The sequence below is a fragment of the Chanos chanos genome, chromosome 9 (assembly GCF_902362185.1).
Source record: "Chanos chanos chromosome 9, fChaCha1.1, whole genome shotgun sequence".
NCBI lineage: Eukaryota > Metazoa > Chordata > Actinopteri > Gonorynchiformes > Chanidae > Chanos > Chanos chanos.
This window is the reverse complement of record NC_044503.1, coordinates 27,880,616-28,024,794: the sequence shown is the minus strand read 5'-3', so window position 1 is coordinate 28,024,794 and position 144,179 is coordinate 27,880,616. Positions and strand designations below refer to the sequence as shown.

General features: G+C 37.1%; 6 protein-coding genes, 2 non-coding genes and 1 pseudogene across 8 annotated transcripts in view; all 9 read right to left on the bottom strand.

Moving 5' to 3' along the window:
* LOC115821559 (meprin A subunit beta-like) overlaps positions 1-5,935 on the bottom strand; it is a 13,049-nt gene extending 7,114 nt beyond the window's left edge. The window contains exons 1-4 of the mRNA XM_030785372.1: positions 5,875-5,935; positions 4,977-5,094; positions 4,603-4,781; positions 4,314-4,517 (exon numbers count right to left, since the gene is read on the bottom strand). Coding sequence (XP_030641232.1) covers positions 4,314-4,517; positions 4,603-4,781; positions 4,977-5,094; positions 5,875-5,935 — 562 coding nt within the window. The remainder of the gene's footprint in view (positions 1-4,313; positions 4,518-4,602; positions 4,782-4,976; positions 5,095-5,874) is intronic.
* A 4,216-nt stretch (positions 5,936-10,151) lies between these two features.
* On the bottom strand, positions 10,152-20,299 carry LOC115821558 (meprin A subunit beta-like). Its single transcript, XM_030785371.1, has 10 exons — positions 20,184-20,299; positions 19,712-19,890; positions 18,131-18,349; positions 14,413-14,568; positions 14,022-14,024; positions 13,550-13,771; positions 12,889-13,346; positions 12,584-12,752; positions 10,958-11,066; positions 10,152-10,218 (listed from the first exon to the last, which is right to left on the bottom strand). The coding sequence occupies exons 1-10, from the start codon at positions 20,297-20,299 to the stop codon at positions 10,152-10,154; spliced, it is 1,698 nt and encodes a 565-aa protein (XP_030641231.1).
* Positions 20,300-25,942: 5,643 nt separating this feature from the next.
* trnag-gcc (transfer RNA glycine (anticodon GCC)) lies at positions 25,943-26,013 on the bottom strand. The gene has a single exon. It is a non-coding gene; the product is annotated as a tRNA-Gly (tRNA).
* A 40,351-nt stretch (positions 26,014-66,364) lies between these two features.
* trnag-gcc (transfer RNA glycine (anticodon GCC)) lies at positions 66,365-66,435 on the bottom strand. Its single transcript has one exon. It is a non-coding gene; the product is annotated as a tRNA-Gly (tRNA).
* Positions 66,436-70,741: 4,306 nt separating this feature from the next.
* On the bottom strand, positions 70,742-76,931 carry LOC115821556 (meprin A subunit beta-like). Its single transcript, XM_030785370.1, has 13 exons — positions 76,892-76,931; positions 75,415-75,457; positions 75,201-75,237; positions 75,024-75,102; positions 74,488-74,605; positions 73,981-74,159; positions 73,481-73,699; positions 72,847-73,002; positions 72,423-72,644; positions 71,782-72,228; positions 71,397-71,570; positions 71,097-71,205; positions 70,742-70,751 (listed from the first exon to the last, which is right to left on the bottom strand). The coding sequence occupies exons 1-13, from the start codon at positions 76,929-76,931 to the stop codon at positions 70,742-70,744; spliced, it is 1,833 nt and encodes a 610-aa protein (XP_030641230.1).
* An 8,759-nt stretch (positions 76,932-85,690) lies between these two features.
* On the bottom strand, positions 85,691-98,114 carry LOC115821555 (meprin A subunit beta-like). Its single transcript, XM_030785369.1, has 14 exons — positions 98,094-98,114; positions 96,885-96,933; positions 93,325-93,367; positions 93,111-93,147; positions 92,934-93,012; positions 89,620-89,737; positions 89,113-89,291; positions 88,505-88,723; positions 87,819-87,974; positions 87,396-87,677; positions 86,731-87,174; positions 86,346-86,519; positions 86,046-86,154; positions 85,691-85,700 (listed from the first exon to the last, which is right to left on the bottom strand). Exons 1-14 carry the CDS (start codon positions 98,112-98,114, stop codon positions 85,691-85,693), a joined length of 1,920 nt encoding a protein of 639 aa, XP_030641229.1.
* A 1,707-nt stretch (positions 98,115-99,821) lies between these two features.
* LOC115821554 (meprin A subunit beta-like) lies at positions 99,822-116,372 on the bottom strand (annotated as a pseudogene).
* Positions 116,373-118,276: 1,904 nt separating this feature from the next.
* Positions 118,277-125,545, bottom strand: LOC115821553 (meprin A subunit beta-like). Its single transcript, XM_030785368.1, has 14 exons — positions 125,531-125,545; positions 124,664-124,748; positions 124,536-124,554; positions 123,931-124,001; positions 123,677-123,708; positions 123,277-123,355; positions 123,047-123,164; positions 122,419-122,597; positions 122,111-122,329; positions 121,636-121,803; positions 120,993-121,217; positions 119,226-119,672; positions 118,735-118,911; positions 118,277-118,389 (listed from the first exon to the last, which is right to left on the bottom strand). The coding sequence occupies exons 1-14, from the start codon at positions 125,543-125,545 to the stop codon at positions 118,277-118,279; spliced, it is 1,947 nt and encodes a 648-aa protein (XP_030641228.1).
* A 15,980-nt stretch (positions 125,546-141,525) lies between these two features.
* LOC115821552 (meprin A subunit beta-like) overlaps positions 141,526-144,179 on the bottom strand; it is a 7,181-nt gene continuing 4,527 nt past the window's right edge. The window contains exons 9-13 of the mRNA XM_030785367.1: positions 144,080-144,179; positions 142,639-143,085; positions 142,147-142,323; positions 141,705-141,813; positions 141,526-141,541 (exon numbers count right to left, since the gene is read on the bottom strand). The exon at positions 144,080-144,179 is cut by the window's right edge and continues 125 nt beyond it. Coding sequence (XP_030641227.1) covers positions 141,526-141,541; positions 141,705-141,813; positions 142,147-142,323; positions 142,639-143,085; positions 144,080-144,179 — 849 coding nt within the window. The remainder of the gene's footprint in view (positions 141,542-141,704; positions 141,814-142,146; positions 142,324-142,638; positions 143,086-144,079) is intronic.

Here is a 144,179-nt window from a genome sequence, read left to right as displayed (position 1 = left end):
AAAGCTGGTTTAGTGAAAACTCAGAGTTAGTTAACTCAGAGCAGGTAGTAAACCTCCTAATAGAAGAGCTCTATGGCTTCAATCTCCTCTCAAAACAGGCCTCTTCTATCAGGAGGTTTATTACTTTCTCCGAGTTAACTAACTCTGAGTTTTCATTAAACCCGCTTTCTGAAATACCTCCCTGAAACTGCGGACCAGCATTTGTAAGTCTTTGTAATTTAGTTGATTGTGTTTGATCTAAATAAAGAACTTTTTGACCTGCACTTGCATCCAGCCTCTGCTACAAAATGGCACAATACAAAATAAAGATATGTGGAACAGCATTATGTAATACATGTTCTACCAGTCAGTGGCTGTTGATTTTGAAGTTGGAAAAATTAATATTTAATTAAAAATTGCAAGAATTGATTATATGCTACACAATGCTCAAAAAAAATTTATTTGTCATGTTGTGTTGTGTCAATAAATTTCTCATGTTCATGTTTGCTTAAGATGTTTTACAGGCTAAATTTTCTAGTGAACTTTTTTTTTTGCTGTTGTTATAATTATTGGTAAAAGTACGAGGTGAAAACAAAAGCGATACCTGTCGGTGTTTTTTGACACAGACATGATAACTGTTATACTCCCGTGTGAAAAAAAAAAAAAAAAATGGCTGAGTCACTGAGGTTGCTAGATTTACATGAGGTAATATATGCTTTCTTATAATCAATCAATGACATATGATTTGCAAATTGATTTTTAGTGTTCTTTAGTCTTTTTCATTTTCTTATATTGATTGTGTGCAAGTGTTTGTAAAGCCAGTTTTTCTTTGGAAAACATGTGAACAAACGTGGCCCCCCCCCCCCCCCCCCCCCCCCCTCCGTCCTCCCATGGCATCACACTGTTATGAGGAATGCACATGTTGCATTTATTAATTTCTCATATCTATGGTTGTTTTTAATAGTTGATCACCCAATGTTCTAGTGGACCATGTTCGTGAATTTGTGTGTGTGTGCAGGCGTGTATGTTTAAGCATGGGTAGAAAGCAATGTTTGATAAATTCTTTACCTGTCATTGCTTGTTGACATGGTAGACATGGTAGATGTGGTAGAAGTGGTAACTGTTTCATTCCTGCATGAGAAAATAACAGTCGCTGATTGTGGATTTACATGTTGTCATATTTATCTATCTTTAGTAAGTGTGTATTTCCATATGATGTGCAAATGTACTTTATTTATTACGTAAAGTTGCTTATGTTGTGTTTATACCTGTCAGTGGTTGTTGGCATAGAAGTAGGAGCTGTTTCATTCCTGTATGCGAAAATAAGTAATGTCAAAGATCGATTTACAAACTCTCATATCTGTACTCTTATAATATATAGTATAGTGTCTAGGTATTCAGTGCCATATTGCATGAAAATTCATTTCACTTTTTATTTTATGTTGTGTTTATTTGCTTCAGACAAAAAAAGCAGTTTGTTAAATGTTTTACCTGTTATTGGTGGTTGACATAAGAGTAGAAACTGTTTGATTCCTGTGTAAGGCAAGTAAACAAACAAAGGTTAAAAAAAACGAATAAAAAAAACAAAAAACAAAAAACAAACAAAAAAACTCTGTTGATTTATAATGTACTTTAGCATTTTACCTTTGTTTTGGTAGACAACAGCTGCTATATGACGTACAAATTCATTTTTACTTCTATTTTTACGTTGCTTATTGTGTGATCATTATTTCTCATGTTTATTGTTGCTTGATATTGTTGATGAGCAAAATGCTCTTGCAGACCAGATGTGTTTTTGTTTTGTTGTTTATGATATAAAGCAATATATGTCAACATTTTTATCTGTCAGTGGTGGCTGACATAAGAGCAGTAACCCAAACCCCAATTCTAACCCTACCCTTTTCCTGTAAACTGAAATCACTAATCGCATAGTCACGTACAGAAAGTAGTATCACAGTACATTGCACCCACTCTGATAAGCATTCACTGCCATATGGTACCATTTGCTGATTGTGTGCTTAGAATGGTTTCACATTTCAAAGCAATAAGCGGTAGATATGTTATCTGTCCATAGTTGTCGGCATCAGGGTTGTGACTGTTTGATTTTTGCACGACAAAATAACAACTGCTGATTATGTGTTAACAATGCTCTAGTATTTTATATCCTCTCTGATTATCATTTATTGCCATGTGAAATCTAGACAGATTTCATGTTATGTAATGCATGTGTCCATTTCTCACATTATTGGCTGCATTGCGTGACTGATAAAGCCAAAACTTCCTTTGGACCTATAAAATCTTTTTCTTTCTCTTTCCTTTCTCTTTTTTTTCTTGTAATTGTTTTAACTGTATGAGAGAACAAATGTTAAAATGCTTTACCTGTCAGTAGCTGTCAACATGAGCGTGATAACTCTTTTATTTGTGTATGAGAAAATAACAAAGTCTCTTATGGGCCAAATGAGTGAATCTGTATCATTCTATGTGTCTTTCTCCTATAAATATAAGAGGAAATCATGCTTTTATGTTAAAATACTTTACCCCTCAGTGGTAACTGTTAACATAGCAGTGTTAACTATTTGATTCCTGTATGAAAAAATAGGTGCTGATTACATATTTAAATGCTGCAGTAATTTACATCCTGACTGATGAGCATTAACTGCCATGTGAAATGTAGAAAGTTTTCATATTATATTATGATGTATCTATATATTTCTCTCATTGGTGGCTGCTTGAAATGACTGGCAAAGTTAAATATTCTTTCAGACCAAAAGCTTTTTCTTGCTTTTTTTTGCTGTAATTTTTGCAAAGAGTCTGAGAGAAAATATGTTAAAATACTTTACCGGTCAGATGTTGTTGACATAGGCATAGTAACAGTTTGATTCCTGTATGAGAAAAGACAGATTTTCTTACATGCCTAATATAGAAATCTGTATTTTTCTTTCTTTTTTTTCTTTATCATATTTTGGACAGTTGGTAATTTTTGGTTTAATTATGAGGGGGGAAAAAATCAAAAACAAAACAAATTTGTGTTAAAATACCTTACCAGTTAGTCACAGTTGACATAGCAGTAGTATAGGTTTCATTCCTGCATAAGAAAATTACAATTGCTGATTGTGGTATTCAGTCTCCAGCATTTTATGCGCTTTCTGTTCATAATAAGAGTTAGCTGCCTTATGATGTATATATAGGTATTGTGGGGAGAAAATGTATTTCATACTTTATCAGTAATTGTTTGTTGTCATAGGAGTGGTTTTGGGCGGATTCACATAAATGAAATATATAATATACATATATGTTTTTTAGTTTTATAGTAGCTGTAAAAGTGGAGCTGGGGTAGAACAATCAAGCAATGAAATGACATGAAGTAGGCTCGTATCCTCTTACTGAAAGGAGAAAACATATCTTGAATGTTAGAGGACAAACTTAATGGCTCACAAATTGTGTTTTCTCTCTACTCACATCCAGAAATAAAACGTAACATTTCCCTTAGGATTACATGCTTAAATCTATACATGGTTTTCCCTTTAATTCAGCACAATCGAGTGAAGACTGAACACGTCTCGGGACGGCTTTGTTTTTCATCTATGTTCCCTGAGATGACTGTATCGTGTTACACATGGACCCTTGTCGGCCTTTTCTTCTGAAAACCTTGCAAAGTTCTGCTCAGGCATCAAGGAACAGGGCAAAGAGTCATTTTGAAGCAGTCCTGAGATGTCTGAAAATAAAAAAAAAGCAAAGATAGGCAAACACATACAAACAATACTTTCATTAACCCTTTGTATGTTCAAAACCACAAGGCTAAAAATGTTTGGAAGTTTTGACAAAAAGTCAACCAGCAGCAATCTTGCTAGTTGTGTTTCGAACTTTTAGAGCAAAACCTCTTGAATCTGACCACAAAGCACATTGGTCTGCCTGTAATCGTCCTCCTGAGGTTCTCATGATGACCTACCATGCATGCTGACGAGGAGAAAGATGTCCCCACCCTTAACAAATGCTCTCTCACTGAAATCCTCTTTATACATGAAATGGTTAAAGCCCCTTGCTAATTTTACATATATTTCCATGTTGTTCCATATTATTGGAGTTCCAACTTCCCAGGGATTGTCCCAAATATTTGTAGTATTCATTCCTTTAAAAAGCAGAAGTTAAAATTACCTTTGAGTAATGAAATTTTTCATGGAACTGGTTTTAATTGTTTTCTCTACAACATGCTTCTGCTCATGTGAAAACCCTCAGTCAGAGAAAATGTTTTAAATTCAGCAAAAAAGTAACACATAATCTATATACATGTTGTGATGTAGCACAAAGATCTAGGTTATATATTATGCTACTACCTTCTCCAGAAGTGGGGTCTGTGATGATGCTCCTCTGATGTGACATACGCTGCTGAATGTGAGGATGCTGGTCAAGCAGTAAGAAGGTCACTTGTCTCCATGGACAAGGCCACTGCAGCTGATCATCATAGTCCCCAGAGACCAGACGCACATAGATGGAAAAGTATTCCTGTTGGAGTTGAACATGTACTTGATAGCCGTAGCCTTCAGGAACAGCATAGCTTTCAATGCTATTTTAACAGAGTATGTTAGTTTTAACAAATGAAATATGTTAAATGAATAATCATACCCCACATGATATTTTGCCAGACAATTGTGACATAATCATCTCTGTCATATCTGGACTGTTCATGGTAGAAACCCAGAGTGTGAAGAAACTCATGTTCAACAATAGCAATGGTGTCACAACCATCACCAATGGAGAGAGTCTGACCGTACCCCAACTGTTTCCCAACAGATGAGAAACACCTTGTAAACGAGAGATATGTGTGGTTTTGTGTTTATGATTTTGTTTAAGCGTTTCTTGTTTCTTGAGAATTTACTGGTTCATCTATAGGATTCATTCAAACGCTGAAATTATATGTATATAAAAATTCAGTTATAAGACAACCCCCTGCTTTGACCTTGAGACATAAGGATTCAAGGGTTTGAGATTATTAGTACCCATCCTGCTTCACAACTCTGATGTAATGGAATTCAGTCTCCCTTGGTTTGAAATCGATGCATGATTTCAATCGGAACTGCTCCAAAGCCTTCAAGGTGACACCTTTGGCGTTCATATCTGAAAATATCAAAAATATCCAAAACAGACTGAATATGACTAAAAAAACAGAATTGGATATTGTTGCAAACACAAAGAAATTACTTTGTTAACATTTCTTTAAACACAGTATAGCTTCTATTAAGCACTTGTTGACAACTAATTGTTATTTCTGCTGTTCACCTCTCCAGCAGCTGACATCACCTCAATCTTCATGCTTATTTGTTTTGTCTTGGATATTTTTTTTCTACATGTTCATTTACTTGGGAAATGGTGATTGACTAGCATGTAAGTTTGTGGGTTAGTTGAATTTGATCCAACTGTCAATGTTCTTGAAACTTAAAAAAATTACTAGTCTTACCGAGGTATTCACTTAGCACGTAGGGAACAGGACACTTCCATCGGTAGTCACTTCCTAAAATAGCACTCCCCTGTTTGCTCTGTTAAACATATGATTTTGATCATATTGCATCCTTTCATTTTAGAATGCTAAAAAGCATCTTGAAGTATTTTGTAGTAAAGAAACCGCCTCTCCTTAATCTCAGAATACTTCAAAGGACAGGTTTTGCTAGTGGAACTGACCTCCAAAATATCTCCTTCTCGCAGATTTAAATCTAGAAAAGAGAAAAGCAGTCCATTCGAAATATTCGAATGGCGACCAGAGTATTTGGAAAACAGCACAAACATTCACTGTCATATTGTTTTATGTAAATTAAAAATATGTTGTATAAAATAAAGTGCAACCAAACAAACACACCCACACACACACACACACACACACGTATGTATATGTACACTTACATTTGTTGATCTCAGGAATGTCACGGCGTCTATCAACACCTGACAAAAGGCCAGAACACATACTGGCATGAAAAATATGATGATGAATAGATAAACTTGAAGAGACTCTTTAGAGATTATTTAGAGATTCTTTAGAGAAGAGATTCTTTAATACAAGTTCCTGTCAGTATCCCTGTTTTTGAGCCTTAATATCATCAAAATATTCAGACTTTGAAATTATGTAGCTATGTAGAGAGATCAGATGTTTTTCCAAAAAGTCAATATTTCACACCCTTGAGCTCAGGTTAACAAGAACTGTGACATAGTACATTTGTCTCTCTCTTCGAAGTGTAATTTCTTGACAGCTCACCTCTTCCTGTAGGTAAGGGCTAAATACAAGAAGAAAAAAACAATGTTGAGTCAATGTTGTCCTGAAAAATGATCAAGAAAGTAAATCACATTGTACTTGCTGTTAAAGATAAATTGTAATAGTGACATGCATTGCCTTGTGGTCATACTCACAAGCACTGATGGAGGCCAAAGAACAAAGTTCATCAAGAGAAATGTTTAAAATTGCATGGTCACAAGGTTTTAATTGTATCGGTGGAAGACCATAACAGCAAAGTACTGCTTTTCTAGCAAATAACATGTCTAGCTTAGAATGAACATTTCCACTCAGTCAAACATAACTGACTGGGACAAAAAGTTGTCACCATTAAATAATGCCCATCTTTCCTGGCAAGCAAAACAGGTTCTTGCTTTTTTTTTTTTTTTGTCTTGTTTTCTTATCAGTGTCTGTCAGTAAGCAAACTCATGTAGACGGGAAAAGTCTGTTTTGCTTTTACTTTTGCTTTATAGCTGCTGATGAAGGCCAGGGAACCAGGCCTGGTGTATGCACCATGATGAATTTATTTATGGTTAGTGGTGGTCTTATTTGATCTCTTCTGGAAGAAACAAACAAACAAACAAACTGCACCATTATAATGACATTTTACACTGAAAATAGGTAAGATTAATATTATAAGATAAAACCATTTTCCAGTGACAAGCAACTTTTCTGAATTCTGAACATTTTATAAAGTTATACATTGTGTTGATACATGGCGTTCAAATGCAGAATAATTGGAAAGAAATATCCCTGCGAAGTTCCTTTAGCTAAAGGCCTATATTGCTTTAACAGTGAATATGTCTAGCATAATATTTATTAACGGGTATTTTAGCTTAAAATCAAGCAGCACTGTAAAATGTGATTAGTTGACTTTACTTAAAAAAAAAAAAAATATTTGTTGGGAAAACTTGATTAAGTTGAGTATTACAAGTTTTCAGTTTATGCAACAATGGAAAATATGCTGTGGTCACTGATTTTTGTCAGTTGAACTAAGTTGCACTGGTTAAGTTAAAATCACAAGAGAAAGAGTATAAGACCCTAACTCCTAACCTAACTCTGTAACAGATTTTCATCATCGCTCAGCCTACTTCACCCAAGCCACCCCAGGAGTCATGAACAATCAATCATGAACATCAGCCTAGTTGGAATCATTATAGTAACCTCCTATTATATTAACATGAGATTCTGACTTAGACGTGTTCAGTCAATATCTCACAGATGGTGGCGTCACACCATTGGCTTGTTAGTCAAACACTGCACTAAATGTATTACAAGTAGTTGTAATGAAGAATCTACTGACTGTTCTCTTTTTTAAAGACTCTTTTCAATCGCTGTAGAAAGTTCACTAGGTTGAATGTAAGTGTTGGTGCCCCACAATGCACCGTGGCGCTGACGTCGGATGTCGGAACTCCAAAATTTTAAGTTATAGTGGCTTAATAATCAGGAGTTCATATTACTCAATCCAAAAATGATTTGAAATTAATCAAAACTTTTTAGTTGACATAACTCAAAATTGGATACGCATTATAACAACTCAAAATGTTTAAGTCAGTAGAACTTATAAGATCATTTTAAGTTTACACAACTTAATAGAATTAAGTTATTTGAACATTCAGGTTTACAGTGAGAGCTGATAAAGGTGCAAAGTTATCATCAAATGATATATTTCAGGTAAGCACAATATCTTTCACCGATATCATACAGAAATTGATAGATACCTGTGTATTAAAGAATATGTTTCTATCAGAGGCATAATATGTCCAGATGATTTCTGACAGAGATGCTTCTCCCAGTCTGGTTAGTTTCATATGAGCTAAAATGACAGGAAGCTCCTTATATGTTGAACCATATGTAAAAACCTGTTCATGACTGTTCTGTGTCTCTTGGAAATCAGAACAGGTTTTTTTTTCAGTAAAAGAAGAGACTTAGGCAAATCATATCTAGCTCTTTTGCTTTCGGTTTCCATCTGTTGTAGTATTGCTGCAGGCCAACAAATTAATGGTGATATATTAATCAGTATTAAAGTGTGTTTTTTTTTTAAATTTTCATTTGAAGGGGAAAACTGATCATTTTGTAACTTGTCATTATGAGCTGCAAATCTTTCCAGCAGTCTTACTGATTCTAATTTACTTTGGAATACGACTCTGATCCAGTTCATCCTCTAAATGCATGTGTGGTGTATGATTAGAGCTCTTTTTATATTATGTAAATCACAAACTCATTGACAAGGATGGTTCTCTTTTTTTATCTAAACAGTTACCATGTAGACTCAGGCAGAGAGACCATACCATTCTGCTTCATATGTCTTACACCCTGAGTCTAAGAAACCATACTGCATCTTTCTGGCCCAAAGCCAGTTGACAGAATGTGGATAGAAACACAGCTCTTTCTGAAATGTGGAAAATAGAACAGAAATGCTAGAACTTATGAAACAGAGGCTCAGCTTTAAGCATTTTTTCTTCAGCTTTCTGTTGTGTCACATTTATTCCATACAGTAACGAGAGATAATATCATCAATAGATGTCAGCGAGCAATCTTGACCCCAGTTCATTTTTGAGTATGGCTCTAATCAACTGGTAGAAAATATCACTGAGAAATGCAAGCACATGTAACTACTACTTTTAACTACTATTAAAATGATTTATTTATTTATTTGATGATGAAACATTGTGCACTGTTTAAATGTACAGTTCGTCTTATGCTGTCCATTGACACAGGACAGTTTGTGAATACTCTCCTGGCTCTCTTGTGGGATCAGAAAACGTGTGAATTCTCAGATAAAGTATTTTTTGTTTTTATGCAAATTTGTTATTGAATTTGAACATAATTCTTTTTTTTTGCTCAGACCAGTAAATCATGAATTTTAAATTCTGAAAGGTACACTTTATTTCACTTTATTAAGTGATGCACAAAGATACGAATTGAATCGGTCAAAATATGAGGGCTGTTGAGAAAAAGCAATATTAAAGTTCAAACTATCTGTTGGAAGCTTTGGGTGAAAGAAAGCATCGTTGTTGAATAGTGGCTCCAAACTGACGCAAGTACTCCCTCAGCTGGTGAAACAGAAAATGGAAGATTGTAAACAACAACCTTCACACTGACGGACATGAGATGACTGATTTCATTATGACTTTCAGTATGACAGTTCAGTTCTTAAATACCTAACAGTTAAGATCATTTTAAGATACCGGATATTTCAAAATATTTATTCATTATACTTTTGAAATGTAGAGACAATATCATAAACTGAGTGATTTCAGCGTGATTTTCAGTACGATAGCTCAGTTTTTAATTTTCTTGTCAGTTTGAATAACTAATTTTAAAATATTGGATTTCTCAAAATATTTATTCAATATACTTTTAAAATGTAGAGACAAGATCACAAATTGGATTACACTTTTTGAGTACAATGATTTTTTTCAACACTTTGAGTATAAAATTTGATCTTAGCACAGTTGTGACAAATGTCTGTTATACAAAGACGTTACACTTTCATAGGAGACTGAAAGTAATACAAAGACTTTTGTTGTTGTTGTTGTTGTTGTTATATTTTCTCCCAGCCCAGTTCCCTTTAGTAAATACAGAAACTAAAAATGTAGCTTAGAGTATTGGAACAGCCAAAACTTATTTGTACTTAGTATAATAATAAGCCCATTTTTAACAACCCTGAGCAAGGTGAATCATGAAAATTTAAACTGGGAGAAAGTATGTCTAATGCTAAACTAACATTTTCAGACTGATTCAGCAAAGTATTTAATGGCAAAAATAACCATCTAAAATTCTTGAAAAATTGTGTATTTAAGAATTGAAACAGAAATCAGCAGAAACAGTACTTGGTCCTTTAATTAGACATTAGAACAGGATTTCCCATTAGACTGGATGAAGATGTAAATCTGTTATAGAAGATCTGTCAGTAAAACACTGACACTGAGGCCATGAGGAGGATCAGTGGAGAGGTGACCATGCCAGATGAAGAGCTACAAAAGACATCCAGATATGTAATCACATAAAATGTCAGTACTCTATAAATGGCAAAGCCCAAGCACACGCAGCTACACAAACAAACAAACAAACAAACACTCAAACACATTTTACCTAATTAACACATTTATGTAAACCAAAGTACCAAGTGCGTATTTTGATGTTTGAGTCCACAAAATTTGTCATTTTTGTTCAGAGAGGTAATTTAGGGAGTAGTCACCAATGTTTACCCATTATAGAAAACATTAACCATTTTAGAATTTTACAGTATGCTCACAATGCATTCTCAGTATTAGCATTAATATGTATTAATAAAAACTGTATAAGTGAGGGAAAGTGTTATACAAAAATATTAGTTAGATACCATACCTATCAGCTGTTGTCTCAGGCTTCACTGAAGAGATAAATGGTTGATCTCTGTATGAGAAAATGAAGGATTTACATACTCCATTACCATACACTATGGGCAGTCAACACAACATCATGCAAATAATATATTCATTGTGAATTTGAACCTTTCCTTGTGAGATAATAAACTTCAAACTTTTTAGACGAGTGTGGGTCTAGCAAAGTTGGAGCTGTTCCAGGGGCTAAGTTAAGGTTTCAGTACAGAAAAACATACATTATAATGGATCAATGACTTCAACTGCAGAACCTAAAAAGCCTGCCAACTCATGCCCAACTGTCTCAGTATCTCAGTGGTATCCATCGAAGGGGATTTAAAATTGACTGTACCGTTTTGGACATGGACCCTCATCTGGACGCTCTACTGAAGGGCCTGTGAACGTTTGCATCATCACAGTGGGACAGGGCAGGGAATCTTTCTGCTGAAGTCCTGAAATGTCTGAGGAATAGCAAACAGTAGGGACAACAGGAAAATCAATCCTATGTATGCTCAGTTGCAGGGGTGGATTTAGGCATGGGCGACATGGGCAGCCACGCAGGGAGGCATCTTGCCGGGGATGACACCGGCGCCAGCACAAAAAAAAAAAAAAAAAAATCAGAATGGTAACATTTGCACGGTCGTTATTTAATTGCTCACGTGATTCAAATTCCATATGGAACGTTTTCGTAGCATTAAGGGCAACATGCCACCTTATCGGAGTGGGCGCCCTGCTTGTGGTCTGTGAGATAGGTATGCTACTGCCTGAGGTCTCCCACTCAGAAGTACGAGATGGGGAGGAAGGTGACCTCAGGTCTCTCTACTGGAAGCCCGAGGTAGGGGGAGTGGGGGAATCTATCAAATAGCGCACATCTAATTTTGTACAGTCCTAATGCAATTAGTGAAACAAGTTACTCAACGAAATACTACCAAATAAACCGCAATTCGTTCATAATACTGTGAATAGTTCACAGACATATCGTTGTATTTTTTTCCTGGTTTCTGCGACATCGTTAAGAATAATTTAACCAGTCAGCACCTGAGGTGCTGGAAGTGGGACTTTTGGCTCTCAGAATATCTATGTTAATAATCAACACTGTGCACGTTATGCCAAAAGAGAGAAGTTAACCATTGCAGCGGTAACTCAGCTCATTTCTAATATGAAGTCCTGTTGTTTTGTGCAGGTAAATATATTTATGTTTGCGGCGGGTGTCAGCTGCCTTTCTGTATATAAACTCTGGATAAACTCTGGAAAAAAGATAAGCAGAAACACGCTCTCGCTCGTAAACGAGGGAGCTCATAGCCATTATTTTGGGATAAATGTGTGACTCCCGGTTATGATGTCAGTCCGTACCACTAGCTAATCTTATGTCTAGATTGCAAGGTACGTAATGCGATACTGTTTAAGAAGAGGGGCAAAGCTGCGCAATGTATTTTGTTGATTTGGGAAATTGAAATGACCAACAGAGATTACTTGATTGTAAAGCACAATTTCTTTGAAATTCCATCTAAAGTAGGCTACCCTAGACGCTGAAAATACATTCCTGTCCAGCTGGTGCTTTGAAGGCCTCAACTCTCCAGCTCTGTGTTTTCACAATTTTGATTGCATTGAATTAGAAGTTGAAGCTGCAATGTAGCATACGCTATGATATCCTGGTACTGCCACTGCCTTTAGGCTTTCAATTTCTGTCACAAACGTTGCGTTTAACTGCCAGAATTAAGAAAATGTTTCCCGGGGGTGCGTCCAGGGCACTATACAAGCTAGAACCACCACTGCTCAGTTGGCATTAATATGTGAGAAGACAAAAAACAACACCCAAAAAAAAAAAAGCCCAGCCCCATTTAGCCATGCTATTTTTGGTTTAGAGCTGGGAGCTAGAGTTTTAGGGTTCAACCACCAGACACACAACAGTATGATTTTACTCATTGTCTCCACTAAGTCGACCATCAGTCTCATCAGATCATAATATAACTCTTACCCTGCATACTGAAGAGGAGGAAGATATCACCGCCCTTAACAAATGCTCTCCGTCTGAGTTCTGTTTGATACATGAAATATCGGTAACCCCGTGCTATGTTCACGTACGTTGTCTCGTTGTTCTCGACATTTGGAGTTCCAACTTTGCGGGGGTTGTCCCAAAAATACTCCCCATCTGTTCATCAAGAAGAAAGGTATAATGCTGAAAATTCTGCAGATAATATATTTTAGCGAACATCGAACAGTTCTTGTATGGGCATTCCACAATTGCATTTGTAATTGAAAAACAATGTATAGAAAATACAAATTCTCACCTTCTTGTTTAAAAGTTGGGTCTGTGGTAACGCTGGCTTGTTTAGACATACGTTGTTGCATGTGAGGATGCTGGTCAAGCAGTAAGAAGGTGACTTGTCTCCATGGACAAGGCCACTGCAGCTGATCATCGTAGTCCCCAGAGACTAAACGTACATAGATGGAAAAGTATTCCTGCTGGAGCCATAAAATCACTTGATAGCCATAGCCTTCAGGAGAATAATACCTTGGGCTAAAGGTAAAAAGGTTTCCTTCAGTGGTTTGGAAAAGCTCCTCAAAGTTTCTTATCTGCCAAGTATTGTGAGGACACTCAGTCTCTGACAGGTTAATATCATCCACAGAAAAGCCACCAGTGGAACTTCCTGCTCCTTTACGTGATTCAAATTCCACCTGGAATGTTTTCGTAGCTTTAAGGGCAACATGATGGAGCTGCCAGTAATTGGCTGGGGGACCTGAAAAAAATGTTTTAGCTCAGAATAATGCAATTTTCTAAAATCTGTCACTGTCAAAACTTTGTCCTTTGCACTTTGTTATTTTTATTGTGAATTTACATCCTCGTGAGTTATGGCAAATCAGAAAATTTCTCAGTAATGAAAAGAACACAGACTGAGAAAACACATTCAATGACAAACCCCTACCAACATGTTATCATCACCTGTGATTTGGCCCACTAGTCTGTGTGTTCCATGTGTGTCAGCCTCACTGTCAAACTCTCTGATCCAGATGTTGAGCTGGTCAGAGTCATTCCCACTGTGGTAGTAGAAGAACTGCAGACACTGAACTTTACAGTCTCTGCTTGGTGTCATTTTCCTGGTCTCCAGTCTTGCTGTGTCACCTTCCTGACCATTTACTGTGCTGACATGCATGAAGAATCCAGCTGATAAAGACAGAAATGGTGAATTTTTACTTGAATTCATTTGTTGGCAAATTAGTACTGAATTGAACAACAAATTGTAATGAATGAACATCTTTCAGATTGTTCCTAATATTTTCTTTTTTTTTTTTCCCAAAATGGGCCTGTTAAAAATCTACTGTGTATGTCGTAATGTTTCTGATATACTGTATTCATATTACTGAAATACATGTAACTTGCTATTCTTTTGAGAAAGAGCATATGATTATACAACCATCTATAATAATATTTATTAGGTAACTTATGCCAAAGTACTTTTACCCAGTTCAATTTTTTGATTTCATTTAATAGCGATGGAATCATATATATATATAATTATTAGCACTGTATAGATTAGAGAAGGGTTTACCATGAAGTAAAACAATATTTAATAAATGACAAAACTAAATACTTGTTTTTGGATCTCAGATCTTGATTCTGTGAGGTGTTTTATTAGAAATGCTGTAAGCTGTAGAGATTATTATGTTAGACATACTTTTTTTTTGTTGTCAAAATCAAGCATCTCATATGAAACTGAGACACTCATAGACTGTGACACAAAGAGTGTTAACTCATTGATAAGGCTGTGATTTAAATATACAAATTATGATTTAGTGAATTCTCACCTTGAGATTCACTCCCTAGGTAAGTGTGGTCAGAGTGGGGACCTCCGGCGACACTGGTCACTCTTTCCCATCCATGATCAGAGCCAGAACAGAAACTCATCTCACACAGACTCTCGTTATCAAAACTGCAGTGGTCCAGAAATGAGATGGATGCATCTGAGACAGAAGAGACAAATTAAATCATAATCATAATCATAATCATCATCATCACCATCATCATCATCATCAGCCTTTCTTGCCACTGCAGGCAGATCGCTTCCACAACCATTCCCATCTTTTTCTATCCTTTGCCTCACGCATCCAGATGACCCTTGCTGTAGCTTCAATAGAATCTCTCCAGCATTTCTTTAGTTTTACTTTTCTTCTATTTCTACCTCCTGGGGTCCATTCTATGGAGATCTTTGCCCATTTCTCATTACTTGTTCTTGCTACGTGTCCTGCCCATGTCCATTTCAGTTTGCTAACCTTTATTTCAACGTCACATACTTTTGTCAGTTCTCTGACTTCTTTGTGCTACCACCAGTTACTATTGATGTCTTTTGGTTAATGTCCAGGTTTCTGTTCCATATGCCATTGCTGGAGGTATGACTCCATCCATTATTTTCCTCTTCAAGCATATTGGTATTGACTTTTCCTTTAAGAATGGTTTGTACTGTTCGAATGTTGCACATCCTGCTGTGATTCTACATCTGATTTCTTTACTTAGGCCTATATCCTTGTCTGGTGTGATCAGCCGCTCTAGGTGGACGTTTCAATACATTGTGTCTACACTTCTGCGTGTTCAATGATTTCATTTCCTATCTTTATCTTTATTTTCGGTGCTTGTTTGTCAACTTTATTGCACATAACCTTCGTCTTCTTATTTATCTTCATACATCATTCTTGCCTTCTTCATTCAAGGTTGATGGCATTCTTCCAAGCTCAGCGTCGTCCTCTGGGAACAGGACAATATTGTCAGCAAATCTGAGACTGGTTAGTCTGTCTCCATCAATGTCTATTCCTCCATTACTTCAGGTCCACTCTTTTGAAAATTGCCTCTAATACTGCTGTGAAGAGTACCGACGACAGTGTATCTCCCTGTCTCACTCCTTTCTCAATTTTAGTCTTGCACAGCTTGTCTGTCCCTACCTGTGTTGTTTCATCTTTATAGGTGTTATTCAGTATGTTTACATATTTCGTTGGCACACCCTGGTTTATTAATGCTTGTAGTGCTGTTTGGTTACTGACTGAATCAAAGGCTTTTTCGCAATCGACAAATGCTATGAATAGCAGTATCTGGTAATTGTTACACTTCTCTAGGACTTGGTTGATACAATGTAGATGGTCCATTGTGGAGTACCCTTTCCTGTAGGCTGCTTCTTCTGGTGGCTGATTTTTGTTCATCCTGCTGTGGATTCTGCTCTTGAGTACTTATATATAGTTTGAAGATGTGAGAGAGTAGGCTGATGGGTCTGTAGTTTTCAAGGTCCTTTTTATCTCCTTTCTTAAAGATGAGAATAATGATGGCATTTTTCCATTTCTCTGGGGTGTTTTCTTGTTCCAGCACTAAATTAAAAATCACCTTACATCTTGTGCTTATTTCTCCTAAATTTAGCAATTCGATCACTGTACCATCTTCACCTGGTGCTTTTCCATTTCTCATTTGGCTTAAAGCTACTTTAATTTCACTTCCAGTATTGGTGGTACGTCTTCGTTTTGTTATAACATCTGTTCTTTTACTTGAGTATAAACACTGGCAAAATTCTGCGCATCTTTCAACTATCCTTTCTCTGTTGGTTGTTGTGGTCCTGTCTGATTCCTTTATCGGTGGTATTAACTTTTTTATTTCCATTTTGATTGCTTATAACTTACTTCAAACTTTTGTGTTCTCTTATTGCTTTCTCTACAGTTCTGATGTTATACTCTCTTACGTCTTCTCTCAACATCTTTCTTGTTGTTTTACATGTATCTACATATTTGATGTTGTCTTTTGGGGTTCCTGTGTTGATCATGTTTCTCTGTTTCTTCAACAAGTCTTTAGTTTCTGTTTTTAACTTCTCTTGCTTCTTCTTCTTTGATTTTCCTGCAGTTGTCAGGACACATTCTTGTATCACCTGGGTTACTGTGCCACTGCTTTCCCCAAGGTCTTCCACTAATAACCCCTCAAATTGATTTCTTAGTTAAATTTGGAATTCATCTTTCTTAAGTAGTAGAGTAGAGTCTTGCTTTGCTCTAGCTTTGGGTTCATCCTTATGGTGCTTCGTACCAGTCAATGGTCACTGTCAATTCCAACACTTTGAACTGCTTCTGTATTGAGGATTATTTCTTTCCTGTTGACTAGTATGTAGTCTATTTCAATATTTACCTTTCCATTAGATCTTCTCCATGTCCATTTTTTGTTATCCTTTTTTTGAACATCGTATTTGTCACTACTAAGTTGTGGGTCCTCGCAAATTGTACCAGTCTTGTGCCTCTTTCGTTTCAGTATCCATAGCCGTGATTTCGGATGTGTTTGCTTTCATCTTGTTCTTGTTTTCTGACTTTTGCATTGAGGTCTCCCATTATAACTTTGAAGTGGCTCTTGTTGTTCTTGATGGCATTACTGAGGGTTTCGTAAAATTCTTCTACTTCTTCATCTTCGTTGCCAGTTGTTGGTGTGGAGACTTGAACTACTTGTAGTTCATATCTTTTGTTTATCTTCACAGCAGTTACAATTCGATTCATTACAACCATGAATTTCTGAACTCTGTCTTTCATTTGCTTTTTTTTGTTTGACTGGTAACCCGACTCCTCCAATTGATTTTTCGTCTCCAGTGGAGTATAAAAGATTTCCGCTTTCTAGCTCTACTAGTTCCTGTTCTTTTCATCTTATTTCAGCTAGTGCAATGATATTCCATTTGAATCCACTGGCTTCCAGTTCATGTTCTAACTCAACTGCTTTTCCACTGAGCTTCAGTGTTCTCATGTTGTTCGTAGATATAAAAGGATTGCAAATCCAGGGATATTTAGCACCCTCTGTCTTTCGACTGCTGGGACTGAGGGCAGTTTCTTTCTTTTAGTCATTTCAATAACGGTTGGGGGATTGGGCTTCAGTCTGCCACACTGGACCAGGATGAGTGGGCAGACGGTGCTAGATGACATTTGGGTCATGAGGGAGCTCATTTAACAGGCCTTTCACAAATCTTTTCTCCAGGTGGGTGTCTAGCCACCCTCCTCACTACATGGTTCTAGTGGAGGAGCCGGTTTAGTTGCTGAGCCCTTCGACCATGGAACAGGTAGCACTGGGTTACATGGTACCAGTAGCAGGTAGAATGTGACCTGACTCAAAAATCAAATCACCAACCTCTGATAAAACAAGTGAGGTCCCTGTCATGCAAGATAGCCCTTGTCTGCTTAACAATATCCATTTAATCCTTCTTAAGAGTTTGCAAATGAGAATTTGTGTGAACATCTCAGAAATAATTCTGTAAATTTTGCAGTTCATTTTCTTATTGTGTGTATTGATAGGTCAGTGCTAAAGTTTGTAATATATTGTTTCCAAAAACAAATAGACTGCTTGGTGGTCTCAAATAACAGTAATGACTCATTGTTGTCTTTTAAAATGACCATAATTATTATCTCACTTTTGGTACTGTAATGGAAACTGAACAATACATTCAGAAATATTTCTAGAACAATTACAGTAATCATCTGTGCTGTTAATAATCAAGACAGAGACTTAATGAAACACAACACTCACTGCACTGATAGAGCTTGTTGAGTTCTAACACATCATAGGAACTCATCTCCAGTTGCTGACCAATCACATCCTGAAACTCAGGCAGCTTTGTGAAGATGGTGGATCCATTTCCATTGCTGAAATAATCTTTCCCAAAGTGCATCAAAGAGGTGTAGTCATATGGAGTACCCAGGGTACTTAATGAACTGTTAGTGTACTTCTGGAAATTTTGTTCAGCTCCTAAAGACAAAGAATAACACATCTAAAATAGTTTACATTTTTATAAGCTCACATCCTACATCATGTGTACAATACATGGACATGCTAGCATTACACAATGATGAAACATGTTAAAACAAACAAACAAATGGTACCTAAAATGCTGGAAACTGTTTGTGCTTCTTGGCTGCCCAAGAAGCAAACTTTGTTTTAAGTAATTAAACCTGGTATCGTAACAATGGTCAATTATAGCAGTTTTGTAAGAACACTCGCAAGAATGTTTGTTATTTTTTACATTTCTTGAGGACAAGACTTAAATTGAAACTGGCAGTGCATCATATAAGGACATATTTACTGTTATTTACTTAAAAGCTGCTGTATGGTGAATAGGGCAAATCCATGCAAAGTGACAATTGTATCACTATACGTTAGTTCATTCACTTACAGCTGTTTATAAAAAAAACAAAACAAAGCAAAGCAAAAAAACCCAAAAACAAGACAAAACAAACAAAAAAGGTCCATTTAAAATTTCTACACTATAGCTTAGCACGTCAAATAGTATAAAGTAGGCCCACCTTGATTTTGAATTTTTCGCCATTGCCAGTTTAGTTTCAGTAAATCAAGAGTCAGCATGTGATGAAGGAATCATTACTTTGTGTAGAACTGCCTGAATTATTGGACTATTCCAAAGCTATGACTAAGGCAATATGTAAATGTATAAATTAATTAAGTATTATTTGGTAAAAGATTGATATGTCTCTTCAAGAAGACTTAGTTTAAGATCCAGAAAAACTCACTCTAGCTTGATTCATGATTTTCTAATCTTTGTTTTTATAAACAGTCAGAAGGTGTGTTAAATACTGAATTGTCCATTTTATATTCTGTCCTGGTGTATTCTGTTGTTGTGTATCCTGTGGCTTTTGCAAAAATAATGATTTTCTTCCTCTGCATTGTGCATGGGATTTCATAGGTGAAAACTAATCAAAATTGCAGGAGGACTCTTATTTTGGCTCAAAGTACGCAATGAAAATGAGTGCTATGAGTGATATTATTAGAATATTAATACAATGTGCTTTCTTTCAAAGACAGGACTAAATGTATCATGCCATAAAAAACTGTTAAATTTTAGTAATTTTGTTTTCATCAGAGCATGCCAATGTTAAGTTTTTATATCTGTTAGGACTTGGTCATGCATGATACTGAATGTGATACCACGATACTGTAACTTCCAAACACTGAGTCCATCATTAATGTAAATGCTCAGGGCTACACTTTCCTTCAGGGTCTAAAAAAGGCATTACAAAAATAAATATGTGACATGATAATGAAATATGAGTAAAATAAAAGAGTATATGAACAAACAGAGAGAACGAACAATGATACCCTTTATGATATTTTCCCAGACGATTGTGACATGCTCATCTCTGTCATATCTGGACTGTTCATGGTAGAAACCCAGAGCATGAAGAAACTGGTGTTGAACAATTGCAACACTGCCACAGCCTTCACCAATGGAGAGACTCTGACCACCAATGATCACTTTCCCCACGAATGAAGAACATCTAGAAAACAAGACATTATATATGACTTCATGTGTGTTTACTTTTTGGCCCTCTTTCTTGCTCTATTCTCATGCATTTCATGAGTGAATAAGCTCATGTTCGCAAGCTTATACCAGTAAAAATGCAGCTAGAAGTATTCAAAGATTTTTATAAGGTGATACTGAAATTTGTAATGACAATATATGTTGAGTAACCCTCAAGATGTTATTCTGGACAATTCTTAACAACATCATTTTTCTAGAGGTGCATGAAGATCTAATGCACAGGCATTAAGGATTACAGGTGAACAATACCCATATTGATTGTCAACTAAGATGTAGAAATCCTCTGTCTCTCTTGGCTTGAACTCGATACATGATTTCAACCTGAACTGTTCAAAGGCCCGCAAAATGACACCTTTGGTGTGCATATCTGAAAATGAGACAAATGTACAATAATCAATATGATGGGTAAAAAAAAATGTTGAAAACTCAAAGTCTTAGCACATCCTTTATTAACTTGAAAACCTGTCTTATGAAAAAGAATAATATAATGTTGCCTTAAAGTAATAATTTACATTTTTCCTTGGTTTTGCAATGGCCGTTCACTTAGAATGACTGATTCAAGAATATACTGTAATTAAATTGCTGTAGTCCATGGAAAGTTATCTGAATTATACTTGACTGGCACTATTCTTGAATCCCAGAAACTGACAAATCACTTAATTACAAATCATTGTAATTATTGACCCCAGTCTTTCATTTGAAGCTCAAGTAGATAATATTACCAGGATAGCCTTCTTTCATCTTAGAAATATTAACAGGATAAGAAATGCATTGTCATTTCAAGATGCTGAAAAATTGGTTCATGCTTTCGTTACCTCTAGGTTAGACTACTGTAATGCCTTACTGTCTGGATGTTCTAATAGCTGTATAAATAAGCTACAGTTAGTTCAGAATGCAGCAGCCAGAGTTCTTACTAGAACCAAAAAATATGATCACATCACCCCTATCTTATCCACACTGCACTGGCTCCCAGTCAAATATCGTATTGATTATAAAATCTTACTATTAACATATAGAGCATTAAATGGTCTTGCGCCACAGTACCTGCGCGAACTCCTGGTCTTTTATGATCCACCATGCCTACTTAGATCAAAAGGTGCAGGCTATTTGTTGGTACCTCGAGTTATGATGGCTACAACAGGGGGCAGAGCCTTCTCTTACAGAGCCCCACAGTTATGGAATAGCCTCCCAATTAATGTTCGAGACTCAGACACAGTCTCTATGTTTAAGTCAAGGCTGAAAACTTATCTGTTTAGCCGAGCCTTTTGCTAATAGCTCTTTACTAGGCAAAGGAGCAGATCTGGAGGGTTCTCGGGCATAGATTGTTTGGTGAACTGGGATGTTTGGATGCTGTGGCCCCCCCACTCTAACATGTTCACTCAGGTTTGTTGACTGTGGAGTGGGTGGCCGCCTTGTGTCCCAGAGTGACATTGTGTCCGTATTACCTTCTAGCTCTCCCTTTTAACTATGCTGTACTAGTTAGTCTTGCTGGAGTCTCTGCCTGCACTCGGCACACGATGTATATTTACCTTAACCATTATGTGGAAATGAAAATCTAACAATGTGTGTCTCTCTCTCTCTCTCTCTCTCTCTCTCTCTTTCTCTCTCTCTCTCTCTCTCTTTCTCTCTCTCTCTCTCTCTCTGTCGAGCCACACATGCTACTCCTGAGACACCAGTGATCCTGACTCCTCCCGCCCTGTGGACTGATCCATCCTGGTGTTATCATCTTTCATCCCCCGTCAGCCTCCTGTCTGCATCGCCATCCCCTTTGTTCATGCCCCAATTTACTTTCAATTGTAACTGCCCACGTGGTCGGCACCTATTGCACACCTGTCTGGCCCAGGAGGGGTCTCCTCTCTCTGTGGTCCTCCTCAAGATTTCTCCCATTTTCCCATTTCCCTTTTGGGTTTTTGGGGAGTTTTTTCTTGCCCGCCATGAGGATTAAGTCAGGGGGTGCCGTCATATTTGGATTTGACTGTTGTGGCCTGTAAAGCCCTTTGAGACTGTAAACAGTGATATTGGGCTCTAAATAAACTTGAACTTGAAATTGAACTTACCAAGACCCTCCGTGAATACATAGGGGACAGGAGACTGCCACCGATACTGGTCCCATGACAAAGCACTTCTCTGTCCACTCTGAAATTCACATTATTTATTATTCTGTTTAGAATATTCCATGTAATAAACAACAGGTATTTATCTGCATTAATACAGTATTTCTAAAGGCATAGCATGTAGCGCATCCTTGAACAAGAGAATGGAAACAGGTGACACCTCACCTCCAAAATGTCTCCCTCTCGTAGGTTTAAATCTAGACAAAGAAAAGAATGAGTAAGGAAGCATATTTGTTTAGATTCACTGTCACATTTTAGGCCAATAATTCTTTGTTTTGACAATACCCACCTTTGTTTATCTCAAAAACATCATTTTCACCCTCCGCATCTAAAACAACGAAAGATAAAAGTGATGAAAGCAAGGCAGCGGATATGAAAATGCATGTTGGTAAAACAGTTGGAAAAAAATCCCCTGTTTTCAGTAAACGGAAAAGACACAAACGCCGCTACAGAGGCAAGATAAGTACCAGGAAAATGCGATGACCTTTTAATCTTTTATGAATGTACAGAGAGAACAGTGTCACTGTAAAATCAGTACACAAACAAAATGAATGAACTGTATTTGTGTATACACATGATATCACATATAAGAGCAATTAAAGCCTTTGAACTTTATTATTACACCCCACATACACCTTACACTTACTCATGCAACACATGAATTCAAGCACAAACACACACACAGACAGAGACACACGCGCAAACACATACACACTTATGTTCGTGTTGACATGTTAGAGGGAGATTCTCTTGGCTCCAATTTACCGTAACTAAAGGATATATGCTTAACACCAACCCTGAAGTTTAGGGTTTAAGGTTGAAAATCAGTGATCTTCAGATAAAACTTCCACTTGTCAGACGCTTATATCATCATGTGGACATTTGGTCCACACAATATCACATAAACATGCTACACACACACGCACACGCACAAGCACAATGCACACAAACACTAACACTAACACTAACACTAATACTTACATGTATAGTAATTCAGTTACAAACTAAACATATACTTTGTCAGCTATTCACCTAAATGAAAAACAGTCTAAAATTTGAGTATTGCCATTGAACCCTCCCGTCACTGTCTCCAAATCATCTTGTGTAAATACTGACACAAATAAATATTTGACACAATGTTGAACAATATGTAAAACATCACCAACATAATTTATGATGCCGACAAAATTTGTATTTGGAAAACAGTACAATTCACACATTCATGTTGACGACATGCATGCAAATTAGACATCGTCTCATTGAGCTGAAAATGGTCTGGTCCATTAACATGTTAAAGCCCGCTATGTATATTTCTCTGTTTTCATATGTGTAAATGCACAAAGAGTTTGAATTAATCTCCACAAACTGCCAGTTACATTAAGCTGTACTTTATATTTATATGATATGATTTTGAATAAACATAAACATAAATTCTGAAATGTTTACAGGTCACAAGTTAATTTATTGAGGAGCTGAAATCTGCACAAATCCATTCTTTGCTTGAGCTGCTCAGATTTTGGGACCCATACTATGTCTTGGAGTTACGTGCAACAAAAAAAAACCCCATTGAAATAATCAACTCACCTATGATAGCTGGAAAGGGCTAGTAATGCAAGAAAAATATACATTAACAATCTTTGCAAGATTCAGTATATGTCCAAAAATATTAAAGCAATGAAAAGCGCCTGTCTTTTCTGAAAAAACACATGGCATCTGTTTTTGCTTCTTTACTCACCTCGACCAATGGCAGCCATAGAGCAAAGCACAAAATGTCAAACAGCTTAATGCACATGTCAAATTTTGCTGCATCTAGAATGAATAATAACACAGAGAAGTAAGCAAGAAATTTAAATTTAAGCTTAACTTTTACAGGCTTCACTTTTCAATAGTACGTCGGCTTCATTTTTTAAGCTTCACAGAGCAGCCTAAAATCTTCTAAAAGGACTTTATTACATGTTATTGAGTGTTATTTAGAATATAACATGTATCATACGTATTAATAGTTTAAAAACGGAATTTCAATTAGTCTAATAAGTCAAATGTTTTCAGTTAAATCTTTACACCATGTCCTCCATGATAAATTCAATGTATAAAAATCACACAAGACTAATACATACATGCTTCAGAGGAGATGGATTACTCAGACTCAGGACTGTCACTCTAAATGAATCGATCTCATCTGAGCTTTATCAGAGCATGGATCCACATTTATTACAAGAATTGTTGATGCCAAACATTTGAAACAGGTTTTTATCAGACACTATGACCACATGCACTCATGCACAAAAGCACATAGAAAGGTATCTGCTCTTGGTTGAGGAAATAATCTGTCCTACTTTTACACCACCCAGATTTTTTCCAGTGCATGATGCTTCAGGCTGTGCGGGGTAGTTTATGCCAAAATATCAGAAACTGGCATGCCTTTGCCAATTGAATTTTTAACGCACTGTTTTTTTCTTGTGAAAACGAATACTCTAGTTTTGCCTCAAGTGCACCATAATGTTTTTTTCTTTCAGTGACTGCAACTACTGTGTTTTCCTCTTCAAAAGGTTTGTCTTGTTTCACCTTGGCCTGAAAGGTCATTTTTTGAACCATCTTAACTTTTGATACAGTTGCAATTTCTCACAGAACCCATCATTAAGCGAGGTCTTGAGGCAAACCAGTAATGTTACAAGCAGTCAATGAGATGTCTTTGCCAGAGGACAGATTTTACTGAGTGGTTGACTAGACTAAGCTAACAGTTACACTGAGATGTTTCCATCACCAGAGTGTCTGCAACAGTTCTATAACTTACATTAGAGAGATATTCAGACTACAATATTGTGCTCTCTTGTGGAGAAAGAGATGAAGAGTGTGGAAATACGGTAAGCTTTTGAGGCAAGATTTCTCCCTGTTTCATTGTGGAGACCTCACAGGGCCCAGAACATGTAAGAATGACCAGACAAACAGTTGCGCATGTTCTTTGCTTATTTTCTGTAGTTTGTCTCTGCTAACAATCTCACACAATAAATTTCAAGCCACTTTCATTTTCACTTGTTGTCGGTAAACACAATGGTGTTTGGGGTGGTAACATTTTGTTTTATTTTTGTTTTATACAAGTGTTATATCACTACAAATTCCCCTTGAGGAAAAAAAAAATACAACTTTTCGAAGAAAGACCTGGTAGCCAAGGTCAGAGCAACATAGAACATACATGAACACATGAATATAAAAGGAAACTATCAAGGCAGCTGAAACATTTCTGATATTAAAAAAACTCTTAATTTTCCTATTAAAATCGCTATCAAGAATTATGAAAATGATGACAGATTTCTGGTATTAAGCGGCAGGCTAATAACGACGACATATGTATAGACTGTTGTTTACTTCCTTTTAGATATCTACTGTTACAGGCATTTTAAGCAACATGTTTTAGTTAAGGCTCAAAGGGTTGCATTTTTTGTTTGTTGTAACATAGCTGCTGAATGATGTGTGAAGTATTTAGTCTGCATTGTTTTATTAATCTTGATCCTGAATTTGTTTTAGGGCTGATTTGGAGATTATTATGAAACAAATTTTGAAAAAAGGAATTGGTTAGATTGTTTTTTTCTTGTCCCAATTGTCCAATGTTGCATGTTCTGCTATTATCCAACATGAAATTTTATGAAGCCATTTCTGGCATATCTAATGTTTGCTTAAGACTGTTGATCTTTTATATGCAAGATTCATATAATGTAAATATTAAAGTGTAGTTACTTTTCTTGTATGGTAGACAAAGTATGCCATACCAAGATGTCTTCATTCCCAACTAATCAAATACAGCAGCTTGGTCAGTGGCCATATGCTTCAAACTATGATGCTCTCTACGTACCCCTCCAGTGTCAGTTTTGCTAACACACAAAAACCCTAACTGCATGCCTTAGCTGGGAATCAAACCCAGGCCTCCCGCGTGGCAGGCGAGAATTCTACCACGGAACCACCAATGCAACTGGAAAAGTAATAGAAGCCAATGACCTCGAAGATCAGGGAAAGGTCTGACGCAGCTGTTAGTGCTGTGACCGAGATGCGACATTTTTAGTATCTCCACCTTGGAGACGCTAAAATTCCCCTATTGATATCTATTGAACATTTTCAGGGTGGGGAGTAATGATATGGCAACTTTGTTTTCTGTTTTTCACACCCCACTAGCTTGTAGTAGCCTTATGAAATACAATTATCCCACCTCTATTTATCCTCAGGATAATTTGCCAAGCACTCAGCCTCGCCTTACCTCCCCTGCAGTCCTCTGTTCTTCTTAAACGCAACGATACAAAAAAACAGCAAAGCAACTCAGTTTCAGGTTTCTGTGCATTATTTCAGCAAGAACAAGTACACTGATAACTTAGATGATGTAAAATAGTTGGGTTGGAGGCATATGTAGGCTGCTTGTGCCTACAGTTTCAATTTCTCTTCTCATCTCCTTTTTTCTCTCTATTGCCACCTTTTGGTCACATGAATTATATAAAAGAAAAACCATCTTTGACAACACGTATTTGTTTCTTTGTTTGATTTTTTTTTGTGAGAATGTCATCTCATAATTGGAGCATATTCATACAATTTCTATCACCTATTTCTGCACTTGTTCATCCTTATTTAAGTTTCACATGAAGCAGTCACTGTTTCAAATCCATTTTTATTCATGACGGGATCCTACTAAATGCCTTAGCCTGTGCTCCAGGACATCACGGCATCAACGAGAGGAGTTACCTCTACACCCAGGGGCCTATCATCCCCACTATGCTCATGTCTTGGCCAAAGTACACAAGACCTATTGTGATTTCTCCCCCCAGTTACTACAGAGCGGAAAGTAATAACTCTTTGAGCCTTAGTTAAATTTCATGGATTGTCATATTATATCCCTTGCAGAAGAGTTAACCAAATGTTTTGAGAAGCAGGTGATGCATTGTCACACCCTGGGTCTCTCCTCCTCCTTTCCTGGCGATTTTTATATTGAGCTGTATATTCACTCCCTGGTTTCCTTTGCTTCTCCTTGTTAGTTCAATCATTAGTTGCATCTGGTATAGTTACTGTAGTCTTGTCTCAGTTTGTGTAAATACTCAGTTTACGTCCCTGTCTTTGTGTGGAATTGTTAACATTGCATTGTGAATGCTAAGTTTGAGTTGGCTATAATCATGTCCGGAAGTCTTTTGCTCACTCCTGTTTTGTTCAAATGAAACTAAGCTAACCTGCACATGCATCCAGAATCCCCTTCAGTCTGTGACATGCATCATGTGTCTAAAAGATTTGAACCCCGATGATGCTACCAAGCCCCTGGCAACCAGGGATGTAACAAGCCTAAGTTCAAATATTTCACGCCATGTTTGGCTCAAAAATGTACTTTTAATTTTTTTGAAATATAAGAAATAACATGTATAAACACACACACACACACAAAACAGCTTCTGTCTTTGGCTATTCTATAATATGATCTGTATTAGTGCATGAAAATCTGCTTTTTTTACTTATGCTTTGGAGCATTGGTAACACATGTTTAAGTTCAATATGGTCATGAGAGAAGGAAAACAATGCACAGAGAATTGTCTTTCTCTCCCAGTCCGGTAAAGTACTCTAGATCCCAAAAATAAAATGTGCCTGAGCTGAATAAAGGAACAGTCAGAATGATTCCGGAAGAATGTACTACTACTACTACCACTACTACTACTACCAGCAACAACAACAACGACAACAAAAGCAGAGGTAGTAGTAGCAATAATAATAATAATGATAATAATAATAATAATGAAGATAACAGTCATCATAATAATAATCATAGTTAAATCATAATAATAATTTATAACAACAGTAGTATTTGAGCAATCCTGTGCAAAATGGTTAAATTCAGCAATCTGTGGGCATGTACTCTAAAATGATATATAAGCATTTTCCATTTCATTTTACAAAGAAGAGTCAAGAGCTGAGGGAAAAAACAGTAGCTTTCCTTTAAAAATTGTTGTATTCAAAATCCACACTAAAATCGACAGTAGAAAGAGACTTACTAGCAGATTGAATAAGGGCGTGATTCCACGACACTAGATTTATCCGTAAAACACTGGAGCCAAAGCCATTAGGAGGATCAGTGCACAGGGGACCACACCGGTAGAAGAGCTACAAAAAATATCCACATGCATGTTCAAATCAATTGTAATAGTAGGTATTGTAATGTACAAACATAAATTCATAGGTATATAATAATAGTTTCTAGATATAGGTATGATCAGGCACACACAAATAAGGAAACAGACAAAGAAACTAACAAACACATTTAACTAAACAAAAGTACCAAGTGCATCTTTTTATATTGGAGATTAGAGAATTAGAACTTTAATGACTTGTAATTAAAGGATAAATGTTAAAGATTTATGGATAAGTAAGACAGATAACTTGCAAGTTTGTCAGTAATACTTGCATGTTCAAGTTCATTAGACATGTCATGGTAAATATGGTTATTTTGCATGGTAATTTCAAAGAAATTACAACGTGATAGTAAGAAATGGATTTTTTTGTGTTTTTCTTTGTTTCTGATTTGATCATATTGAAGTTGGTGTAGGACAAGCAAGCAGTGAAATAATATTAACTTAGCCGGAATCACGGCAAGGACAAGAGATGGAAGAAATTTTTTAAACATAATTTTTTTTCATTGAAAAATTAGTTACAATAGCTTGCATAAAGTACAATGTTTTAGACTTTCTAAGACTTTCTAAGTGTTAAACTCTAGACACACATAAACACGTGTTTTACTAAACTACAGGACAAAGTGGCGTTTTTGATCTTAGAGATTAGAAATCAATGTAATATTTTTAATTGAAAGGGAATTTGTCTGTAGGCAATATTTACTCAGTGTTTACAAAAATATGTTAAATATTTTACCTGTCAGTGGTTGTTGTAGGAGTCCTGTGACAACAAAAAATCATCAATACATGTGCACTACCACCATGTCTTTCTTATTTTTTAAGCAAGTTTTTTTTAAATGTTAGTTATGTTAACTTTTCCACTAAGAAGTGTAAAGATATTACAAAATAAAAAGGAAAAATTGTATCTATTTGTGTGTGTGTGTGTGTGTTCTTGTGTTTTAATTGTTATGATCTACATATTTAAGTGTAGCAACTTTTATTCTGTCCGGCCATGGAGTCATTGAAGCACACCACCATGGAGTGAAAAAAAGTAAACTGTTATAAAGCTGTACTACTGAAAAATCATAATTATTTAACCTGTTGTACAAATAACCTTTCTGTGTTTGGACATCTATTCTAATTAGAAGACCATCAAGCTAGAGTCAATCAGTTCTCTTTGAAATGATCTTTTGGTCTTGTTTAGGCATATTGTATATTAACTTGGATAAAGTACAAAAATGTCTTATTGGAGGACTATGACAATACTCTCTCAGTGTCAGACTCTAGACAGACATAAACATGTTTTTTAATAAATTACTGGACAAAGTAGTGTTTTTAATCATAGAGACTAGAATGAGTTATTGTTTTGTGATTGAAAGGAAAGTTGTCTGTAGACAATATTTACTCATTAGTATTTACAAAAAAAAATGCGTTAAATATTTTACCTGTCACTGGTTGTTATAGGAGTTCTGTGAAAACAAAAAAAAAAGATTATCAGTTTATGTGCACTACCACCAGGTCTTTCTTTTTTTTTAACTGAGTTTTTTTAAATGTTATTTATGTCAACTTTTCCACTGAGAACTGTCCTTAAATATTTATAAAACAAAAAGAAAAATTGTGTTTAGGTGTGTGTGTGTGTGTGTGTGTGTGTGTGTGTGTGTGTGTGTCCTCTTTCCTTTTGTTTTAATTGTTATGATTTACGTATTTAGGTCTAGCATTACTTTTATTTTGTCAGGCCATGGAGTCATTGAAGCACACCACCATGGAGTGAAAAAAGGTAAACTGTTATGAAGCTGTACTACTGAAAAATCATAATTATTTAACTTGTTGTACAAATAACCTTTCTGTGTTTGGGCGTCTATTCTAATTAGAAGACCATCAAGCTAGAGTCAGTCATTTCTCTTTGAAATGATCTTTTGATCTTGCGTATGCATATTGTATGTTGGTGATCTGTAAGCACTCACTAAATGCAATATGTATTAGACGGTGATTTTTGATACAGTGTTGGTAACTGTTTGGTTTCTGCACTTGAAAAGGACAAATTCTGATTGCAGATTGACATGCCCTAAAATTCTAATCTTTTATGATAAGCTGCTATATGACATGGCAGTTGACTTTATTGACTGGCATATTATGGATTCAAGGTATGTTTATGTAAAGTATAGTTTTAAGTGCACAGATAAAAAAAAAAAAAAAGATATACCTTGTTGTCCCAGCTGGGGTAACTGTTGTATGATTCCTGTATAAAGATAGTGACACATATTAGAAAAAAATAAATGTTGTTTTGTTTCAGAATAGCTATAACTGAAATTGCATAGCATTATATTTAACATAACTTTTTTCAATCATTCCTTTTTTTCATTTCTTTGTAAGATGTTTAAGTCTGACATTTTTTGTGAAGCTGAGGTAAAACTATCAAGAATTGAAAAAAAGTAAATGAGCCCAGAAGGACATTATTAAAAAAGATGACAGAATGATTTTTTTCAAAACTACTGCAAAATTTCAGATCCTAAAATTGAATGATTTTCACATATTCTTTTCAAACGATTACTTTATCCTGAAAATATACATGAGATCATTTAAAAATTTTCTTGCAAAATCCCTATTTTGTTCTTCCAGCTCTGAGTCCTGATAATTCCATGAGCAAACTACTCATATTTTTCAAGTAAAATATCACTGAATTACCTCACATTTCTAACATGTAAATACGATATACCATCATTAGACATGAGGATGCATTCAGACATGATGATAAGTCAAGGCCTAAAATGACAAAGATCACAAAAGCACTGACTAGCGTAACTTTGATTTTGTCTCTCAAAATGATTCAGTGAGTGTGGGCTGAACATGTTTCAGTGGTCTTCTCCAGCAATGGTTTTCATAGTGATAATACCTTTTTACACATGGACCCTCATCAGCTTGGTCTTCTGGAGAACCCATGAAGTTCTGCTCAGGCACAGAGGGACAGGGCACAGTATCATTCTGCAGTAATCCGGAAATGTCTGAAGAGAAACAAAATGACAACACAAAAGACTTATATTTAAAGAGTTGCTTCAAACAACTCTGAAGTTCAACTGTGGTGCACATTATTTTTGACTTTACTCCACTACTTTTCACTACTCTCTTCTCTTTCTCAATGCCTCAGCTAAATCAACCAAGTGTCATAATGTCATAGTACAACTCTTACCCTGCATACTTAAGAGGAAGAAGATGTCACCACCCTTAGCAAATGCTCTGTTACTGAGGTCCTTCTGATACATGAAATATCGGTAACCCAATCCACCATTTACATACACCGTTTCATTGTTCATGAGAATTGGAGTTCCAACTTTCCGTGGGTTGTCCCAAATAAACACACCACCTGTTCATCAAGAGTGAAGATGTGATGGTGAGAGTCAAGCAAATAATATATTTCACAGCAATGAGAATAGTCTTCTGTGGACATTCCATGTTCACAATCATAATTGTAAAAAATAAAATCTATTTAATTTCACTATACATAGCAAGAACATTGCTATCACTTGTTTCTATTATGGTGAAGACAAAACTGTATAGAAAGTGTGAGCAGTCACCACTAATATAAGTTGGGTCCGTTGTCATGCTCAACTGACGTGACATGCGTTGTTGGATGTGAGGGTTCTGGTCGAGCAGTAAGAAGGTCACTTGCCTCCATGGACAAGGCCACTGCAGATGATCATCATAGTCACCAGAGACTAGACGGACATAAATGGAAAAGTATTCTTGCTGGAGCCCTAAAAATACCTGATAGCCATAGCCTTCAGGAGAATAATACCTTGGACTATAGATATAAGTGCCAGGAGAACTTGAAATCAAAAGCTCCTCAAAGTTTCTTATTTGCCAAATGTTGTGTGGACACTCAGTCTCTGACAGGTTAATATCATCCACAGAAAAGCCACCACTGGAACTTCCTGCTCCTTTACGTGATTCAAATTCCACCTGGAATGTTTTCGTAGCATTAAGGGGTACATGATGGAGCTGCCAGTAATTGGCTGGGGAACCTGAAAAAAAATGTTGCATAGAGTGATTAAATTCTCTAGAGCAATTTGAATGCCGGTGAAAAAGAATTTTTCTTTCCAGCACTCTTTTATGAAATTTACACTGCTGTCACCAATGGGAAATCCCCCACACTAAGGGAAATGTAATAAAGGAGGATGGTTTCCAGTAGTTACAAGTACTAAAAAACACACAATTATCAAGAACTCATCACCTGTGATTTGGCCCATCAGTCTGCGTGTTCCATTCGGGTCAGCCTCATTGTCAAACTCTCTGATCCAGATGTTGAGCTGGTCAGATTCACTTCCACTGTGGTAATGGAAGAACTGCAGACACTGAACTTTACAGTCCCTGCTTGGAGTCATTGTCCTGGTATCCAGTTTCGCTCTGTCACCTTCCTGACCATTTACTGTGCTTAAGTGCATGAAGAATCCAACTGATGAACACAGAACACAGAAAAAAGATGTTCACATGCACTGCTTGCTTTTTAACTGCCCCTGTTATTGGGCAGTTAAAAAGCAACCAGTGCTCATGGAAGGGATCTTCCTTCAAGGTATGTCCCAGCAACTAGACAGACTCTCAATATTAAAATATGTGAACAATGTGTTCAATTTATCCTGTCTCATATCAGTTCTCACCTTGAGATTCACTCCCTAGGTAAGTGTGATCAGAGTGGGGACCTCCAGTGACATTAGTCACTCTTTCCCACCCAAGACTAGAGTGAGAACAGAAACTCATCTCACACAGACTCTCATTATCAAAACTGCAGTGGTCCAGGAATGAGATGGATGCGTCTGAGACAAGAGAGACAAAAACATAATCAATAGATAAAAGTCATTGTGTGAATGACTAGTTATTTGCTGGGGGGTGATGCATGCCAGTATATCATGCAGAACTGACAGGAGATGGAAACGCAATATTATTATCGGAATTTAATTATTGCTTAAATATTAAAAAATGACATAATAAATGAATTCTTTTTTGGTCACACATGTAGTTTCACAGTTTTGACTCATCTTATTTGTAAATAGATATGCTTAGTTTTTCCCACACACATGCGACTGTACTGGTTACAGCAATTCCTCTGTTATAGTTTCAAACTTCTGTTACACTTTGTACTTTATTTTTAACTGGGCGATACCAATATATAGAAAGAAAGAGAGCGAGAGAGAGAGAGAGCGAGAGAGAGAGAGAGAGAGAGAGAGCAGTTAGTCACTTGTGCTGTTAACAGTTAATAGTAATTCTATATAAGAGAACACTTACTGCACTTATAGAGTTTGTTGAGTTCTACTACATCATAGAGACTCATGTCCAGTCGCTGACCAATCACATCCTGGAACTCAGGCAGCTTTGTGACAATGGTGGGTCCATTTCCATTGGTGAAGTAATCTTTCCCATAGTGCATCACAGAAGCGTAGTCATATGGGGTATCCTGGGTAGTGATTTGATCCTCACTGTATTTATTGAAATTGTGCTCTTTTCCTAAAGACAGTCAGTAATGGATGTAAAAAGCTGAAACATTAACCTTTTTCTACATTTTATTGTCAAGTTTAACAGTGCATGCCCATGCTGACACAGCATACTCTGAAGGCCAGATTATTTCATAAATAAATAGTTTTCTGAAATGACACAAAGTCACAGATCTACTAATTCATAGCTTTTGTGTTTGAGAGGCTTTGATTGGGCACGATGCCGTCTTTATAAATTAACGTGTCCATAAAGAAAGGGTCCAGAATTGATTATTATGTTAATTCCTGTTATAGGAATATCGTAAAATTCAAAGCTAAAATAACAGATTAATGATAATGAGTTCTTAAAATAACAGTCAACACCCCCCCACCCCCAGACAAATAATGACAAAGTGAGTAATCACACCTGTTTCAATATTTTCCCAGACAATTGTAACATGATCATCTCTGTCATATCTGGACTGTTCATGGTAGAAGCCTAGAGCGTGAAGGAACTCATGCTCAACAACAGAAACAGTGCCACAACCAGCACCGATGGAGAGTATCTGTCCATTAATGAATCTTTTCCCTACATAGGAGTAACACCTAGAAAATCAGAGACATGGATCACTCTGTAGGTAAGCTTTAATCACTTCCTGGGTGTCCTATTTTGAATGGAGCTTGAAGCTAATAGGCTATATTGGTATTTTTTAATGGGCTTATAAATCACTTTCGTAATGTAATTACCAACCACCTGAAAACCATTTAATCTGTCCTTAGAAGAGAGTTCCCCCATGACTAAACAACATACTTTTGATGATCATATACACTTTTCTATGGAAAGAAATGTCAGGTGGTTGAATATACTTGAGAATTCACATTTGAGGGCCAAATGACAGTTTCAGTAATTGCACAAATGTTTGAGAAAAATTACCCATCCTTCTTTTCAATTGAAATGTAGTATTCCTCGCTGTCTCTCGGCTTGAAATCGATACATGATTTCAACCTGAACTGTTCAAAGGCCCTCAGAATAACACCTTTGGCATTGATATCTGAAAACACCAGATCACACAGTACAAAATTAATGTGGTGTAAAGAATGAGATGAAAATGTTTGCCGACATAAAAAATATTGTTCAATCCAACATCCATAAAACAGGACATCAGACATCAGACTGCTATTTCATAGGCTTATACAGATACAGTTGAAATAACCCAAAGCAAATAGACAGTAATAGAGCCTTTTAATATCACATGAATTTTAACTTTTTTGGACCGGAAACACAACGTTCTCTTATCTATTTATCTATTTGATTGTGTCCTTGCTGTCTTTTTTGCACTTTGTTTGTTTGCTTGTTGTCATTGTCAGTTGAGGAAACAGTGATGTACTAGCAGTTATTATAATGGACTTTTTATTTTTCATAATACCTGACTCTTTTGATAACAAGCAATAATGATCCTTACCAAGGTCCTCGTTTAGCACATAAGGGACAGGAGACTCCCATCGATACTGATCTCCTAATAGAGCACTCTTGTCTTTGGTCTGTTGAACAAGTGATTTTGATGAAAACATTTCATTTTAGAATTATCATGAGTCATTTGGATTTTTATAAGAGTATGGACTTTTTTGAAGCAGCTGACCTCTAAAATGTCTCCTTCTAGAAGATTTAAATCTAGGACAACAGGAAAATACGAGTGAGTTTTTCAAAGTACTTGGAATGAATCTAGTGTATTTGGAAAATGTCATGAACATTATCACTATTTATCACTATTTATTACTAGTTATTTAAATTATCATAATAAAAAAAAGTTTTTCATACAAAAACAGCAACAAATATTTTTCATTTATCTTGTATGTTCTCACCTTTGTTGATCTCAGGGATATCACGAATTCCATCATCAACATCTGAGAATGGGAACAATGGCCAGGTAATTAATAGAACACAAATTAAAAAAAAAAAGAAAGAGTAAATGTAACAATTTAGACTTATCACTTAAGAATTCTCTAATGAAAAGAAAAGTTGCAACAGATCTCTGGAACGAAAGTTATGGTCAATATCAGGTATCAGGGACTTTGATGTCTACACACACATACACACACACACACATGCACACACATACACACACAGAGAGAGAGAGAGAGAGAGAGAGAGAGAGAGAGAGAGAGAGAGAGAGAGAGAGAGAGAAAGACTGATAATTCCTGAACTATAATCTACTGATAACTCACCTATTACTGTAGGTTTCGGCTAAAATTGAGAAGAAAATAACATTATTACTGAATAATGGCTAGACAAATAACACTACACCAATGTCAAGTTATTTAAACTGATTTTCATTGGACAAATTTGTTCATATGCTTACCATTACAGAAAGTGGCCAAAGAGCAATGTTTGCTAGGAGAAAAACTTGAAAGTACATTCTTCCAAAGGCTTGCTGTATTTCCAACGAAAAGCGGCTCAAACACACAATGGTGTCGATTTCACAGTTACCAGAACTTATATCTGCTCATCACCACTGGTTTAAAGATTAGCTAACTTTAATATGTTACAGTCAGTCACTGAGTGATGTCATATTTGAAGGTCAGCTTCAAGAGCAGTTTCAATAAAACCCTGACAAGATTATGTTGGCATTAAGTGAATCACAAACTTGATGTGATGAATATTAGCCTGCCCAAAACTGCCCAATACATATATATATATATATGTATATATGTATGTACGTATAAACTGAGTGATTTTGAGTGAGTGATATGCACACACACACACACACAAACACAAACACACACACACACACACACACAAACACACACAAACACACACACACACACACAAACACATACACACAAGGTGGGGCGGGGCGGGCACTAGAATTTTTTTTCCACCTGTCTTGTTGTCGGGAAATTCAATTTCCTTGTCTTGAAGCACACCTTTGCCTGCTTTTTCAACTTTTCAGGTCCTTGAGGATCCATCCAATACCTGGGACTGTTGCCGTCCTCAAGGTCAAATTATTAATATAGGCTGTTTTAGGGGACTGATAGAAGCAGTCTGCTCTCCACTTCTGGAAACTTGTCCATCATATTATTGGAAACAAGGTACACAGACTGAAGTTACTGTAGTAGTCCAGAATGACATCCTCATTCATATCTGGGACATTGTACACATCTAATACATCTGCCTTTCGGGTAGAATCCCAAAGTCAGCGACAGCATAGCAAGCTGTATCCTGTTTACCTTCTCTCCTATGTTCTTTTCTGTTTTTCCAAGCCTGCCCGACCAGTTGAGTGACCATGGGCATTCCATGCAACCTTAATGCATGTTCAATGCAACCTGGCATGCTATGCATTTATATGAGAAAATTAAAGGGTAGATAACACTTCTTTTTTTTTAATCTGAGATGTAAGCTTTTAAGATTTGAAACTCATAATACCTGTACTGCTTTTGAACTGCATTGTAGCAGTCCTCTCTCCCTTGACTTGAAGAGTTTCAAATAATTTACATTTTACCTTTATTGCTTTGGAATTTTCCTCTTTATAATCGGTGTTTCAAAGGAGAACACAAATGGTTAAACCATCAACAAGGAAATAAAAGAAATTACATGCACAGAAAATCATTTCCTGGTAGCTCAGGCTTTATATAACTTTCATTGACACATTACTGCAGAGTCAAATCTTATATATCACTACTGCATAGTTTTACTGTGTTGCTGTTAACAGAACTTGCTACCGGCAATGATTTATTTAGCTTTTACGGTTTCCTCTGAATTAATTATTAACTTTATACATATTTAATGTTGAACTCAATCCAATGAAACAAGAGTGTTAAGAGCAGGGATGTGCATGTTATTTCAATATAATAGTTGAAAAATGGGAAAAAATAAGAGGCTTTTGTGAAAGAACAGTCTTAGCGAGTAGAAACCCTAAGTAAAACAAAGCATTAGCATTTAACAGTCTCTCCAAATTGATGTAGTTGTTTTCATAATTGGGAAAACAGTGACTGGAATATTATTAATAGTAATCACTTCACTTTATGGGTTATTATTTCCACAAGAGAATTAAATTAATGCCTTAAATTAATGGTTATTAACACTTATTAATAAGTATTGTTATCTTCTCCCAGTCCATACATAAATGCATGGAGAAAATGAATGGATCTCTACTTTGGAGGTAGAACGATTCCTTTAGTACTATTAATGCATGCCGCGTAATATTTCATTATGTTAAAGAAATCCTCAAAAAATAATTGTATAATTCAAATTCAGACCAAAATCAGAAGTTGGAAAGAATTTCCATGAAAAAGATGAAAGATATGAAGCCGTGATAGCGAGCTAATGAGCAAAAAACTGCCCTGAATACTCTTTGTGCTTCCACGGGGCAGATAAACTTCTCAGAACTTTCGATGCTTTGGGTATTTGTCTGTAGTACTCCTCATCAAGGCAGAGTTTCAATAAAGTTTCACACTCCTGAACTTTTGCACATTTGGGTTGGGAATAGTTCACGCTTTGGGGACAAAAAAGAGGCTGAGAGGTTTCATTGTATCTCAGCCCAGTGAGAGTCAGTCAGAAACAATGAGTCAGATTCTGGCACTGAGGATAACCCAAACCCTGATAGCACTGGTGTTTGTGTCCTCAGTGGCTCAAGATCCATGACTCTGAATTTCTATGGCTTCAACTGAGGAGAACTTGGGGCAAAACATTGGAACTGATTCCAAATCACCTCGTGAGTTTGAAGTAAATTGGGCTACAACACACAGAATGTGAATGACAATCAGCAAATTAAATTCAGTATTAATAATAATTTTAATTTGATTAATTTTCCCCAAATCAATTTGACATAACAGTCTCTGCCAGGTGGGAGTCAGTTTCAGTTAAGCTTTCTGCTTTTACTGCAACCTAAGACTATGATGCTTTGCTGAAAGCATTTAGGAGTAGTCCTTTAGGACCCCATATGTGTGACTCAAACTCCTTTTGTTTAATACACATCAGGATAACCACAAATAAATATGCTTCCTCTGGAACTGAATGAGGTGGAGTTCATCTCACTAGGCCGTAAGTAAGCAATTGCCATCCTCAGCTAAATCAGAAGGTGGAGTGACTTGAGAGATAAATTAACAAGTGGTAAGTAAACATTTGTTGTGAGAGTACCTGAAATCTTCAACCAAACATCCATTAAATGTAGAGAAAAACTGGAATCAACTTGTGAAGAATTTGACACAAGTATAGCGGGAAACTTATATTTCACATCCATCAATTCATTACTTTGTGATTTTTTTCTTTTTCTTGTCTTTTCTTTTTTTAACTTGTTTTGTCATTCTGTGTGAGAATGAAAACAGTACAATCGTGACATCAATTATGTTCCTCTTTGACCATTTTCTCTTAGGCTGGAACCTCTTAAAATGAGTTGATGCAGAGAATTCTTGTGACTCACTGGATAAAAAAAACAAGCAAAAGTTATTTTATGGTGATTTTATTATAATGACAGAATATTAAAAAGCTCATTTCAAGTGATCCTGAGCAATGATACTAAACATGTTTTTATTTTTCAATTTTTGATCCAGTATTATTCCTCAGAATAAATATACATATACATTTCAGAGGCTTGAAAAAAGTAGTTGTGCAACTGAAATAATCAAATTAGAAGTAGAAAGCATGCTCTTAAAAGGCTGATGAGGACTTGAAGCCATGATGATGGGTATTTCAACGAAACATTGCTACCAAAGCCGTGAGGAAGACCAGTGCAGAGGGGACCAAGCTGGAGGCTGAGCTGAAAAACACATCCATAAACATGTTTTAATGAATTACTGACACTGATATTGCAGTGTACCAGAATTCAGTCATTAGCAACTAATTTATCACAGTCTGTTGATATCCTTGTAAAGAAATATATGTTTAATAAAAGATCAAAATACCCTTTGTGTTTGCAACAAAAACAGTCTCTAAAGTTTTGTGTGCCTATTTCCAGGCAGAGTCAGGGATACATGAAAAATGTGACGTGAGAATTTACACACTTTCATGCACACTTTACATCATATATATTTATATTTATGTAAATATATATTTTATGTATTTATTCACATAATGACAGAAACATGTGTGTTTGATGCTGTATCTTTCACTGACTGTTGCCAGTGTGGTGGTGAGTGGATGACTCATGTATAGACTTGACTGTTGCATGGGGCAGTATTCAAATTTTCTCTATTTTACCTGATATTTTTTGGATTTCGTGTTAAATGCATTGCAGATGATACATAGTTGCTCTATAAGGCAGACTTATAGATGAAAACATGAAGTTGTTTAACTGTCCTTAGCTATGGGTTCTTGATATAAGTTCTAATAGTGGTATTTTTTCATCATTTTGCATTTCTAACTTCACTCGTTTGGCATTTAAACCCCATAACACTTTTTCTAATAGTACAATTTTAGCTGAACAGTAGTACTGTAGAGGTGTAGTGGAACAACCACTGAAAAAAATAGATTGCGATGGTACTATGACAACCCACTGTATACAGTTAACTGTTTTTATGTTGCTTATTGTGTGATCTGGGTGTGTGCGCTTAATGCTCACTGCTCTTAGTGAGCTTGTGTGTGTGTGTGTGTGTGTGTGTGTGTGTGTGTGTGTGTGTGTGTGTGTGTTCACTGCTACCTTGGACAGGTTAAAATGCAGAGGTTACATTTCCCCCTTTGTGGAACAATAAAGGAATTAAACTTAAACTCATCTATAAAGCTAAGCTGAAACATACGTGTCAAACACTGTCCGCGGTTGTTGACCTAGATGTGTTATCTGATTGATTCCTGTCCAAGAGAAGGACAAAGTTTACCCAACCAAATAATTTAAACCCTTTCTGAAAAGCAACTACAGTTATACAGTATGACGTCCACATTTATTATATTTCTTAGATCATTGTGAGTCTATTACATCTTGATGGCAGCTCAAAAATTTACATCTCCTGTGATTAATGCCATGATTATCAAGAGACAGAGCTGCACATTCCATTTGGTCAACATATACTACTGTATGATAGCATATACTGATTGTCTGCTAGAGATCGCTTACATTTCAGAGCAATCTGTGATAAATTCTTTGCCTGACAGTGCTTGTTGACATGGTAGACATGGTAGAGATGATAGAAATGGTAACTGTTTGATTCCTGTATGAGAAAATAACAGTTGCTGATTGTGGATTTACATATTGTCATATTTATCTATCTTTAGTAAGTGTGTATTTCTATATGATGTGCAAATGTATTTTATTTATTATGTAAAGTTGCTTATGTTGTGTTTATACCTGTCAGTGGTTGTTGGCATGGAAGTAGGAACTGTTTCGTTCCTGTGTGAGAAAATAAGTAATGTCAAAGATGGATTTACAAACTCTCATATCTGTACTCTTATAATATACAGTATAGTGTCTAGGTATTCAGGGCCATATTGCATGAAAATTCATTTCACTTTTTATTTTATGTTGTGTTTATTTGCTTCAGACAAAAAAAAGCAGTGTGTAAAATGTTTCACCTGCTATTGGTGGTTGACATAAGTGTGGTAACTGTCTGATTCCTGCGTAAAGAAATTAAACAAACAAAGGTTAATAAAAAAAAACAAAAAACAAAAAACCAAGAAAAAACCCTGTTAATTTATAATGTACTTTAGCATTTTACCTTTGTTTTGATAGTCAACAGCTGCTATATGATGTACAAATGCATTTTTACTTCTATTTATACGTTGCTTATTGTGTGATCATTATTTCTCATGTTTATTGTTGCTTGATATTGTTGATAAGCAAAATGCTCTAGCAGACCAGATGTGTTTTTTGTTTTGTTGTTTATGATATAAAGCAATATATGTCATTATTTTTATCTGTCAGTGGTGGTTGACATAAGAGCAGTAACAAAAACCCTAATTCTAACCTTAACCTTTTCCTGTAAACTGAAATCACTAATCGCATAGTCACTTACAGAAAGTAGCATCACAGTAGATTCCACCCACTCTGATAAGCATTCACTGCTGTAAGATACCGTTTGCTGATTGTGTGCTTAGAATGGTTTCAAATTTCAAAGCAATAAGCGATAGATATGCTATCTGTCCATAGTTGTTGACATCAGGGTGGTGACTGTTTGATTTTTGCATGATAAAATAACAACTGCTGATGATGTGTTTACAATGCTCTTGTATTTTATATCCTCTCTGATTATCACTTACTGCCATGTGAAATTTAGACAGATTTTTACAATTTTACAATTTAGTTATTTGGCAGACGCTTTTTTCCAAAGCGACTTACAATTGGTGCATCAGTCGGATTTCTAATACCTTCAACAGAGATCATAATAAGACTGAGCGTCAAATTGCCCTTTCGCATTGCGCCCCTGGAATACTTTTACAAACAGAAATACAAGACAAAGGTTTTTTTTTTTTGTTTTTTTTTTTTTTTTTTTTCTCTAGGGAAGGGAGGTTAGGCATTGGGGGAAGGGAGGTTAGGCATTGGGGGACAGGTGTGTTCTAAAGAGGTGGGTTTTCAGTTTCCTGCGGAAGATGGTAAGAGACTCCGCAGTCTTGACTGCATGGGGGAGGTCGTTCCACCACCTCGGGGCAATGGCAGAGAAGAGGCGTGGTCGGGAGGAGCGGCTGCCGGGTTCCCGGAGTGAGGGGACCGTCAGTTGTCCGGAGGACGTGGAGCGGAGGGTCCTAGTTGGGGTGTAAGGCGTTATAAGAGACTGAAGGTATGATGGGGCAGAGCCTCTTGTGGCCTGGTAGGCCAGCACCAGTGTCTTGAACTGGATGCGGGCTGCTACCGGAAGCCAGTGGAGTGCAGTAAGCAGCGGAGTGACATGAGAGTGCTTAGGGAGGTTGAATACCAGGCGTGCAGCGGCGTTCTGCACGAGCTGGAGCGGCCTGATGGCGCAGGCCGTCAAGCCAGCCAGTAGAACGTTGCAGTAGTCCAGGCGGGAGATGACAAGCGCTTGGACTAGGAGCTGGGTTGCCTGTTGCGTGAGGAAAGGGCGGATTCTCCTGATGTTGTATAGGGCGAATCTGCAGGATCGTGTGACTGCTGCGATGTGCCCGGAGTATGTCAGCTGGTTGTCGAGGGTGACGCCAAGGTTTTTGGCTGCTGAGGTGGGAAACACCGCAGATCCCTCGATGGTGATTGTATTGTCGATCGCTGGGGAGTTCTTAGCAGGAAAAAACAGGAGCTCTGTTTTCTCCGGGTTAAGTTTGAGATGGTTAGCAGACATCCAGGAGGCAATGTCAGCTAGGCAGGCTGTGATGCGATTTCATTTTATGTTATGCACGAGTCAATTTCTCACATTGTTGGCTGCATTGCGTGACTGATAAAGCCAAATCTTCCTTTGGACCTATAAAATCCTTTTCTGTCTCTTTCCTTTCTCTTTCTCACTGATTGTCACCAGTGCTTACAGTTAATGATGGTCCATAATTATTATAAATATCACAGGCCATGAGAAAACATGTTCAATGACAACCCCCTAACAACATGTTATCATCACCTGTGATTTGGCCCACTAGTCTGCGTGTTCCATGTGTGTCAGCCTCACTGTCAAACTCTCTGATCCAGATGTTGAGCTGGTCAGATTCATTTCCACTGTGATAATAGAAGAACTGCAGACACTGTACTTTGCAGTCTCCTTCCTGGTTTGCAATCTTCCTGTGTTCCCTTCCTCACCATGTATTGTGCTGAAGTGAAAAAATCCATGAAAAATACAGCTAATGATAAAGAACACAGAAAAGGCTATTTCACTACATTTATTTTTGTATAATAAATGATTAAGTGCAAAACTCATTGTTCCTTGACCAAAGACTCAGTCACTTTAACTAATTTAAAAAGGGAATCTGGAACAGCATAGCTTTCAATGCTATTTTAACAGAGTATGCATACCTGAGTTCTTCAAAGTAGAGTTCACAGAAGGCGACTGCCTGACATCTCTATGAAGACAAAACCCTCAGTATGAACATAACATGTAAACCCATCTGATATTTCCATTATTAGTACTATATTTTAGATGAAGTCTCATTCAATCAGTTCTCACCTTTAGACTCCCTCCCTATGTAAGTGTGATCAGAGTGGGGACCTCCAGTGACATTGGTCACTCTTTCCCATCCATGATCAGAGCCAGAACAGACGCTCATCTCGCACAGACTCTCATTATCAAAACTGCAGTGGTCCAGGAATGAAATGGATGCATCTGAGACAGGAGAGATGAATCAGAAACTTCTAACAAAACAAGTGAGGTTGCTCTGTCATATAAGGAACTTCTCATATACTGCGTTATCTGTTCAAATATATAAAACAATTGTGAAAATGAGAGAATTCGAACAAATGTCTCTGTAGTAATGTTTTGATGTGTATGTGTGATTTTCTTCTTATGCACAAATTTAATGTCATGAGGAATCAACAGGAGAGGTCTGGTTGTTACATCAAACAAGGAAAGTCCTGTAATATTACGAGTTATTTAAAAGTGTATATCAAAATTTAAAAAAAAAGTGTTTAATGGATTTTGGGCTCTAAAAATCATTGATTGCTCATTTTGTAGCATACTTTTCTATAATTATTTTTTATTAACAGTGGTATCATAAATGAAAACCAGAAAATATAATGGGCAAACTTCTAGGAGAGGTGAATTATTGGTGCTGTTTACACATAGGACAGATTCAGCATAAACAACACTAACTGCACTGATGGAGCTTGTTGAGTTCCAACGCATCATAGAAACTCATGACCCATCGCTGACCAGTCACGTCCTGGAACTCAGTCAGCTTTGTGATAATGGTGTGACTAAGTCCAAGACTGAAAGCATCTTTCCCATAGTGCATCACAGAAGTGTAGTCATATGGAGTACCCTGGGTAGTGCTTCCATTCATAGCACACCTTTCAAAATTGTTCTCTCTCCCTAAGACACATAAACAACAAAGAAACAATTAAGCTATTTAATGTTACTTTTGACCATGTCCTGTCAGTTTCAAATGTCTCAAAAGCAAAAGTTTATCAGCATTTCTGCCTGAAAAACTTTTTTTGACAAATTACAAAAACAAGTGGCAGGAGTGCTACAATAAAATAGAAGTTTTAACAAATGAAATACGTTAAATGAATAATCATACCCCACATGATATTTTGCCAGACGATTGTGACATGATCATCTCTGTCATATCTGGACTGTTCGTGGTAGAAACCCAGAGTGTGAAGAAACTCATGTTCAACAATAGCAATGGTGTCACAACCATCACCAATGGAGAGAGTCTGACCGTACTCCAACTGTTTCCCAACAGATGAGAAACACCTTGTAAATGAGAGATATGTGTGGTTTTGTGTTTATGATTTTGTTTAAGCGTTTCTTGTTTCTTGAGAATTTACTGGTTCATCTATACGATTCATTCAAACACTGAAATTATATGTATATAAAATTCAGTTATAAGACAACCCCCTGCTTTGACCTTGAGACATAAGGATTCAAGGGTTTGAGATTATTAGTACCCATCCTGCTTCACAACTCTGATTTAATGGAATTCAGTCTCCCTTGGTTTGAAATCAATGCATGATTTCAATCGGAACTGCTCCAAAGCCCTCAAGATGACACCTTTGGCATTCATATCTGAAAATATCAAAAATACACAAAACAGAATGGAGGTAATTAAATACAAGGGAATCAAATAATGTTGCAAACACAAAGAGATTACTTTGTTCAAATTTCTTAAACACAGTATAGCTCCAGTCAGATACTTGTGCTGCTATTTCTGCTGTTCACCTCTTTAGCAGCTGACATCACCTCTCTCTTCATGCTTATTTGTTTTGCCTTAGATATTTTTTTTTTCTACATGTTCATTTACTCGGGAAATGGTGATTGACTAGCATGTAAATTTGTTGGTTAGTTGAATTTGAACTAAATTTGAACCAACTGTCCCTCTTCTTGAAATAGTCTCACCAAGGTCTTCACTGAAAACATAGGGAACAGGACACTTCCATCGGTAGTCACTTCCTAAAATAGCACTCCCCTGTTTGCTCTGTTAAACATATGATTTTGATCATATTGCATCCTTTCATTTTAGAATGCTAAAAAGCATCTTGAAGTATTTTGTAGTAAAGAAACCGCCTCTCCTTAATCTCAGAATACTTCAAAGGACAGGTTTTGCTAATGGAACTGACCTCCAAAATATCTCCTTCTCGCAGATTTAAATCTAGAAAAGAGAAAAGCAGGCCATTCAAAATATTCGAATGGTGACCAGAGTATTTGGAAAACAGCACAAACATTCACTGTCATATTGTTGTATGTAAATTAAAAAAATGTTGTTTAAAATAAAGTGCAACCAAACAAACATGCATTATGTGCGCGCACACACACACGCACACACGTATGTATATGTGCACCTACGTTTGTTGATCTCAGGAATGTCACGGCGTCTATCAACACCTGACAAAAGGTCAGAACACATACTGGCATGAAAAATATGATGATGAATAGATAAACTTGAAGAGAATCTTTAGAGATTATTTAGAGATTCTTTAGAGAAGAGATTCTTTAATACAAGTTCCTGTCAGCGTCCCTGTTTCTGAGCCTTAATATCATCAAAATATTCAGACTTTGAAATTATGTAGCTATGTAGAGAGATTAGATGTTTTTCCAAAAAGTCAATATTTCACACCCTTGAGCTCAGGTTAACAAGAACTGTGACATAGTACATTTGTCTCTCTCCTCGAAGTGTAATTTCTTGACAGCTCACCTCTTCCTGTAGGTAAGGGCTAAATACAAGAAGAAAAAAACAATGTTGAGTCGATGTTGTCCTGAAAAATGATCAACAAAGTAAATCACATTGTACTTGCTGTTAAAGATAAATTGTAATAGTGACATGTATTGCCTTGTGGTCATACTCACAAGCACTGATTGAGGCCAAAGAGCAAAGTTCATCAAGAGAAATGTTTGAAATTGCATGGTCACAAGGTTTTAATTGTATCGGTGGAAGACCATAACAGCAAAGTACTGCTTTTCTAACAAATAATATGTCTAGCTTAGAATGAACATTTCCATTCAGTCAAACATAACTGACTCCAAAAAGTTGTCATCATTAAATAATGCCCATCTTTCCTGGCAAGCAAAACAGGCTCTTGCTTTTTTTTTTGTCTTGTTTTCTTATCAGTGTCTGTGAGTAAGCAAACTCACGTAGACGGGAAAAGTCTGTTTTGCTTTTACTTTTGCTTTATAGCTGCTGATGAAGGCCAGGGAACCAATTCTGGTGTATGCACCACGATTAAGTTATTTATGGTTAGTGGTGGTCTTATTTGATCCCTCCTGGAAGAAACAAACAAACTGCACCATTATAATGACATTTTACACTGAAAATAGGTAAGATTAATATTATAAAATAAAACCATTTTCCAGTGATAAGCAACTTTTCTGAATTCTGAACATTTTATAAAGTTATACATTGTGTTGATACATAGCGTTCAAATGCAGAATAATTGGAAAGAAATATCCCTGCGAAGTTCCTTTAGCCAAAGTCCTATATTGCTTTAACAGTGAATATGTCTAGCATAATATTTATTAACAGGTATTTTAGCTTAAAATGAAACTTTTTGGTCAGTCAAGCAGCACTGTAAAATGTGATTAGTTGACTTTAAAAAAAAGTTTAGAAACTCGTTGCCTTAGGAATTCTAAGTAAATTAAGTTGTTATGGATGAGTAATGCAGAATTGAAAAATATTTGTTGGGAATACTTGATTAAGTTGAGTATTACAAGTTCTCAGTTTATGTAACAATGGAAAATATGCTGTGGTCACTGATTTTTGTCAGTTGAACTAAGTTGCACTGGTTAAGTTAAAATCACAAGAGAAAGAGTATAAGACCCTAACTCCTAACCTAACTCTGTAACAGATTTTCATCATCACTCAGCCTACTTCACCCAAGCCGCCCCAGGAGTCATGAACAATCAGTCATGAACATCAGCTTAGTTGGAATCATTATAGTAACCTTCTATTATATTAACATGAGATCCTGACTTATACGTGTTCAGTCCTTATCTCACAGATGGTGACGTCACACCATTGGCTTGTTAGTCAAACACTGCACTAAATGCATTACAAGTAGTTGTAATGAAGAATCTACTGACTGTTCTCTTTTTTAAAAACTCTTTTCAATCGCTGTAGAAAGTTCGCTAGATTTAATGTAAGTGTTGGTGCCCCACAATGCACCATGGCACTGACGTCGGATGTCGGAACTCCAAAATTTTAAGTTATAGTGGCTTAATAATCAGGAGTTCATATTACTCAATCCAAAAATGATCTGAAATTAATCAAAACTTTTTAGTTGACATAACTCGAAACTGGATACGCATTATAACAACTCAAAATGTTTAAATCAGTAGAACTTATAAGGTCATTTTAAGTGTACAAAACTTAATAGAATTAAGTTATTTGAACATTCAGGTTTACAGTGAGAGCTGATAAAGGTGCAAAGTTATCATCAAATTATATATTTCAGGTAAGCACAATATATTTCACCTATATCATACAGAAATTGATAGGTACCTGTGTGTTAAAGAATATGTTTCTATCAGAGGCATAATATGTCCAGATGATTTCTGACAGAGATGCTTCCCCCAGGCTGGTTAGTTTCATATGAGATAACATGACAGGAAGCTCCTTATACGTAGAACCATGTGCAAAATCCTGTTCATGACTGTGTTTCTTGGAAATCAGAACAGGTTTTTTTTTTTTTCGGTAAAAGCAGACTTACGCAAATCATATCCGCCTCTTTTGCTTTCGGTTTCCATCTGTTGTAGTATTGCTGCAGGACAAAAAATTAATAGTAATATATTAATCAATATTAAAGTGTTTTTTTTTTTTTTCTATTTTTAGTTGATGGGGAAAACTGATCATTTTGACCTTTGTGTAACTTGTCATTATGAACTGCAAATGTTTCCAGCAGTCTTACTGATTCTAATTTACTTTGGAATACGACTGATCCAGTTCATCCTCTAAATGGATGTGTGATGTATGATTAGAGCTCTTTTTATATTATGTAAATCACAAACTCATTGACAAGGATAGTTTTCTCTTTTTTATGTAAACAGTTACCATGTAGACTCAGGCAGAGAGACCATACCATTCTGCTTCATATGTCTTACACCCTGAGTCTAAGAAACCATACTGCATCTTTCTGGACCAAAGCCAGTTGACAGAATGTGGATAGAAACACAGCTCTTTCTGAAATGTGGAAAATAGAACAGAAATGCTAGAACTTATGAAACAGAGGCTCAGTTTTAAGCATTTTTTCTTCAGCTTTCTGTTGTGTCGCATTTATTCCATACAGTAACGGAGATAATATCATCGATAGATGTCAGCAAGCAATCTTGAACCCAGTTCATTTTTGAGTATGACTCTGATCAACTGGTAGAAAGAATCATTGAGAAATGCAAGCACTTGTGACAACTACTTTTAACTACTGTTAAAAATGATTATTTATTTATTTATTTGGTGATGAAACGTTGTGCACTGTTAAATGTACAGTTTGTCTTATGCTGTCCATTGACACAGGACAGTTTGTGAATATTCTCCTGGCTCTCTTGTGGGATCAGAAAACGTGTGAATTCTCAGATAAAGCATTTTTTGTTTTTATGCGAATTTGTTATTAAATTTGATCATAATTCATTTTTTTTTTGCTCAGACTAGTAAATCATGAATTTTAAATTCTGAAAGGTACACGTTGTTTCAGTTTATTAAGTGAAGCACAAAGATATGAATTGAATCAGTCAAAAAATGAGGGCTGTTGAGAAAAAGCAATATTAAAGTTCAAACTATCTGTTGGAAGCTTTGGGTGAAAGAAAGCATCGTTGTTGAATAGTGGCTCCAAACTGACGCAAGTACTCCCTCAGGTGGTGAAACAGAAAATGGAAGATTGTAAACAACAACCTTCACACTGACGGACATGAGATGACTGATTTCATTATGACTTTCAGTATGACAGTTCAGTTCTTAAATACCTAACAATTAAGATCATTTTAAAATACTGGATATTTCAAAATATTTATTCATTATACTTTTGAAATGCAGAGACAATGTCATAAATTGAGTGATTTCAGCATAATTTTCAGTCCAATAGTTCAGTTTTTAATTCTCTTGTCAGTTTGAATACTACTGCGATTTTAAAATAGTGGATTTCTCAAAATATTTATTCAATATACTTTTAAAATGTAGAGACAAGATCACAAATTGGATTACACTTTTTGAGTACAATGATTTTTTTCAACACTTTGAGTATAAAATTTGATCTTAGCACAGTTGTGACAAATGTCTGTTATACAAAGATGTTACATTTTCATAGGAGACTGAAAGTAGTACAAAGACTCTTGTTGTTGTTGTTGTTGTTGTTATATTTTCTCCCAGCCCAGTTCCCTTTAGTAAATACAGAAACTAAAAATGTAGCTTACAGTATTGGAACAGCCAAAACTTATTCGTACTTAGTATAATAATAAGCCCATTTCTAACAATCCTGAGCAAGGTGATTCGTGAAAATTAAAACTGGGAGAAAGTGTCAATTGCTAAACTGACATTTTCAGACTAGTTCAACAAAGTATTTAATGGCAAAAATAACCATCTAAAATTGTGTATTTAAAATTGAAACAGAAATGAGCAGAAACAGAAGTTGGTCCTTTAATTAAACATTAGAACATGATTTCCCATAAAGACTGGATGAGATGTAAATCAGTTATAGTAGATCTGTCAGTAAAACACTGAAACTGAAGCCATGAGGAGGATCAGTGGAGAGGTGACCATGCCAGATGAAGAGGTACAAAAGATATCCAGATATGTGTGACCAAGTGGTAATTGTACGCAAGAATTACCACAGAATATCTAGAGTTCATTTATTTTGTTTCTGAGGGCAAAGTTCTGTTGTTGCATGTTTTGGTCACTAGGGGGCAGGGTAGCACGTTTAGAGATGGGCATGCCAAGCAGAAGTTATTTTTGTGGATTGCATCAGCGGGGAAGTAGCATGCAGATTTTCGTTCGATGCGGTGTTTAAGTAAGTGCCATGAAACTTTGTAATAACCACTGTTCCAGTGTGTAAAATGTGTGTAAGGTTACGAGTTATACATGTTCCAATCTAGACCTAAAGTGTTTACGTTCTACCGAAAGTGTTGATATTAGACGGATGTGTGTGGAAAATGTTTTAAGTTTCTGGAAAGTTCTGTGTGCGTTACATATTAGCCGGCTTATGGTGGTTTTCTTTTATTTGTACAGATGGGTGTTGCAACTTTTATTTTACTTTGTAAAGCCAACGTTTTGCCATCAATTTCTAACTCGAAGTAAAGAAACCAGAAGAAATTTTTGTGTCCTGTGTCTTCCTGGGATCCGCAGGTTACATATGTAATCACATGAAATGTCAGTACTCTATAAATGGCAAAGCCCAAGCACACACAGCAACACAAACAAACAAACAAACAAGCACATTTTACTCAACCCATTTATGTAAACCAAGTACCAAGTGCATATTTTGATGTTTGAGTCCATAAAATTTGTAATTTTTATTCAGAGAGGGAGTAGTCACTAAAGCTGACCCATTATAGAAAACATTAACCATTTTAGAATTTTACAGTATGCTCACAATGCATTTTCAGTATTAGCATTAATAAGTATTAATACAAACTGTATAAGAGAGGGAAAGTGTTATACAAAAAATATAAGTTAGATACCATACCTATCAGCTGTTGTCTCAGGCTTCACTGAAGTGATAAATGGTTGATCTCTGTATGAGAAAATGAAGGATTTACATACTCCATTACCATACACTATGGGCAGTCAACACAACATCATGCAAATAATATATTCATTGTGAATTTGAACCTTTCCTTATGAGATAATAAACTTCAAAGACGAGTGTGAGTGTACCAAAGTTGGAGCTGTTCCAGGGGCTAAGTTAAGGTTTCAGTAGAGAAAAACATACATTATAATGGATCAATGACTTCAACTGCAGAACCTAAAAAGCCTGCAAACTAATACCCAACTGTCAGTCTCTCAGTGGTATCCATCAAAGGGGATTTAAAATTGACTGTACCGTTTTGGACATAGACCCTCATCTGGACGCTCTACTGAAGGGCCTGTGAACGTCTGCGTCATCACAGTGGGAGAGTTCAGGGAGTCTTTCTGCTGAAGTCCTGAAATGTCTGAGGAATAGCAAACAGGAGGGATAGCAGGAAAATCAATCCTATGTATGCTCAGTTGCAGGGGTGGATTCAGGCATGGGCGACATGGGCGGCCGCCCTGGGTGGCATCTTGCTGGGGACGACACCGGCGCCCGCACCAAAAAAAAATCGTAATGGTAACATTTGTACGATTGTTATTTAATCATTCATTTGCACATCACGTCAGTAATATCATGTCACCGTGAGGGTCAAATAACCTTGTCGGAGTGGGCGCCCTGCTTGTGGTCTGTGAACTAGGTATGCTACTGCCTGAGGTCTCTTACTCAGAAGTACGAGATGGGGAGGAGGATGGAGTTCGGCTGACCTCAGGTCTCTTTACTGGAAGCCCGAGGTAGAGGGAGTGGGGGAATCTATCAAATAGCTCACATCTAATTTTGTACAGTCCTAATGCAATTAGTGAAACAAGTCACTCAACGAAATACTACCAAACAAAACGCAATTCGTTCATAATACTGTCTGTGAATAGTTCACAGACATATCGTTGTATTTTTTCCTGGTTTCTGCGACATCGTTAAGAATAATTTAACCAGTCAGCACCTGAGGTGCGGGAAGCGGGACTTTTGGCTCTCAGAATATCTACGTTAATAATCAACACTGTGCACGTTATGCCAAAAGAGAGAGGTTAACCATTGCAGCGGTAACTCAGCTCGTTTCTAATATACAGTCCTGTTGTTTTGTGCAGATAAATATATTTATGTTTGCGGCGGGTGCCAGCTGCCTTTCTATATAGAAACTCTGGATAAACTCTGGAAAAAAGGTAAGCAGAAACACGCCCTAAACGAGGGAGCTCATAGCCATTATTTTGGGATAAATGTGTGACTCCCGGTTATGATGTCAGTCCATACCACTAGCTAATCTTATGTCTAGATTGCAAGGTACGTAACGTGATAATGTTTAAGAAGAGGGGCGAAGCTGTGCAATGTATTTTGTTGATTTGGGAAATTGAAATGACCAACAAAGATTCCTCGATTGTAAAGCACAATTTCTTTTAAATTCCATCTAAAGTAGGCTACCCTAGATGCTGAAAATACATTCCTGTCCAGCTAGTGCTTTGAAGGCCTCAACTCTCCAGTTCTGTGTTACATTAGAATTAATTAAATTAAATTAGAAGTTTGTCCTCTGCATCTAACCCATCCAGCACACCAGTAGTGATCACACACACCGGACGCAGGAGCAGTGGGCAGCCTTCCTTGGTGAGCGCCTGGGGAGAACTGGGGGTTAAGTGCCTTGCTTTCTATTTCTGTCAAAACTACAGGGAAATGGTGCGTTTAACTGCCAGTATAGTGGCAAAATTTCGTTTTGTGTTCGTTATAATTAAACCACTTCTTTCACGTGGGCACAAAAGGTAATTCTGACTCGCATCCGTATCCACTTGTAACTTTTATCATTCACCAGAGCCTTGAAGCATGCAACACACAACCAAGTCCCGGTGAATGTCGGCGTCGTTCATTTTCAGTTTCATCAATCAAAGTCGTTGTAATTTTACAGAAAAGCGGTCAAAAAGCTGTTTGCCATAATGTGCGCACATGTCTAAGGAAGCATTCACTTTGAAGCGGCGTCCAAACTTTCTTACCAACCTGATCCCACACATGCGCACCAGAGGATCCACAATCAACCAATCACAATCCACCGTTTGCACTAATCCCGACTCCACAATTTACAGGCAGCCCAAAAAATGGCCTAATTCAAACAATATAAACAAATAACAATAACAATATATGGCTCTTACATTTCCAGCCCCTAATTGGAAGGCATGTAGACTGACAATTACTCAAAAATCAAAACAGAGCCAAATAAAATCTTCAGGCATTATGCATCAACTAACAACTAAGCAAATATCACACAAAAAATACAGAATGAATCATTAAGCATAGTACATGTACAGAATGCACTCTTTTCCTTTTTTTTAGGTCACACACATGACAGTCAGACTCACGTGTCCACCTCAGTTTGTCAACAGGTCTTTCTAAAATGTTAGTCTTTGTCTTGATCAGCACACGTCGAACAAGTCCCTTGGAATCAGGAATAACCTGAGTAACTCTTCCTAACACCCATGAGCTCCGTGGTGCTGAATCATCCATGATCATAACAATGTCTCCAGTGGTCAAGTTCTTCTTGATCTCAGTCCATCTTTGATGCTCTTGAAGCAGGGGCAAATACTCACGCACCCACCGCTTCCAGAACAAGTCCGCAAGATATTGCACTTGCTTCCACCTTCGGCGAGCGTACGAGTCCTCCTTCTTGAAGAGTCCAGGAGGCAGAATTGGCTGTTTCTTCATTAGTAGCAAGTGATTAGGAGTCAATGCTTCAAGATCTGATGGATCATCTGTTGATGTAGTAAGTGGTCTGTTGTTCAGTATTAATTCCACTTCACACAATAGTGTTTGTAAACATTCATCACTAACTGTTTGTTCCTTCAGCACAGACCTCAGAACTTTCTTCACAGATCTGATCTGTCTTTCCCATACTCCACCAAAGTGAGAACCAGCTGGTGGACTGAATACCCACTGAATTCCCCTTTGCATGAGAGAATCTAAAATCTTTGACTGGTTCCACTGTTGAATGGCATTGCGCAGTTCACGCTCAGCAGCAACCAAATTAGTCCCATTATCTGAACGCATAACGGATACTTGTCCTCTTCTGCACACAAAGCAACGGATTGCGTTCAGGCAAGAGTCAGTGTCTAGTGAGTGTGCAATTTCAATGTGCACTGCTCTAGTTGTGAGACAGGTAAATAGCACACCATATCTTTTCACAGTGCTGCGACCTTGCTTCACGTCAAATGGTCCAAAATAGTCAACTCCAACGTTAGTAAAAGGTGGTTCGTCTGGTTGAAGTCTGTCTTTAGGTAAATCTGCCATCTTCTGTCCCAGAGCTTTGCCTTTGACTTTCCTGCAGATCACACATTTTGACAAAAACTTCCTCACCACTGAGTTTGCTGAAGGGATCCAATATTTCTGACGCAGTTGTGAGAGTATGTACATTCTTCCACAATGTCCAATTTTCTCATGAGTGTCTTGCAAAATCAGTGTGGTGACATGCAGGTCATTTGGGATTATGGCTGGATGCTTTACATGTTCTGGCATTGCAGCTGCAGAGAGACGCCCTCCGACTCTCAATACTCCATCATGAATTACTGGGTCGAGTTTTCTCAGATGACTACTTCTCTTCACATTATTGCCTTTCCTTAGCATGGAGATTTCTTCTTGAAACTGTTGACCCTGGCTGAACATGATAATCTCTGTTTCTGCTTGCATCAGGTCCTTTACTGTGAGAGCAGTCTTCGTCTTTGTTAACTTGTTATCTTGTCTATTCTGGTTGACCCTTGTCCGTTCATAACTGAGATTTGTTTGTGAATGTTCATTCTTTTTTCTACAGAATTGTAAAAGCAGGTCTTTGAGTTTGAGAAACCATGCCGCAGCTCTTTTCAATCGGTACCAGCTGGAGTAATGGTTGATCAGTTTGTTCACAGCATCTATGTCTTCAGCTGCTTGCATGAAATGTACTTTGGCTGTATGTCTCACCTCATTGTCATCTTCAAGCTTTGCCTCATCAGGTCTTTTTGGCCATTGGCATTCTGGTTCTTTCAGGAAAGCTGGACCATGAAACCAGCTCAGGTTCTTCATGAACTTGGCAGATGTAAGCCCTCTGGATGCACAGTCAGCTGGATTAATTGAAGTGTTAACATATTTCCATTGCTGAGGCCTGGTTGCCTCTCTGATGGTGGCAATGCGATTGGCAACAAAGGTTTTAAAGCGAAGCTTTTCATTTTCAATGTATTTCAGCACAGTTGTGCTGTCAGTCCAAAATATTGAGTCAAGAAGATTTATCTGAAGCTCCTTTCTCAGCATCTTGTCTGTGTTCACAGCGACTACTGCTGCAGTCAACTCTATGCGAGGAATAGTGGTCTGCTTCAGAGGGGCAACACGTGACTTTCCCATCATGAAGGCACAGTGAACACGTCCATCTTCACTTGTCAGTCTCAAGTGAGAGGCAGTTCCATATCCACCTTCACTCCCATCAGAGAAGTGGTGGAGCTGTGCAGTTGCGACGGGTCCAAAATCCCCAGGTCTCACACATCTGGGTACACTAACGTCTGACAGTTGGTGTAGCTCTTGTAGACACGTGTTCCACTTTCGGCCTAGATGTTCTGGAATCTCATCATCCCAAGCAAGTCCTTCTTTGCACAGTTGTTGCATAAGCATCTTTGCAGGAAGAATTGCAGGGGAAAGGAATCCTAGTGGATCATAGATTGAACTTGTGACTGAGAGAATTCCTCGTCTTGTGACAGGTTTGTCTTTAAGATTGATCGTGAACTTGAACGCATCTGATTCTACGCACCACAGCACACCTAAGGCTCTTTCCATAGGCAGTACATCATGGGTCAGGTCCAGGTCTTTTACATCCTTGGCTCTCTCACAGCCTGGAATGGAGGCAAGCAAAGCACGACTGTTGCTTGTCCATTTTGTCAAGTGAAATCCACCACTAGCACACAATGCTGTGAGCGCCTTGCACAATTCAACAGCTCGGGTCTCACTACCCACTGATTTCAAGCAGTCATCTACGTAAAAATTTTTAAGAACTGTATCCACAGCCTCAGGTGATGACTTAGAACGGCTTTCTTCTGCTGTTCTTTGGAGAGCATAACTGGCACAACTTGGAGAGGAAGTCGCACCGAAGAGGTGAACAACCATCTTGTATTCAGCCATGTCTTGACTTAGGTCTCCCTCTGGCCACCACAGGAAGCGCAGTAAGTCAGTGTCATCTTCAGGAACCCTCACTTGATGATACATCGCTTCAATATCAGCGATCATAGCGACTGTTTCCTGTCTGAAGCGTGTCAACACTCCGACAAGTGAGTTGGTTAAGTCTGGCCCTGGTAGAAGCTCACTGTTCAAAGAAACTCCTTGATAGCTGGCCGCACAGTCAAACACCACGCGCAGCTTCTTCTTTTGTGGATGGTATACTCCATGGTGGGGAATATACCATACTTTACCATCCTGGCGGTTCAGTTGCATCATTGGAACTTTGGTTGCATATCCTTTGTTCAACATGTCACTCATAAAGCTGGTGTATTCTTCATGGAACACAGGATTCCTTTTCAACTTCCTCTTGAGATTTAGTGCCCGCTGCAACATGACACTTCGGTTGTTTGGCATTTGAACACTCGCTTTCTTCATGGGAAGGCTTATGTAGTAATGTCCATTCATAAGATGTGCGGAGCTTGACACAGAGTCCATGAAGTAGTGGTCCTCTTGTGACATCTCTGACTTGTCATTACAGTTTCGTTCAGGAAAGTCATGATTATATTGTTGTATGAGAAGTTGTTCCACATTGTCAATGGCGATTGTGTTAACAGCAGCAAATGATTGTGCATTCTCACCCACTGTGGTGTCTGTCTCTCTGAGTGGACCGTTAAGAATCCATCCAAGTGCCGTCTTCACAGCATATGGTCCATTATTAGTGCTAGGGATTACTTTCCATGGCTCCAGGACTTTGTATTCTTTAGTTCCAATTAGAAGTTCAACTTCAGCATTAATGTGAGGCAACCTTACTTCACTGAGGTGTGGCCACTTGTCAACCTCCTTTTGTAGTGGAACATTTTCCCTAGACACAGGAATGCTTCTCTGTGTAAAGACCTTGGATAGCTCAATGAAGTTGTTTTCGTCTAGACTGCTGACTTCCAAATCAGTGAGGATGTAGCTCTGTACGCGCCTTTTAGAACTGATCGTGCTCAACATAAGCTCAGTTCTTCTGCCTTGAACATTCAACCTCTTTGCTAGTGCCTCGGTGCAGAATGTTGCAGAGCTGCCGAGGTCCATGAACGCATAGGCCTCCACAGCTTTGTCACTCTTTTTAGATTTAACTTTAACAGGCACAATAGCAAGCACACAACTGTCTCCAGCCCTGGTAAAGGCACTTGTCTCTTGAAGGAGAGCTGCTGGTGTACTGGCGGTACTGCTTTCACTGACCTCAGTTTCAGTTGTCTTCTCTTTAACATCTTTATCCTGCTTTGAGAAGTGCAGCATACTGGGATGTTTCAGAGAACACATCTCACATGACATCTTCTTTGTACATTCCTTGCTCAGATGACCTTTAACCAGGCAACCAAAGCAAAGTCCATTTCTTTTCAGGAACTCTACTCTGTCCTTATGTGATTTTTCTCTAATTTTGCGTCATTCTTCCAGCGCATGATTCTTCTCACAAAACAAGCAGGGCCTTGTAAAGGCACTGTTGAATGACACATCAGGTTTTGACTTTGATGGCTCACTTTTCTCAGAGCTTTGTTTAACTTGTTCAACATTAGTAGCAAAGCTACTTCCTCGCCTTTCTTTTTTCTTTGGCTTGTTTCCTTGTTGAAACTTCTTTGTGTCCTTCTTGTCAGCTGTTACTAAGTCAAGATCTCCAAAGAGTGGATCGGACATAATCTTTGCTTGGCGTTCAACAAAGTCCACCAATTCTGTGAACCTGGCTCTTCTCTGACACTGCTCATGGATGTCATATGCATGAACTGTCCACCGCTCTCTTATCTTAAATGGCAGCTTTGAAATTATGGCCCTCATATTTGTGGGACTATCCATCTCTTCCATGTAGTCAATATCTTCCATGGCGTTGCGACAGCTCACCAGGAACAATGAGAAAGCACTTAAAGCCTTTTCATCTTCAGCCTTTATTTGAGACCACTTGGATGCCTTTTCAATCAATGCTGTAGCAACCTTCAGCTCGTTTCCATATTTATCTTCAAGCAGCCTCATAGCTTTTGCATACCCACGATGTTCAGGCATATGTTGACAACTCTTCACAAGGTCTCGTGGTTCACCTCTGGTGTACTGCTCCAAAAAGTATAACTTGTCAGCGCCGCTGTCGGCTCTAGAACCAATGGCGTGGACAAAGGCTCTCATGAAAGATCGGTACTCCAGTGGGTCTCCATGAAACACTGGCACATCTCTTTGGGGTAAACACAACACTTGTTGGTTCTTTGCAAGCATCTCTGCAATGTCCGCTTGTCTTTGTATCAATCGATATATCTCTCTCCCATCATCTTGTTGTGGTGAGTCTCTGAGTTGACCACGCACCTGGACTGGAGTTTTTGTCTGCTTGGGTACAGCTCCAGATGATGCACCAAGATCAACGTTCACTGTCACTGAAGTCTTCTCAGTGTGTTTCAGCTTGGAGGATGGTAAGGTTTACACATAATGATGTCCATCACCATCTTTAGAGAAGTGAGATGTTGTTACTGCAGGCTTGTTCATGCTCACTTGGGACTGCCGTCCTTCACACTCTCTATACACCTTCATTTTAGCAGTGGAAACTGCAAGAGCCGTTTCAATTTCCAACATTTCTTTTGCAGCTTTAATTTCAGCTTCTCTCATCTCCAATGCCTGTTTCTCTTTTAACGCTGCAGCCTTAGCCATCAAAGCAGCTCTGTTGGCTTCTTCTTTCATGCGTGCTGTGGATGCAGATGACACTTTTGACACCCTAGATGCACTGTCCATTGACACTCTAGATGCACTATCCATTGGTGTTATCTCTTCATCACATACTTGTGCATCAATCCATTTCTGAACTTTAGTCATGAATTGTAAGCATTGATCTGCCTTTGGCTGAAACCATAACTGTTGATCAGCCTCCTTTTCATCATCGTTGAGATATAACAGCACTGAATAATTCAATTCGATAAACTCGTCATAAAGTCGCTTGTAAACTTTCATTTCCTCTTGAACAACATCATTTAAATGCGGCAAACTTTCATCGTCCAAAAGCCTCTCAATTTCGTTTGATTTTCCCGTCATTTGTCTTAATTTACCTCTTCTTGCGGTTGTGAAACGATGAAATCTTTCCTCAACACCCTTAGCCGTCAGCACCCTGTGGCGGTCATCACGAACATTCACAGCCTCATTTTCCATTTCGTCTGCCATTGTTCAAAAGGATTTCACGAAGTTTCAGCTGATTCACTCACAGTAGATTGTATCGGTTGAAACAAGTGTCTTCGGTCTTGGCACAGCACAAATATTCACAATTCCATCCAAATAAACTCCTTTTCGTTAAGTTAACGAGCAGCATTGCACATCTCGTTTGGTTAACACGTTCGTTGCTTCTTAGTTACTCTTCATAGCAAGCTTTTTGACTTGATTATAGTGGCAAAATTTTTGTGTTCGTTATAATTAAACCACTTCTTTCACGTGGGCACACAAGGTAATTCTGACTCGCATCCGTATCCACTTGTAACTTTTATCATTCACCAGAGCCTTGAAGCATGCAACACACAACCAAGTCCCGGTGAATGTCGGCGTCGTTTATTTTCAGTTTCATCAATCAAAGTCGTTGTAATTTTACAGAAAAGCGGTCAAAAAACTGTTTGCCATAATGTGCGCACATGTCTAAGAAAGCATTCACTTTGAAGCGGCGTCCAAACTTTCTTACCAACCTGATCCCACACATGCGCACCAGAGGATCCACAATCAACCAATCACAATCCACCGTTTGCACTAATCCTGACTCCACAATTTACAGGCAGCCCAAAAAATGGCCTAATTCAAACAAAACAATATAAACAAATAACAATAACAATATATGGCTCTTACAGCCAGAATTAAGAAAAGTTTCCCTGGGGGGTGCACCCAGGGCACTATACATTCTAGAACCACCACTGCTCAGTTAATTAATGCATTAATATGAGAGAGGACAAAAAACACCAAAAAAAAAAAAAAAAAGCCCAGCCCCATTTAGCCATGCTATTTTTGGTTTAGAGCTGGGAGCTAGAGCTTTAGGGTTCAGCCACCAGACACACAACAGTATGATTTTACTCATTGTCTCCACTAAGTCGACCATCAGTCTCATCAGATCATAATATAACTCTTACCCTGCATACTGAAGAGGAGGAAGATATCACTGCCCTTAACAAATGCTCTGAGTTCTGTTTGATACGTGAAATATCGGTAACCCCGTGCTATGTTCACATATGTCGATTCGTTGTTTTCGACATTTGGAGTTCCAACTTTATGGGGGTTGTCCCAAATATACTCCCCATCTGTTCATCAAGAAGAAAGGTATAATGCTGAAAATTCTGCGGATAATATACTTTAGCGAACATCGAACAGTTCTTGTATGGGCATTCCACAATTGCATGTGTAATTGAAAAACAATGTATAGAAAATACAAATTCTCACCTTCTTGTTTAAAAGTTGGGTCTGTGGTAACACTGGCTTGTTTAGACATACGTTGTTGCATGTGAGGATGCTGGTCAAGCAGTAAGAAGGTGACTTGTCTCCATGGACAAGGCCACTGCAGCTGATCATCGTAGTCGCCAGAGACTAAACGCACATAGATGGAAAAGTATTCCTGCTGGAGCCATAAAATCACTTGATAGCCATAGCCTTCAGGAGAATAATACCTAGGGCTAATGGTAAAAAGGTTTCCTTCAGTGGTTTGGAAAAGCTCCTCAAAGTTTCTTATCTGCCAAGTGTTGTGTGGACACTCAGTCTCTGACAGGTTAATATCATCCACAGAAAAACCACCAGTGGAACTTCCTGCTCCTTTACGTGATTCAAATTCTACCTGGAATGTTTTCGTAGCTTTAAGGGGTACATGATGGAGCTGCCAGTAATTGGCTGGGGGACCTGGGAAAAAATGTTTTAGCTCAGAAAAATGCAATTTTCTAAAATCTGTCACTGTCAAAACTTTGTCCCTTGTACTTTGTTATTTTTATTTTGAGTTTACATCCTCGTGAGTTATGGCAAATCAGAAACTTTCTCAGTAATGAAAAGAACACAGATAGACTGAGGAAACATGTTCAATGACAAACCCCTAACAACATGTTATCATCACCTGTGATCTGGCCCATCAGTCTGCGTGTTCCATGTGTGTCAGCCTCGCTGTCATACTCTCTGATCCAGATGTTGAGCTGATCAGATTCATTTCCGCTGTGGTAATAGAAGAACTGCAGACATTGAACTTTACAGTCTCTGCTTGGTGTCATTGTACTGGTCTCCAGTTTTGCTCTGTCACCTTCCTGACCATTTACTGTGCTGACATGCATGAAGAATCCAGCTGATAAAGACAGAAATGGTGAATTTCTACTTGAATTCATTTGTTGGCAAATTAGTAATGAATTGCACAACAAATTGTAATGAATGAACATCTTTCAGATTGTTCCTAATATTTTCTTTTTTTTTTTTTTCAAAAATGGGCCTGTTAAAAATCTACTGTGTATGTCTAATGTTTCTGATATACTGTATTCATGTTACTGAAATACATGTAACTTGCTATTCTTTTGAGAAAGAACATATGATCATGCAATCATCTATAATAAATTATGCCAAAGTACTTTTACCCAGTTCAATTCTTTGATTTCATTTAATAGCAATGGAATCATATATATAATCATTAGCACTGTATAGATTAGAGAAGAGTTTACCATGAAGTAAAAAAATATTTAATAAATGACAAAACTAAATACTTCTTTTTGGATCTCAGATCTTGATTCTGTGAGGTGTTTTATTAGAAATGCTGTGAGCTGTAGAGATTATTATGTTAGACATAATTTTTTTGTTGTCAGAATCAGGCATCTCATATGAAACTGAGACACTCATAGACTGTGACATAAAGAGTGTTAACTCATTGATAAGGCTGTGATTTATAAATATATAAATTATGATTAATTGAATTCTCACCTTGAGATTCACTCCCTAGGTAAGTGTGGTCAGAGTGGGGACCTCTGGTGACACTGGTCACTCTTTCCCATCCATGATCAGAGCCAGAACAGACACTCATCTCACAAAGAATCCCATTATCAAAACTGCTGTGGTCCAGGAATGAAATGGATGCATCTGAGACAGGAGAGATGAATCAAATCATCATCATCATCATCATCATCATCATCATCACCATCATTATCATCATCATCAGACTTTCTTGCCAAACTTTTGTTTTCTCTTATTGCTTTCTATACAGCTCTGATGTTATACTCTCTTACATCTTCTCTCAACATCTTTCTTGTTGTTTTACATGTATCTACATATTTGATGTTGTCTTTTGGGGTTCCTGTGTTGATGTTTCTCTGTTGTTTCTCTGTTTCTTCAACAAGTCTTTAGTTTCTGTTTTTAACTTCTCTTGCTTCTTCTTCTTTGATTTTCCTGCAGTTGTCAGGACACATTCTTGTATCACCTGGGTTAATGCGGCACTGCTTTCCCCAAGGTCTTCCACTAATAACCCCTCGAATTGATTTCTTAGTTGAATTTGGAATTCATCTTTCTTAAGTAGTAGAGTAGAGTCTTGCTTTGCTCTAGCTTTGGGGTCATCCTTATGGTGCTTCGTACCAGTCAATGGTCACTGTCAAACACTTTGAACTGCCTCTGTATTGAGGATTATTTCTTTCCTGTTGGCTAGTATGTAGTCTATTTCAATTTTTACCTTTCCATTAGATCTTCTCCATGTCCATTTTTTGTTATCCTTTTTTTGAACATCGTATTTGTCACTACTAAGTTGTGGGTCCTCGCAAATTGTACCAGTCTTATGCCTCTTTTGTTTCAGTATCCATAGCCGTGTTTTCGGATGGGTTTGCTTTCATCTTGTTCTTGTTTTCTGACTTTTGCATTGAGGTCTCCCATTATAACTTTGAAGTGGCTCTTGTTGTTCTTGATGGCATTACTGAGGGTTTCGTAAAATTCTTCTACTTCTTCATCTTCGTTTCCAGTTGTTGGTGTGGAGACTTGAACTACTTGTAGTTTATATCTTTTGTTTATCTTCACAGTAGTTACGATTCAATTCATTACAACCATGAATTTCTGAACTCTGTCTTTCATTTGACTCCTCCAATTGATTTTTCGTCTCCAGTGGAGTATAAAAGATTTCCACTTTCCAGCTCTACTAGTTCCTGTTCTTTTCATCTTATTTCAGCTAGTCCAATGATATCCCATTTGAATCCACAGGCTTCCAGTTCATGTTCTAACTCAACTGCTTTTCCACTGTGCTTCAGTGTTCTCATGTTGTTTGCAAATGAGAATTTGTGTGAACATCTCAGAAATAATTTTGTAAATTTTGCAGTTCATTTTCTTATTGTGTGTATTAATAAGTCCTGAAAAATTGACAAGAAGTCAGTGCTAAAGTTTGAGAATGGAACAAGAGAATGAAAACAGGTGACACCTCACCTCCAAAATGTCTCCCTCTCGTAGGTTTAAATCTAGACAAAGAAATGAATGAGTAAGGAAGCATATTTGTTTTGATTCACTGTCACATTTCAGGCCAATAATTGTTTGTTTTGACAATACCCATCTTTGGATAAAACTTCCACTTGTCATACGCTTATATCATCATGTGGACATTTGGTCCACACAACATCACATAAACATGCTACACACACACACACACACACATGCACACTAACACTAATACTTACATGCATAGTAATTCAGTTACAAACTAAACATATACTTTGTCAGCTGTTCACCTAAATGAAACACAGTCTAAAACTTGAGAGTTTCCATTGTTCCCCTCCAGTCACCGTCTCCAAATCACCTCCTGTGAATACTGATTTGACACAATGTAAAACATCAGCAACATAAGTCATCATGCCAACAAAATGTGTATTCGGAAAACAATACAATTCACACATTCATGTTGATGACATGCATGCAAATTAGACAGACATCGTCTCATTGAGTTGAAAATGGTCTGATCAATTAACATGATAAAGCCCTCTATGTATATTTCTGTGTTTCCATATGTGTAAATGCACAAAAAGTTTGAATTAATCTCCACAAACTGCCAATTACATTAAGCTGTACTTTATACTTATGTGATATGATTTTGAATAAACAAACATAAATTTCAAAGAGTGTCTGCAACAGTTCTATAACTTACATTAGAGAGATATTCAGACCACAATATTGTGCTCTCTTGTGGAGAAAGAGATGAAGAGTGTGGAAATATGGTAAGCTTTTGAGGCAAGATTTCTCCCTGTTTCATTGTGGAGACCTCACAGGGCCCAGAACATGTAAGGATGACCAGACAAACAGTTACGCATGTTCTTTGCTTATTTTCTGTAGTTTGTCACTGCTAACAATCTCACACAATAAATTTCAAGCCACTTTCATTTTCACTTGTTGTCAGTAAACACAATGGTGTTTGGGGTGCTAACATTTTTTTTATTTTTGTTTTATACAAGTGTTATATCACTACAAATTCCCCTTGAGGAAAAAAAAAACCACTACAACTTCTTGAAGAAAGAACTGGTAGCCAAGGTCAGTGTCACGAGGCTGGACCAGGTGGGCTTCAAACCCAGGTTGCCAGGACGGAAGACTAACAGCTAATGAACACTCCACCCAGGACTGGGGTGAACCCAGTTGCAGAGGCAAACACGGGAGATGGGGTAGATTTCAAAAAAGGGTTTTTTAATGGAACACAAAATCTCAAAAGTCCAGACAAAAAGAATACAGCTCAGTCCAAAAGAGAAATAGGAAAAGACATCAATCAGGGGGAAAAACTTAGGCAAAAAGCCTTTTCAAAAAAACAAGCAAAACAAGTCAAAAGAGAAAACAGGCACCATCCAGAAAGGCAAAAAAAAAAAAACTTCTCCAAAAAGCAAAAACACAACACAGTCCAACAAAGACAAGAACTCAGAAATCTTACTTGAAGCAGGACTCAAGAATACAGGGGTAAATGGCTCAAAGACAAAGCAACGGGTGAACAAAAGACCATGGTTTAAATAGACAGACAAGACAAGACACAGATGGTATCAATAATGAACAGGGAAACTGAACATGTGACAGGGACAAAACAAAAGACTGAGGACCCCTATGGTCCAAAAAAGGAATTACACCCACAGTCATGATAGTCAGAGCAACACAGAACATACATGAACACATGAATATAAAAGGAAACTATCAAGGCAGCTGGAACATTTCTGATATTAAAACAAATTCTTAATTTTCCTATTAAAATCGCTATCAAAAATTATGAAAATGATGACAGATTTCTGGTATTAAGCGGCAGGCTAATAACGACGCCAAATGTATAGACTGTTGTTTACTTCCTTTTAAATATCTAATGTTACAGGCATTTTAAGCAACATGTTTCAGTTAAAGCTCAAAGGGTTGCATTTTTTGTTTGTTGGAACATAGTTGCTGAATGATGTGTGAAGTACTTAGTTGGCAGGGTTTTATTAATGTTAATCCTGAATTTGTTTTAAAGCTGATTTGGAGATTATTATGGTACAAACTTTGAAAAAAGGTGTTGGTTAGATTGTTCTTTTCTTGTCCTAATTGTCCAATATTACATGTTCTGCTATTATCCAACATGAAATGTTATGAAGCCATTTCTGGCATATCTGTTGATCTTTTATATGCAAGATTCATATAATGTAAATATTAAAGTGTAGATACTTTTCTTGTAAGGTAGACAAAGTATGCCATACCAAGATGTCCTCATTCCCAACTAACCAAATACGGTAGCTTGGTCAGTGGCCATATGCTTCAAACTATGACACTCTCTACGTAACCCTCCAGTGTCAGTTTTGCTAACACACAAAAACCCAAACTTGATGCATTGGCCGGGAATCGAACCAAGGCCTCCCGCGTGGCAGGCAAGAATTCTACCACGGAACCACCAATGCAACAGAAAAAGCAACTGAAGCCAATGACCTTGAAGATCAGGGAAGGATCTGACGCAGCTGTTAGTGCTGTGACCTCCAAGATGCGACATTTTTAGTATCTCCACCTTGGAGAAGCTAAAATTTCCCTATTGATATCTATTGAAAATTTTCAGGGTGGGCTGTAATGATATATGGCAAATTTGTTTTCTGTTTTTCACACCGCACCAGCTTGTAGTAGCCTTACGAAATACAATTATCCCACCTCTATTTCACCTCAGGATAATTTGCCAAGCACGCAGCCTCGCCTTACCTCCCCTGCAGTCCTCTGTTCCTCTTAAACGCAACGATACAAAAAAACAGCAGAGCAACTCAGTTTCAGGTTTCTGTGTATTATTTCAGCAAGAACAAGTACACTGATAACTTAGTTGCTGTTAAATAGTTGGGCTGGAGGCATATGTAGGCTGCTTGTGCCACTTGTGCACTCACAATGTACACTTTAGAGACTGTAAAAGAACAGACTATTGCTGTAATTCAGAATAAGAAGATATTTATGTGCTCACCAAAACAAATGAAATAACTCAAAATAATATGGGTTCTAATCAATTGCATATTAATTATTATTTTTATTACATTCACTCATTCATTCATTCATTCATACATTCCTTCAAGATGGATTAGTGCATGGTCTTTACATGAGTGTTACGCTGATAAAACAGTAAAAGTCAAGTTTGCAATAACTTTTGGTTTCAATTTCTCTTCTCATCTCCTTTTTTTCTCTCCACCGCCACCTTTTGGTCACACATGAATTATATAAAGGAAAATCCATCTCTGACAACGCATATTTGTTCCTTTGTTTGATTGTTTTTTTTTTTTATGAGAATCTCACCTTATAATTGGAGCATACTCATACAATTTCTATCACCTATTTCTGCACTTGTTCATCCTTATTTAAGTTTCACATGAAGCAGTCACTATTTCTAATCCATATTTATTCATGACGGGATCCTACTAAATGCCTTAGCCTGTGCTCCAGGACATCACGGCATCAACGAGAGGAGTTACCTCTACACCCAGGGGCCTATCATCCCCACTATGCTCATGTCTTGGCCAAAGTACACAAGACCTATTGTGATTTCTCCCCCCAGTTACTACAGAGCGGAAAGTAATAACTCTTTGAGCCTTAGTTAAATTTCATGGATTGTCATATTACATCCCTTGCAGAAGAGTTAACCAAATTTTTTGAGAAGCAGGTGATGCATTGTCACAAGCTGGGTCTCTCCTCCTCCTTTCCTGGCGATTTTTATATTGAGCTGTATATTCACTCCCTGGTTTCCTTTGCTTCACCTTGTTAGTTCAATCATTAGTTGCATCCGGTATAGTTACTGTAGTCTTGTCTCAGTTTGTGTAAATACTCAGTTTACGTCCTTGTCTTTGTGTGGAATTGTTAACATTGCATTGTGAATGCTAAGTTTGAGTTGGCTATAATCATGTCCGGAAGTCTTTTGCTTACTCCTGTTTTGTTCAAATGAAACTAAGCTAACCTGCACATGCATCCAGAATCCCCTTCAGTCTGTGACATGCATCATGTGTCTGAAAGATCTGAACCCCGATGATGCTACCAAGCCCCTGGCAACCAGGGATGTAACAAGCCCAAGTTCAAATATTTCACGCCATGTTTGGCTCAAAAATGTACTTGTCATTTTTTTTAAATATAAGAAATAACATGTATAAACACACACACACACAAAAACAGCTTCTGTCTTTGGCTATTCTATAATATGATCTGTATTAGTGCATGAAAATCTGCTTTTTTTTACTTATGCTTTAGAGCATTGGTAACACATGTTTAAGTTCAATACAGTCATGAGAGAAGGAAAACAATGCACAGAGAATTGTCTTTCTCTCCCAGTCTGGTACAGTACTCTAGATCCCAAAAATAAAATGTGCCTGAGCTGAATAAAGGAACAGTCAAAATAATTCCTGATGAATGTACTACTACTACCAGTACTACTACTACTACCAGCAACAACAACAACGACAACAACAGCAAAAACAGAGGTAGTAGTAACAATAATAATAATAATAATAATAATAATAATAATAATAATAATAATAATAATTAATGAAGATAACAGTAATCATAATAATAATCAAAGTTAAATCATAATAATAATTTATAACAATAGTAGCATTTGAGCAATCCTGTGCAAAATGGTTAAATTCAGCAATCTGTGGGCATGTACTCTAAAATGATATATAAGCATTTTCCATTTCATTTTACAAAGAAGAGTCAAGTGCTGAGGGAAAAAAAACAGTAGCTTTCCTTTCAAAATTGTTGTATTCAAAATCCACACTAAAATCGACAGTAGAAAGAGATTTACTAGCAGACTGAATAAGGGCGTGATTCCACAACACTAGATTTATCCGTAAAACACTGGAGCCAAAGCCATTAGGAGGATCAGTGCACAGGGGACCACACTGGTAGAAGAGCTACAAAAAATATCCACATGCATGTTCAAATCAATTGTAATAGTAGGTATTGTAATGTACAAACATTCATTCATAGGTATATAATGATAGTTTCTAGATATAGGTATGATCAGGCACACACAAATAAGGAAACAGACAAAGAAACTAACAAACACATTTAACTAAACAAAAGTACCAAGTGCATCTTTTTATATTGGAGATTAGAGAATTAGAACTTTAATGACTTGTAATTAAAGGACAAATGTTAAAGATTTATGGATAAGTAAGACAGATAACTTGCAAGTTTGTCAGTAATACTTGCATGTTCAAGTTCATTAGACATGTCATGGTAAATATGGTCATTTTGCATGGTAATTTCAAAGAAATTACAACGTGATAGTAAGAAATGGATTTTTTTGTGTTTTTCTTTGTTTCTGATTTGATCATATTGAAGTTGGTGTAGGACAAGCAAACAGTGAAATAATATTAACTTAGCCGGAATCACGGCAAGGACAAGAGATGGAAGAAATTTTTTAAACATAATTTTTTTTTCATTGAAAAATTAGTGACAATAGCTTGCATAAAGTACAATGTTTTAGACTTTCTAAGACTTTCTAAGTGTTAAACTCTAGACACACATAAACACGTGTTTTACTAAACTACAGGACAAAGTGGCGTTTTTGATCTTAGAGATTAGAAATCAATGTAATATTTTTAATTGAAAGGGAATTTGTCTGTAGGCAATATTTACTCAGTGTTTACAAAAATATGTTAAATATTTTACCTGTCAGTGGTTGTTGTAGGAGTCCTGTGACAACAAAAAATCATCAATACATGTGCACTACCACCATGTCTTTCTTATTTTTTAAGCAAGTTTTTTTTAAATGTTAGTTATCTTAACTTTTCCACTAGGAATTGTAAAGATATTACAAAATAAAAAGGAAAAATTGTATCTATTTGTGTGTGTGTGTGTGTGTGTGTGTGTTCTTGTGTTTTAATTGTTATGATCTACATATTTAAGTGTAGCAACTTTTATTCTGTCCGGCCATGGAGTCATTGAAGCACACCACGATGGAGTGAAAAAAGGTAAACTGTTATGAAGCTGTACTACTGAAAAATCATAATTATTTAACTTGTTGTACAAATAACCTTTCTGTGTTTGGGCGTCTATTCTAATTAGAAGACCATCAAGCTAGAGTCAGTCATTTCTCTTTGAAATGATCTTTTGATCTTGCGTATGCATATTGTATGTTGGTGATCTGTAAGCACTAACTAAATGAAATATGTATTAGACGGTGATTTTTGATACAGTGTTGGTAACTGTTTGGTTTCTGCACTTGAAAAGGACAAATTCTGATTGCAGATTGACATGCCCTAAAATTCTAATCTTTTATGATATAGCAGCTATATGACAGGGCAGTTGACTTTATTGACTGGCATATTATGGATTCAAGTTATGTTTATGTAAAGTATAGTTTTAAGTGCACAGATAAAAAAAAAAAAAAGATATACCTTGTTGTCCCAGCTGGGGTAACTGTTGTATGATTCCTGTATAAAGATAGTGACACATTTTAGAAAAAAATAAATGTTGTTTTGTTTCAGAATAGCTATAACTGAAATTGCATAGCATTATATTTAACATAACTTTTTTCAATCATTCCTTTTTTTTTCATTTCTTTGTAGGATGTTTAAGTCTGACATTTTTTGTGGAGCTCAGGTAAAACTATCAAGAATTGAAAAAAAGTAAATGAGCCCAGAAGGACATTATTAAAAAATATGACAGAATGATTTTTTTCAAAACTACTGCACAATTTCAGATCCTAAAACTGAATGATTTTCACATGTACTTTTCAAACGATTACTTTATCCTGAAAATATACATGAGATCATTTAAAAATTTTCTTGCAAAATCCCTATTTTCTTCTTCCAGCTCAGAGTGCAGATAATTTCATGAGCAAACTACTCATGTTTTTCAAGTAAAATATCACTGAATTACCTCACATTTCTAACATTTCTAACATGTAAATACGATATACCATCATTAGACATGAGGATGCATTCAGACATGATGATAAGTCAAGGCCTAAAATGACAAAGATCACAAAAGCACTAACTAGCGTAACTTTGATTTTGTCTCTCAAAATGATTCAGTGAGTGTGGGCTGAACATGTCTCAGTGGTCTTCTCCAGCAATGGTTTTCATAGTGATAATACCTTTTTACACATGGACCCTCATCAGCTTGGTCTTCTGGAGAACCCATGAAGTTCTGCTCAGGCACAGAGGGACAGGGCACAGTATCCTTCTGCAGTAATCCGGAAATGTCTGAAGAGAAACAAAATGACAACACAAAAGACTTATATTCAAAGAGCTGGTTCAAAACAACCCTGAAGTTCAACTGTGGTGCACATTACTTTTCACTTCACTTTACTCCATTACTTTTCACTACTCACTTCTCTTTCTCAATGCCTCAGCTATGTCGACCGAGTCTCATAATGTCATAGTACAACTCTTACCCTGCATACTGAGGAGGAGGAAGATGTCACCACCCTTAACAAATGCTCTGTTACTGAGGTCCTTCTGATACATGAAATATCGGTAACCCCATCCGCCGTTTACATACACTGTTTCATTGTTCATGACAATCGGAGTTCCAACTTTCCGTGGGTTGTCCCAATAAAACACACCACCTGTTCATCAAGAGTGAAGATGTCATGGTGAGAGTCAAGCACATAATATATTTCACAGCAATGTGAATGATTTTTGGTGGACATTCCATGTTCACAATCATAACTGTAAAAAAAAAAATCTATTTAATTTCACCATATATAGAAAGAACATTGCTTTCTCTTTTTTCTATTATGGTGAAGACAAAACTGTATAGAAAGTGTAAGCAGTCACCACTAATATAAGTTGGGTCCGTTGTAATGCTCAGCTGATATGACATGCGTTGCTGGATGTGAGGATTCTGGTCAAGCAGTAAGAAGGTCACTTGTCTCCATGGACAAGGCCACTGCAGCTGATCATCATAGTCCCCAGACACCAGACGTACATAGATGGAAAAGTACTCTCGCTGGAGCACTAAAAACACCTGATAGCCATAGCCTTCAGGAGAATAATACCTAGGGCTATAGATATAAGTGCCAGGAGAACTTGAAGTCAAAAGCTCCTCAAAGTTTCTTATTTGCCAAATGTTGTGTGGACACTCAGTCTCTGACAGGTTAATATCATCCACAGAAAAACCACCAGTGGAACTTCCTGCTCCTTTACGTGACTCGAATTCCACCTGGAACGCTTTCGTAGCATTAAGGGGTACATGATGGAGCTGCCAGTAATTGGCTGGGGAACCTGAAAAAATGTGGCATAGAATGATTAAATCCTCTAGAGCAATTTGAATGCCAGTGGAAAAGAATTTTATCGCCTGTTTCCAGTACTCTTTTATGAAATTTACACTGCTGTCACCAATGGGAAATCCTGCACACTAAGAGAAAGTAGTTACAGTACTAGTACTGAAAAACACAAAGTTATCAAGAACTCATCACCTGTGATCTGGCCCATGAGTCTGCGTGTTCCATTCGGGTCAGCCTCATTGTCAAACTCTCTGATCCAGATGTTGAGCTGGTCAGATTCACTTCCACTGTGGTAATGGAAGAACTGCAGACACTGAACTTTACAGTCTCTGCTTGGTGTCATGGTCCTGGTCTCCAGTTTTGCTCTGTCACCTTCCTGACCATTTACTGTGCTTAAGTGCATGAAGAATCCAACTGATGAACACAGAACACAGGAAAAAGATGTTCACATGCACTGGTTGCTTTTTAACTGCCCCTGTTATTGGGCAGTTAAAAAGCAACCAGTGCTCATGGAAGGGATCTTTCTTCAAGGTATGTCCCAGCAAATAGAAAGACTCTCAATATTGAAATATGTGAACAATATGTTCAATTTATCCTGTCTCATATCAGTTCTCACCTTGAGATTCACTCCCTAGGTAAGTGTGGTCAGAGTGGGGACCTCCAGCGACATTAGTCACTCTTTCCCACCCAAGGCTAGAGTGAGAACAGACACTCATCTCACACAGACTCTCATTATCAAAACTGCAGTGGTCAAGGAATGAGATGGATGCGTCTGAGACAAGAGAGACAAAAACATAATCAATAGTTAAAAGTCATTGTGTGAATGACTAGTTATTTGCTGTGGGGGTGATGCATGTCAATATATCATGCAGAACTGACAGGAAATGGAAGCACAATATTATTATCGGAATTTATTTATTGCTAAAGTATTAAGAAATGACATAATAAATGAATTCTTTTTTGGTCACACATGTAGTTTCACAGTTTTGACTCATCTTATTTGTAAATAGATATGCTTAGTTTTTCCCACACACATGCAGCTTTACTGGTTACAGCAATTCCTCTGTTATAGTTTCAAACTTCTGTTAAACTTTGTACTTTATTTCTAACTGGGCGATACCAATATATAAAAAGAAAGAGAGCGAGAGAGAGAGCGCGAGAGAGAGAGAGAGAGAGAGAGAGAGAGAGAGAGCAGTTAGTCACTTCAGCTGTTCACAGTTAATAGTGATTGCATATAACAGAACACTTACTGCACTTATAGAGTTTGTTGAGTTCTACTACATCATAGAAACTCATGTCCAGTTGCTGACCAATCACATCCTGGAACTCAGGAAACTTTGTGATAATGGTGGGTCCATTTCCATTCGTGAATAAATCTTTCCCGTAGTGCATCACAGAAGTGTAGTCATATGGAGTACCCTGGGTAGTGATTAGATCCTCACCGTATTTATTGAAATTGTGCTCTTTTCCTAAAGACAGTGAGTAACGGATGTAAAAAGCTGAAACATTAACCTTTGTTTACATTTTATTGTCAACAGTGCATGCCCATGCTGACACAGCATACTCTGAAGGCCAGATTATTTCATGAAATAAATAGTTTTCTGAAATGACACAAAATCACAGATTTCCTAATTCATAGCTTTTGTGTTTGAGAGGCTTTGATTGCGCACGGTGCAGTCAACAACCAACCCCCCCCCCCCCCCCCCCCCCCCCCCCCCCAGACAAAGAATGACAAAGTGAGTAATCACACCTGTTTCAATATTTTCCCAGACAATTGTAACATGATCATCTCTGTCATATCTGGACTGTTCATGGTAGAAGCCCAGAGCGTGAAGGAACTCATGCTCAACAACAGAAACAGTGCCACAACCAGCACCGATGGAGAGTATCTGTCCATTAATGAATCTTTTCCCTATATAGGAGTAACACCTAGAAAATCAGAGACATGGATCACTCTGTAGGTAAGCTTTAATCACTTCCTGGGTGTCCTATTTTGAGTGGAGCTTGAAGCTAATTGGCTATATTGGTATGTTTTAGTGGGCAAATAAATCACTTTTTTAATGTAATTACCAAACACCTGAAAAACATTTATTCTGTCCTTAGAAGAGAGTTCCTCCATGACTAAACAACATACTATTGATGATCACATACACTTTTCTATGGAAAGAACTGTCAAGTGGTTGTATATACTTGAGAATTCACATTTAAAGGCCAAATTAAAGTTACAGTAATTGCACAAATGTTTGAGAAAAATTACCCATCCTTCTTTTCAACTGAAATGTAGTATTCCTCGCTGTCTCTCGGCTTGAAATCGATACATGATTTCAACCTGAACTGTTCAAAGGCCCTCAGAATAACACCTTTGGCATTGATATCTGAAAACACCAGAACACACAGTACAACATTAATGTGGTGTAAAGAATGAAATGAAAATGTTTGCCGACATAAAAAATATTCTTCAATCCAACATTCATAAAATAGGACACTCATCAGACTGCTATTTCATAGGCTTATATAGATACAGTTGAAATAACCCAATGCAAATAGACAGTAATAAAGCCTTTTAATATCACATAAATTATAACCTTTCTGGACCGTAAACACAACATACTCTTGTTTATTTATTTATTTATTTGATTGTGTCCTTGCTGTCTTTTTTGCACTTTGTTTGTTTGCTTGTTGTCATTGTCAGTTGAGGAAACAGTGAGGAAACAGTACTAGCAGTTATTATAATGGACTTTTTATTTTTCATAATACCTGACTCTTTTGATAACAAGCAATAATGATCCTTACCAAGGTCCTCGTTTAGCACATAAGGGACAGGAGACTCCCATCGATACTGATCTCCTAATAGAGCACTCTTTTCTTTGGTCTGTTGAACAAGTGATTTTGATGAAAACATTTCATTTTAGAATTATCATGAGTCATTTGGATTTTTATAAGAGTATGGACTTTTCTGAAGCAGCTGACCTCTAAAATGTCTCCTTCTAGAAGATTCAAATCTAGGACAACAGGACAATACGAGTGAGTTTTTCAAAGTACTTGGACTGAATCTAGTGTCTTTGGAAAATGTCATGAACATTTATCACTATTTATCACTAGCTATTTAAATTATCATAACAAAAATAAAGTTTTTCATTCAAAAACAGTAACAAGTATTTTTCATTTATCTTGTATGTTCTCACCTTTGTTGATCTCAGGGATATCACGAATTCCATCATCAACATCTGGGAATGGGAACAATGGACAGGTAATTAATAAAACACAAATTAAAAAAAAAAAGAGTGAGCGTAACAGTTTAGACTTATCACTTAAAAATTCTCTAATGAAAAGAAAAGTTGCAACAGATCTCTGGAGGGAAGGTTATGGTCAATATCAGGTATCAGGAACCTAGATGTCTACACACATGCCCACACATACACGCACAGAGAGAGAGAGAGAGAGAGAGAGAGAGAGAGAGAGAAAGACTGATAATTCCTGAACTATAATCTACGGATAACTCACCTATTACTGTAGGTTTCGGCTAAAATTGAGAAGAAAATAACATTATTACTGAATAATGGCTGGACAAAAAACACTACACCAATGTCAAGTTGTTATTAAAACTGACTTACATGGGACAAATTAGTTCATATGCTTACCATTGCAGAAAGTGGCCAAAGAGCAACATTTGCCAGGAGAAAAACTTGAAAGTACATTCTTCCAAAGGCTTGCTGTATTTCCAAAGAAAAGCGGCTCAAACACACAATGGTATCGATTTCACAGTTACCATAACTTATATCTGCTCATCACCACTGGTTTAAAGATTAGCTCACTTTAATATGTTACAGTAAGTCACTGAGTGATGTCATATTTGAAGGTCAGCTTCAAGAGCAGTTTCAATAAAACTCACAAAATTATGTTGGCATTGAGTGAATCATGAACTTGATGTGATGAATATTAGCCTGCCCAAAACTTGAAAACTTTTTGATCTGTTAATTCCTAATATTATATCCATGTGATCGCTGAATCATCCAGGCCACACTTCTGGCACCTCTTCCAAACCTGCTCACAATATCTCTGTGGAAAACTCTGGTGGCTGGCTCATGTCACTGACACTGAGGTGACTGACCTACCAAATCACACATATTTCATTGATTTAGTGCCAAAAACAGAAACTTTAAAACTTTCTTGTGTACGTTAAGAAGAGAGTTAATTTAACATTTCCAAGTTTGTGGCACACAAAATGAAGCAAAAAGCAAATGTTAGGTTGAAGGGTCAGACCTTCCCTCACACAGTTCATATATATATATGAACTATGAACTATATATATATATATATGCATGTATGTATGTACGTATAAACTGAGTGATTTTGAGTGAGTGATATGCACACTCACACACAAACATACACACACACACACACACTTTAGGCGGGGCGGGCACTAGAACTTTTTCTCCACCTGTCTTCTTGTCAGGAAATTCAGTTTTCTTGTCTTGAAACACACCTTTGCCCACCTTGTCAACTTTTCAGGTCCTTGAGGATCCATCTAATACCTGGGACTGTTGCCGTCCTCAAGGTCAAGTTATTAATATAGGCTGTTTTAGGGGATTGATAGAAGCAGTCTGCTCTCCACTTCTGGAAACTTATCCATCATATTATTGGAAATGAGGTTCACAGACCGAAGTTATTGTAGTAGTCCAGAATGACATCCTCATTCATATCTGGGACATTGTACACATCTAACACATCTGCCTTTTGGGTAGAATCTCAAAGTCAGCGACAGCATAGCAAGCTCTATCCTGTTTACCTTCTCTCCTATGTTCTTTTCTGTTCTCCCAAGCCTACCTGGCCAGTTGATTGACCATGGGCGTTCAATGCAACCTCAATGCATGTTCAATGCAACCTGGCATGCTATGCATTTATATGAGAACATTAAAGGGTAGAAAGCACTTCTTTTTTTTTAATCTGAGATGTAAGATTTTAAGATTTGAAACTCATAATACCTATACTGCTTTTGAACTGCAATGTAGTAGTCCTCTCTCCCTTGGCTTGAAGAGTTTCAAATAATTGACGTTTCACCTTTATCTGCTTTGGAATTTTCCTCTTTATAATCAGCGTTTCGAAGGAGAACACAAATGGTTAAACCATCAACAAGGAAATAAAAGAAATTACACGCACAGAAAATCATTTCCTGACAGCTCAGGCTTTATATAACTTCCATTGACACATTACTGCAGACTCAAATCTTATCTGTCACTACTGCATAGTTTTATTGTGTTGCAGTTAACAGGACTTGTTGTTGGCAATGATTTATTTAGCTTTTACGGTTTCCTCTGAATTAATTATTAACTTTATACATATTTAATTTTGTACTCAATCCAATGAAACATGAGTTTTAAGAGCAGAGATGTGCATGTTATTTCAATATATTAGTTGAAAAATGGCTATAACATCAGGCAAAAATAAGAGGCTTTTGTGAAAGAACAGTCTTACCGAGTAGAAACCCTATGTAAAACAAAGCATTAGCGTTTAACAGTCTCCAACTTGATGTAGTTGTTTTCATAATTGGGAAAACAGTGACTGGAATATTATTAATAGTAATCACTTCACTTTATGGGTTATTATTTCCACAAGAGAATTAAATTAATGACTTAAATTAATGGTGATTAACACTTATTAATAAGTGTTGTCTTCTTCTCCCAGTCCATACATAAATGCATGGAGAAAATGAATGGATCTCCACTTTGGAGGTGGAACGATTCCTTTAGCAATATTAATGCATGCAGTGTAATATTTCATTATGTAAAAGAAATCCTTAAAAAATACTTTTATAATTCAAATTCAGACCAAAATCAGAAGTAGGAAAGAATTTCCATGAAAAAAGCTGAAAGATATGAAGCCGTGATAGTGAGCTAAAGAGTAAGAAACTGCCCTGCATACTCTTTGTGCTTCCACGGGGCAGATAAACTTCTCAGAACTTTCGATGCTTTGCCTATTTGTGCTTAGCACTCCTCATCAAGGCAGAGTTTCAATCAAGATTCACACTCCTGAACTTTTGCACATTGGGATTGAGAATAGTTCACTCTTAGGGGATGATAAAGAGGCTGAGAGGTTTCATTGTATCCCAGCCCAGTGAGAGTCAGTCAGAAACAATGAGTCAGATTCTGGCACTGAGGATAACCCAAACCCTGATAGCACTGGTGTTTGTGTCCTCAGTGGCTCAAGATCCATGACTCTGAATCTCTATGGTTTTAACTGAGGAGAACTTGGGTCAAAACATTGGAACTGGCTCCCAATCACCTCATGAGTTTGAAATAAATTGGGCTGCAACAAACAGAATGTGAATGACAATAAGCAAATTAAATTCAGTGTTAATAATAATTTTAACTTAACTAGTTTTCCCAAAATCAATTTGACATAACAGTCTCTGCCAGGTGGGAGTCAGTTTCAGTTAAGCTTTCTGCTTTTACTGCAACCTAAGACTATGATGCTTTGCTGAAAGCATCTGGGAATAGTCCTTTAGGACCCCATATGTGTGACTCAAACTCCTTTTGTTTAATGTACATCAGGACAAGCACAAATAAATATGCTTCCTCTGGAACTGGATGAGGTGGAGTTCATCTGACTAGGCCATAAGTAAGCAACTGCCATCCTCAGTTAAATTAGAAGGTGGAGTGACTTGGGTGATCATTTAACAAGTGGTAAGTAAACATTTGTTGTGAGAGTACCTGAAATCTTCAACCGAACATCCATTAAATATGGAGAAAAACTGGAATCAACTTGTGAAGAATTTGACACAAGTATAGTGGAAACTTATATTTCACATCCGTCAATTCATTATTTTTTTCTTTTTTCTTTTTTCTTTTCTTCTTTTTTTTTAACTTGTTTTGTCATTCTGAGTGAGAATGAAAACAGTACAGTTGTGATATCAATTATGTTCCTCTTTGACCATTTTCTCTTAGGCTGGAACCTCTTAAAATGAGTTGATGCACAGAATGCTTGTGACTCACTGGATAAAACCAACAAGAAAAAGTTATTTTATAGTGATTTTATTATAATGACAGGATATTAAAAAGCTCATTTCGAGTGATCCTGAGCAATGATACTAAACATGTTTTTATTTTTCAATTTTTGATCCAGTATTTTCCCTCAGAATAAATATACGTATACATTTCAGCGCTTGGCAAAAGGAGTTGTGCAATTGAAATAATCAAATGAAAAGTATAAAGCATGTCCCTAAAAGGCTGATGAGGACTTGAAGCCATGATGATGGGTATCTCAATGGAGCATTGTTACCAAAGCCGTGAGGAAGACCAGTGCAGAGGCGACCAAGCTGCAGGCTGAGCTGAAAAACACATCCATAAACATATTTTAATTAATTACTGACACTGATATTGCAGTGTACCAGAATTCAGTCATTAGCAACTAATTTATCACAGTCTGTTGATATCCTTGTAAACAAATATATGTTTAATATGACCAAATGATCAAAAGACCCTTTGCGTTTGCAAAAAAAACAGTCTCTAAAGTTTTGTGTGCCTATTTCCAGGCAGAGTCAGGGATACATGAAAAATGTGACATGAGAATTTACACACTTTCATGCACACTTTACATCATATATATTTATATATAGTTATTTTAATGTAAATATATATTTTATATATTTATTCACATAATGACGGAAACATGTGTGTCTGATGCTGTATCTTTCACTGACTGTTGCCAGTGTGGTGGTGAGTGGATGACTCATGTATAGACTTGACTGTTGCATGGGGCAGTATTCAAATGTTCTCTATTTTATCTGATATTTTTTGGATGTTGTGATAAATGCATTGCAGATGATACATAGTTGCTCTATGAGGCAAACTTATAGATGAAAACATGAAGTTGTTTAACTGTCCTTAGCTACAGGTTCTTGATATAAGTTCTAATAGTGGTACTTTTTCATCATTTTACATTTCTAACTTCACTTGTTTGGCATTTAAACCCACTTTAAAACTTTTTCTAATAGTACAATTTTAGCTGAACAGTAGTACTGTAGAGGTGTAGTGGAACAACCACTGAAAAAAATAGATTGCGATGGTACTATGACAACCCACTGTATACAGTTAACTGTTTTTATGTTGCTTATTGTGTGATCTGGGTGTGTGCGCTTAATGCTCACTGCTCTTAGTGAGCTCTTGTGTGTGTGTGTGTGTTCACCGCTACCTTGGATAGGTAAAAATGCAGATGTTACATTTCCCCCTTTGTGGAACAACAAAGGAATTAAACTTAAACTCATCTATGAGGCTAAGCTGAAAAATACGTGTCAAACACTGCCTGCGGTTGTTGACCTAGATGCGTTATCTGATTGATTCCTGTCCAAGAGATGGACAAAGTTTACCTAACCAAATAATTTAAACTCTTTCTGAAAAGCAACTACAGTCTTACAGTGTGACGTCCACATTTATTATATTTCTTAAATCATTGTGAGTCTATAACATCTTGATGGCAGCTCAAAAATTTACATCTCCTGTGATTAACGCCATGATTATCAAAAGACAGAGCTGCACATTCCATTTGGTCAGCATGTATTACTGTATGATAGCATATACTGATTGTCTGCTAGAAATCACTGACATTTCAGAGCAATCTGTGATAAATTCTTTGCCTGACAGTGCTTGTTGACATGGTAGACATGGTAGAGATTATAGAAATGGTAACTGTGTCATTCCTGTATGAGAAAATAACAGTTGCTGATTGTGGATTTACATATTGTCATATTTATCTATCTTTAGTAAGTGCGTATTTCCATATGATGTGCAAATGTATTTTATTTATTATGTAAAGTTGCTTATGTTGCGTTTAAACCTGTCAGTGGTTGTTGGCATAGAAGTAGGAACTGTTTCGTTCCTGTGTGAGAAAATAAGTAATGTCAAAGATCGATTTACGAACTCTCATATCTGTATTCTAATAATATATAGTATAGCGTCTAGGCATTCAGTGCCATATTGCATGGAAATTCATTTCATTTTTTATTTTATGTTGTGTTTATTTTCTTCAGACAAAAAAAAAAAAAAAAAGCAGTGTGTTAAATCTTTTACCTGTTATTGGTGGTTGACATAAGTGTGGTAACTGTTTGATTTCTGTGTAAGGCCATTAAAATCACCAGTTGCAGATTTATTTGTACACATATCAAGAGATAGTGTTGCAGATTCCATTTGGTCAACATGTATTACCATATGATAGCATATACTGATTGTCTGCTAGAAATCACTGACATTTCAGAGTAATCTGTGATAAATTCCTTACCTGTCAGTGCTTGCTGACATGGAAGACATAGATGTGGTAGAAGTGGTAACTGTTTCATTCCTGTATGACAAAATAACAGTTGCTGATTGTGGATTTACATGTTGTCATATTTATCCATCTTTAGTAAGTGATTATCATTCACTGTATATAGTTAACTGAACAAAAGGCTGTAATAGAGTGTTTCTAATAGATTTAATAACTATTATTAATTGTAATTACGATAAGATAAGATAATCCTTTATCAGTCCCACAGACGGGGAAATTTGCAATTCATCAGTTGTTTGGGAGTTTATTGTTAATGTTTTGGATGTTATGTTTTAAAAAAATGACATAACAAAAACCTTTGAACAATAAAGCTAATTTTTTTGTTGACCATTGTGAGTTATTGTGGCTGCCCACTGCTCTGGGTGTGTGTATGCTTAATGCTCACTGCTCTTAGTGAGTTTGTTTGTGTGTGTGTGTGTGTGTGTGTGTGTTCACCACTACCTTGGATAGGTTAAAATGCAGAGGTTAAATTTCACCATTTGTGGGACAATAAAGGAATTAAACTTAAACTCATCTGTGAGGCTAACCTGAAAAATACGTGTCAAACACTGTCCGCAGTTGTTCACCGCAGACACAAAATGTCACAACACAAAATAAGGATATGTGGAACAGCATTATGTAATACATGTTCTACCAGTCAGTGTCTGTTGATTTTGAAGTTGGAAAAATTAATATTTAATGAAAAATTACAAGAATTGATTATATGTTATACAACGCTCAAAAAGTTTTTTATTTGTTATGCTATGTCAATAAATTTCTCATGTTCATGTTTGCTCAAGATGTTTTACAGGCAAAATTTTCTAGTGAACTTTTTTTTTTTTTGCTGCTGTTATAATTATTGGTAAAAGTATGAGGTGAAAAAAAAGCGCTACCTAGACACAGGCATAATAACTGTCACACTCCTGTGTGTAAAAAAATATAAAAAAATGGCTAAATCACTGAAGTTGCTAGATTTACATGCCATAATATATGCCTTCTGACATATGATTTGCAAATTGATTTTTAGTATTTTGTAGTCTTTTTCATTTTTTATATTGATTTTGTGCAAGTGTTTGTAAAGCCAGTTTTTCTTTGGAAAACATGTGAACAAACGTAAGCCCCTCCCCCCTCTCCCCCAGCTGTGTTTATTCACTTCAGACAAAAAAAAAAAAGCAGTGTGTTAAATGTTGTACCTGTTATTGGTGGTTGACATAAGAGTAGTAACTGTCTGATTCCTGTGTAAGGCAATTAAACAAACAAAGGTTAAAAAAAAACAAACAAAAAACCCTGTTGATTTATAATGTACTTTAGCATTTTACCTTTGTTTTGATAGGCAACAGCTGCTATATGATATACAAATTCATTTTTACTTCTATTTTTACGTTGCTTATTGTGTGATCATTATTTCTCATGTTTATTTTTGCTTGATATTGTTGATAAGCAAAATGCTCTAGCAGACCAGATGTGTTTTTTGTTGTTAAAAGTATATGATATAAAGCAATATAAAGCAGTATATGATATAAACCATGGGGTTTATACCACGGCGCAGCCACAGGGCAGCCACGATTTAGACCACGGGGCAGCCGTGGTCTAAAGGTTAGAGAACCGGGCTTGTGAATGGAGGGTTGCCAGTTCAATTCCCAGGCCCAACACCCATGGCTGTGTGCCCTTGAGCAAGGCACTCAACCCTAATGCTCCCTGGGCACAGAGGAATGCTGCCCACTGCTCCTGTGTCTGTTGTGTGTTCAGTACTGGTGTGTTGGATGGGTTAAATGCAGAGGACAAATTCACTGCTCACTGTTAACAGTGTGTGTGTGCAATCACTGAAGCTTATTTTAACTTAAAGCAATCAACATTTTTGATCTGTCAGTGGTGGCTGACATAAGAGCAATAAACCAAACCCTAATTCTAACCCTACCCTTTTCCTGTAAATTGAAATCACTAATCACATAGTCACTTACAGAAAGTAGCATCACAGTACATTGCACCCTCTCTGATAAGCATTCACTGCCACATGATATCATTTGCTGATTGTGTGCTTAGAATGGTTTCAAATTTCAAAGCAATAAGTGATAGGTACGTTATCTGTCCATAGTTGTCGACATCAGGGTGGTGTCTTATTGTCTTATTGGAGGACTATAACAATACTCTCTTAGTGTCAGACTCTAGACAGACATAAACATGTTTTTTAATAAATTACTGGACAAAGTGATGTTTTTAATCATAGAGACTAGAATGAGTTATTGTTTTGTGATTAAAAGGAAAGTTGTCTGTAGACAATATTTACTCATTAGTATTTACAAAAAACAATGTGTTAAATATTTTACCTGTCAGTGGTTGTTGTAGGAGTCCTGCGGAAAAAAAGGTTATCAGTACATGTGCACTACCACCATGTCTTTCTTATTTTTTAACCAAGTTTTTTAAATGTTACTTATGTTAACTTTTCCACTAAGAAGTGTAAAGATATTACAAAATAAAAAGGAAAAATTGTATCTATTTGTGTGTGTGTGTGTATGTTCTTGTGTTTTAATTGTTATGATCTACATATTCAAGTGCAGCAACTTTTATTTTGTCCGGCCATGGGGTCATTGAAGCACACCACCAAGAACTGAGTTTTTTAAATGTTATTTATGTCAACTTTTCCACTGAAAACTGTCCTTAAATATTTATAAAACAAAAAGAAAAATTGTGTTTAGGTGTGTGTGTGTGTGTGTGTGTGTGTGTGTGTGTGTGTGTCCTTTCCTTTTGTTTTAATTGTTATGATTTACCTATTTAGGTCTAGCATTACTTTTATTTTGTCCGGCCATGGAGTCATTGAAGCACTCCAACATGGAGTGAAAAAACGTAAACTGTTATGAAGCTGTACTATTGAAAAATCATAATTATTTAACTTGTTGTACAAATAACCTTTCTGTGTTTGGGCGTCTATTCTAATTAGAAGACCAACAAGCTGGAGTCAATAATTTGTCTTTGAAATGATCTTTTGATCTTGCGTATGCATATTGTATGTTGGTGATCTGTAAGCACTCACTAAATGCAATATGTATTAGACGGTGATTTTTGATACAGCGTTGGTAAGTGTTTGATTTCTGCACTAGAAAAGGACAAATTCTGATTGCAGATTGACATGCCCTATGTCATGTTTTTGGGATTGTAATTCTTTTTTTTTCCATGTGGGGTCCTAAGTCTTAGTTTTGGTTCCTGTTTAGTTCGTTATTGTTGTATTGTTTGCACCTGTGTCTTGTTCTGTCCGTCTATTTAAGTCTTCTGTTCTGTTCAGTTCTTGCTCAGTCTTGAGTTGTTACCCTGTGTGCAATTCCAGATCAAGCCTTCTTGTAAGCCCTGAGTATTTTTGTGTGTTTTCTTGGATTGCCTTCCCTGTTGCTGAACCTGTTTTGCCTGTTTTGTTTGACCGAGATTCTGCCTGCCGTTTTCCCTGGTTTTGACATTGGATATCTTTGCTCACTGGTTTTGACTTCTGCCTGGATTTGTTTTCTGACTTTTGCCTGACCCCCGTGGATACCTCTGCCCAGATTTACCTATTAAAAGGAACCATCTTACTGAATCACTTTTGCCTTGCTCTCTGTTTCTGAGTCTACCACTTGGTGGCACAGGGGTAAGGCTCTGGGCTTCCATGCCAGAGCCCCAGGTTTGATTCCTAGGTCAATCGTTACACCCTCAACTTTTAATCTTTTATGATTAGCTGCTATATGACATGTCAGTTGACTTTATTGACTGGCATATTATGGATTCAAGGTATGTTTACGTAAAGTATAGTTTTAAGTGCACAGATTAAAAAGAAAAAACAAAGATCTACCTTGTTGTCCCAGCTGGGGTAACTGTTGTATGATTCCTGTATAAAGATAGTGACACATCTTAGAAAAAAGGAAATGTTGTTTTGTTTCAGAATAGCTATAACTGAAATTGCATAGCATTATATTTAACATAACTTTTTTCAATCATTCCTTTTTTTTTCATTTCTTTGTAGGATGTTTAAGTCTGACATTTTTTGTGGAGCTCAGGTAAAACTATCAAGAACTGAAAAAAAGTAAATGAGCCCAGAAGGACATTATTAAAAAATATGACAGAATGATTTTTTTCAAAACTACTGCACAATTTCAGATCCTAAAACTGAATGATTTTCACATGTACTTTTCAAATGATTACTTTATCCTGAAAATATACATGAGATCATTTAAAAATTTTCTTGCAAAATCTCTATTTTGTTCTTCCAGCTCAGAGTCCTGATAATTTCATGAGCAAACTACTCATGTTTTTCAAGTAAAATATCACTGAATTACCTCACATTTCTAACATTTCTAACATGTAAATACGATATACCATCATTAGACATGAGGATGCATTCAGACATGATGATAAGTCAAGGCCTAAAATGACAAAGATCACAAAAGCACTAACTAGCGTAACTTTGATTTTGTCTCTCAAAATGATTCAGTGAGTGTGGGCTGAACATGTTTCAGTGGTCTTCTCCAGCAATGGTTTTCATAGTGATAATACCTTTCTACACATGGACCCTCATCAGCTTGGTCTTCTGGAGAACCCATGAAGTTCTGCTCAGGCACAGAGGGACAGGGCACAGTATCCTTCTGCAGTAATCCGGAAATGTCTGAAGAGAAACAAAATGACAACACAAAAGACTTATATTCAAAGAGCTGCTTCAAAACAACTCTGAAGTTCAACTGTGGTGCACATTACTTTTCACTTCACTTTACTCCATTACTTTTCACTACTCACTTCTCTTTCTCAGTGCCTCAGTTAAGTTGACCAAGTCTCATCATATCACAGTACAACTCTTACCCTGCATACTGAGGAGGAGGAAGATGTCACCACCCTTAACAAATGCTCTGTTACTGAGGTCCTTCTGATACATAAAATATCGGTAACCCAATCCGCCGTTTACATACACTGTTTCATTGTTCATGACAATCGGAGTTCCAACTTTCCGTGGGTTGTCCCAATAAAACACACCACCTGTTCATCAAGAGTGAAGATGTCATGGTGAGAGTCAAGCACATAATATATTTCACAGCAATGTGAATGATTTTCGGTGGACATTCCATGTTCACAATCATAATTGTAAAAAAAAAAATCTATTTAGTTTCACCATATATAGAAAGAACATTGCTTTCTCTTTTTTCTATTATGGTGAAGACAAAACTGTATAGAAAGTGTAAGCAGTCACCACTAATATAAGTTGGGTCCGTTGTCAGGCTCCTCTGATGTGACATGCGTTGCTGGATGTGAGGATTCTGGTCAAGCAGTAAGAAGGTCACTTGTCTCCATGGACAAGGCCACTGCAGCTGATCATCATAGTCCCCAGACACCAGACGTACATAGATGGAAAAGTACTCTCGCTGGAGCACTAAAAATACCTGATAGCCATAGCCTTCAGGAGAATAATACCTTGGGCTATAGATATAAGTGCCAGGAGAACTTGAAGTCAAAAGCTCCTCAAAGTTTCTTATCTGCCAAATGTGTGGACACTCAGTCTCTGACAGGTTAATATCATCCACAGAAAAGCCACCAGTGGAACTTCCTGCTCCTTTACGTGATTCAAATTCCACCTGGAACCTTTTCGTAGCATTAAGGGGTACATTATGTAGCTGCCAGTAATTGGCTGGGGGACCTGAAAAAAATGTGGCATAGAATGATTAAATCCTCTAGAGCAATTTGAATGCCAGTGGAAAAGAATTTTATCGCCTGTTTCCAGTACTCTTGAAAATGAAATTTACACTGCTGTCACCAATGGGAAATCCCCCACACTAAGAGAAATATAATAAAGGAGAATGGTTTCCAGTAGTTACAGTACTAGTACTAAAAAACACACAGTTATCAAGAACTCATCACCTGTGATCTGGCCCATGAGTCTGCGTGTTCCATTCGGGTCAGCCTCATTGTCAAACTCTCTGATCCAGATGTTGAGCTGGTCAGATTCACTTCCACTGTGGTAATGGAAGAACTGCAGACACTGAACTTTACAGTCTCTGCTTGGAGTCATTGCCCTGGTATCAAGTTTTGCTCTGTCACCTTTCTGACCATTTACTGTGCTTAAGTGCATGAAGAATCCAACTGATGACAAAAAACACAGAAAAAAGACGTTCACATTTACTGGTTGCTTTTTAACTGCCCCTGTTATTGGGCAGTTAAAAAGCAACCAGTGCTCATGGAAGGGATCTTCCTTCAAGGTATGTCCCAGCAAATAGAAAGACTCTCAATATTAAAATATGTGAACAATGTATTCAATTTATCCTGTCTCATATCAGTTCTCACCTTGAGATTCACTCCCTAGGTAAGTGTGGTCAGAGTGGGGACCTCCAGCAACATTAGTCACTCTTTCCCACCCAAGGCTAGAGTGAGAACAGACACTCATCTCACACAGACTCTCATTATCAAAACTACAGTGGTCAAGGAATGAGGTGGATGCGTCTGTGACAAGAGAGACAAAAACATAATCATTAGATAAAATAAGATTTCTATCATGCAAAAGAATTCTTCATATCTTGCCAGTCTAAAGTTAACCATTTTGTCCTCTAAAAGTCATTGTGTGAATGATTAGTTATTTGCTGTGGGGGTGATGCATGTCAGTATATCATGCAGAACTGACAGGAAATGGAAGCGCAATATTATTATCAGAAAACATTAAAAAAATGACATAATAAATTAATCTCTTTTGGTCACACATGTAGTTTCAGAATTTTGACTCATCTTATTTGTAAATAGATATGCTTAGTTTTTCCCACACACGCGACTTGACTGGTTACAGCAATTCCTCTGTTATGGTTTCAAACTTCTGTTACACCATGTACTTTATTTCTAACTGGGCCATACCAATATATACAAAGAAAGAGAGAGAGAGACAGAGAGAGAGAGAGAGAGAGAGAGAGAGAGAGAGAGAGAGCAGTTAGTCATTTCAGCTGTTCACAGTTAATAATGACTGTATATAACAGAACACTTACTGCACTTATAAAGCTTATTGAGTTCTACCACATCATAGAAACTCATGTCCAGTCGCTGACCAATCACATCTTGGAACTCAGGAAACTTTGTGATAATGGTGGGTCCATTTCCATTCGTGAAGTAATCTTTCCCATAGTGCATCACAGAAGTGTAGTCATATGGAGTACCCTGGGTAGTGATTTGATGCTCACTGTATTTATTGAAACTGTGTTCTCTTCCTAAAGACAGTGAGTAACAGATGTAAAAAGCTGAAACATTAACCTTTGTTTACATTTTATTGTCAACAGTGCATGCCCATGCTGACACAGCATACTCTGAAGGCCAGATTATTTCATGAAGTAAATAGTTTTCTGAAATGACACAAAATCACAGACTTACTAATTCATAGCTTTTGTGTTTGAGAGGCTTTGATTGGGCACGGTGCTGTCTTTATAAATTAACATGTCCATAAAGAAAGGGTCCAGAATTGATTACTATGTTAATTCCTCTTATATGAATACCATAAAATTCATAGCTAAAATAACAGATTAATGATAATGAGTTCTTAAAATAACAGTCAACACCCCCACACCCCCCAGACAAAGAATGACAAAGTGAGTAATCACACCTGTTTCAATATTTTCCCAGACAATTGTAACATGATCATCTCTGTCATATCTGGACTGTTCATGGTAGAAGCCTAGAGCGTGAAGGAACTCATGCTCAACAACAGAAACAGTGCCACAACCAGCACCGATGGAGAGTATCTGTCCATTATTAAATCTTTTCCCTACATAGGAGTAACACCTAGAAAATCAGAGACATGGATCACTCTGTAGGCAAGCTTTAATCATTTCGTGGGTATCCTATTTTGAGTGGAGCTTGAAGCTAGTAGGCTATATTGGTATGTTTTAATGGGCTTATAAATCACTTTTTTAATGTAATTACCAAACACCTGAAAAACATTTATTCTGTCCTTAGAAGAGAGTTCCTCCATGACTAAACAGCATACTATTGATGATCACATACACTTTTCTATGGAAAGAACTGTCAAGTGGTTGTATATACTTGAGAATTCACATTTAAAGGCCAAATTAAAGTTACAGTAATTGCACAAATGTTTGAGAAAAATTACCCATCCTTCTTTTCAACTGAAATGTAGTATTCCTCGCTGTCTCTCGGCTTGAAATCGATACATGATTTCAACCTGAACTGTTCAAAGGCCCTCAGAATAACACCTTTGGCATTGATATCTGAAAACAGCAGAACACACAGTACAAAATTAATGTGGTGTAAAAAATGAAATGAAAATGTTTGCTGACATAAAAAATATTGTTCAATCCAACATCCATAAAATAGGACACCGATCAGATTGCTATTTCATAGTCTTGTACAGATACAGATGAAATAACCCAATGCAAATAGACAGTAATAAAGCCTTTTAAAAATTACCCATCCTTCTTTTCAACTGAAATGTAGTACTCCTCGCTGCCTCTCCTGTTGCTCATTCTTTTGAACACATTGTCTTCAAACTCTCTGGCCCCACCCCTCTGGTCACTGCCGTTATTTACCGTCCCCCCAAGCCAAACGCCTCCTTTCTTTCTGACTTCTCTGAGTTTCTGACCCAGTTATGTGCCATCTCACCTTCTATTCTCCTCCTGGGTGACTTTAATGTTCACGTTGATGACACTGACTGTAAATTCGCCACAGAATTCCTGGAACTTTTACAATGCTTTAACTTCACACAACATATCAACTTCCCCACTCACAGCCATGGTCACATTTTGGATTTGGTCTGCTCCACTGGACTCTCAATTCATCACCTCTCCAGCCTCAACCTTGATGTCTCTGACCACCTGGCAGTCATTTTGGACATCGACATCCCTATCCCCATTCCAAAAGACAAACGAAATATATCCTTCAGAAACCTCAAATCTGTCTCTCCCTCAGCTCTATCTGCTCTTCTTGCTAGTAAACTGTCCACCTCCTCTCCCCCTCTGTCTGATAATCTCTCTGATCTTGTTAATTATTACAACGACATACTCTCCTCCTGTCTTGATCAGATGGCTCCTGTTAAAACCAAAACCGTGTCATTCGCACACTCAGCTCCCTGGTACACTCCTGAACTCCACCAAATGAAAACCCGCAAGCGCCAACTCGAGAGACTCTACAAGAAAACTGGCCTCACAGTGCATCTTCAGGCTTATTCAGACTACCCCCAACAATACAAAGAAGCTCTCACCATGGCTCGGTCCGCCTATTACTCAGACCTCATACACTCAAAAACTCCAAGTCTCTCTTCTCCACGATAAACAATCTTATCAAGCCCATTGACAACACTCTCAAAACCTTTACTGCCAATAAGTGTAACTCTTTCCTTTCATTTTTCCAAACTAAAATTGATGCCATCTACAATAACGTGACCACCTCCCTTGCCCTCCTCTGCTCCCAAAGTGTGTCTCTCCAATTCACCACTCAGCCCCTGTCTCAGTTCTCCTCCGTTTCCCCAATGGAACTGGCCAACATCATGGCGGGAATGAAAAGCTCTGCAACTGCATTCTGGATCCCATCCCACCCAACTTCATCAAGGACTGTCTCCTGGTTCTCTCCTCACTCATCACACTGATCATAAACTCCTCCCTCAGTTCTGGTTCAGTCCCCCAAAAAACCTGGACTCAACACCAACATCATGTGCAATTTCCGTCCCATCTCCAATCTCCCCTTTCTCTCAAAAATACTGGAATGTGTTGTCGCCTCCCAAATCAAAGCCCACCTCAGCTCAAACGACTTATTCGAACCATTTCAATCTGGTTTCCGTTCACAGCACAGCACAGAATCTGCTCTGCTCAAAGTCACCAATGACCTACTCCTCTCCTCAGACTCTAGCCACCTCAGCATTCTCATCCTTCTCGACCTCACCGCCGCTTTTGACACCATCAACCACACCATTCTTCTTTCCCGTCTGGAATCCCACGTCAACATCACTGGCACTGCCCTCTCCTGGTTAAAGTCATATCTCACAAATAGACAACAGTTCATCAATATCAACAACTGCACCTCCTCCGTAGCCCCTCTGTCCCAAGGCGTCCCCCAGGGTTCAGTGCTTGGTCCTCTCCTATTTATCCTCTACATGCTCCCCCTTGGCAACATCATCCGTCAGCACAGTCTTCACTTCCACTGCTATGCTGATGATGTCCAGCTCTACATTTCCACCAAATCCATCACCACTGCAACTTACTCTACTCTGACCAACTGTATCACTGAGGTGAAATCCTGGGTGCAAGCAAATTTCCTCATGCTAAACTGGGAAAAATCAGATATGATCATCATCGGTCCCAAATCCCTCACAAAAATGCTCACAATGTCTGCCTCACCATCAATAACTCCACATTGTCTCCCTCCCCACACATCCGCAATCTCGGAGTCATTTTTGACAGCAACCTCTCTTTTGAACACCATGTAAACCACATCACCAGAACTGCTTTCTTCCACCTAAAGAACATAGCACTTCTCCGTTCATCACTCTCCTTTTCTGCTGCAGAAACTCTGATCCATGCTGTCATTACATCCAGGACTACTGCAACAGCATTCTTCAGGGCTCATCAGCCAAAGTCCTAAATAAACTTCAATACATCCAGAACTCTGCTGCTCGCCTGCTCACTTACTCCCGTTCCCGTGATCACATCACCCCGGTTCTTCAAAAACTCCACTGGCTTCCTGTCCCTCAATGGGTTCTCCTTTTCACCTTCAAAGCCCTCCATAACCAGGCCCCCTCCTATCTCACCGACCTGCTCCATCTCCACGCTCCTTCCCGAAGCCTCCGCTCCTCTGATGCGAAACTCCTGTCTGTACCATGCAGTACCAAGAACCGGACCTGGGGCGATAGAGCCTTCTCCATTGCTTCCCCCCTCCCTCTGGAACTCCCTCCCCCAGCACATCCGAGACTGCCCTGAACTATCAATATTCAAATCCCTCCTTAAAACCCACCTCTTTCAAACTGCTTTTAATCTGATTAACACTGCGTCTTATACCCTTTTATTGCATTGATTTTATGACTTTTTAAGTCAAGTGCTCTTATTTCTTATTTTATTGTTTCTTCTGTTCTCTTATTATTTTTCTTATGACTATTATTCTTTTACTGATTATTTTATGCTTGTTAAGCATCTCTGAGTGTCATGAAAAGCGCTCTACAAATAAAATGTATTATTATTATTATTATTTAATATCACATAAATTATAACCTTTCTGGACCGGAAACACAACATTCTCTTATTTATTTATTTATTTATTTGATTGTGTCCTTGTTGTCTTTTTTGCACTTTGTTTGTTTGCTTGTTGTCATTGTCAGTTGAGGAAACAGTGAGGAAACAGTACTAGCAGTTATTATAATGGACTTTTTATTTTTCATAATACCTGACTCTTTTGATAATAAGCAATAATGATCCTTACCAAGGTCCTCGTTTAGCACATAAGGGACAGGAGACTCCCATCGATACTGATCTCCTAATAGAGCACTCTTTTCTTTGGTCTGTTGAACAAGTGATTTTGATGAAAACATTTCATTTTAGAATTATCATGAGTCATTTGGATTTTTATAAGAGTATGGATTTTTTTGAAGCAGCTGACCTCTAAAATGTCTCCTTCTAGAAGATTCAAATCTAGGACAACAGGACAATACGAGTGAGTTTTTCAAAGTACTTGGACTGAATCTAGTGTCTTTGGAAAATGTCATGAACATTTATCACTATTTATCACTAGCTATTTAAATTATCATAACAAAAATAAAGTTTTTCATACAAAAACAGTAACAAGTATTTTTCATTTATCTTGTATGTTCTCACCTTTGTTGATCTCAGGGATATCACGAATTCCATCATCAACATCTGGGAATGGGAACAATGGACAGGTAATTAATAGAACACAATTAAAAAAAAAAGAGTGAATGTAACAGTTTAGACTTATCACTTAAAAATTCTCTAATGAAAAGAATATTTGCAACAGATCTCTGAAGCGAAAGTTATGGTTAATATCAGGTATTAGGGACCTAGATGTCTCCACACACACACACACACACATACACACAGGGAGAGAGAGAAAGAGAAAGAGAGAGAGATAACGGGAGAGAGAGAGAGAAAGAGAGAGAGAGAGAGAGACTGATAATTCCTGAACTATAATCTATGGATAACTCACCTATTACTGTAGGTTTTGGCTAAAATTGAGAAGAAATTAACATTATTACTGAATAATGGCTGGACAAATAACACTGCACCAATGTCAAGCTGTTATTAAAACTGATTTTCATGGGAAAAATTTGTTCATATGCTTACCATTGCAGAAAGTGGCCAAAGAGCAACGTTTGCCAGGAGAAAAACTTGAAAGTACATTCTTCCAAAGGCTTGTTGAATTTCCAAAGAAAAGCGGCTCAAACACACAATGGTATCGATTTCACAGTTACCACAACTTATATCTGCTCATCACCACTGGTTTAAAGATTAGCTCACTTTAATATATTACAGTAAGTCACTGAGTGATGTAATATTTGAAGGTCAGCTTCAAGAGCAGTTTCAATAAAACACTGACAAGATTATGTTGGCATTGAGTGAATCATGAACTTGATGTGATGAATATTAGCCTGCCCAAAACTTGAAAACTTTTTGATTTGTTAATTCCTAATATCATATCCATGTGATCGCTGACTCATCCAGGTCACACTTCTGGCACCTCTTCCAAACCTGCTCACAATATCTCTGTGGAAAACTCTGGTGGCTGGCTCATGTCACTGACACTGAGGTGACTGACCTACCAAATCACACATATTTCATCGATTTAGTGCCAAAAACAGAAACTTTAAAACTTTCTTGTGTACGTTAAGAGGAGAGTTAATTTAACATTTCCAAGTTTGTGGCACACAAAATGAAGCAAAAAGCAAATGTTAGGTTGAAGGGTCAGACCTTCCCTCACACAGTTCATATGTATATATATATATATATACATGTATGTATGTATGTATAAACTGAATGATTTTGAGTGAGTGATATGCACACACACACACAAACACACACACACACACACACACACACACATAAGGCCAGGCGGGCACTAGAATTTTTTCTCCACCTGTCTTCTTGTCGGGAAATTGAATTTTCTTGTCTTGAAGCACACCTTTGCCCACTTTTTCAACTTTTCAGGTCCTTGAGGATCCATCTAATACCTGGGACTGTTGCCGTCCTCAGTGTTTCAAAGGAGAACACAAATAGTTAAACCATCAAAAAGGAAACAAAAGAAATTACATGCACAGAAAATCATTTCCTGGCAGCTCAGGCTTTATATAACTTCCACTGACACATTACTGCAGACTCAAATCTTATCTGTCACTACTGCATAGTTTTATTGTGTTGCAGTTAACAGGACTTGTTGTTGGCAATGATTTATTTAGCTTTTACTGTTTCCTCTGAATTAATTATTAACTTTATACATATTTAATGTTGTACTCAATCCAATGAAACATGAGTTTTAAGAGCAGGGATGTGCATGTTATTTCAAAATGGGCAAAAAATGGGCAAAAATAAGAGGCTTTTGTGAAAGAACAGTCTTACCGAGTGGAAACCCTATGTAAAACAAAGCATTAGCGTTTAACAGAGTCTCCAACTTAATGTAGTTATTTTCATAATTGGGAAAACAGTGACCGGATATTATTAATAGTAATCACTTCACTTTATGGGTTATTATTTCCACAAGAGAATAAAATTAATGCCTTAAATTAATGGTTATTAACACTTATTAATAAGTATGTCTTCTTCTCCCAGTCCATGCATAAATGCATGGAGAAAATGAATGGATCTCCACTTTGGAGGTGGAACGATTCCTTTAGCAATATTAATGCATGCAGTGTAATATTTCATTATGTTAAAGAAATCCTTAAAAAATACTTTTATAATTCAAATTCAGACCAAAATCAGAAGTAGGAAAGAATTTCCATGAAAAAAGCTGAAAGATATGAAGCCGTGATAGTGAGCTAAAGAGTAAAAAACTGCCCTGAATACTCTTTGTGCTTCCACGGGGCAGATAAACTTCTCAGAACTTTCGATGCTTTACCTATTTGTGCTTAGCAGTCCTCATCGAGGCAGAGTTTCAATCAAGATTCACACTCCTGAACTTTTGCACATTGGGATTGAGAATAGTTCACTCTTAGGGGATGATAAAGAGACTGAGAGGTTTCATTGTATCCCAGCCCAGTGAGAGTCAGTCAGAAACAATGAGTCAGATTCTGGCACTGAAGATAACCCAAACCCTGATAGCACTGGTGTTTGTGTCCTCAGTGGCTCAAGATCCATGACTCTGAATCTCTATGGTTTTAACTGAGGAGAACTTGGGTCAAAACATTGGAACTGACTCCCAATCACCTCATGAGTTTGAAGTAAATTGGGCTGCAACAAACAGAATGTGAATGACAATAAGCAAATTAAATTCAGTGTTAATAATAATTTTAACTTAACTAGTTTTCCCCAAATCAATTTGACATAACAGTATCTGCCAGGTGGGAGTCAGTTTCAGTTAAGCTTTCTGCTTTTACTGCAACCTAAGACTATGATGCTTTGCTGAAAGCATCTGGGAATAGTCCTTTAGGACCCCATATGTGTGACTCAAACTCCTTTTGTTTAATGTACATCAGGACAAGCACAAATAAATGTGCTTCCTCTGGAACTGGATGAGGTGGAGTTCATCTGACTAGGCCATAAGTAAGCAACTGCCATCCTCAGTTAAATCAGAAGGTGGAGTGACTTGGGTGATCATTTAACAAGTGGTAAGTAAACATTTGTTGTGAGAGTACCTGAAATCTTCAACCAAACATCCATTAAATATGGAGAAAAACTGGAATCAATTTGTGAAGAATTTGACACAAGTATAGTGGAAACTTATATTTCACATCCGTCAATTCATTATTTTTTTCTTTTTTCTTTTTTCTTTTCTTCTTCTTTTTTTTTAACTTGTTTTGTCATTCTGAGTGAGAATGAAAACAGTACATTTGTGATATCAATTATGTTCCTCTTTGACCATTTTCTCTTAGGCTGGAACCTCTTAAAATGAGTTGATGCACAGAATGCTTGTGACTCACTGGATAAAACCAACAAGAAAGTTATTTTATAGTGATTTTATTATAATGACAGGATATTAAAAAGCTCATTTCGAGTGATCCTGAGCAATGATACTAAACCTGTTTTTATTTTTCAATTTTTGATCCAGTATTTTCCCTCAGAATAAATATATGTATACATTTCAGCGCTTGGCAAAAGGAGTTGTGCAATTGAAATAATCAAATGAGAAGTATAAAGCATGTCCCTAAAAGGCTGATGAGGACTTGAAGCCATGATGATGGGTATCTCAATGGAGCATTGTTACCAAAGCCGTGAGGAAGACCAGTGCAGAGGCGACCAAGCTGCAGGCTGAGCTGAAAAACACATCCATAAACATAGTTTAATTAATTACTGACACTGATATTGCAGTGTACCGGAATTCAGTCATTAGCAACTAATTTATCACAGTCTGTTGATATCCTTGTAAACAAATATATGTTTAATATGACCAAATGATCAAAAGACCCTTTGCGTTTGCAAAAAAAAAACAGTCTCTAAAGTTTTGTGTGCCTATTTCCAGGCAGAGTCAGGGATACATGAAAAATGTGACATGAGAATTTACACACTTTCATGCACACTTTACATCATATATATTTATATATAGTTATTTTAATGTAAATATATATTTTATATATTTATTCACATAATGACGGAAACATGTGTGTCTGATGCTGTATCTTTCACTGACTGTTGCCAGTGTGGTGGTGAGTGGATGACTCATGTATAGACTTGACTGTTGCATGGGGCAGTATTCAAATGTTCTCTATTTTATCTGATATTTTTTGGATGTTGTGATAAATGCATTGCAGATGATACATAGTTGCTCTTATGGCAAACTTATAGATGAAAACATGAAGTTGTTTAACTGTCCTTAGCTACAGGTTCTTGATATAAGTTCTAATAGTGGTACTTTTTCATCATTTTACATTTCTAACTTCACTTGTTTGGCATTTAAACCCACTTTAAAACTTTTTCTAATAGTACAATTTTAGCTGAACAGTAGTACTGTAGAGGTGTAGTGGAACAACCACTGAAAAAAATAGATTGCGATGGTACTATGACAACCCACTGTATACAGTTAACTGTTTTTATGTTGCTTATTGTGTGATCTGGGTGTGTGCGCTTAATGCTCACTGCTCTTAGTGAGCTTGTGTGTATGCGTGTGTGTGTATGTGTTCACTGCTACCTTGGATAGGTTAAAATGCAGATGTTACATTTCCCCCTTTGTGGAACAATAAAGGAATTAAACTTAAACTCATCTATGAGGCTAAGCTGAAAAATACGTGTCAAACACTGCCTGCGGTTGTTGACCTAGATGCGTTATCTGATTGATTTCTGCACAAGAGAAGGACAAAGTTTACATAACCAAGTAATGTAGACTCTTTCTGAAAAGCAACTACAGTCTTACAGTATGACGTCCACATTTATCATATTTCTTAGATCATTGTGAGTCTTTTACATCTCAACCATTTACATCTCCTATGATAAACGCCATGATTCTTGTTCCTTGTTCACCAAGAGTTTTTCAAAAAGTAAAGGAAAAAAAAGGTTACGTGGATACATGTCACACCTTGCTCCTTCCTGTTCTTTGGTTTCTCGATTTACCCCCGCTCTAGTGGTCAGTATTGGTCCTTCTTATGTACACTTCTGTTTCTTCCTGGTGTTTGGTTTAGTCTTTTTAGTTAATGATTGACCACATCTGTCCTGAGTTAGTTTAGCCTCATTTAGTTTTGTATAGTCCCCTTGGTTTTCCTTATTTCTTTGCCCAGCTTTCTTTGGTGCTCACCTTGTGTTATGCTGGTTTTCCTGCTCACCTGAACCTGCGGACCAGCATTTGTAAGTCTTTGTAATTTAGTTTATTATGTTTGATCTAAATAAAGAACTTTTTGACCTGCACTTGCATCCAGCCTCTGCTACAAAATGTCACAATACAAAATAAAGATATGTGGAACAGCGTTATGTAATACATGTTCTACCAGTCAGTGGTTGTTGATTTTGAAGTTTGAAAAATTAATATTTAATTAAAAATTACAAGGATTGAATATATGCAATACAACGCTCAAAATATTTTAGTTGTTATGTTGTGTCAATAAATTTCTTATGTTCATGTTAGCTCAAGATGTTTTACAGGCTAAATTTTCTAATTAACTTTTTTTTTTGCTGTTATAATTATTGGTAAAAGTACGAGGTGAAAACAAAAGCGATACCTATCAGTAGTTTTTGACTCAGGCATGATAAATACCACACTCCCGTGTGAAAAAAAAAAAAAAAAAAATGGCTGAGTCACTGATGTTGCAAGATTTACATGCTGCAATATGTCATTTATAATCAATCACTGAAATATTATTTGCAAATTGATTTTTAGTGTTTTGTAGCCTTTTGTAATTTTCTTATATTGATTGTGTGCAAATGTTTGTAAAGCCAATTTTTCTTTGGAAAACATGTGAACAAACGTGCCCCCACCCCACCCCCCCCCCCCCCCATTTGTATGATGTACAAATGCATTTTTACTTCTATTTTTACGCTGCTTATTGTGTGATCATTATTTCTCATGTTTATTATTGCTTGATATTATTGATACGCAAATTGTTCTAGCAGACCAGATGTGTTTTTTGTTTTGTTGTTTATGATTTAAAGCAATATATGTCAGCATTTTTTATCAGTGGTGGTTGACATAAGAGCAGTAACCCAAACCCTAATTCTAACCCTACCCTTTTCCTGTAAACTGAAATCACTAATCGCATAGTCACGAACAGAAAGTAGCATCACAGTACATTGCACCCACTCTGATAAGCATTCACTGCCACATGATACCATTTGCTGATAGTGTGCTTAGAATGATTTCAAATTTCAAAGCAATAAGTGATAGATACGTTATCTGTCCATAGCTGTCGGCATCAGGGTGGTGACTGTTTGATTTTTGCATGATAAAATAACAACTGCTGATTATGTGTTTACAATGCTCTTGTATTTTATATCCTCTCTGATTATCATTTACTGCCATGTGAAATTTAGACAGATTTCATGTTATGCACGTGTTATGCATGTGTCAATTTCTCACGTTGTTGGCTTCATTGTGTGACTGACGAAGCCAAATCTTTCTTTGGACCTATAAAATCTTTTTCTTTCTCGTTCATTTCTCTTTTTTCCCTTGTTATTGTTTTAACTGTATGAGAGAACATATATTAAAATACTTTACCTGTCAGAGGTTGTTGACATAGGCATAGTAACAGTTTGATTCCTGTATGAGAAAAGACAGATTTTCTTACATACCAAATATATAAATCTGTACTTTTCTTTCTTTATCATATTTTGGACAGTTGGTAATTTTTGGTTTAATTATGAGGGGGAAAAAAATCAAAACAAAACAAATTTGTGTTAAAATACCTTACCAGTCATTCATAGTTGACATAGCAGTAGTATAGGTTTCATTCCTGCATAAGAAAATTACAATTGCTGATTGTGGTATTCAGTCTCCAGCATTTTATGTGCTTTCTGTTCCTAATAAGAGTTAGCTGCCTTATGATGTGTATATATAGGTATTGTGGGGGAGGGGGGATGTATTTCATACTTTACCAGTAATTGTTTGTTGTCATAGGAGTGGTTTTGGGTGGATTCCTGTTTAAATATAAATGAAATGTTCTGATTGTACGTTTACATTCCGATTTACTAGACAACACTCATACTGGGGAGCTGGGGTAGAACAATCAAGCAATGAAATGACATGAAGAAGGCTAATATCCTATTACTGAAAGGAGAGAACATATCTTGAAAGTCAGAGGACAAATTTAGTGGCTCACAAATTGTGTTTTCAAGTTTTCTCTCTACTCACATCCAGAAATAAAATGCAAAGGATTAGATGCTTAAATCTATACATGGTTTTCCCTTTAATTCAGTGCAATCAAGTGAAGACTGAACATGTCTCAGGACGGCTTTGGTTTTCATTTATGTTTTCTGAGATGACTGTACCGTTTTACACATGGACCCTCGTCAGCCTTTTCTTCTGAAGACCTTGTGAAGTTCTGCTCAGGCACCGGGGAACAGGGCAAAGAGTCATTCTGCAGCAGTCCTGAGATGTCTGAAAATTAAAAAAAAGCAAACATAGGCAAACACATACAAACAATACTTTCATTAACCCTTTGTATGTTCCAAACCACAAGGCTAAAAAAGTTTTGACAAAAAGTCAACCAGCAGCAATCTTGCTAGTTGTGTTTAGAACTTCTACAGCAAAACCTCTTGAATCTGACCACAAAGCACATTGGTCTGCCTATAATCATCCTGGTGAGGTTCTCATGATGACCTACCATGCATGCTGACGAGGAGAAAGATGTCCCCACCCTTAACAAATGCTCTCTCACTGAAATCCTCTTTATACATGAAATGGTTAAAGCCCCTTGCTGAGTTTACGTATATTTCCATGTTGTTCCATATTATAGGAGTTCCAACTTCCCGAGGGTTGTCCCAAATATTTGTAGCATTCGTTCCTTTAAAAAGCAGAAGTTAAAATTAACTTTGAGTAATGACATATTTCATGGAACTGGTTTTAATTGTTTTCTCTACTGCATGCTTCTGATCATGTCAAAATTTTCAGTCAAAGAACACGTTCAGTCAAGAGCATGAATTCAGCAAATAAGTAACACATAATCTATATACATGTTGTGATGTAGCACAAAGATCTAGGTTATATATTATGCTTCTACCTTCTCCAGAAGTTGGGTCTGTGGTGATGCTCCTCTGATGTGACATACGCTGCTGGATGTGAGGGTGCTGGTCGAGCAGTAAGAAGGTCACTTGTCTCCATGGACAAGGCCGCTGCAGCTGATCATCATAGTCCCCAGACACCAGACGCACACAGATGGAAAAGTATTCCTGTCGGAGTCGAACATATACTTGATAGCTATAGCCTTCAGGAGAATAATAGATTGGACCATAAATAGCAGTTTCAGGTTCGTTTGAATTCCAAAGCTCCTCAAAGTTTCTTATCTGCCAAGTGTTGTGAGGACACTCAGTCTCTGACAGGTTAATATCATCCACAGAAAAGCCACCAGTGGAACTTCCTGCTCCTTTACGTGATTCAAATTCTACCCGGAATGTTTTTGTAGCATTAAAGGGCACATGATGGAGCTGCCAGTAATTGACTGGGGGACCTGAGAGACAAATTAGAAAAATTAAATTCAATAACAGGGCATTAATGTCCATGCAGAGGAAAATTGTCCATCAGTAACAGCAGTGTCCTAAATAGACATTCATCATAACTGTCATAAAAGAAGAGAAGGGGTAATCTACCATATAAGAGAATAAATAACAAAGGAGGATGGTTTCCAGTAGTTACAAGACTAGTGCATAACTAAAGAATATATATTTAGCAAGAATTTATAACCTGTGATCTGGCCCATCAGTCTGCGTTTTCCATGTGTGTTATCCTCACTGTCAAACTCTCTGATCCAGATGTTGAGCTGGTCAGATTCATTTCCACTGTGGTAATAGAAGAACTGCAGACATTGAACTTTACAGTCTCTGCTTGGTGTCATTCTCCTGGTCTCCAGTTTTGCTGTGTCACCTTCCTAACCATTTACTGTGCTGGAGTGCATGAAGAATCCAGCTGATGAAGACAGAAATGGCATGTGTAATTATAAATATTGTTGCAGTTGTTATAGAAGACCTTAGCTGTTGTACGAATGTGGTTCAAATACCTGAAAGTCCACATGAGTCTGTTTAATGCTAAAAGAGTAATGCATTTAAGAAATTCCCCCCAGTCAGGTTACTAAAGCAAAGGACTGCACATATTTATTTTTTTTCCAACATTTGGGTAATTGAACACTGATGTTTCTTTTCTGAAACATTTACTGACAATAGTGTTTAAACAACAATCATCGAGGAGACACTGTAACATCCCGGTTACCACCCCAACCCCCCCCCCCCCCCCCCCCCCCCCCCACACACCCCATGGCCATTTTATGATTTACACATACACTTCCTGGTCTCTTAGCTAACCTTGTTAGTAAATCATTAGTTGCACTTTTTTTTTGTTGTTGTTGTTAATCTAATCCTGATCTGTTTTTGCATAAATACTCCTAGATTCCCTATGGTCATTTCTGTGGAACTGAATTGTGATGGGTCATGTATACTTAAAGTCTGAATCTTGAACCTATAAGTTCCCAGTAGCCTTTTATTTTGTCCTGTTCATTTCTAATGAATTATGGGTTAACCTGCACATGTGCCCAGAACTTCCTTCAGTCTGTGACAGACATGAAATTATTGTAAAAACTCATTTGAATGACTTGAAGTGGCGCTCAAAGAAGGTAAAAGACTTACTGACATTGCTACAAACAGAATAACTCTGCATGAACATAATATGTAAACCCATCCGATACTTACAGTGTTAATGCTATACTTTAAATGAAGTCTCATTCAATCAGTTCTCACCTTGAGATTTGCTTCCTATGTAAGTGTGATCAGAGTGGGGACCTCCAGCGACATTGGTCACTCTTTCCCATCCAAGATCAGAGCCAAAACAGACACTCATCTCACACAAACTCTCATTATCAAAACTGCAGTGCTCCAGGAATGAAATGGACGCATCTGAGACAGGAAAGACAGATTAAACCATGAACAGTGAACAAGTAAACAAGTGAGGTCTCTGTCATGCAAGAAGTCTCTTTTGCCAGTCTAAAGTTATTTATATTGTCTTTTACAATAGTTTGAAAACAAAATCACACATGTAACTTCTTATGAATGCTTGTCACATTTGATGCATTCACATGAATGTTTAAAAGTCATGGAGAATTGACAGGAGAGCCCTGGCTTTGACAACTAAGAGCGCCTGTAATGTCAGAATTGACATGAATATTTTTTTAAATATAATGACTTCACATATGACATTTAGAAAGAAACTGATCGTCAGAGAGATCTCTAAAGTGTTTAATATCTCTTCTATTTATGGTATCATAAAGGAATACATATTTCAAGACTATACTACACTTTATACTCTCAGATATTTCTTAAATGGTTAATGTCTACAAAACTGAGTCTCTCTTAAGTGAAAGTTTGTATAACACAGCACTTACTGCACTGATAGAGCTTGTTGAGTTCTAACGCATCATAGAAACTCATGTCCAGTCGCTGACCAATCACATCTTGGAACTCAGGCAGCTTTGTGATGATGGTGGACCCATTTCCATTGGTGACGGCATCTTTCCCATAGTGCATTACAGAAGTGTAGTCATAAGGAGTGCCCTGGGTAGTGATTTGATCCTCACTGTATTTATTGAAATTGTGCTCTTTTCCTAAAGACAGAGAATATAAGATTAAAAATAGTCTCAATCAATCACCCTTTTATGTTGACTTCCAACAGGCTGTAATATATTTATGTTTATGTGTACGTTTATGTTAATTTAAAAATTAATTATAATCATACCATCCTCAATATTTCTCCAAATGATTGTGACATGCTCATCTCTGTCATATCTGGACTGTTCATGGTAGAAGCCCAAAGCATGAAGAAACTCATGTTCAACAATAGCAATGGTGTCACAACCAGCACCAATAGAGAGTGTCTGTCCTTTAATGGATGCTCTCCCAATTCTTGAGGAACACCTAAAAAATCAGAGACATGCAGATTTGTATTGAAGTTTTTGTGTTCAGGTTTTGTTTTTATCTTTCAGAAGCAATTTTTTTCTTGTTAGTACAAAGAAACAGCGACGCTAGACTGCACTTATATCACAGTTAAACATCAGTGTCATTAATAAATACAACATAGTTATGAACACAATTTATTGATTTATAGTCAGATTAAAACCTTGACATATTTCTTTTTGAAATGCTGTGTTGTACAGAGTAGCAAGTTTATTTTTACCCTGCATCAAATCAGGCTTGGGAAATTCACACTGATACTGTCATAATGCAAGCGCCTAGAATGTAGACAAGACTTTTGTCTCATTCTTAAAACACAAGGATTAAAGATTTGAGAAAAACAGTACCCTTTCTTCTTTTCAACTGAGATGTAGTAGTCCTCACTCTCCCTTGGCCTGAAATCAATACATGACTTCAACCGGACCTGTTCAAAGGCCCTCAGTATAACACCTTTGGCATTCATATCTGAAAATGTCAGAAATATCCATTACAGAGTGTATGTGGTAAAGACAAAGACATGGAAAATGTTCTTAATACACACACGAAAAAAGTTTAATCAAACAGCCATAAAACAGGATACTCATCAGCCAACTATTTCATAGGTTTTTGCAGTTAGTTTAAAATGCAAGCAGAAATAACCAAGTCCAATCAAAAGTTATAAAAAACTGGTATAGTGCTTTATAGTGCTTTACAGTGCTTTGTTTCATAAATAGTTGTGTCAGCAATTTCTTCACACTAGAGGAAAACCATGACTTTCTATTCAATTTAATTACTTCCCTTCCTGTGTTTTTTCATTAGTGTAAGGAATGGAGCTTTAGTGTCAGGCACCTTAGTGGACTTTTTGATCTTTCGCCACAGTAACCGGCACTGCTCTTGAAACAAAGGAAATTGCTTATCTTACCTAGGTCCTTATTCAGCACGTAGGGAACAGTAGACTCCCAACGGTTGTCATCCCCTAAAATTGCACCCCTCTGGTTGGTCTGTTACACAAATTAATTTGATTGAAACATCATCTCACCTTACAGTTATCAGAAGCCTCTGACTTTATTGATTTTGACTCTGCAAATTACAGAGTATTTTTTTTTTTTTACAGGGAAATTAATTTCAGTGAAGTAGCTGACCTCCAAAATGTCTCCTTAACCTTAACATTTGATTATTGCCTCATGTTGATGATGAAAAACAGGTTTTTTTTTTATACCAACACCTGTGACAAAAACGACTTGTGAAATTCTAAAACAACCATACCACACCTGTTTAAGAATAGTTTATCTGCCTGCGTTGGCCTTACTTTACATTTGTGGCTCATTTCTTAAAAATGAATTTAATAATGGAAAAAAACCAAAACAAAGCAAACAAACAAACAAACATACACCCCCCGCCCCCTCAGCAGAATCAAAGTTTTATTGCTATTGCATGGGTTGTATTACTTGTATTACTTTTTTAACAACAAAAAACAAGAAGGTTATTATGTACACATTATCATGTATTAAAGGAGCAGACATAACAGTCTTTAACCAATAAACCATCTTTAATGAATGTTCCAAAGGAGTTAATGATATTCAGCCTAACTTAAGTACAAAAGTGAACTGTTGGTCAAAGCGTGTTGTTTTATATGTAGTTTAGCACAGTGAGAGGCAAACACGGTGAAGTCAATACTACTGCTGAGTGCCCCAGATGGATTCCCACCGTTATACTTTCAGGATGAATGACATGTAGACATGTAGACATGAACAAAGGGAAGAGGGAGGGTGCATGAGGATGACTCAGACAGTGATTAATTTAGAATACATTATATCTAGGTGTGCACTCTGCATAGGGAACAAAAGGAACACAATTACATAAGTGTTCTCAAACTCTAGAGAAGCTACAATATATGCTCTTTTAGTAGTTGAATGAAGAGAGAAGAGCATAAACACTGTTCATGTCTGACTTATGAATCAGTCTGTCTTAGTTAAACTCCTTACTATTACTGAATGAGGATTAGGGCCCTGAACACAAAGACACCCAATATAACAATAAGGCTATATTATTGTGTTCATTATGGATTTGAACCGCTATGTTTGAGTACCTTCAATATGATTGATGCGGAGTATCATATACATAGGGAGAAATAGCTGAAAAAAATTGCTGAAATGGCCCATACCTTCCTACACCCGATTCCTTCGTGTGTGTGTGTGTGTGTGTGTGTGTGTGTGTGTGTGTGTGTGTGTGTGTGTGTGTGTATGTTTGTGTGCGTGTGTGTGTGTCTGTGTGAGTGTGTGTGTGCATGTGCGTGTGCGTGTGCATGTGTGTGTGCATGTGTGTATGTACAAGGAAGAAGCAAGTACACGGCCAAAAAAACATCTTCCTTGTAGCTCAGTCAAACCAGTTCTTAATTACCACAAAACTGCAAAATGTTATTTTTTGACACATCTGTGACTTTGATATCTTTGACATATTTGAAACTATTGGTACTTTACACCTCAGTAGATGTGTCACGGTTATAACGGTAGGTTACTGTGACTCAGCCATGTAAACAGTGCTGAACAAAAGCATTTCTTTGTGAAGGACTCAACTGTCAAAAGTTATGAATCAAGGCCCAAACTAACTTTTACCAAGTTAAGCTATATTAAGGTTAATATCAGTGAAAAATACTTTTAAAGTGTATTATTATTATTATTATTATTATTATTATTATGATCATCATTATTATTATTGTTGTTGTTGTTGTGCTCAAAAATAATAATGCTTAACTGCACTACATCACACCTACCTTAATGATTTCTATAGTTTGTCACGACTTGTGAATTAAGAATCAGTGTCTCGGCTCAAAAGAGGTGAGAAAAAGGAAGGCAGACCACGCACAGATCACATTAAGGACAAAGCAAATTTATTATAAAAGAAAAAAAACCACCCATTATTTAACGATTAGACTGGTAGTCAGCAGTATCAGTAGTGTAGGCAAGGTATGGATGTGTGTTAGAGAGGTGTGGGGGTGTTGTAATGCAGCAACCAAAATCCTCAGGAAACAAATGGTGGAGGCCTGAGGAAGAGAGAAACAGAAAAGGGTTAGAAGGAAGGGGAAGAATCGTCAGTTCCCTTTAGGCTTTTATACACCTGGGGATCAGAACACCCAGGTGCCCAATATCAACCAGGACAGCCCTCCCACTCTGACACCCAACTGCACCCAACACAAATACAGAGCGGAGGCCGTCACAACTTATCACAGTCATTGTGGCAGCTCTCTATAAAGGAAATGCTATTGTGATAGCTGTTCATGAAATTCCACATTTAGTGTCTTAAGGCTTTAAAAAACTAAAAGTAGACTCCAAAATTGCTGTTAGATGTGAACATAGTTGCAAAACAATAAATAAAGTTGAAGCTGATTCGGGCTGAAGCTGAATGAAGTTTTCTGTTGACAGAGGATTAAAAAGAGATGACCGGTAATAGAACAACCATCAGGTAAGATTCAGTCATTTCTTCCCAGCTTCCCAAATCATCCCATCTTCCAAGTAGACCTTCATTGCCATGCTCCTCCGGGGACCATGAGAATTACTACATATGTACAGAGAAACAGAGCAAAGTACTGTTAACAGACAGTCCTGAGATGGCAGAGGACAGAAGAAACATGTTAGAACATTCACAGCATTCTAATGCACACCCAGAGGGAGAGACTGAGCATGACATTAACAGTGTTGGTCATGCCCCGAAAGTGCCTGATGCACTTTGGTCACTAGAGGGAGACACTGGACAAGAATTTGATTAAAGTTCTGGAGTTCATCTGGTCTGTATTTACTGAACCTCTTAGTAAGTGACTATACTTGATTTTCTTTCTCTGCATTTCTGTTGGATCTGCTGTGTTTCAGAAGATTATTTCATGGCTCTTCCCCTCAAGTACTGCGGAGGAGGAGAGTTTCATGACACTTATCAAATGCTCTGTGTCTCAGGTCATTTAGATGCTTGAAAGAGCTGGAGTGATGCTGGTAGTGGACATACTCTGTGTTTGTGCTTTCAGCTTCTCAAGTGTTGTTGCAAAAATAGACCCTTGGTAATTAAAAAGAAAATACGTTATTGAAAATTGAGAAATAATGTGTTGAACAGACATGTGTGTAGTTTTGTTATGTGCATTCTATGACTGCGCTCTATGACATACGTTGTTGGACATGAGCGCTCTGGTCAAAAAAGAAGTCACTTGCAGAACATTTTAAATCTTTAAGATGCTACAAATGCCATTGACAAAGAAATGTATCCCTTTGAGTTGTCCATGTAACCCGCTTGAAATGCATTAAGTTTAGGGTGGCATTTATGCAGTAGCCAGGAGGAAGTTCTAACTTATTTATTCTAAGGGCTACGGTCTAAAGGGAGCCATCATAGTTAATGTCTTGTCCACTTTTTTTCACCTAGAGTTCCAATGACATAACATACAATCATTCTTTAGCCAAAGTCAAGTGTTTACTATTTTTAAAGATGAGAATGTTGCAACACAACATTCCCCTTGTTGGACTCACATACTGTTCTAAACACAATAGGGGTGATGAGAGATTATTATGAAATGTTTGAAATCTGTGGTCATTTTGTATTATCACACTATGTGCTCAGTTGTGTTCCTAGCTAGCTGAACTCGGTATTCTTAAATTCATGGCATTTTTTTTTTTTTGGTTAAAGGAGCAGTCAATAGGGTTAGTTATGGACAAACATTTATTTTGTGATGTTAATGTTGGATTTGTTATTCATGTGTAAAGTAACTCTTGTTTCTGAAGTAAAATGAGATATGTTGAATTGTGAGAATTTGATTCACTGTACATTGGAACTGTTTGGACGTGTTGAGTGAAACCCAGACCAACTGGATTCCTCACTGAAACACTTGTCTAATGGTACTAGACACACCTACCTTTTTCTGTAACTTTTCTGACGTCTGGGAAACAACCGCAAAAGCAACATCTGCAGCTGTCTAAGAATAGCGAGCAAAAAGACTGGGAGGAGTCTTTATTGTTATACAAAAAACACAAAATAAGCAATGTGAAATACTGTTAAAGTATGAGAATATAAATATATGGGATATTCAGAACTGCAGTTACTCTGATTTAAAACATATCAGTCTCGACTGAGTTCACTTCTGTGTCACTGAATCGGTTTAAAGAAATGATCATTACTAAATTATCAACATCATGCTGAATCATGAGATACTTTAAGAACTGATTTGTATTGTACACATCTTGAGTTGTAGTGTTCTACTTGAACAGTTTACCTGAATAAAGTTTAACCTATTTCCTATTCTTTCAATGATGTCACAAAATAGATACATGAACAAGTAATTATGAGCAAGGGGGAACATGAGAAAGAATCTTTTCCACAGAGTACTCCATGCTGCCAGAGAGTTCTCTAAACTGACAAACTTAATGCTAGAAAATGTGACACACTTTTTGCAGGATTTAAAATGAAACACACAAATGACAACCTTAACAACTGATATACTTCATGCAAAACAACAGCGTTTTATACAAATGTTAGCTTATCATATCATTCTTATTCAGCATGCACTACATCATCCTGCTATGAGAAAAGAGGAAACCTCCAGACTTGACTCATTAGGTATGGGCTGGATGGTTGGGTGACTGGTGGAAAGATTTCATGAAAACCTTGAAGTAAATTCAGTCCTGGCAGTTTTGATATATGAACTGTGCAGGACAAATATTAATATTCAATACTGAATGGGTTGAGAACATAAAGAGAGAATAAACCAGGCAAAAGCCCTAAAGGTAGGCGGGAACAGAACATTCGGCTTCAATGTATCACAAAAGAGAGTTGCTCTCCCCACTAAGTACACGAGAAAAAATCCTTTCACAAAAATGCGGAGGAGCTATTCACATGACTCTGCCAACTATGCACAAAAGCACAGCAAAGTACATAAAGTCAACCAACAAAAGTTCCTGCCTCCTCCTGTTCAGTGAGACATGGCTTTAAAGGAACTACAGCAAGGGAGCTGGTTGTTAACATCACAACCAAGGGTGACTGTGATGCACATCTCTTCCAGCCAATTATAAGAGGTCCCAGGTGGAATCATAAGAAAAACAGAAAGCCAGGTGTGGGAAAAATATCAGCTTTTCTGTAACTCTTAGAAGGAAACATGCCTCATGACTTTCAAGATGAGGTATTAATATGGTAGGGATCTGTGCTTGCTTACTATATGCTGCAAGAATGTAGCTGTATGTTAGCGCAATTACTATATGGTGTGGGAATGTGTCTGTGTGCGAGAGCAGAGAGCACGTATCATGTAGAAGACAAGGCCTGAGTAAACTGTCTAGTGTGTACCACTCGGGAAGCGAACATAAGTTATCCCGTGCTCTCTGACAGGGTATCGTGGAGCTCCCTCACATGTCCTTCGTTGCCTGTCTAAACATAAAAAGCTCTGCACTCCTCAGTCTCAGTGAGAACTGCCCTTCTCCAGAACAGCCGCTTCTCCAATGATCATGTGATAAAAGTAACTGATTCATCACATCTGAAGTTTGTTGTCTCTGAGAATTAACAACTCTCATTGCAGGAGACGCCAAATTTCCCTTACACAGGAGGAGATAAAAAAGAAAAATGAAGTACAAAAACATAATGGGCCATAAAAATGATTTACGATTGTTTTTCGTCCCCCCAGACACTTGTCAGGGAAGTCTTGTAAGATTTCATGACTGACATGATTTATAATAAGGTGCGTTAAATGAATAATGATCAGGCCACATTAAATGCTAAATGCTGTTCAAGACGCAAATGGATGTCTGTTTTTGATATAAACCTGTGATGCAGCCTGTTAGAATGAAAACACTGGGCACCGATCCAACCAGGAACATAGTACAAAATAACTGCTGTCATTCTAGTTGATTATTTAAAAGAAATAAAAGGAACACATGCAATTACGTCATAACATGTTGTTGCGACACACAGTGACAAAGAAATACAAAGGAAAAGAAAGGGAGGTTCAAAAAGAAAAAAAAAACATTGTTCATCATTGTATTCAAAGCATTAACACTTACATAAATATTAGGTGGAAATTATCCATATGTAATAACTTTCAGAGTGGCATATCATATTAGAGTGATATTGTTCACAGTCATAAAATTAAAACTTTTACAAAATGATTAGTTATTATCAGTAAGATTCAGCTAATTATCAGACAATTAAAGAGAAGGTGAAATATGCATGTCAAATAAGATAAAATGATTCTTCTGCCAACTTTCATGTTTGTGAAACGGTTTAGAAATATACAGAAACAGAGAATATGCCTGTAATTGAAATAAAGATCACAAGACAAGATAAAGAGATGGAAAGAACGAGTCATTCTCAGGAGAGGAGCCAAGAAAAACAAATAAGTATAATGTATGTTAATGACATTTCATGATACTTTCAAAAGCGAAAGAGTTTCACCCTAGAAAACTTTCCAGCTATGACCCAGTGAAACTGGTATGGAGTTACTTGCAGCCTGAGACTTTAATCTCAGCATTTTACAGAGTGTAAAGTTCTGACAGTGACTGAAGCAGCAATACAATCAAAGTCACGAGAAGCAGCCCAGGAGATGAGACCATACCAGGAGAGAAGCAGAAAATGCTCTCACAAGCCCTGTGAAATTTTAAGACAAGACAAGACTTTTCAGACATAATACATTAATTGATTCGTTAATTAGCTTCAGCATTACGACTACATATTCAATTAACTGCTTTTCTTCATGGCCATAACTTCCAAGGAGGTGGAGGAGGAGAGAGAGAGAGAGAGAGAGAGAGAGAGAGAGAGAGAGAGAGAGAGAGAGAGAGAGAGAGAGGAATGTGAGAGACAAAGGGAAACAAGAGAAAAATGTCTTTGTGATGCTTTACCTTGGGTCCTCTGTAGTTATACCAAAATCAGTAGGGTTGGCAGTGAGTTCCCTTTACGAGACAATGCAATTATTGCATAATGAGTTATACAGTTCAAAAACAGTGCAAGGTGGCATTTCACAACAGCTTATACAGGAAAATATGAGCCTGGTCTGATGAAATGCACAAGCATGAATATTCAACATGTACATTTGACATATACATTACATAATCCTACAAAATATCATCCACACGGTTGTTTAAGAAGTTACAAGGTCACTGTCTATATCCCCACCCCAAACTTGACTGCTAGTAATGTTTTACATACAACCTTTTCTGGATCATTTATGACTGAAATTACATTTGAAAGATGGTACTGAAAATTCAAGTGGATACTGAGACAGGAGACACAGTGGCAAAATATGGTGTTATAGCCACATAACACACTGTCGATTTACCCTCAAAAATGTCCTAGTTATTCATGCTTGTTTCATGAAACCATGAAATGTATTCAAACCCCCAGATCGCATTCAAAATACCAGATATCTAAAACATTAAAATTTGTCCATACCCATCAGTTGTAGTTCCCATTGGCTGAGGAGACATTAAATCCCTGCATGAAATAAATCAAAACTAACATGTAGATATATATGTTTCAGAAATATGTGTTCCTACATAAGATACTGTCATATAACTCCTATATTACTGTTAATTTAAATTTTCAGGCAAATATTTACTTACAACTAAGTACAGGCAATACTATTAAAATATCCTTCAGTACACTTTTTTCTTGCTCCATTTCACAACTATCTCTAATATGAAAATTGAAAATGTGACAATTTTGGTGTTGGTATGGAAGAAAGTTCTGTGTTGTGTTCTACCTGTCCAGTGTTGTTCTTGTCATTCTTTCAGTTGCTGGTGGGGTTGTTTTTGTAATTTTAGTTGTTGCTAGACTTGTAGTCAATATCACTTTTGGAGATGTTGTAGTTTTTGTTGTTGTCATTGTTGGTGTTATAACTGATGTCTCTGTTGATGCTGGGAATGGCATTGGTGTTGTTGTAGGTTCAGTGGAGACCTGTGAGACACTGAATATATGAGAGAGACACGTGAGATAAATGTTTTAGTGAATCTCTGTACTGAGGGTCCCTTTAAAAAAAAATATTACATTTTTATATAAAGATTAATAAAGCAGAAAGCAGGAGAACTGAAATTCATAACTGAATACAGACTTAATCTCATGAGATTTAAAAAGTATTAAAGAGAAATTATGCTTAATGATACACCTTAGTTTATCTGTACCTTGTGAGTGCTGTTGTTCCAAGAATTGTAGATGCTGTAGTTGATATAAGTGTTGTTGATGTTGATGGTGATACTGAAGTTTTTAGGTATACTGTTGTGGGAGATGTTGCAGGTGTTGTTGTTACTGCTGGTGTCGTTATTGTTGTCTTTGCTGGTGTTGTTGGGAATGGTATTGCTGTTGTCGTTGATTGCGCAGAGGCATGTGGGGTGCTGAATGAAAATGAGGAAATGTTTTCACTTTGAGGCTTTTCTGATTAAGTTAGGCAAGAGCAGTGGGTTTATTTTTCCTCTCATGTGATCATAAGAGTGAGAGCTGAAAACAGGAACCTGTGATGTCATAACAGATCTGCTAAGTTATATCCTACATGCAAGTGGTGTTTTTCTCTAATGGTCAGTAATAAATGAAAGTACTCCCAAGCAATTGTGGTATCCAAATGAGCTGTTAATAGACTTATTAAAGTGGTGTACTTAAACTTAGGAAAGAATTTTGCCAACTCCAAGAAAGTGTATTGAGTAACTTACCTTGTTGATGGGACAATGGTGGTAACCCTGTACAATGATAACATAACATGCATGAAGGAAACAAACCAGACCAGGATGCTAAGTCAATCAACGTACGTATCAGCTGGGACTGCTATTGTTTCTAAGAACTGTAGTTGTGCTACATTGATGAAATCAGAATCAACTGAATATATTCAGAAAATAAAAATACATGCTGTCTTCCAAGATATTGTTATATTACATAGCGATTGTTGTAAACACGTAACTTACTAACTCAGATTTTAATTGCAACCGCTTAAGAAAAAATTTCACTAAATGGCCAGTCCATATGTTACTTTCTCTACATTTCATAAAAATCTGAAATGAGTTATTAAATTGACTTCATTTTCAGCTTTACCCATTTCCTGTTGCCTGTATTATTTTTTCAGTTGGTGGCAGCGTTGTTTTTGTTATCGCTTGTGCTGTTGTTGGAGATGTTGATTGTAGTGTTGTTATTGAGGATGGTGTTGTTTTTGTCAGGAATATTGTTGCTGGTGTTGCTGAAGGTGTAGCCTTTGTTATTGTTGTTTGGTATGATGTTGTTGGAGATGTTGCTGCAGTTGATGTTACTGGGGATACTGTTGTCACAATAGCTGAAGATGTTGCTTTTGTTCTTGTTGTAGGGGACAGTGTTTTTTGTGATGTTGGTAGGAGTGCTGTTGTTGTTAGGGATAATGTTGTTGGAGACTCTGTTGTTGATGATGATGATGATGTTACTGGGAATGTTGTTGTGGTTGAGAGGGATATTGTTGCTGGTGTTGTTGGAGATGTTGCAGTTGATATAAGTGTTGCTGATGTTGATGGTGACACTGATGTTTTTAGGTATACCGTTGTGGGAGATGTTGCAGGTGTTGTTTCTGCTGGTGTTGTTATTGTTGTTGCTGAGAGGGATGTTGTTGTTGGTGTTGTTGGAGATGTTGCAGTTGATATAAGTGTTGCTGATGTTGGTGGTGACACTGATGTTTTTAGGTATACCGTTGTGGGAGATGTTGCAGGTGTTGTTACTGCTGGTGTTGTTATTGTTGTTGCTGAGAGGGATGTTGTTGTTGGTGTTGTTGGAGATGTTGCAGTTGATATAAGTGTTGCTGATGTTGGTGGTGACACTGATGTTTTTAGGTATACCGTTGTGGGAGATGTTGCAGGTGTTGTTTCTGCTGGTGTTGTTATTGTTGTTGCTGAGAGGGATGTTGTTGTTGGTGTTGTTGGAGATGTTGCAGTTGATATAAGTGTTGCTGATGTTGATGGTGACACTGATGTTTTTAGGTATACCGTTGTGGGAGATGTTGCAGGTGTTGTTTCTGCTGGTGTTGTTATTGTTGTTGCTGAGAGGGATGTTGTTGTTGGTGTTGTTGGAGATGTTGCAGTTGATATAAGTGTTGCTGATGTTGATGGTGACACTGATGTTTTTAGGTATACCGTTGTGGGAGATGTTGCAGGTGTTGTGTCTGCTGGTGTTGTTATTGTTGTTGCTGAGAGGGATGTTGTTGTTGGAGATGTTGCAGTTGATATAAGTGTTGCTGATGTTGATGGTGACACTGAAGTTTTTAGGTATACCGTTGTGGGAGATGTTGCAGGTGTTGTTTCTGCTGGTGTTGTTATTGTTGTTGTTGAGAGGGATGTTGTTGTTGGTGTTGTTGGAGATGCTGTAGTTGATATAAGTGTTGTTGATGTTGATGGTGACACTGAAGTTTTTAGGTATACTGTTGTGGGAGATGTTGCAGGTGTTGTTGTTTCTGCTGGTGTCGTTATTGTTGTCTTTGCTGATGTTGTTGGGAATGGTATTGCTGTTGTTGTTGATTGTGCGGAGGTATGTGGGATGCTGAATGAAAATGAGGAAATGTTTTCACTTTGAGGCTTTTCTGATTAAGTTAGGCAAAAGCAGTGGATTTATTTTCCTCTCGTGTTCGTAAGAGTGAGAGCTGAAAACAGGAACCTGTGATGTCATAACAGATCTGGGAAGTTATGCTCCCATATGAAAGTAGTGCTTTTCACTGATAATCAGTGACCAAAAAAATTGTGTTTGGAAGCAATTGCAGCATTCAAATGAGCTGTTTATAGACTTATTAAGTGGTGTATTAAAACTTAGGAAAAAATTTTGTAAACTCCAAGAAAGTGTATTGAGTAACTTACCTTGTTGATGGGGCAATGGTGGTAACCCTGTACAATGAAAACATAACATGCATGAAGGAAACAAACCAGACCAGAATGATAAACTGATCAGTATATTGTCTAAAAACTGAATATTATTTAACATGGTCACTGTGGGGATGATCAGTGAGTTACTGAATAAAACAGCAACAAAAACGTTGTAAATGTAATTTTAATGAAAAAAAAAAAAGTAATTTCAGTGAAATTTATAGAAAAATAAAATTGCCTTTGAAGGATTTCTACAGTCAAAAAAAAATTGAGCTGTACAGAATTCTATATTTTGCCATTCGATGAGATTCTTTCTCCTCTCTCAGCTCCATGATCATGCACTAACAAAAAAAAAAAAAAAAAAAAAAATTCGACAAATATGGTCACACGAACAACTTACAAAGGCTAAGGTTAGCAGTTGGAACACAGGGATTATTTTTAGTGACCTTTCATACGATTATGAAAAATGTTGATATATTTCACATATTTGTCATATTGGCAGTAATCACAATGTGATAGCAATTTTAGCAAATTTGCAATAATAGAAATTTGCCAAGCTCTGCTGAATTTCCAAATGAGATTGAAGTAATGGTTAATATATACGTATCTGTTCAAATTTTATGCTCTCTGTGTTAAAGGTCACCATCACAGTAATGCTGATTGTATAACCAATGGCCATCATCAAGTTGGAATACTTAAGTGTAGGAGGCAAATCTGCATCTCTTTAAGAAATTTTTAATAATATTTATGCTAGGACTTCCAAGGCCGAGAAAGCTTTCTAATACAGGCTGGGGTATTGTTGTAACCAGTGGAACTGCATTGTTAAGTGATATTTAAAAAACGAAAACAAATGAGGAAATAAATACAAATGAGTTAACAGCCGTTATATAGCACTCCCTCCATACAAAAATTGTTACAAGTGTTGTATAATGATATAACATAACTTGTACTGTGTTATATCATTTATACTTGCTGTATTAGTTAGTAATAATATTGTTGTAGTGTATCAAGAGTACATAATGGAGAGTTCCTTGCTATAACTTGCTCTGTGTTTAAATTAAACTGAAGAGCAACAATTGACAAGCTTTCCCCAATAATTCATTCAGAATTCCATGAGGTTCCATGTGTCTAATTTACATATAACTGTGGGTTAGTGAAGTACTATTTACAGCATGATATCAAACTGAAGATGAAAATAAAACTATTTAAACATTGTTTTCAGTGAAGACACTCAGATGAACCTCAGAATTAGCATAATTAAGATTATTTCAGAATAATGTAAAGTAATGTATCAGTTATTGTAGGTGCTAAAATCAACATATGAAGCATTTAGCATCTGTATGAAAATCTTACCTGCTAGTTGATACTGCCACTGATGGAAGAATGGTATTTACCCTGTAAATCCAAGCCACACCAGATAATTTGAAAAGGTATACATGTCTTTCATTTGTTTGACATATCAATCTTTTTCTCATTTCTCATAATTTAGAAAGACTAACTCCACCACTGTTTTAGCGTACTATGAGGGTCCCTACAAAACAAATATTATCTCCCAGAATTTGAAAAAAGTCAAACATACAGTGAAGTTCCTACCAACTCTGTATCCTGTTCTTTGATTACTTATAATATCCTCTAGCTTGACTGACTTCAGTATTGAAGTTCTGCACCTGCCTCACCCAAGGGGTTGAAGTGCCCCAGAAATTATGCCTCTAATTATGGTGGTCAAACTTACACATTAGGTGTGTATCCATCTATTGGCATGATATCTATCCCCTGTTTGCCCCCTCCACCCTTTATTTTATTGTACTCCAAATTTACAGTTTACACTTCCACATGGACACCCAAAATTACAAGTCAAGGACACACAAAGAAAATCCCCAACTCAAGCAGATGGCCAATTTAATGCCAGCAAACCTATTAATTATTCAGCTCTAGTTTGTTTCTGTTTATGCTCACAACCTCACAGTTGTATCAGAAGAGCAGTAAACCAGAAAATTTAGTTAAATTTAAGCCCTTGAGCTGTTTAATATCATTCAAAGGAACTATTTTTGGAAATGCACACTGTTCACTTAGTTCTCATCACACCTACACAAGAGCTTCATTGTTAATGTGGGGCATGACAGAATCAAGAAGGTTCAATGTGATTATGATTCGAACACAACCAAATGCATTTCATTGGCCTTCCTGACAAAAACATTGCTGGTTAATCTTTGACAGCAGGTAAATTGGTTAACCTTTACCTAGCTGAACAAGGACCTTGCTCAGCGCGTACATCAGGAAACACAGTGATGTTCCGTGCAGACACTGAGGGACATGGGAGGGAATCATTCTGGAGCAGCTGGGAGAGATCTGACAACAGAGGCACAGCTTGTTACAAAAGTCCACCATAGAAGTTTAACCGCTGTTTAAATATTAAACCTCTTTGATTGTACACACATACTATGAGCAGTAAATTTGACTTTTGCGTTTAACCCATCCTTACACACCAGTAGTGCACACACACCCACCCACTAGGTGCAGGAGCAGCAGGCAGCACACTGCTTTGGGGTTAAATGCCTTGCCCAAATGTTTGTCCAGCCCGTACTGGGAATCAAACCAACAACCTTTTGATCACAAGTCACCTTCTCTAACTGTTAGACCACAGACTGCCACACAGTCACAGACAAAGCAAGAAAAAATGTCAATGGCACCCACCTTGCATGCTGAAAAGAAGGAAAATATCTCCACCCTTAAGGAATTCTCTAGTCTTAAGATCTTTCAAAGTCATGAAAACAGATGTGCCATAACCATTCCCAGCATAGAACTCTCCATTCTCATCTGTTTGTCGATTTCCAACCTCACGAGGGTTGCCCCAAAAATAATTTCCATCATCTATACAGGATCAGAGGTGGTAACAAATTGAGTGGGATAGGTTTTGTAAGACAAACATTGGAGTATCAAAAAAACAAAAAAACAACACAGCTATGAAAACTGTGATAAATTCTTTGGAATATTTGCTAGATTACAATTCTCATAGTATATAACACCTACAACACGATAATCACAAAATTCCATGAATATTTTGAAAGAAGTTAGAATGTTTATCTTGACAATCAGTTTCGTTGTGTTTGCTGTTACGGTCATTTGACCTAGGTGTGTTTGGAAACACTGTGATAGAAAATAAATAAATAAATAAATAAATTCACCATTTGTCAATGTTGGGTCTGTGGTGATGCTTCTTTGTTTTGACATGCGTTGCTGAATATTGGGGTTCTGGTCGAGCAGTAAGAAGGTCACTTGTCTCCATGGACAAGGCCATTGCAGCTGATCATCATAGTCTCCCGAGACCAGACGTACATAGATGCCAAACCGATCAACATTCAGCTGCAACATTATTTGGTAGTGATAGCCTTCAGGAGAGTAATACTTTGGGCTGAACTTGAAGGTTCCACTTGGTGTAGTATTCAAAAGGGTTTCAAAATTCCTTATATGCCAGATTTGTTGAGGGCATTCTGTTTCTGACAAATTGATATCATCCAAAGAGAAGCCACCATTTGAATTTAGTCCTCGTTTAGATACTTCAAACTCAACCTGGAATGTCTTTTTAGCATTCATGGGTACATAGTGGAGCTGCCAGTAATCAGCTTTGGTACCTATGATGGAAAATGACAGTTCGTAATTATCATTGCCGATCATTTAAATAAATAGATATTGATACAAACAATATAAAATATTCAGTGAAGAAACATGAATACTGACATAGACAAAAAGGTAATGTTAATGTTAATATACAGCAATAATTAGCTTGGAACTAATCTAGCTTTCTATGTGCCTAATGCATAACTGAGTAACCAGTACTGAAAGCACCATTACACTATTTACACAAAAACTCTAATATAACCTCAAATAATGATGAATTCATTTAAAGTGTATTTCAGTGATAATGCTTTAGTACAACTGCAGCTGCATATTTGTAGGGGGTCTTCTGAGCTTATTCTCCATGCAAGTACTAGGGAGTCCCAAGACCAAGAGTGCTATCTCTCCCTCACTTTCTGAAAGTAATGAAATCAAACTTTCCTCTGGTCCTTGTTGAAATGAATAGGCAACTACTGTCACTACTTTCTTAAAGTCTAAGACAACTGTCACGCTGGTGGTGTGGTGCAGGACCCAAGTGCAGAACACAATGATGAAGGTGAAACACTGAGGACTTTACTTGAACTGAAGATCCAAACACACGTGCAGAACAGGAACAAAAAACCAATAACAAAAAGGTGCAGCATGACAGTGCGCTAAATACACAAACAACGATAGACGAAAGACAAGGCAAACACTAGGGCATAAATAGAAGGAGAACTAAACAGGGCAAAACAGGATTGGATGAAATTAACGAGGTTAATAATGAGACAAACAGGAACAGGTGAGGGGCAGAGACAGACGCAGAACAAGAGCACAAAGACATATCAAACTAAAAGTCCAAAATGGAGGTGCAGGCTGTGACAACAATTCCATCTTAAGGTTTGGGTAACAAATTGTGGTTTTGTCTTTGTTTTGTTTCAGTAGTGCATACCATTCTCACATGCTAGGATAAGATATCACCTTAATTTTATATTAGTGAATAGTAGACTAGCCCTTTGTTAAAAGACAACAGATAAAATCTTTTGGTCATTGTCTGAAGCAATGACAGAAAGTGCATGTAACAAGGACTATTCTGTAAATACATATTTATACAGAAAAATATTAATCTGTATCTGTTTGCAAAAATATGTGTGTGCTGCTACATGTAGGACCATAAAATAAATTATAGTACAGCCCATGATGATCCTAACTCAACACCTCTCTATGGGCAAACCATATTTTTGACTAAAAACCCCATAAAACTAGCATGGACCTTGAAAAACATCTGAGCAAGAGAAAGTTCAAGAAATATCTTTATCATGCATTACTCATGGCATATTTCACAATGACTTCATCACCTGTGATTTGGTCCATAATTCTGAGTGTCCCATTAGTGTCATCTTCACTGTCAAACTCTCTGATCCAGGTGTTGAGCTGGTCAGATTCATTCCCACTGTGGTAATAGAAGAACTGCAGACACTGAACTTTACAGTCTCTGCGTGGTGTCATTCTCTTGGTCTCCAGTCTTGCTGTGTCCCCTTGCTTACCATTTACTGTGCTGAAGTGCATGAAGTAGGCGGATTCTGCACAGTATAACAGACACAATCCAAATAAAGGGAATGATGACATTAAAAAAAAGAAGGCATTTGCTAGAGGTCTTAAATTAGCATCATAAGGTTGAATTTAGAAGTGCTACTATTTCTGTGATGTTTGATACCTCTTAGCTGATGGAGAAAGTTATTACTTTCTGTTAGGTTGTTCTTATGGCTCCAATTTTACTCGAGTGAAAGTGCCAGCTACATGTTGACAGTTACTCATGTTCCAAACCCATAACCATATTAAAAGAAGTGTACTTGATTAAAATTAGGACAAGTAAGTAAAAGTAAATGTATAGAAGGTAGTCCCAGACCAAATCGACTTGCTGGTAAGAAAAAAAGAGAAAAAAAGGAAAGAAAAAAAAAGAAAAAAGGAAAACATAAGCCAGTATTGTTTTTTTAACACTTGAAATCTCACCATTATTCTCTTTGCCCAGGTAGGTGTGATCAGTGTGGGGACCACCAGTGGTATTGCTTACTCTCTCCCATCCCACTGTATTGCTGGAACAGCGGCTCATCTGACATATACTTTCATTGTTAAAGCTGCAATGCTCCACTAATGATATAGAAGCATCTGTATGGAAAACATGCTATTTTGTTTAACTTACTGTGAACTTTAGCAACTAGGGACATTTAAAGAATTGTAGAAGGTGTAAAGATTAAATATCATTTTAGGATATTTAATGCAACTCAAAAGAAATATTTTGAGCTGTCTTATAAATCAATAATGGAAAAATCCAAATATACATATTTTCCTAATCCATCTTGACCCCACATCATCTCTCTCAGTTAACATTCATTTTTAGAAGTTGTGTGATTAGACTAATTTAACAATTCTGTTACATCAATAACCACAGCCAATACAACATGACATTGCTTACTGCATCCATAAAGCTTGTTCAGTTCAAATACGTCATAAGAGCTCATCTCTAGGCGCTGGCCAATCACATCTTGAAACTCAGGCAACTTTGTGATGATGGTAGGTCCATTTCCATTGGTGAAGGCATCTTTCCCATAGTGCATCACTGACATGTAGTCATACGGTGTGCCCAGTGTACTACTGATATTTGCACCCACTTTATTGAAATTATTCTCTCTTCCTGTAAAGAAGTCAAATTTTCTTTTCTTTAATACTAATCAAAGCATAAAAATGATTTTCAAGGATGCTAAAGAAGCATGACCAAAAAACCTTCTAAGATGTTGTCATAGTTGATGATAACATGCTCATCTCGGTCATATCTTGACTGCTCATGGAAGAAACTCAGAGCGTGAAGAAACTCATGTTCGACTGTGGCGATTGTGTCACAGCCAGCTCCAATAGACAGCTCTTGTCCTCCAGAAGTTGCTCTTCCAACGTAAGACCAACATCTAAGGGATAAAAAATATAAAGAATGTATTTATCTGTAGAGTTCATTATGCATTATAATCATCTATGACCATATGAATCATTGCATGTGTGTATATTGTATGGGAAGAAGGAAAAGAATAGGGAGAATATTTTGCCATGTCCATGAATAACTGAGGATGTGATAATGTAGGCCTACATTGAAACATGTACTTTGGAAAATGTAAATACACAGCAGGGAAACATGTGTTTCTTCAGGTCTTCTGTGACTTCATATGCTTAGAATTACAATGGTGTGAGAAAGCGAAACTCTGATGATATCAGAAAACAGAAAAGCATGTGTTCAGTTGGCTGGATGCAATTTGAATAATGTATCAACACTTCCTCTTTCTAAGATAGCTCACCTGATGCAAAGATGTATATCACATTTCACCATGTTAAAGGGGTGTTAAAACATATGAACATACAATACCCTGTTAACTTTTTCACTCTGATGTAGTAATCCTCAGTTTCTCTTGGCTTGAAGTCAATACATGTTTTCAGCCTGAACTGCTCAAAAGCCCTCAGAATAACACCTTTAGCATTCATGTCTAAGGAAGTTGAGAGAAAATGTTTGAGGCACAGTTAAGAATAGATATTAACAATTTTAGAGTAGTCATATGTTTCCTCATTACACACTTCCAGTATGTCAAGTTAACATACCAAGGCTTTCGTCCAATACACATGGAACTGGAGACTCCCACTTATAACCAGGCAATGAGATGGAGCTCCTCAGATTGCTCTAAATGATTGTGAGTTAAAACAAACAAACAAACAAACAAAAACAAAACAAAACTCCTTTTGTGTTAAAAGGTGTTTATCCATAAAATAGTAATTCTTGGTCAGTATGAACCAAGTGGAAGTGGTCTGTGGAAACTGACAATAGCTAGCAACTGGACTTTAATATTTCAGTTACTAGAACAGCAGTCTTACTGTAAATCTTTCTGTCGATGCCAGGAACTTAAATTGTGAACGAGGAACTTGTTTTACTGGAACTTGTTTAAGATAACTACATATATGTTGATATGTTTGAACAAAAAATGCAAATACCCATAGAACCAACCTGCATTATGTCTCCCTCATGTAGATTTAAATCTTTGGAAATCAAACAATATATTATTATTATTATTATTATTATTATTATTATTATTGTTGTTGTTGTTGTTGTTGTTATCAATTTAACAGTTTGATGCAATAATTAATTAGGACAATGGTTCAGATGTATCCCCAAACAATGTTCATTTAAGTGAAATCTGAACAAGATACAGTAACTGCTGTAGGGAAGTACATTTAAAAAAAATCAAGATAAGATTTTACCTTTATTTATCTTGTTAATGTCAAGCTCTTCCACATCGATGTCTAAAATAAGAGGGAAAATAATCTTAAGACTGATAAGGAAATGGAAGAGAAATACATGTAGAAAAAATGACTTCCCCATAGCTCAGGCAAACCTGTCCTGGAGCTACTGGGAGTGCATTAAAGTCCCATCTATTGTTTTAGTAAATGTAAAGAATGTGTGAGAACTCTGCAAATCCAGATGACCTGTTTGAACCTGCGAAATGCTGATTCACACCACAAAACCAATTATTGACCTTTAGGCCTTGTATTTGTACCAAGTTTCGATTAATACTGTAGTCTGTGCCCAACATGACTTAACAAGTAACTATTAAGAGCTTGATACATCCTGTAGTATTGCTGTCATACAGTTGTTGCCAGTATTGTGATGATGATGTTGAGATATGATGATAATTATTCTTGCTTTTGTTGTATGTGTCTGCAAATAGTTTGTAATTCAACTAATCAAGTCCAAATCTAATCCCACTGATATCAAGTTGTATTTATACTCAATGTCTATAAAAAGAGGTTTTAAGATTTAGCTCAAACCTTATATTTATTTAAATGAGGTTTTGATGAGAACTCACCTCTGAGGTTTGGCGAAGCCTGAAAAAAGAAGGGAAATATTTATTAAGAATATTTAATATTTATCCATCAACGATGGCAATATCAAAATTCTTTTCACAGTCTCATATGGACTTCTGTTTATACTTACCATTGATGATGCATTCAAGAAAACTAACATAATCAATAAAAACATCAAACTGATCATATAAGTCATGGTGATGGATCTCTAGTCCCTTAAAAAAGAGAAGAAGAAAAGAAAAAAAATATTGAGGAGAGAGAGGTAAGAGAAAAACTAAAAATTAGGTTATCAAACATTATTTAACTGTAGTGCTAAGCAGATCCTATGGCATTGTACCATCCCTTTCCCTGTTTATCCATCAGTGGGCAAGAAATGAGTGAGCAAATGCTTTGTGTAGACTGCAGTTTATGTCGAGAGTTTACAAAATGAAGTCATACACCTAGAAGAAAAGAATCTAACCCTGCTCAAGACTAATATTCATTCATTAATTCATTCACTTTCATTTCATTTTCACTAAACCTCCTAAAGCATTCAGCTGAAAGTTTATGGTTTATACACTCAAAGTAACTATTACCAGAAGTAACATCAAAATAGATACAGTAAACAGCAAACATCATTGTAAAATCGAAATTTTGTACATACCCTGTAAGCAGACAGCTTGTTTGTGTGAATGCATGGGATGTATCACTTATATACATTGTCTCTTGAGCACCTGTGGTTTTTAAAGTGGTGCGTGTACAGTATGACGAAATCTGGTGTGTTTGTGTTTTATATGTGGGAGAACTGGTTTGACATGAAGGCAATGCTATTAACAACAAAAAAAAAAGGTTAGCTACTCTAAGGAGCAAATCCTGTGCTAACGTTGGATCTCTCTCTTATTAAAATGGGAATCTGCAATACAAGTTATAATTCTGTAATGAACTGGAATTTTTTCACCTGATGGGATTTGAATCTTCCTGGGGTTAGGTTTTCCCATTATTGCCCTATTAAACATACCTTAGCTGACCCCATTTTGGTTTTTGTGCCCCTCTGGGGACAGTTTCTTTGGGTCTGTCTATCTTGAACTGATGTATTATTTGACTGAAGAATGAAGTGAGTTCATTGTCATGTTCTACTGTTTTTTTCTGCATCACATGCTGTGTTTGTGATGTTTTTAATCTCTGACTGTGATGAGCTGCCTTGAGGATCTTTGTGCTCCACCCTGATTCTACCTTTGCACGTCATTTTAATCTTCTAATCCACATAAGAAAATGAGTGTCTTATTTCACAGTCCTGGCTTTGAGTCCACTTAGCAGGTAAAATGCATAACATACAGTACCTTAGCAGAAGTCTTGTAGTTATTGAGCTTGATGCTTTGTACTTGTGGTAAGCTTATAATTGCTACCCATGGAGCTAACACTGAAGAGTCGCTAAGATGTCATCTTAAAAAGAGAACTCTATGTCAGTCTATGTCAGCCAAACTCACTTGTCACAAAGGCAAAATGGACAGACACAGATAAAATACAATGTTGTTTAGAAATAACATATCTCATGCAGTATATACGTAATAGTGACAAACATGTGAATAAGGGTGAAGAAGACAGTCATATGAATTATATCGAATTAGTCAGTACAACCCTCTCAAAATGATCATTTTAATGATTTAATAACAGTGCAAAACAGAAAATTTGCTTCAAAAGTTCTCCACATAAGAATCAATCAAGAAATGTTTACATAACTCTTTAGTCATATTCATCATGACTTTTATCATATCTTTTTTCAACACCAAACATGCAGCTCTGCACCTTCCCCTTTGCATGAGGCCCAAAGTTATGAGAATTTATGTATGTAAGAACACACAATCCTATGATATAATATCTATTGCTGAAAGTAATGTTTTTGGCTGTAAACCTTATTGTGCGCTCCCACAAATGAAAAATCGTGAATCTCTGTTCTCACCTTTGAATCTAACACATTTCAAGTTATTAATTAATCATTCTGAAATAAAATAAAATGAATATTTAAACTTGAGTGTATGAGGATATTCCTTTGTGCGCACTAAATATATCTTGGATTTCTCATGGAATTTGACACTTCTTAATTCAATAAGTATGCACATTAAAGTTTGGGGTCAGAAGCTGTCGCTCTGAGATGTGTAGGAAAACATGATCAGTAAGGCTTTCTGTGTGTTTTATCCTCAGTGTAACAGTTCTGGAGAAGTAAGAGTACAAGTAAGAATATTTAAGAGTTCAAGTAAAAGTACATGTAAGAACATTTTCATAAAACCAAGTAAAAGATTTATCAGAAATAGCAGAGAAGGAAATCATTTCAGATTGAGTGACATAAGTATGTGTATCATTTGTATACAGAGTCCACTCCTAGACACAAAGGTGAGGGTTAGACACTTCTAGACACAAGTGAGGCAAAAATCCAAATCAAGCATGTAGCCATTGAGGAGCTGCCTGTGGTATACACGCTACAACTAAGTGGGACAGATGGACAGATACAGACAGAATCACTGCTTATGAGCAGGGCCTATGACAGTATGAGAGAAGAAGCTATCATCCAAAGTGGGGAAAGGAGCAGTTCTAATAGTTGGGATGCTATCACAAAACAGCAATACCTCCACACTAAGACTTATGTGTTAATAACGATCTGTTACATCATAATCGAAAGCTACAGGGTACGTTTCAAGAGGAAGAATATTGCCATTAAGTACCAGGAAATCTACATCACAGAAACATATGGACATAGGACAGAATAAGCACAGTAGTATAGTATAGTTTAGATCATAGAGACACAGTAATATAATGGAACATAGGTCATTTAAGCTATCGGGCTACTGATAGGGGTGTTCGACAGGTTGAGCCGGAGGTGATGTTCCTTCATCCAGGCTGTACACCTCAATGAGGTAGTGTACCGTAAGAAGAGGACAGGTCCAAGCACCGATCCTTGAGGCACTCCAGTTGTTGCCTGATGGGATTTGTGTCACGGTCCAGCCCTGCTCTTCCAGATCCTAGGCCATGTTTTCCTTGTGTCCTGTCATGTATGTCTTGTCTGTCTGTTCCAGTTTGCTCCAGTCCATATTTCACACTTTCCTGCCTGATTTCCACTCACCTGCTGCCATTTTCCTCATCAGCCACTGCATTTAAGCCCTGTCTGTTTCCCCACTAGTTTGCCGGATTATCTAGCCATCTTTCATGTTTCCTCTGTTGGTTTGTTTGCTTCATTCTTGTTCCCCTTTTGACCATTGCCTGTTTTTTGGATAAGTGTTTTTGCCTGTTGCCTTTTGACCATTGCCTGCTTTTTGGATAAGTGTTTTTGCCTGTTGCCTTTTTGACCTTTGCCTGTTTTTTGGACATTGTTTTTTGCCTTGCGTTTCTGGAACTTCTGCCTGGTTTTTTTCTGTCTCTTGTGCCTGACCTTCTCTTCCTGTTTATGACCTCTGCCTCTGTCTTTGCCCACTGATACCGTTACTGTGATTCAGTCCTTTTGGATTTCTTGGAAGTATAGAATTCATTAAACACCAACTAAAATATACTCTGTGCTCTGAGTCTGCTTTTGGGTCCTCAGTCAACCAGGCCTCACCGGCCCTAACAATTTGGTTATGGTGCAATTCCATGATACCCTGAAGGATCTCTCTTAGAGGCAGCACTCTTATCTGAGTGCTGTCCCCGTGATGCAAAGTTCAGAGTGAGTGAGCTGTGAATCTGGTGATTTACAGCATCAAAGGCTACACATTCGTCCACTGAAATGTCAACCAATGACTTGGAGGCATCCCTTGCCTTGCAGGTTGTCCACAACAATGGACATGGGATCCAGCATATTAGTCTGTAATCGAAAGTGATTAATCTAGACAAACACATTGCATTCAAGAGTTTCTGACAGAACTGGTAGGAGAGAGAAAGTCTAAAGCTCTCTGTCTGTGATGGATTGAGTGTTGGTTTCTAGAGCAGCAGGTTTATCTGATTAGAAATGACAGGGAATGTGCCTGTCATGAGTGATGATTAACGATGTCACTGAGTGCAGGACAATGTGTTCCATATGTGCATGAGGGCAGTTTTTAACATGGTTAATAAATACTTGTTCCACAAGATGAAATGTCTAGAAAGGAAACACGTTTTCATAACAAGCTGAAAATGACTTAAATCCACTGAAAGCATTGACTGCACACTCCCTACATACTGGTGTTAACATGACCTATACTATTGACATAAGAGTACAGTCATTTACAGATCACCACTAAAGAGCATGTCAATTTATATGCATCACGGCATTGTAAGTTATTACAAAACACAATGATACTGTGTACAGTTTGTTCTTAGTATTGCGATTCTGTTCATTTAAATGGATTGTTTCTTGAATGGATTGGTTACTGGAGAGAAAATTAAATAGGATGCTGCAACTGAAGCCATTAATAATACTTAAAATTTCTCAAAGACTCAGTGGCGTCGAGAAAACTATTCATAAATTTTGACTTTCTGCTGTTGTCTCTTATTCCACTTACTGTTGTGTTGTATTTTGGAAATTCTGCTAATAGCAATTGTGTGGTTGTATAATTTTGTGTTTATTACAATGTCAGTGCTGAAAGCTGTGTTTCACACTGTTAAGCACCATACCACCTATAATGTAACCTCAGACAATGATGTATAATGATATTTGTTCTTAACTGCATCTGCATATGTATTTCAAATATCAGAGAGCCCCAAGGCCAGGTTTACCAACTCTAACTCACTCCCTGAAATGCAGTAAAACTGATCAGACAGATCATGCCCCCTTCTGGCCTTACTGAGACAAGTGAACAAGTTAATCATTGAGTCACTGAGGTGTCCACATCTGTGAGGTTTTTGTAAAATCTGAGAAGACAACCTTATCTTTAGCTAGCTTTCCAAGTAGACATATCTGTCTAGAATATAAATCCATTAAGATGATTATTAAGCAAATTATGCTCTTTCTTTAAAACAGTTTTATACTCGAGTATTATATTGGAGTATTTCAGCAGAGTAAGAATATTAATGCCTCTCAAATGAGTATTCATTCTACATGCAAATTGGACAACAGATGAAGTTCACATTTTAATTTCAACAATTTGTTAATTTTTCACTTTTCACTCAACTAAAAATATTTACTCATTCTTTCATTCTTGATAAATAAATATGTTATTATGAATATGTGGTAGCTATAGGAACATTGTTATGGTTACTTTATTATTATGGTGATGACTGTTACAGTAAAAAATCTATTTTCAGTGGTGATCACGATGAAGATTATTAGGATGATAATTATCATTACTATTATGATTATCATTATTATAATTGCTGTTGTAATAATTTTAGCTTGGAAAGTCACCTCTTAAGCAAAAAGTAGTCCTTAGACATATAGTTTAGGGTTTGACAGGGTTTGATAAGGATTCAGCCACAGCTTCTGGTGAAAACAGAGAAAAAAGTAGGGAAATGCATTTATGAATGAATGATAAAGGCACAGATCAATTTCCAAGTTCCACTCACAGTTCTATATACTCTGTGCCTATGTTGCAGCCCTAGAAAGACACTTGTGCGGCAGCTCCTTCTTTGCGGGCAACTTTTTAATAAAGGCCCAGTTCGTCATCAACAAGTTTTCTTTGTAACATACTTCCTCATTGCTTTTCCATTCTTGTTACGTTTTTTTTCCTCTCAAAAGATCCTGGCCTCTACTGATGTCATCACACAAACTTAAAGATTTCAAAGTGACCACACCTTATTTAACAGCATTACTAAAACATTCAGTTCAAACATGTAAAACATTAAGAAAAGAAACAAAACATTTTTAAAACATTTCCTTCTAAATCTGCAATGCATGTTTTTTTAAAGGGCACAACACCTATCACTGATTATCCTTGCAAAAAGGCAAATGGAGGCCACTGTTTCAGTTCCCATATTCATTTCAAAAGTCAATTTATACATATTGTTCATGCATGCTTATGTCTATTTAGTTTCAACCCTCTGGAGTCAGCCGTCCTGCATGTGTTTATGGAGTACAAGTGCATTAGGTTTGTTTAGAAAATCCTGTAACACAAAAAAAAGCCTATCACAGAGCCTCTGACAACAACTGAACTGAATTTCTCCATCACCCTACTTCCACCAGCTCTATATTCTAGACAGCATTAAATCATCTGTCAGGTGGGGGTCTGCACTGAATTCCCTTTGCTTTTCAGACTGGAATAGTTCAGTGGCCCAAGAGGAAACCTTAAAGTTGTTTTGGATCTGTTGTGCAGTTATAGGTCATACAGCTCAGCATAAAACACACAACACAATAAATAAACATAATTACCTTCATTTACACCTCATATGCCCTTTTCATTGGGCATATGTGGCACCCCATTTGTAGCCTTATTAAAAAATCAATACATTCATGTTTGCTTATACCAGTTTTTTAAATCCTCAGAGTGCTCTAAATGCCACTGTTTTAATATGATTTTTACTATTTCTTAAAACAAGAATTAACAAGAATTAGTTTTGCTCTACTGAAATACATTCTGCATCAGCTAAAAAACATGACTTTCAGCTCTGACCCTCCCAGTAAAGGCAATTAACCTGATAAAAATTGCACAAAAATTCATACATGCATACATAGACACTTAATATATAAATACACACACACACACACACACACACACACACACACACACATACATACATACATACAAGCAGTGATAAGCCTGGATTGTCTCAGCCTGCAGAATGTAGCTAAATGTCCAGATTTCTGATGGAGACGACTCCCTGGACCTCAGGGAATCAGTCTCATCTGAACTCAGTTAGGGAAAAGTTGAACATTTATAGATTACTGTGACTGATGTGGACTGACTGAATATTTATAGTGACTGATGACTGATGTGGTGATGTGGAGTATCATATACCTAAGTAGAAATAACTCAAAAAAATTGCTGGAATGGCCCACACCCTATACCTTCCTACACCCAGTTCCTTAGTGTATGTGTGTGTGAGTGTGTTTGTGTGTGTGTGTGTGTGTATGTACAAGGAAGAAGGAAGTACATGCCCAATAAAATAATCTTCCAGTTAGCTCAGTCAAACCAGTTCTTACAACGAAACTGCAAAGTGTTATTTTTTGACATATCTGTAACTCTGATATCTTTGACATATTTGTAACTATTGGTACTTTACACAGGGGAAAAACACCTCAGTAGATGTGTCACAGTTATAACCATAGATTACTGTGACTCAGCCATGTGAACAGCGCTGAACAAAAGCATTTTTTGTGAAGGACTCAACTGACAAAAGTTATGAATTAAGGCCCAATCTAACTTTTACTGAGTTTAAGCTGGAGTCTATATTAAGGTTAATATCAGTGAAAAATAGTTTTAAAGTTTACTTATTTATTATTATCATTATTATTATTATTATTATTATTATTATTATTATTATTATTATTATTATTATATTATTATTATTATTATCATTATTATTATTATTATTATTATTATTATTGTTTTTGTTGTTGATATTATTATACTAAAAAAGAATTGCTTTATTGCACTACTTCACACCTAACTTAATGATTTCTATATTCACAGTCATTGTGGCAGCTCTCTATAAAGGAAATGCTATTGTGATAGCTGTTCATGAAATTCCACATTTAGTGTCTTAAGGCTTTAAAAAACTAAAAGTAGACTCCAAAATTGCTGTTAGATGTAGCTGCAAAACAATAAAGCAAGCTGAAGCTGGCTTGGGCTGAAGCTGAATGAAGCTTTTCGTTGACAGAGGATTGAAGAGAGATGACTGGTAATAGAACAACCATCAGGTAAGATTCAGTCATTTCTTCCCATCTTCCCAAATAATCCCATCTTCCAAACGGACCTTCACTGCCTTCCTCCTCCGGGGACCATGAGAATTACTACATATGTACAGGGAAACAGAGCAAAGTACTGTTAACAGACAGTCCTGGGAGGCAGAGGACAGAAGAAACATGTTAGAACATTCACAGCATTCTAATGCACACCCAGAGGGAGAGACTGAGCATGACATTAACAGTGTTGGTCATGCCCCGAAAGTGCCTGATGCACTTTGGTCACTAGAGGGAGACACTGGACAAGAATTTGATGAGAGTTCCTCTGGTCTGTATTTACTGAACCTCTTAGTAAGTGACTATACTTGGTTTTCTTTCTCTGCATCTGTACTGGATCTGCTGTGTTTCAGAAGATTATTTCATGGCTCTTCCCCTCAAGTACTGAGGAGGAGGAAGGTTTCATGACACTTATCAAATGCTCTGTGTCTCAGGTCATTTAGATGCTTGAAAGAGCTGGAGTGATGCTGGTAGTACACATACTCTGTGTTTGTGCTTTCAGCTTCTCAGGTGTTGTTGCAAAAATAGACCCCTGGTAATTAAAAAGAAAATATGTCACTGAAAATTGAGAAATAATGTGTTGAACAGAAATGTGTGTAATTTTGTTATGTGTATTCTATGACTGTGCTCTATGACATACGTTGTTGGACGTGGGGGTTCTGGTCCAGCATTTAAAAGAAGTCACTTGACGCCATAGACAGGGCCACTGTAGTTGATCATCATAGTCTCCAGACATTATATGCACATTAACAGAAAACTGATCCCGCTGAAAGAAGGTTTATAGATACTTGGTAGCTATAGTCTTCAGAAGAATAATCTCTTGTTAACATCTACTAATATTTATATAAATCAGTGCCAGGAGTATTTGAATTCCAGAGCTCCTCAAAGTTTCCTATCTGACAAGTGTTTTGTGGATACACAGGTTAATATCATCCACAGAAAAGCTACCAGTGGAACTTCCTGCTGTTTTGCGTGATTCAAATTCTTCCTGAAATGTTTGTATAGCATAATGTGGTACATGATACAACCACCAGTACTTGTCTAGCGGACCAGACAGAAACTTTTCATTGCAGAAAAATTTAAATCTTTAAGATGCTACAAATGTCATTGACAATGAAATGTATCCCTTTGTGTTGTTTATGTAACCAGCTTGAAATGCATTGTTAAGTTTAGGGTAGCATTCTTGTAGTAACCAGGAGGAAGTGCTACCTTATTTATTCTAAGGGCTACGGTCTAAAGGGAACCATCCTAGTTAATGTCTTGTCCACTTTTTTTCACCCTAGAGTTCCAGTGACATAACATACAATCAGTCTTTAGCCAAAGTCAAGTGTTTACTGTTTTTAAAGATGAGAATGTTGCAACACGACATTCCCCTTGTTGGACTCACATACTGTTCTAAACACAATAGGGGTGATGAGAGATTATTATGAAATGTCTGAGATCTGTGGTCATTTTGTGTTATCACATTATTTACTAAGTTGTGTTCCTAGCTAGCTGAACTAAGTATTCTGAATTCATGGCATTTTTTTTTTTTGGTTAAATGAGCAGTCAATAGGGTTAGTTGCAGACAAACATTTAGTTTGTGATGTTAATGTTGGATTTCTAACTCATGCGTAGTTTAACTCTTGTTTCTGAAGTAAAATGAGGTATGTTGAATTGTGAGAATTTCAGGCACTATACATTGGAACTGCTTGGACATGTTGAGTGAAACCTTGACTAGATTTCTCACTCAAGCACTTGTCTAATGGCACTAGACACACCTGCCTTTTTTTGTAACTTCTCTGACGTCTGGGGAACATGCAAAAGCAGCATCTGCAGCTGTCTAAGAATAGCGAGCAACAAGACTGGGAGGAGCCGTGGTCTAAAGGGTAGAGAGCCAGGCTTGTGACTGGAGGGTTGCCAGTTTGATTCCCAGGCCCAACATACATGGCTGTGTGCCCTTGAGCAAGGCACTTAATCCCAATGCTCCCCGGGCGCTCACCAAGGAGGCTGCCCACTGCTCCCACGTCTGGTGTGTGTTCGCTACTGGTGTGTTGGATGGGTTAAATGCAGAGGACAGATTCACTGTTCAGTGTGTGTGTGCAATCACTGAAACTTAACTTAACTTTATGGTTATACAAAAAACACAAAAGAAGCGATGTGAAATGTTGTTAAAGTATAGGAAGTAAGTAAATGAGATATTCAGAACTTCACTTACTCTGATTTAAATCATATCAGTCTCGACTGAGTTCACTTTCCACAGAGTTTTCCATCCTGCCATAGAGGTCTCCAAGCTAACAAACTTAATGCTAGAAAATGTAACACACTGTTTATGGGATTTAAAATGAAACAAAACAAAAAACCTTAACAATCGATATACTTCATGTAAAAAAAAAAACCTGATTTTATATAAATGTTAGCTTATCATATCATTCTTATTCAGCATGCATTACATCATCCTGCTATGAGAAAAGAGGAAACCTCCAGACTCAGTTGGATGGTTGGGTGACTGGTGGAAAGGTTTCATGAAAACCTTGAAGTAAATTCAGTCCTGGCAGTTTGATTTATGAACTGTGCAGGACAAATATTAATATTCAATATTGAATGGGTTGAGAACATAAAGAGAGAATAAACCAGGCAAAAGCTCTAAAGGTAGGGGGAGCTGTCTTTTTTATCTATGGTAATAAGACCATCAGGCTAAACAGTTCTCTTATCCTGAACCATGTCTGTTCAGATGATACTGTAATCTTACAGTACATAAAATCAACCAACAGAAGTTGCTGCCTCCTACTGTTCAGTGACACATTAAAGGAACTACAGCAAGGGAGCTAGTTGTTAACATCACAACCAAGGTTGACTGTGATGGACATCTCTTCCAGCCAATTATGTGAGGTCCCAGGTGGAATCATAAGAAGAACAGAAAGACGGGTGTGGGAAAAATATCAGCTTTGCTTACAGCTGTAACTCTTAGAAGGAAACATGCCTCATGACTTTCAAGATGAGGTATTAATATGGTAGGGATCTGTGCTTGCTTACTATATGCTGCAAGAATGTAGCTGTATGTTAGCGCAATTACTATATGGTGTGGGAATGTGTCTGTGTGCGAGAGCAGAGAGCACGTATCATGTAGAAGACAAGGCCTGAGTAAACTGTCTAGTGTGTACCACTCGGGAAGCGAACATAAGTTATCCCGTGCTCTCTGACAGGGTATCGTGGAGCTCCCTCACATGTCCTTCGTTGCCTGTCTTAACATAAAAAGCTCTGCACTCCTCAGTCTCAGTGAGAACTGCCCTTCTCCAGAACAGCCGCTTCTCCAGTGATCATGTGATAAAAGTAACTGATTCATCACATCTGAAGTTTGTTGTCTCTGAGAATTAACAACTCTCATTGCAGGAGACGCCAAATTTCCCTTACACAGGAGGAGACAAAAAAGAAAAATGAAGTACAGAAACATAATGGGCCATAAAAATGATTTACGATTGTTTTTCGCCCCCAGACACTTGTCAGGGAAGTCTTGTAAGATTTCATGACTGACATGATTTATAATAAGGTGCGTTAAATGAATAATGATCTGGCCACATTAAATGCTAAATGCTGTTCAAGACGCAAATGGATGTCTGTTTTTGATATAAACCTGTGATGCAGCCTGTTAGAATGAAAACACTGGGCACCGATCCAACCAGGAACATAGTACAAAATAACTGCTGTCATTCTAGTTGTTTATTTAAAAGAAATAAAAGGAACACACGCAATTACATGTCATAACATGTTGTTGCGACACACAGTGATAAAGAAATACAAAGGAAAAGAAAGGGAGGTTCAAAAAGAAAAAAAGAAAAAACATTGTTCATCATTGTATTCAAAGCATTAACACTTACATGAATATTAAGTGGAAATTATCCATATGTAATAACTTTCAGAGTGGCATATTGTTGATATTGTTGTGATATTGTTCACAGTCATAAAATTGAAACTTTTACAAAATGATTAGTTATTATCAGTAAGATCCAGTTAGTTATCAGACAATTAAAGAGAAGGTGAAATATGCATGTCAAATAAGATAAAATGATTCTGCTGCCAACTTTCATGTTTGTTAAACTTTTAGAAATATACAGAAACAGAAAATATGCCTGTAATTGAAATAAAGATCACAAGACAAGATAAAGAGATGGAAAGAACGAGTCATTCTCAGGAGAGGAGCCAAGAAAAACAAATAAGTATAATGTATGTTAATGACATTTCATGATACTTTCAAAAGCGAAAGAGTTTCACCCTAGAAAACCCTAGAAACTTGCCCTAGAAACCCTAGAAACTTGCAGCCTGAGACTTTAATCTCAGCATTTTACAGAGTGTAAAGTTCTGACAGTGACTGAAGCAGCAATACAATCAAAGTCACGAGAAGCAGCCCAGGAGACGAGACCATACCAGGAGAGAAGCAGAAAATGCTCTCACAAGCCCTGTGAAATTTTAAGACAAGACAAGACTTTTCAGACATAATACATTAATTGATTCGTTAGTTAGCTTCAGCATTACTACTACATCTTCAATTAATTGCTTTTCTTCATGGCCATAACTTCCAAGGAGGTGGAGGAGAAGAGAGAGAGAGAGAGAGAGAGAGAGAGAGAGAGAGGAAAGTGATAATAAGGGAGAGAGCAAAGGACTCAGAGGGAAAACAGAGATTAACAGTGATTTACCTTGGCTCCTCTTTAGTCATATCAAGAGAGTGAGAGAGAGAGAGAGAGAGAGAGAGAGAGAGAGAGGAATGTGAGAAACAAAGGGAAACAAGAGAAAAACTGTCTTTGTGATGCTTTACCTTGGGTCCTCTGTGGTTATACCAAACTCAGTAGGATTGGCAGTGAGTTCCCTTTACGAGACAATGCAATTATTGCATAATGAGTTATACAGTTGAAGAATAGTGCAAGGTGGCATTTCACAACAGATTATACAGGAAAATATGAGCCTGGTCCGATGAAATGCACACTAAACACAGATATTGTGGACAAGCATGAACGTTCAACATGTACATTTGACACATACATTACATAATCCTACAAAATATCATCCACACGGTTGTTTAAGAAGTTACAAGGTCACTGTCTATATCCCCACCCCAAACTTGACTGCTAGTAATGTTTTACATACAACCTTTTCTGGATCATTTATGACTGAAATTACATTTGAAAGATGGTACTGAAAATTCGAGTGGATACTGAGACAGGAGACACAGTGGCAAAATATAGTGTTATAGCCACATAACACACTGTCGATTTACCCTCAAAAATGTCCTAGTTATTCATGCTTGTTTCATGAAACCATGAAATGTATTCAAACCCCCAGATCGCATTCAAAATACCAGATATCTAAAACATTAAAATTTGTCCATACCCATCAGTTGTAGTTCCCATTGGCTGAAGAGACATTAAATCCCTGCATGAAATAAATCAAAACTAACATGTAGATATATATGTTTCAGAAATATGTGTTCCTACATAAGATACTAACATATAACGCCTATATTATTGCAAATTTAAGTTTTCAGGCAAATATTTACTTACATCTAAGTACAGGCAACACTATTAAAAATATCCCTCAGTACACTTTTTTCTTGCTCCATTTCACAACTATCTCTAATATGAAAATTGAAAATGTGACGATTTTGGTGTCGGTATGGAAGAAAGTTCTGTGTTGTGTTCTACCTGTCCAGTGTTGTTCTTGTCATTCTTTCAGTTGCTGGTGGGGTTGTTTTTATCATTTTAGTTGTTGCTGAATTTGTAGTCAATATCACTTTTGGAGATGTTGTAGTTTTTGTTGTTGGCATTGTTGGTGTTGTAACTGATGTCTCTGTTGATGCTGGGAATGGCATTGGTGTTGTAGGTTCAGTGGAGACCTGTGAGACACTGAATATACGAGAGAGACACGTGAGATAAATGTTTTAGTGAATCTCTATACTGATGGTCCCTTTAAGAAAAAAATTACATTTTTATATAAAGATTAATAAAGCAGAAAGCAGGAAAAATGGAATGTATAACTGAATACAGACTGAATCTCATGAGATTTAAAAAGTATTAAAGAAAAATTATGCTTAATGATAAACCTCAATTTATCTGTACCTATCAGTTGTGAGTGCTGTTGTTGTTATATTATATGTGATATTGTTATATTACTTAGTGATTGTTATAAACAGGTAACTTACTAAACTGCTGTTTTTGTTATCGCATGTGCTGTTGCTTGAGATGTTATTGATCGTAGTGTTGTTATTGAGGATGGTGTTGTTTTTGTCAGTAATATTGTTGTTGGTGTTGTTGAAGATGTGGTCTTAGTTATTGATGTTTGGTATGATGTTGTTGGAGATGTTGTTGCAGCTGATGTTACTGGGGATACTGTTGTCACCATGATTGAAGATGTTGCTTTTGTTTTTATTGTAGGGGACAGTGTTTTTTGTGATGTTGCTAGGTGTGCTGTTGTTGTTGTTGTTGTTGTTAGGGATAATGCTGGTGTTGTTATTGTTGTTGTTGCTGAGAGGGATGTTGTTGTTGGTGTTGTTGGAGATGCTGTAGTTGATATAAGTGTTGTTGATGTTGATGGTGACACTGAAGTTTTTAGGGATACTGTTGTGGGCGATGTTGCAGGTGTTGCTGTTTCTGCTGGGGTTGTTATTGTTGTCTTTGCTGATGTTGTTGGGAATGGTATTGCTGTTGTTGCTGATTGCGTGGAGGCATTGCGTGGGGTGCTGAATGAAAATGAGGAAATGTTTTCACTTCGAGGCTTTTCGAATTAAGTTCAACAAAAGCAGTGTATTTATTTTCCTCTCGTGTTCGTAAGAGTGAGAGCTGAAAACAGGAACCTGTGATGTCATAACAGATCTGGGAAGTTATGCTCCCATACGAAAGTTGTGCTTTTCTCTGATACTCAGTGACAAAAAAAATTGTGTTTTCAAGCAACTGCAGTATTCAAATGAGCTGTTTATAGACTTATTAAAGTGGTGTATTGAGTAACTTACCTTGTTGATGGGACAATGGTGGTCACCCTGTACAATGAAAACATAACATGCATGAAGGAAACAAACCAGACCAGAATGATAAACTGATCAGTATATTGTCTAAAAACTGAATATTATTTAACATGGTCACTGTGGGGATGATCAGTGAGTTACTGAATAAAACAGCAACAAAAAATGTTGTAAATGTAATTTTAATTAAAAAAAAAAAAAGTAATTTCAGTGAAATTTATAGAAAAATAAAATTGCCTTTGTAGGATTTCTACAGTCAATTTGTTATGGCGGAATAATAACTAATAAACACTAGTTCTTTAATTTTCAGTTCCTGACAGTTGTCTTAAGTGATGTCACAGTGGTTGTGTTCCTGTATAGGGGGAGAAAACTGAGTCAGACAAGTTTTCTTTCTGTGTGGACCCTTTTCACCCTGATTTCTTTGGGGGATGGGGGATGGGAGATGAGGGGGCGGGCGGGGAGGAGGGGGGCATAAAAAATGGAGCTGTCCAGAATATGGTCACACGAACAACTTACAAAGGCTAAGGTTAGCAGTTGGAACACAGGGATTATTTTTAGTGACCTTTCATACGATTATGAAAAATGTTGATATATTTCACATATTTGTCATATTGGCAGTAATCACAATGTGATAGCAATTTTAGCAAATTTGCAATAATAGAAATTTGCCAAGCTCTGCTGAATTTCCAAATGAGATTGAAGTAATGGTTAATATATACGTATCTGTTCAAATTTTATGCTCTCTGTGTTAAAGGTCACCATCACAGTAATGCTGATTGTATAACCAATGGCCATCATCAAGTTGGAATACTTAAGTGTAGGAGGCAAATCTGCATCTCTTTAAGAAATTTTTAATAATATTTATGCTAGGACTTCCAAGGCCGAGAAAGCTTTCTAATACAGGCTGGGGTATTGTTGTAACCAGTGGAACTGCATTGTTAAGTGATATTTAAAAAACGAAAACAAATGAGGAAATAAATACAAATGAGTTAACAGCCGTTATATAGCACTCCCTCCATACAAAAATTGTTACAAGTGTTGTATAATGATATAACATAACTTGTACTGTGTTATATCATTTATACTTGCTGTATTAGTTAGTAATAATATTGTTGTAGTGTATCAAGAGTACATAATGGAGAGTTCCTTGCTATAACTTGCTCTGTGTTTAAATTAAACTGAAGAGCAACAATTGACAAGCTTTCCCCAATAATTCATTCAGAATTCCATGAGGTTCCATGTGTCTAATTTACATATAACTGTGGGTTAGTGAAGTACTATTTACAGCATGATATCAAACTGAAGATGAAAATAAAACTATTTAAACATTGTTTTCAGTGAAGACACTCAGATGAACCTCAGAATTAGCATAATTAAGATTATTTCAGAATCATGTAAAGTAATGTATCAGTTATTGTAGGTGCTAAAATCAACACATGAAGCATTTAGCATCTGTATGAAAATCTTACCTGCTAGTTGATACTGCCACTGATGGAAGAATGGTATTTACCCTGTAAGTCCAAGCCACACCAGATCATTTGAAAAGGTATACATGTCTTTCATTTGTTTGACATATCAATCTTTTTCTCATTTCTCTTAATTTAGAAAGACTAACTCCACCACTGTTTTAGCGTACTATGAGGGTCCCTACAAAACAAATATTATCTCCCAGAATTTGAAAAAAGTCAAACATACAGTGAAGTTCCTACCAACTCTGTATCCTGTTCTTTGATTACTTATAATATCCTCTAGCTTGACTGACTTCAGTATTGAAGTTCTGCACCTGCCTCACCCAAGGGGTTGAAGTGCCCCAGAAATTATGCCTCTAATTATGGTGGTCAAACTTACACATTAGGTGTGTATCCATCTATTGGCATGATATCTATCCCCTGTTTGCCCCCTCCACCCTTTATTTTATTGTACTCCAAATTTACAGTTTACACTTCCACATGGACACCCAAAATTACAAGTCAAGGACACACAAAGAAAATCCCCAACTCAAGCAGATGGCCAATTTAATGCCAGCAAACCTATTAATTATTCAGCTCTAGTTTGTTTTTGTTTATGCTCACAACCTCACAGCTGTATCAGAAGAGCAGTAAACCAGTAAATTTAGTTAAATTTAACCCCTTGAGCCGTTTAATATCATTCAAAGAAATTATGTTTGGAAATGCACACTGTTCACTTAGTTCTCATCACACCTACACAAGAGCTTCATTGTTAACGTGGGGCGTGACAGAATCAAGAAGGTTCAACGTGGTTATGATTCGAACACAACCAAATGCATTTCATTGGCCTTCCTCACAAAAACATGGTTAATCTTTGACAGCAGGTAAATTCAAGCAAAGACTGGTTAAACTTTACCTAGCTGAACAAGGACCTTGCTCAGCGTGTACATCAGGAAACACAGTGATGTTCCGTGCAGACACTGAGGGACATGGGAGGGAATCGCTCTGGAGCAACTGCGAGAGATCTGACAACAGAGGCACAGCTTGTTACAAAAGTCCACCATAGAAGCTTAACTGCTGTTTAAATATTAAATCTCTGTGATTGTACACACATACTGTGAGCAGTAAATTTGACTTTTAAGTTTAACCCATCAATAGTGCACACACACAACCACTAGGTGCAGGAGCAGCAGGCAGCACACCACTTTGGGGTTAAACGCCTTGCCCAAATGTTTGTCCAGCCCGTACTGGGAATCAAACCAACAACCTTTTGATCACAAGTCACCTTCTCTAACCGTTAGACCACAGACTGCCACACAGTCACAGACAAAGCAAGAAAAAGTGTCAATGGCACCCACCTTGCATGCTGAAAAGAAGGAAAATATCTCCACCCTTAAGGAATTCTCTAGTCTTAAGATCTTTCAAAGTCATGAAAACAGATGTGCCATAACCATTCCCAGCATAGAACTCTCCATTCTCATCTGTTTGTCGATTTCCAACCTCACGAGGGTTGCCCCAAAAATAACTTCCATCATCTATACAGGATTAGAGATGGTAACAAATTGAGTGGGATAGTTTTTGTAAGACAAATACTGGAGTTTCAAACAACAAACAAACAAAAAAACAATACAGCTATGAAAACTGTGATAAATTCTTTGGAATATTTGCTAGATTACAATTCACATAGTATATAACACCTACAACACGATAATCACAACATTCCATGAATATTTTGAAAGGTTAGAATGTTTATCTTGACAATCAGTTCCGTTGTGTTTGCTGTTATAGTCATTAGATGTAGGTGTGTTTGGAAACACTGTGATAAAAAAAAATATCATAAATAAATTCACCATTTGTGTATGTTGGGTCTGTAATGATGCTTCTTTGTTTTGACATGCGTTGCTGAATATTGGGGTTCTGGTCGAGCAGTAAGAAGGTCACTTGTCTCCATGGACAAGGCCATTGCAGCTGATCATCATAGTCTCCCGAGACCAGACGTACATAGATGCCAAACCGATCAACATTCAGCTGCAACATTATTTGGTAGTGATAGCCTTCAGGAGAGTAATACTTTGGGCTGTACTTGAAGGTTCCACTTGGTGTAGTATTCAAAAGGGTTTCAAAATCCCTTATATGCCAGATTTGTTGAGGGCATTCTGTCTCTGACAAATTGATATCATCCAAAGAGAAGCCACCATTTGAATTTAGTCCTCGTTTAGATACTTCAAACTCAACCTGGAATGTCTTTTTAGCATTAATGGGTATATAGTGGAGCTGCCAGTAATCAGCTTTGGTACCTATGATGGAAAATGACAGCTTGTAATAATCATTGCAGATCATTTAAATAAATAGATATTGATACATACAATATAAAATATTCAGTGAAGAAACATGAATACTGACATAGACAAAAAGGTAATGTTAATGTTAAAGTTAATGTTAATATACAGCAATAATTAGCTTGGAACTAATGGCATGTTTTGGTTCCAGGTATTGCAATTGTGTAGCTTTCTATGTTCCTAATGCATAACTGAGTAACCAGTACTGAAAGCACCATTACACTATTTACACACAAACTCTAATATAACCTCAAATAATGATGAATTCATTTAAAGTATATTTCAGTGATAATGCTTCAGTACAACTGCAGCTGCATATTTGTAGGGGCTCTTCTGAGTTTATTCTCCATGCAAGTACTAGGGAGTCCCAAGACCAAGAGTGCTATCTCTCCCTCACTTTCTGAAAGTAATGAAATCAAACTTTCCTCTGGTGCTTGTTGAAATGAATAGGCAACTACTGTCACTACTTTCTTAAAGTCTAAGACAACAATTCCATCTTAAGGTTTGGGTAACAAATTGTGGTTTTGTCTTTGTTTTGTTTCAGTAGTGCATACCATTCTCACACGGTAGGATAAGATATCACCTTAATTTTATATCAATGAATACTAGACTAGACCTTTGTTAAAAGACAACAGATAAAATCTTTTGGTCATTGTCTGAAGCAATGACAGAACGTGCATGTAACAAGGACTATTCTGTAAATACATATTAATACAGAAAAATATTAATCTGTATCTGTTTGCAAAAATATGTGTGTGCTGCTACATGTAGGACCATAAAATAAATTACAGTACAGCCCATAATGATCCTAACTCAACCCCTCTCTATGAGTAAACCATATTTTTGACTAAAACCCCCATAAAACTAGCATGGACCTTGAAAAACATCTGAGCAGAACAGAAATATCTTTATTATGCATTACTCATGGCATATTTCACAATGACTTCATCACCTGTGATTTGGTCCATAATTCTGAGTGTCCCATTAGTGTCATCTTCACTGTCAAACTCTCTGATCCAGATGTTGAGCTGGTCAGATTCATTCCCACTGTG

Coding starts and splice junctions, on each gene's coding strand:
- LOC115821558 (XM_030785371.1), bottom strand. CDS start 20,299: ATGCACACCAAAGGTGTCATTTTGCGGGCCTTTGAACAGTTCAGGTTG. Junction 18,350..19,711: donor CTGGGAAAATATCATAAAGG/GTATCATTGTTC, acceptor CTTTGTCTTTAG/GAGCTGAACAAAATTTCCAG. Junction 12,753..12,888: donor TTAAACAAGAAGGTGAGAAT/TTGTATTTTCTA, acceptor TGAACAGATGGG/GAGTATTTTTGGGACAACCC.
- LOC115821556 (XM_030785370.1), bottom strand. CDS start 76,931: ATGAATGAGGATGTCATTCTGGACTACTACAATAACTTCG. Junction 72,229..72,422: donor ACTCATGGGCCAGATCACAG/GTGATGAGTTCT, acceptor ACATTTTTTCAG/GTTCCCCAGCCAATTACTGG. Junction 71,206..71,396: donor CCTCCTCCTCAGTATGCAGG/GTAAGAGTTGTA, acceptor GTTTCTCTTCAG/ACATTTCCGGATTACTGCAG.
- LOC115821555 (XM_030785369.1), bottom strand. CDS start 98,114: ATGGCGTTTATCATAGGAGAT. Junction 96,934..98,093: donor TGGCGTTTATCATAGGAGAT/GTAAATGGTTGA, acceptor TGTGTTTTTCAG/CTCAGCCTGCAGCTTGGTCG. Junction 88,724..89,112: donor CTGGGAAAATATTGAAACAG/GTGTGATTACTC, acceptor CACTGTCTTTAG/GAAGAGAACACAGTTTCAAT.
- LOC115821553 (XM_030785368.1), bottom strand. Junction 122,330..122,418: donor CTATGACAACATCTTAGAAG/GTTTTTTGGTCA, acceptor ACTTCTTTACAG/GAAGAGAGAATAATTTCAAT. Junction 121,218..121,635: donor GAATAATGGTGAGATTTCAA/GTGTTAAAAAAA, acceptor TATACTGTGCAG/AATCCGCCTACTTCATGCAC.